Source organism: Delphinus delphis, chromosome 8 (assembly GCF_949987515.2).
Source record: "Delphinus delphis chromosome 8, mDelDel1.2, whole genome shotgun sequence".
In the NCBI taxonomy this organism is placed as follows: Eukaryota; Metazoa; Chordata; class Mammalia; order Artiodactyla; family Delphinidae; genus Delphinus; species Delphinus delphis.
This window is the reverse complement of record NC_082690.1, coordinates 94,556,328-94,692,045: the sequence shown is the minus strand read 5'-3', so window position 1 is coordinate 94,692,045 and position 135,718 is coordinate 94,556,328. Positions and strand designations below refer to the sequence as shown.

The 135,718-nt window shown below is 46.9% G+C and overlaps 3 protein-coding genes across 4 annotated transcripts; 1 reads left to right on the top strand and 2 right to left on the bottom strand.

Moving 5' to 3' along the window:
• Positions 1 to 64,358: 64,358 nt before the first annotated feature.
• On the bottom strand, positions 64,359 to 135,320 carry ALKBH3 (alkB homolog 3, alpha-ketoglutarate dependent dioxygenase). 2 transcript variants are annotated; one of them, XM_060018746.1, is made up of 10 exons: positions 135,185 to 135,320; positions 133,404 to 133,552; positions 133,143 to 133,246; positions 132,292 to 132,326; positions 127,458 to 127,505; positions 125,103 to 125,206; positions 123,422 to 123,510; positions 116,443 to 116,652; positions 99,623 to 99,721; positions 97,069 to 98,865 (listed from the first exon to the last, which is right to left on the bottom strand). In XM_060018746.1, exons 2-10 carry the CDS (start codon positions 133,480 to 133,482, stop codon positions 98,788 to 98,790), a joined length of 846 nt encoding a protein of 281 aa, XP_059874729.1. In that variant the 5' UTR covers positions 133,483 to 133,552; positions 135,185 to 135,320; the 3' UTR covers positions 97,069 to 98,787. The 2 variants fall into 2 exon arrangements, with proteins under 2 accessions (XP_059874730.1, XP_059874729.1); XM_060018747.1 differs by lacking the exons at positions 97,069 to 98,865; positions 99,623 to 99,721 and adding an exon at positions 64,359 to 64,449.
• On the bottom strand, positions 78,110 to 79,419 carry C8H11orf96 (chromosome 8 C11orf96 homolog). The gene has a single exon (XM_060018745.1). It carries the CDS (start codon positions 79,115 to 79,117, stop codon positions 78,746 to 78,748), a length of 372 nt encoding a protein of 123 aa, XP_059874728.1. The 5' UTR covers positions 79,118 to 79,419; the 3' UTR covers positions 78,110 to 78,745.
• LOC132429184 (lactosylceramide 1,3-N-acetyl-beta-D-glucosaminyltransferase-like) lies at positions 127,551 to 130,527 on the top strand. The gene has a single exon (XM_060017386.1). The coding sequence runs from the start codon at positions 129,282 to 129,284 to the stop codon at positions 130,425 to 130,427; it is 1,146 nt and encodes a 381-aa protein (XP_059873369.1). The 5' UTR covers positions 127,551 to 129,281; the 3' UTR covers positions 130,428 to 130,527.
• Positions 135,321 to 135,718: the final 398 nt, after the last annotated feature.

The window sequence follows — 135,718 nt, the reverse complement described above, 5'->3', positions numbered from 1 at the left end:
CATTGCGTTTTGAATCCCATTTTGGCGTCTGCTTCTCGGAGGACATGAACTAACACGTTGGAAAGCTGAGATTCGAACACGTGGAACCTCGGCCCGATGCCTCCTTTTGTTTCTGTCCAGATGCTTTTCCTCTCAGGAAGAAAAGGCATCTTCAAAGATCGCCACCCTCCAGACCTCAGAAGCGCTAAGGCCACAGAAGAGGGAAACTCCAAGGATAAGGAAAACAAGGTGCAGGAACCGCCACAGACGTGCCTGGGGGAGGCAGACAGACACCTGGCTCTTCAGGAACTGACATGACCCGGGAGCCTCCACAGAAGGAATGATGGAGACAGGGAGGGGGGGCTGGGGTGACAAGGTAGCATTTATTCTCGTCTCTGCCCAAGCCCTTTACACACAGCATCTCACTGCACCCTCTCCAATGCCCATAAAGGCAGTATTACAACCCTAACTTTACAAGTGAAGACATGAGGCCCAGAGAGGTGAAGCCACTTGCCTCAAGTCACACAGCTACCACGTGGCAGGGCTGAGACTTAAATCCAGGTGGAGGGAAGCTGAATGGTCAGGTGCTTCCCAAATCCTGGGTGTGAATCCCTGCTCTTTCATGTGTTCCAGGAAGACCTTGAGCAAGTTACCTAACCTCTCTGAGTCACAGTTTCCCCAAACTTGGACACTAATTATCCCTTTTTCCTAGAGACCCTGTAAGCATAACGAATGGAGTCTGGAGCTAGTGGGTGTTCAATACATATTAGTTCTGCCCCTACACCCACACCCCCGCCTCTAGGCCAGCCAGTTTTCCATTACACCACACTATTTCCGTTCTGCTATTGACACAAATGAGATAAGCACTTTTTTGAAAATCCCAAACCCCAGGCTGATCACAGTTGCACAAGGGTCGATATCCAGACCTGATTCACGATGTGGTGTTGCCTTTATTCCTATAAGAAAACAACACACCAACAAACTGAAACCTTGATAAATGAGCAAGGGACAAACAAAAATCAGAGGCTTCCAGCCAGGACCCAAAAAAATCCCCTGGATTCTTTCCCCATGAGGGGAGGTTTTCCATAGGGACACAGCCACGTGCTTTGGCTCGGGGACCACGCTGCTTTCTCCTTGAGAAAGCTCCTGGGATAAAAATAGCTAAGCATCAGGCAGCCCCTTCTGGGGCTTGGAGACGAGGAGGGAAGGGATGGAAGGAGGGGGCCTTGGCTCCCCAACGCCTGTGTCCTTGAGAAACAGGAGGAGGAGGGGGGCTGTGCAATTTGGGGTCCGAGGGGAGGTGGGGAGAAGAGCTTCCTGGCGAAGGGGAGGAAGAAATTGTCGGGTCAGGCCTCCCCTGATTCATGGAGCCCAAGAATCCTAAGGAAATACTGCTTGGGGAGCAAGAAAACAAAGTGGCGGGGCTAGACTTTGCTAGCCCAGGAGGAGCGAGGCCACTGCGCCCGCCACCGAGCAAGAAAGACCGGGAGGGGCCCCTTCGTACATAAAAAGAACAGAAACAGAAACAAGGCCCCGGGGACCCTGGTTTGAGTGTCTGAAATGAATCCAAGCCAATGGAACCACTTCCAAGAGGCCCGCGTTCCGCAAAAGTTGTCCCCTTGCCCTTTCCGTCCCTGCCCCAGTGGCCCCAGCTTAGACTCCATCCTCCTTCCTAAGTGGTCCCTTGGTGAGCCCAAGATCTAACGCTCCTCTGGAGGGCCAGCTCGCCAAGCCATAGGACAAGCCTGCAGGTAGAGTTGGGGGAGCCTAAGGAGCTTAGGATCATGGGCTCTTTGAAAGTAAGAAGAATCTTCAAGATTGTCGAGTCCCTTATTTAGGCCTCATTGTGCAGTTGGGGCATCTGAAGTCCAAAGAAGACAAGCAGCTTGTCCAAGTCACACAGCAAGTCTCCTGACGCTGCTGTGCTGCAGAGCTGCCAGTGACCCCTTCTGCCCAGAATGTCATTCGTCCAACAAGTATGACTGAGCACCAGTTATTCACCAAGCACTGTCACGGGCAGGTGGGTGCGCAAGGTGGGAGACGACTGCTTTATGCCAGGTATACCACGGAAAACCCCTCTGATAATGTGACATTTGAGCAGAGACTTGGAGGCAGTGAAGGGGGAGCCGTGAGGATATCCGGTAGAGCATTCCAGGCAGAGGGAACAGTGAGTGCAAAGGCCCTGGGGCTTAGTGTGTCCAAGGACCAGCAAGAGGCTGGATGGCTGGAGTGGAGTATTTGGGGATGAGGTCAGAGATGGAACAGGTGGGCTCTGTAGGCCACTGGAAGAAGCTTGACTTCCCCACAGTGTGGCAGGAAGCCTTTGCAGGGTTTTAAGCAAGACTTGATCTGATTTAGCATATGAAAGGATCCCTCTATCATGTGGGGAAAACGCTGCTGTAGAGGGTCAAGGGTGGGACCAGATAGGAGGACACTGCAGTAACCCTAGGGTGAGGTGGTCATACGTGGCTAAGGGTGTGAGGATGGTGAGAAGTGGTTGGATGCTGGGTAGAAGTCAAGGTCACGGGATTTGCTGCTTGATCAGACATGGGGCGGGAGGGGAAGAAAGGCATCAAGGATGATGCAGGGCCTCATGGCAAGATAGACTTGCCATTTACTGAAGCCAGGAAACCATGGAAGGAGTAAATCTGAGGGGAAGATCAGGACTGTGTGTGTGGATCCAGCCTCAGATCAGAATCGGTTCCCTGAGGCCTTCACTGATCATCTGGTGCATTTAGTCTGGAACAGCCCACATCCAAGTTCAGCCCCAGGCTGTGTGGCAGGAACAGCCTAAGTCAAGGCTATGTCACATTCCACTGCCTCAAATTCACTCATACCACATCTCCACACCCTGGCCCAGCCTGAACACACTTGTCCCAATGGACTCATCCGTTCTGAAAATACTCTTTAAACGAATTCTTTCATTTCTCTACTACTTTACAGAGTATGAAACATTCTTCCCTGTATTATTCCACATGACCCTCATCACAAGCCTATGAGATATGTGGAGCAGGCATTATTATTCCAATTTTTACAGATGAGGAAACTGAGGCACAGGAAGGCTAAGTGCTTCAGGCAAGGCTGCACAACCACACAATCCAGGAGTTCGAGGTAGAAGCCGTGTCCGCTGCCCCCCCCCCCCCCGCCCGCCCGGGGCAAGACCCCCTTGAGCCACACTCTCCGTTCAATTGAGGATGACTTTTAGAGCAGCTGTGATGAATTTGGTCTGTGGCTGAACTGGCCAGTGCAGTAGCAACTAACCATGCATGGCTGTTTAAATTCAAATTAAAATAATTAAAATTAATACAATTAATCAAAAAATACACTGCAAAAATATTTTTTAAATACAATAAATTTAACAATTTTAATTTCTCAGTCTCACTAGCCACATTTCAAGTGCTTGATGTGGTTGGTGGCTGCCATAATGGACAGCACAGATAGTAGAACATTTCCATTATCACAGAGAATTCTATCAGACAGTGCTATTCTGACGACCCTTCTTGCCCTCCCCAATGTAATTCCCAATGTCAGAGTGGAGGGCTTATGGGTAGTATGTGGTGTCATGCCAATTTCCATCATTCCCAGCTTTTGCCCTGACAACATACCACATGAACCATATCTTACTTAATAATTGTTTTTAGAATGACTAACTTTTAAAAGTTAGATATTGATTTATGCCTCGTCCTAAGCACAAAGACATGGGTTGGGTGTACAAATTATACATACACACAAACATGCAATTACAGTGGTTGAATGCTTGTCTGTACGTTACCTCAAATCATCTCATGATTGAGAAACACTGGTAGAGAGACATGGGCTTTGGAAGCAGAAAAAGACTTCACCCTTTAACCAGCTATGTGCCCTTAAGCACATTTCTTCACCTTTTCTGAATCCTAGTTTTTTATCTGTAAAGTAAATGTTCCAATAAAGAACCAACTGAATCCTTATAAAAATCAGGTAAAGAGGTTTATAATGAAAGCTGAGCCTGGCACACAGTAAGTGTTTATCAAACGTAGTTCCTTTTCCCTCCCCCCTTTTTCCCCTTCCCCCAGTCCCACTCAGAGCAGAAGCTTAAAAGTTAAAACAGGAATGGCGTGTCCATAGAGGGCTGTGAAAAGTGCCAATGTATCCCTGGGAATCTAGAAATCCACACACATGCATAGGGCTGTTAGCTCACCCAGGGAAGATCTAAGAGGCCCTAACCTCTTTCCTTTAGCTGACTTTGAGCCTCCGCACAAGAAGGAAGTGAAGGCTAAGGCCAAGCTGTAAACTCCCTGCCAGAGCACTGAACACATGCTCCAGTACACATTTGCAGAGCCCCACGGCAAATGCTGAGAGACTTACTGGATCTAGCATTTAAGGAAATCTCTGTCCAATTATTAGCTGACCAGTAGGCTAAAAAGCAGAAGCTTCAGGGGCCACACATGATAAAGAATACAGGCTTTAAAGAACTGATCCAGGGAAGTCACTAAGGAAACAGACAGCAACAATAACAAATACTAGTGAGGGGACAGAATCTGATTTGCAGAGTTGTCATATATTATTTTAAATGTTTACATTTCAACAACAACAACAAAAATCATAAGACACTAGGAAACAGGAAAGCATGGCCTATACACTGGAACAAAATGCAGTCAACGAATACTATCCCTAAGGAAGCCCAGATGTTGGATCAGATGTCTTAGTCTGTTCAGACTGCTATAACAAAATACCATAAATTGCCTGGCTTATAAACAATACATATTTATTCCTCATAGTTCTGGAGGCTGGAAGTCCATGATCAGGGTGCCAGCATGGTTGGGTGTGGCCCTCTACCAGGTTGCAGACTTTTTGTTGTATCTTTAAATGGAAGAAGGGGCTAGGGCGTTCTGTCAAGCCTCTTTTATGAGAGTGCTAATCCCATTCATGAAGGCTCTACCTCATGACCTAAGCACCTTCCAAAAGCTCCATCTCCTAATACCATCAAAGTGGCATTAGGATTTCAACATATGAATTTTGGAAAGATGCAAGCATTCAGACCATAGCATTAGACAAAAGATTTTAAATCAGCTATTATAAATATGGCCAAAGAACTAAAGGAAGCCAGCTATAAAGAATTAAGAGACAGTATACGAACAATGTCTCACCAAATAGAGACTATCAATAAAGAGATAGAAATTGTGTATATACCAAATAGGAATTCTGAAGTAGAGAACACAATAGCTGAAATGAGAGGGGCTCAACAGTAGATTTGATCCGACAAAATAATCAGCAAACTTGAGAACAGATCAATAGAGATTATCCAGTCTGATTAGCAGAAAGAATAAAGAATGAGGACAACTGAACTGAGCCTCTGAGACCTGTGGTACATCATAAAGTATGCCAATATATATGCATAATGAGTGTCCGAGAGGAGAGAAGAGAAAGAGACAAAAAGAATATTTGAAGAAATAATAGTTGAAAGATACCCAAATTTGATGAAAAACATTAATCTGTACATTCAAGAAGCTCAACAAGTTCAAAGTAAGATATACTCAAAGAGTTCCACACCTAGACGCATCATAGTCCAATGGTCAAAAGATAAAGGAAGAATCTTAAAAACAAGAGAAAAGTAACTCCTCACATGCAAAGGGTCCTCAATAAGATTTAACAGTTAACTTCTCATCAAAAACCATGGAGATCAGAAGTCAAGGGAATGACATATTCAAAGTGTTGAAAGAAAAAGACTGTTGAACATGAATTCTATACCCAGCTAAACCCTCCTTCATAAATGAAGGAGAAATTAATACATCCCTACATTGAAAACAAAACAGAATTCATTGCCAACAGACCTGCCCTACAAGAAAAACTAAGGGGAACACTTTAGGCTGAAATGGAAGGGCACTAGCCAATAACTCAAATCCACATGAAGATATAGGGCACCAGCAACTACATAGGTAAATATAAGAGCAACATAAAGGTTGTGTTTAATTTATAACTTATCTTTAACTACCTGATTTAAAGGACACTGTATAAAGCAATAATTACAAAACTATTGAAGGTCTTACGTATAAAGATGTAAGTCATGTGACAATAATAGTAGAAAGGAGGGGGAAGGTAATGAAGATATACTGGTGCAAAGTTTTATATACTATTGAAATTAAGTTGGTATTAATCCAAACTAGATTGTTTTAAAATTGGTTAAGGTGTTAATTATAATCCACAGTGCAACCACTAAGAAAATAACTAAGATATACAGTAAAAGAAACAAGAAGAAAATTAAAATTGTATGCCGGAAAACATTTATTTAACACAAAAGAAGGCAGTAATGGAGGAATATAGAAAGAAAAAGACATAAGACACATAGAGAACAAATAGCAAAATGGCTGATGTAAACCCTATCTTATTGGTAATTAAAATAATGTAAATGAACTAAACACTCAAAAGGATAAAAAAAAAACCATGATCCAACTCTATGCTGTCTATAAGAGACACACTTTAGATTCAAAGACATAAATAGATTGAAAGTAAAAGGATGGAAGAAGATATAAGATAGAAGGAGTACCTAAAAGAAAGCTGGAGTGGCTATACTAAAATAAGACAAAATAGAATTTAAGACAAAATTGTTATTGGAGACAAAGAAGGGTATTTTATAATGATTAAAAGGATAAATCCATCATGAAGACATAATGATTATACACATATATGTACCTATCGGCAGAGTCCCAAATTACATGAAGCAAAAAAATGAGAGAAATGAAGGGAGAAACACATAATTCAACAATAATAGTTGGAGATTTTGATACCCGCTTTGAATGATGGATATAACAAGTAGGCACATGATAAGCAATGGAATAGAAGACTTGAACAGCACGATAAACCAACCAGGTCTAACAGACATCTGCAGAACCCTCCACCCAACAATAACAGAACACACATTCTTCTCAAGCCCACACGGAACATTTTGCAGCATAAACCATACTTTAGGCCATAAAACAAGTCTCAGTAAATTTAGAATTATCGAAATCACACAAAGTATGTTCTCTAAACGCAATGAAAATCAATAGAAATCAATAACAAAAGAGGGCTTCCCTGGTGGCACAGTGGTTGAGAGTCCGCCTGCCGATGCAGGGGACACGGGTTCGCGCCCCGGTCCGGGAGGATCCCACATGCCGCGGAGCGGCTGGGCCCATGAGCCATGGCCGCTAAGCCTGCGCGTCCAGAGCCTGTGCTCCGCAACGGGAGAGGCCACAACAGTGAGAGGCCCGCGTACGGCAAAGAAAAAAAAAAAAAAAATTTGGGAAATCCACAAATATGTGGAAATTAAACAACACACTTGTAAATAATCAATGGATTAAAGAAGAAATCACAAGGAAAATTAGAAATGCTTTGAGAGAAATAAAAATGAATACACAACATACCTAAACTTATGAGATGCAGCTAAAGCAGTGTTTAGAGGGAAATTTACCACTGTAAGCACACATATTAAAAAAGAAGAAAGATGTCAAATAAATAACCTAACTTTCCACCTTAAGAAGTTAGAAAAAGAAGAACAAACTAAACCCAACACAGAAGGGGGAAAGAAATAATAAAAAATAGAGCAGAAAGAAATGAAATAGAGAATAGCAAAACACTGGAGAAAATCAACAAAACCAAAAGGTGATTCTTTGAAAAGATAACAACATTATAAGAGAATACTGTGAACATTGTATGCCAGCAAGCTAGATAACTTAAACTAAAAGGACAAATACCTAGAAAGACACAAACTACTAAAATTGGCTCAGAAATAAATAGAAAATCTGAATAGACCTATAATAAGTAGAGATTGAATTAGTAATCAAAAAACTTCCCACAAAGAAAAAAGCCCAGGCCCAGATGGCTTCACTGATAAATTATACTAAACATTTAAAGAAGAATCAACACAAACTCTCCCAAAAAACAGAAGAGTAGGAATACTTCTTAACTCATCCCAAGGGTCCAGTATTATCATGATACCAAGACCAGACACAGCACAAGAAAAAAAACTACAAACCAATATGCCTTATGAATATCGATGGAAAAATCCTAAACAAAATATTAGCAAACTCAATCCAGCAACATATAAAAAGAACTATGCACCATGACCAAGTGAGACTTATGCCAGAAATGCAGGTTTGTGTTAACATCCAAAAATCAATCCGTGTAATATACCATATTAATAGAAAAAAGGACAAAACCCACATGATAGTCTTATAGAAACAGAAAAAGCATTTTGTTTTCAATCTAGGGATATATTAATTTTTCCTTCATTTATGAAGGAGGGTTTAGTTGGGTATAGAATTCATGTTCACCAGTCTTTTTCTTTCAACACTTTGAATATGTCATTCCCTTGTGGAACGCTTTCATGGTAAAAACACTCAATAAACTAGGAACAGATGGGAACTTTTTAAACCTGATAAAGGGCATCTACGAAAAATCCACAGTAAACATCATTCTTAATGGTGAAGACTGAAAGCTTTCCGCCTAAGATCAAGAACAAGAAATGGATGTCTGCTCTCACCATCTCTTGTTAACATTGTACTGGAGGTTCTAGCCAGGACAATTAAGTAAGAAAAAGAAATAAAAGACATCTATATTATTAAAAAAAAGAAGAAGAAGCAAAACTATCTCTATTTGAAGATGATATAATCTTACATATAGAAAATCTAAGGAAAATGCACATGCGTGTGCGCGTATGCACACACACTATTAAAACTAACAAATGAATTCAGCAAGGTTGCAGGCTACAAGATCAACATACAAAAATCAATTATATTTCTACACTCTAGCAATGAACAATTCAAAAATGACATTAAGAAAATAAATTCACAACTGTTTTTGCAATACAAAAGAATAAAATACTTAGCAATAAATTTAACAAAAGAAGTGTAAGACTCGTACACTGAAAGCTATGAAACCTCACTGAAAGAAATGTAAAAAGACCTAAATAAATGAAAAGACATTTCATGTTCACAGACTGGAAGACAAATTGTTAAGATGGCAACAAGCCCCAAACTGAGCTACAGGTTCAACATAATCCTTATCAAAATCGCACCCCCGCTTCCCTGATGGCGCAGTGGTTGAGAGTCCGCCTGCCGATGCAGGGGACACAGGTTCATGCCCTGGTCCGGGAAGACACCACATGCCGCGGAGCGGCTGGGCTCGTGAGCCATGGCCGCTGAGCCTGCGCGTCCAGAGCCTGTGCTTCGCAACGGGAGAGGCCACAACAGTGAGAGGCCCGCGTACAGCAAAAAAAAAAAAAAAAAAAAAAAAAAAATCGCACCCCCTTTTTTGGGCAGAAATTAACAAGCTGATCCTAAAACTCATTTGGGAATGCAAGGAACCTCACATAGCCAAAACAGTCTTTAAAAAGAAAACAAAGATGGAGGACTCATACTTCCTAATTTCAAAATTTACTGAAAGCTGCAGTAATCAAGGCAGTGTGGTCCTGGAATAAAGGTAGACGTATGGATCAATGAAGTAGAATTCAGACTCCAACAATAAACCCTTGCATTTATGGTCAACTGATTTTTTTTTCAATGAGACAAGAATAGTCTTTTCAACAAATGATATAGAACAGCTGGATATATACATGTAAAAGGGTGAAAATGGACCCCTAATTTATATATGCAAAAATTAACCTAAAATGGGTCAGAGACCAAAATCTAAGAGGTAAAACTATAAAGCTCTTAGAAGAAAACTTAGACATAAATCTTTATGGGCGTGGGTTAGGTAACAATATCTTATATACAGCACCAAAAACAGAAGTAACAAAAGAAAAAAATTTTATCAGACTTCGTCAAAATTACAAACTGTGCTACCAAAGGACACTGTCAAGAAAGTGAAAAACAACCTTCCGAATGGGAGAAAATATTTGCAAATCATACATCTGGTAAGACTCTAGTATTTAGAAGATGTAAAGACTTTTACAACTCCATCATAAAAGGAAAATAACCCAATTTTTTAAGTGGGCAAATGATTTGAATGGACTTTTCTCCAAAGAAGATATAAAAATGACCAATAAACACATAAAAAATGCTCAGCATCATTAGTCATTAGGGAAATGCAAATCAAAACCACGAGATACCAGCTTATACTCACTAGGATGGATGGAATGAAAAAGACAGACAATAACAAGCGTTGGTGAGGATGAGGACAAACTAGAGCCCTCATACGCTGCTGATTGGATTGTAAAATGGTGCAGCCACTTGGGAAAACAGTTTGGTAGTTCCTCAAAAAGTTTACTTAGAGTCATCATATGACCCAACAATTCCATTTCTAGGTATATATCCTAGAGAATTTAAAACATAGGTGAATACAAAGACTTATACACAAACGTTCATAACAGCGTTATTTATAATAGCCAAAAAGAGGAAACAGTCCAGTTCTTCAACTGATGAATGGATAAGCAAATGTGGTATATCCATGCAATGGAGTATTGCTCAACAATAAAAAGGAACGAAGTACTGATACATGCAACCATGTGGATGAACCTTAAAAACACTATGCCAAGTGAAAGATACCAGTCATAAAATACCACACATTGTATGATTCCATTTATGTGAAATGCCCAGAATAATCAAATTCATAGAGACAGAAAGTAAATTAGTGGTTGCCAGGGGCAGTAGGGAGGCAGGAATGGAGAATGACTATTAATGGTTACAAATTTCTGGAACTTCCCTGGTGGTCCAGCGGCTAAGACTCACACTTCCATGGCAAGGGGCTTGGGTTCGATCCCTGGTTGGGAAACTAAGATCCCGCATGCCGTGTGATGCAGACAAAAAATGTAAAAAAAAATTTTTTTCATTTAAAAATTGTTATAAATTTATTTTTAGAGTGAAGAGAATGTTCTGTAACTACATCATGGTGACAGTTGCACAACTTTGTGGGTATACTTAGAACCACTGACCTGTATATTTTTAAAGGGTAAATTTTGCGATCTGTATTATATCTCAATAAAGCTGCTTTATTAAAAGATGATTAGTTACTATTATTATCCTGTCCCCAAGCCTGGAAACCCTTCTATAATGGGCCTCAAAGGACTGAGTGTGCTGGTGGCCCCCACCAGGCGAAGTGTCCTCAATCTCTGGTTGCACAGGCCAGGAAACAGGAAGGCGAGCCTGCGCTGAATCCAAGCCCGCGCGAGAAGCTTCTGTGCTGCCTGCCATAGCCTCCTGTGTCAGGAGGGCAAACCTGAGTGGGCTGGGGCGAGCTGGGGCCTCCTGTTGCTCAGCCCTGTGTCTTCAGAGCTGGTGTGAGTGGGGTGAAGCTAACACTCCCGTTATAGACCCCGCTGCTGTGAGTTCACATCCCAGTCTGGCGGAGCCGCCTGCCTGGAGTCGTGATACCCCTGGGAAGCTCACCTCTCCCAGGCACCTGCATCTTCAGTCTCCTTAACCAAGCCTGGGTTGGGCAGTGCTCAGGGAATCCAAGGGGCCCAGCCACTGTGAGGGTCCTTCCCCTAGTAGGGGTGGGGGACAGACAGGGGCCTAGATGCAGGGAGTGGCCCAAGGTCCCTGGTGGGCGAGGAAAAGAATTCTGGTCCCCTGGGTCCCTGGCTCCAAGGTTCTTCACAAAACACTTTTCCTTCTCCCGGGAGACCCTGATGCTGCCCTGGAAACCATCTAAAACTTTCTGGCAAAATTATCGCTATCTGGCAATAGCTCATGCCCAGCCTCAGTGTGAGCTGCTCACCCCGACCCTGTCCCTCCCCAGCACCCAGCAGCTTCCAGACACCACTCCACCCATCCTCTCTCACTCTGTCCCCCAAGTCAGTCACCATAACGTGTGCCATTTATCAAGCCCAGGGCTGGACACTTCACGTACACGATCTGCTTTCATCTCCTCCACAACCCAGTAAGGACGGACTCTTAGGATGCCTGCTTTCAAGGAGGAAACTGAGTCCTGGAGAGGTAGTCACTTACTGAGGATCCCACGAAGCAGTGGAGGAAATATCTGAACCTGATCTCTTTGACTGTACTCTTTTTTTTTAAATTTGTTTTTTCATTGAATTATAGTTGATTTACAGTGTTGGGTTCATTTCTGCTGTACAGCAAAGTGACTCAGTCATACACTTATATACATTCCTTTTTATATTCTTTTCCATTATGGTTTGCCCCAGGATACTGAATATAGCTTCCCGTGCTATACAGCAGGACCTTGTTGTGTATCCATTCTATATATACTCTTTTCATGACACTTGGAGCCTTGTTCAGTGAATGAGCAGGGCTGATCCCCAAGGCTGGGAGAATAGTACCACCTCACACGCCAAGGGGCAAATGGGCAGAGACTCTTCCCCACTCCTGTGGCCCTGGAAGACATCTATTCCAGCAATTTTTCCAGGGACTTTCGTGAGGCCATATAGGTTGTACACAGGCAGTGCTAGTCACATGGCCCACATGTGACTGGTGACTCCAAGAGTTGAGCAGTGCACATACCACACAACTGTATGTATATGTGAGCCCCGACTTTTGACCAGGCCTTGATGGGACACCCTGCTCCCTTCTTTTAACCCAGTGAATTCTGTCCATCTTCCAAGGCCTGGCTCAAATTCTCCCTCCTCCAAGCAGCCTTCCTGGACCACCCCAGGCCACCTTGATCTCTCTTCCTCTGGTCCCCCATAGATAGGTACTGTCCACTGGGTACTGAGTAGCCACTTCTGTGGGTGAGCCTGTATATATCTGAGCACCCTTGAAGTGCTCCAGGAGGGCAGAGGCTGGCTTTGAAATTACTTGTTTCTCCCACCTCACCTGACAAGATGCCAAGGGTTCTATAAATATTTGTGCCTTGGCAGGTCTCCAGGTTACCAAGGATGAAGCAAAAACCCCAGAAACAAATCAGAGATTTCAGAGCTGGAGGGGTTCTCTGAAAGAGCACGCCCTCCCCATCTTATAAGTGGGGAAACTGAGGTTCAGAGAGGGAAGTGGTTTGCCCTGAGCCACAAGGGCAGTCAGAGCTCGGACTACCCGCCCATTGCTTTTTCCACCAACCACCCTGGGTCTTGGTTCTCGGCCCCGCTTCTCCCCCAGAAATGCTGCAGCAGGTCTGTCTCTGAACGCCCACGCCTGTCTGCTTGACCCTAGGAAAGCCCTGCGTCGCGAATCCTGGTATTTTCAGGATTGGAAAGGACCTTCAAGGCCCGGTGCAGCCACCCTTCAGTTACTGAGGGCCGCCCCCCACCTTCTGCCCAGAGCCAGCCTTCCCACAGGAATGGAAACTATCCTTTTCTGGTTCTATTAACTCAACCATCTGTGAGCGAGCAAGCAGTATAGGACCCTGATTTTCCCTAAAACCTCAGGTCAAAGTCGCTAGGAGAGGATTTAGGACCCTTTCCAATGCCGTTGGGGACTAGCTGAGTGTCTCTAGAATGTCTGCTCTCCCGCGGCCCCTCTCCCAGCTCCGCTAGGACAGAAGCAGAGACTCCCCAAGGGACCTCTGTTGCTGGAATCCAACCACCTCCCAGGCCTGCCCCCAGTGACTAAGCTGGCCAGCAGTGCTGTCACAGGCACCAGCCTGCAACCTGGGGTTTTTCCACTCCAGAAATACTGCAGGAACCTCCCCTGACCCGGTCCACCAGAGGGACAATTGGCTGAAACTAAGCCAGCTGTATCAAGGCCCCATTTTCCTGGGGGCTTCAGGCCCGGCTTTAATCAAGGCACAGAAGACAAAGTTCCCATCAATGCTGTACAGGTCTTCACTAGTTGGAAGAGGTGTTTGGGGATGTTAGGACCCCACAGAGAAAAAACCCTAGCAGGCTAGACTGAGGGCCCCTGTTTCAACCCCAAAAAAGAACAGAGTTGGAGCTTCTACAATATGACCAAAAAAAGACCAGAGGAAACAAAGAAATGAATATGATTCGGTCCTTACAACATGCCACGTACTTTTACTGTTTATGTTTCATTTAAGCCTCACAATGAACTCAGAAATGAGTGTGACTTCCCCATTGTACAGATATGAAAACTGAGGCTCAGAAAGATTAACTACTTGCCCAAGGACAAAGGAGTGGGATTTTAACAAGTGTCTGCCTCTCGCCATAGCCCAGGCTCATTCTAGCATGCTGCCCTTCTGGGAATCATTCCAACCTTGAAAGTGAACCCAGGCATGATCTGCTATCAGGTCTGGGCTTGCAGACAGAAGTGAAAGACCACTGGCCTGGCTCTTAGGAGGCTCTGGGTCTGGGCTCTCCTCCCCACTCAAGGAGGGAAGGTGCTTCTTGTCTGGGGACTGCACCTTCTCCTCCTCTTTAGTGAGAAATAGAGGGCCTGGAGGCCTATATAAAGTGCCTTACAGGTCCCAGGCTCATGTTTTCTATCAGAAGTCCCTGATTCCCATGAGAGGAGAGTAGGTAGGAGGAAGGGCCGCATCACAGGCAAGAGCAGAGGCTTCGGAGCCAGGCTGATCTGGGTGCAAGTCCTGCGTACAGGCAACGTGCTTACCCTTCCCAGCCTCAGTTTCCCGTCTACAAAATGGGACTACTGTGGTTACCAACCTTATTGGGTGTGCTGGGGACAAACACTGGTATAGTGCATGCATTGTGCCCTATCAAAGGACCTGGTATGCAGTAAGCATTCAATACATGTGTTTACAGAAGGAGCCATTAGTCCATTACCAGGTGCTTATCAAGCACCTGTCACACGGCCAGCGTGATGAGACTGTGTCTAGAGCAGTTCTCTCATGCCTGTGATTATGGCACTGACAGTGCCCACTGGCTCCAGCGTGCTCCCTGCATTTGTATCACCACATCCCCGAGAGGAGGGAAGGCGGTAGTCAGTTGAGTCATCACTGGCTCTGGGTGGAGGGTGCTGAGACCCAAGAAGTACAATGACTTGCCTGTGATCTCTTGGGGTTGGAGCAGGAGCCCACGTCGGGGAAGGGCTCTGGAGGCCCAGGCCCACACCTTTCCTTCCTCCCAGGTGTCTCTCCATGGTGCCTCCCACTGTACCAGAGGACTCATCCAGGTGGGTCCTCTTAGGCTCCTGCCCCAGGGGCCACCTAAGGATGGAATCCAGACTTTCAGCATAAGGCTCTGCCAGGAGCTGCCCTGTGGTCACCAGCCTCCGAGATGTCCCCCAGTGATCCCACTTCTTGGGAATCACAGCCTTGTGTGGTGCCCTCCCACACTGTACGTGTGACTGGTAGAATATGGCAGAAATGATGGCATGTCACTTCTGAGATTAGGCTATGAAAGGCTGTGGCTTTTGTCTTGGGTTTCTCTCTCTCTCTCTCTCTCTCTCTCTCTCTCTCTCAGCTCATCCCCTTGGGGGAAGCCAGGTGACATGTCATAATGATATTTAGGAAGCCTATGGCCCATGTGGAAAGGAATTGGGACCTCTGGCTAAGAGCGATTGAGAACTTGAGGACTCCCATGACCGTACAGTGAGTCTGGAAGTAGATCCCCACCCCCCACCCCCACAGTCTGGCCTTCAGATGATGGCAGCCCCTACCCACAGCTTGATGGCAGCCTCCTGAGAAACCCTGAACCAGAATCACCTGCTAAGCCACTCCTGAAACCCTGACCTTCAGAAACTGTGAGATATTAAATGTTTGTTATCTTAAGATACAGTTTGGGGATATTTTGTTTCACAGCACTAGCTAACTAATACATGCCTCCTCCCCAACCAGCACCCACTGGGTCAAAGCAAAGGTGCTTTTCTGATGTTTCTCCCTCAGCAAGGTACTAAATTCTTTGGACCTCAGCTTCCTTAGCAGTAAAAATGGTGACAGAGAGGCCTTCTTCTTAAAGTTGATATGAAGACCTACAGAGATGAGTTCAGAGCTGGGGGTGGGTCACAGGCTCTGAACAGCTGCAGGTTATGAAAAACTCACATTCAGCTGTTACTGACCTAGAGGGCTCATTCCGCAAGGCCTCAAATGCCACTTTTTACATCTAGGTCTTGTTGCAACCAAGGTGTACCAAGCAGTCCTGTGGTATTGTTTTTGTTTTTTTAATTAAACTGGGTTTGGTGGTGGTGGTGGTTGTTCTAGAATCACTATATCCTCATAATAGAAAATTTAAACAGCTCAAAAACTATGAAATGAAAAGCCAATATTTTCCCTTATTCTCCACTCCAAACTCTGTCCCACTCAGAGAGATAACCACTATGGAGACTTATTTATGTTCTTTTACATGAATTTCCTATGCATAGACAAGCATTTCCATTTGTTTATGTCTCTTTTTAACACCAAAGTGATAGTAATATGCATACTGTTTTTAACTTTGCTTTTTTACAATGTGTCTTAAACTCGTTTTCTTATTGGCACATATGGATCTACCTCATTCTCTTTCCTTCAATCATTTAACAATTATTTATTGAGCACCTACTACATATCAGGCTCTGTTCATTCATCACATATGTAGTGACTGTTTCCTCTGTTCCAGGCACTGTTCTAGCATAAAGTTTCTCAACCTCAGCACTACTGACATTTGGGAGGAGGTGAACTCAAAAAGAAGACACTAAGAAGCAACATTCTTAAGTTGGGAAGAACCAAGAGAGTGTAACATGGAGAAAACCATCTTGCAGCTTTATAATATTCCACGGTACGGCTGGACCACAATGTATTAGGCCATTTCCCTATTGTTAGACATTTAATTGTTCTGACTTTTTGCTAGCATAATTTACACTGCAATGGACATCTTTATATATCCATCTCTGCACACAAGTTCAAGTATAACCATGGAATAGATTCATGGAAGGGAATTTTCCCCCATCAAGGATATGTGTCTTTAAATTTTTGACAGATTCTGTTAAATTGCCCCACAAAAAGTTGATCAAATTTATACTCCCAAAAAGAGTATATAAGAGACCCTGTTTGCCACACTTAGCCAGCACCAGGTCTTTATGGAGGACTGAGCACAAAGTGGGTATAAAGAGGGGATATATCTAGAGCCAAACACCAGCCCCACTGACCACTGCCTGGGCCATCACCTCCTCACAGGAGCCCACAGGTCACCCAGGAGAAGACCTTGGCAAGATGGAGAGAGAAAAGACTGTAAGAGAGACTCTTTTCTCCTGCACCCTCGCATAGCATCAGCACCAGGGGAGCGATTCCCTCACATCTGCACTCATTGCACAAATATTTAGTAGGTTTCTACTTAGTATAAGGCTCCAGGATTCTTGGTTGGATGTATTTGTATCTTAATAGGTAATGAGATAGAGATAGAATCTTCACTGTCTTCCTCTTTTTTACACTCCCCAGGGAATACTCTTTTAGCCTCTCAACCACACACACACACACACACGGTCTGTGAGGGTCTCCACCACCCACATGTGAGCTCTGAACAGGCCAATATGTCTTCCAAATGGACGGTCTTGAAATATTTCTGCAGCATTTGTTTTGTGGGGAGGAGAAAAACTGATTTTATACATGTAAAAAATTATTTACTTCTTTTTTTATGTTTAAAGCTTGTTTATTCATTTATCCATTCATTCCACAAATATTTATTGAGCACTTTCCATGGCTATGGATAAGGAGAGATAGAGGCTAGGTGTAAGGACAGAGCTAACTTATATGGACATGTTTACAAAGTCTTGGTCAAAACACATTTCAAACCCCTTCCTAGCTTTGTGCTAAGTGCAGGGGACAGAATCATGAGCAAAAACAGGTGTAGTCCCTGCTCTCAAGGACACTGATGAAGTGGAGGGAGGCAGCCATTACTTAAACAAGCTCAGTGATAAATCCACAGTTAGGACCATGATAAGTGCTATGAAGAAGAGCCAGTGTCAGAGCCAGCAATGGGGGATTTAGCCTAATTGATGGAGGGGGTTGAGAGGGGGAGGTCAGGGCAAAGATGCCAGCTGAACAAATGTCCAGGCAAGAGGTGAAGGCAGCAGGGACTAAATAGCTCACAGGGCAGATGGGGAGATGGGAAACCCTCTGAGAGATATTTAAGAAGTCAAATCACAGGCAAGGGAGGTGTAGGGGATTCCTGTGTTTCTTTCTCCAAAGGGTGGAGAGACTGGAAGAGCCCCAGATTACAGACCCTGAGGGCAACACGATATTTCAACTTATTTGGACTTTTATTTCCCAGCTTTTCCATCACGCAATTCGCCTGAGTCACCATTTCACAGACTAAGGATAGAGGTAACGTACATGGATACGTGTACAGATTCTTGTTAAAAATATAGTGCAAACTCCTCAACCTGGGCTTTCACGTCAGCAAAACCCCCCTCTTGTTCGTACCTCTTGTTCTCTCTTCTATATTCCAGTTTTCTTTTGCCATTTTCCAGACCAGATAACTTCTAGGAAGACATGGAAAGGGCTCTGGGTTTAGATAACAAATTAAATCCGTCAGTCACAGGGATGCCTTGCTGTGAGCAGCCAGAGCCCCCAGATTCCAAGATGCGTGATCTGTTCACATGGTAATAGCCTGGATATCTGACTGGGCCTTCCAGTTTACATGCACATATAAAAGGCAGCATTTTTTTTTAGTCGCCCAAAGAACTAGGATAAAGTCAATGGTTTATCTTACAACTGATGGAAATAGATAGTAGATTCCCTTTTTTTAAAAAAAATAAATTGATTTGTTTGTTTTTGGCTGTGTTGGGTCTTTGTTGCTGCGCGCGGGCTTTCTCTAGTTGCGGCGAGCGGGGGCTACTCTTTGTTGCGGTGCGTGGGTTTCTCATTGCGGTGGCTTCTCTTGTTGTGGAGCACCGGCTCTAGGCGCGCAGGCCTCAGTAGCTGTGGCTTGTGGGCTCTAAAGCGCAGGCTCAGTAGTTGTGGCGCACGGGCTTAGATGCTCTGCGGCATGTGGGATCTTCCAGGACCAGGGCTCGAACCCATGTCTCCTGCACTGGCAGGCGGATTCTTAACCACTGTGCCACCAGGGAAGCCCCTAGATCCACTTTTAAAACACTATGCCACCAGTCACCCCCTTTCGGCACATCAACCCCTACGAGACACCGTGGCCCTCCACTGGGGATGCAGGCACGCTGGCCTTAGGGGTCAGCTCTGTTGTCTGCTCCCCTGGCCACTCCTAGGCCCTGCACTTGCCCAGTGGCTCACAGTCCCCTCTTGATTGCACAAGAGTGTTAAGAACAAGGGCTCTTTGGGCCTTCGACCCGGACATTGATGGGGCTGTACTCCCCCCAGCGGCCCTGGACTCCAGCCCTCACTGCCCACCACAGGGTGCTTGGAGAGGGCCTTTGCTTCAGACCTCACTGGGGTGCAGCTGATACTCCTTCATGTCTACCGTCCCCGGGAGGGGCCTGAGCCCCCGTAGACCTCAGAAGGCTGTAGAACAAGGGAAGGTGGAGTGTGTAGTCTCACTAAGGGGGAAGGTATTCATGAGAGGGTCAAGACTCAAGGGTGGTTTGGAGGCACCAAAGGTCAGCCCTCTTCCTTCATCTCCCTGTGCATCCAAAGCGTCCCCTGAAGCCTGGGCGTACATTTGCACTCAATGTGAAGCATGACCCTGCTGATGGCGGGACCACATGGCTCAGTCTCTAAGTGGTATTGGATTCAAATGGCACGATTCAATGGTTCACAATTCATTTAATAGATTTTTTTTTAACTCACGTTTTTAAAAAAAGATTTATTTATTTATTATTTATTTTATTATTCATTTTTGGCTGCTTTGGGTCTTAGTTGTGACACATGGGACCTTCGTTGAGGCATGTGGGACATTTCATTGCAGCGCGTGGGCTCTTTGTTGTGGTGTGCGGGTTTTCTCTTCTTTAGTTGTGGCACGTAGGCTGCAGGGCACATGGGCTCTGTAGTTTGCGGCACGCAGGCTCTCTAGTTGAGGCATGCGAGCTCAGTAGTTGTGGCGTGCAGGCTTCTCTCTAGTTGTGGCGTGCGGGTTTTCTCTTCTTTAGTTGTGGCACGTAGGCTGCAGGGCACATGGGCTCTGTAGTTTGCGGCACGCAGGCTCTCTAGTTGAGGCATGCGAGCTCAGTAGTTGTGGCGTGCGGGCTTCTCTCTAGTTGTGGCGTGCGGGTTTTCTCTTCTTTAGTTGTGGCACGTAGGCTGCAGGGCACATGGGCTCTGTAGTTTGCGGCACGCAGGCTCTCTAGTTGAGGCACGCGAGCTCAGTAGTTGTGGCGTGCGGGCTTAGTTGCACTGCGGCATGTGGGATCTTAGTTCCCCCACCAGGGGTGGAACCCACGTCCCCTGCGTTGGAAGGCGGCTTCTTTACCACTGGACCACCAGGGAAGTCCCTAAAACTCACATTTCTTAAAGGGTGCTTAAGAGGAACCAACTCGTAAGCTCTGCGTGTCACTTTCCACGTACAGTTTTGTCTTCCCCCAATTTTGTTTCACACCTATATTCTCTGGCAATCCTCTCCTGGCTCTTCTAATCCCCCTCCTCCAACCAAGTCCTAGCCTAGACCCAAGGAGCAGGCCAGGCACTCGTAGACCCTCCTGTGTGTTTGGGGAAGGGAAGAAACGTCGGAAACCTCTCCAGCAGCTGGGGGAGCAAAGGCCTGGGGCCACTGAGACCATGTCACTCGTGTCTTGTTCATTAACAACAGAAGCTTGCATTTATGGAGCAGCAGGCATCGTGCTTAATTTTAATAACACAACAGCGATAACAATGAGAGCTGACATTTATTTGTTAAGCGTGTGGGCTCTGGAGCCAAACTCTCTGGCTTTGAATCCCGGTCCCGATACTTTTTAGCTATGGGAGCTTGGACCGCGGTTTCCTCCTCTGTAAACGGGGCTGATATTGGCACCTACTTCTGGGGTTGTTGGGAAGATGGTAACTCGCTCGGGCCGTGCCTGGCACCAGGGGGGTGGTCAGCAGCGTTACCAGGTGCCTCGGACCATTTAAAGCAGCAAACCTAGGAGACAGGTGTTATCACCACTGCCATACCCAGTGGCCCAGAGAGGCTAAATACCTTGCCCAGGTGGACACAAGTCACATGTGGGAGGTCTACACTTAGCACTCATGCGGCTGACCCCAAGCCCACCTTCTAAACCCCTGCACTCACTGTCTGGACAAACTCCCCTTTTACAGATAAGAAAAACAAGGCTCAGATGAGCCCTGCTCATCCCAATGACAGAATAAGGATGGTCCCCATGGTGCTGATCAGGTCCCCTGACAGCTGAAGGAGGTCCCCGAGAGGCAAGCTGCCCACCGACCAGAGCATGAACAGGCCCCTGTATTCCAGGCCCTGCTCCTCGGCCATGCTGTCCATGGCTGCTGTGCCACCTCTTAGCTTCCTGCAGGGAAGAAGGGTCTCATTCCTGCAGTGTTCAGGGTCCCCACTACCACCACCGAGAGCAATCACTGAGCATCTGCTTATGGTCTGGAGTAAGTGGCAGACACAGAGGATGACTCAGCCTGGGGTGTGAGAAGCATCTGGGAGATGCCCTTGGGGCACTGAAGTATTGGCATGTCCAGCTCCACGGGGCAATGAGACAGTAGCCTGGAAATTGGCTGGAGAATCCACTGCCGTATCCCCCTCCAGGCTGGACCAGTGTCCCGCGTACATACACAGTGCTGGGTGGATGCTGTCTGTGCGAGAACCTTCTTCCTACACTCAGGTGCCTGACCTACCTTGAGGGGGAGGTGAATCCTATGTGCTATTTCAAGGAATTGAGACCAATCTCACTACACCATCCAAACTCCTGCCCATACCGTCTTGTGACCAAGGGTGAGCGTGCGCAGAAGGCCTACTGTATGCCAGCCCTGGGCTTGTTCATTCCATCCTGCCATCGTCTCATTTAATCCTCACCACACATTGTCAAGGCATGCATTATTATCCCCATTTACCAGAAATCAAGACTGAGGCTCAGAGAGGTTGAGTGCCTAGGCCAAGGTCACACAGCTTCTGCATGGCAGAGGCAGACTTCAAATGCTGTCTTTCCCACTACACTCAAGTGCCTTTTCTTGAACTCAGTCCAGGGCCTTGTCTCTAAAAAATCAAGGAGTTGGTTAAGAGGACCTAGGTGGCCCATGACTGCACAGCCGCCTGGAAGTCTGTTTCTAGGGGAGATTTTGAAGCCCCAGCTTTTGCCCAGACACTCCCAGAAGCAATGGCTGCAAATTCCACATCCAAGAGGGGCATCTTGGGCCTTAGGGCATCTTTCCCATCCAGGCTCTGGCATATCTGGCCAGGAGGGGGGCCTGGAGCCCGGGGCTGCTTCTCTCAAACTGATTTCCAATAAAACTCAGCCCCCAGAGAGCCATCAGTCTGAGGGAGAAGGAGCATGTGACTGGGGTGGCCCCAGGCAGATCTGGCCAAACCCAGAGCAGGCCTGAGGCAGTCCGCCCCGCAGCTCCCTGCCCCAAGGGGCTGCCAGGTGGCACCGACTCTGGCCTTGTATGGGCAAAACTGTCCTGGAAAGCCTGGCTTTGGAGACAGCTTTGTCTCTATTTTAGTCCCTGGGCCAGTGTCGGTCTCTCCCCTCAGCTCTCATTGGCTCAAACAGTAGCCAGGCCTGCCAGGACCCTGCTGCAGCCTGGGGGTGGGGATGAGGAGATGTTAGGTTGAGTCCCCAACCCCAGGGAGAAGGAGATCACTAAAAATAATAACAACAAGAATAGCAACAACCAGCTATTATTTCCGCCAGGCATCATAGTAAGAGTTTTCCATGCATTGTCTCTTTTTTTTAATTTAATTTTATTTATTTATTTATTTTTTTTGCGGTACGCGGGCATCTCACCGTTGTGGCCTCTCCCGTCACAGAGCACAGGCTCCGGACGCGCAGGCTCAGCGGCCATGGCTCACGGGCCCAGCCGTGGCATGCAGGATCTTCCCGGACCGGGGCACGAACCCGTGTCCCCTGCATCGGCAGGTGGACTCCCAACCACTGTGCCACCAGGGAAGCCCCATGCATTGTCTCTTTAAGACCTTAAAGAGGCAGGCGACATCATTATCCCCTCTTCGGGGAGCACCTAGGAGTTAGATAACTTGCCCAAGGTCACACAGTCATCTAGGGCTGCAAAGCCAGGCACACGGACTCTCAGCCGCTCGGATGAGCTGCGTCCAGCTGGCGCGCAGCCCTAGAAGGGGCCTCTGCCTGCCTGCCTTCAAGCCCACCTCTCCTCCCCAAAAAGTAGCCTGGGCCTCTGGTGCTGCACTTTGGTGGTAGGTGCAGGCCTCGATCACCCAGACTCTGAGGCCAGAGCTCTGCCCCTGGTCCTGAGCACCTTGTCCCCGAGGGTCTAGTCAGGTCCTGGCTCTGCGCAGTCCACACCTTCTGAGTCTGGCCCAGTCCTAGGTCCAGGAGAGACAGTCTGTACAGAGAAAGGCTGGAAATTCTAATAGGCAGCCAGCGGAGGGTGGGTGAGGGCCACAGGCCTAGGCCAGGGTTCAAAGAAAAGATGGGGCAGTTGCCACGCACTGCATACTTGGGCCCGAGGGCCTGCCCTCCTCTGCACTTTGGCATTTGGTCAGATTCCTTGCCCTCTGGATCTCTGGAATCAGATAAGCCTGGGTCCAAGTCCAGCTTCCGGCACTTAGCAGCTGTTTGGCCCTGATCAAAATCCTCAACCTCGCTGAGCTTTGGTTTCTCCATCTGTAAAATGGGGTTAAGGCGCCTGCTGTCTCTTCTAGTTGTTGAGAGAATTAGCTGTAGTGTGAGCATCTGTCCAGGTTTGCTGGAACTGGTAGAGGTGGGTGGGTTCTGGGGATGCGTGAATATTGTGAACGTCCCAGGGCAATCAGGATGAGTTGGCATGAAATCTGGTATGCAAATCACGGAGCACAGACCCCGGCCGAGAACACACCCAATGCACAAGAGCTGTTTTTGCATTAGCGGCCCCTCCTCAGCTGTGGCTCCCTCCATCAGCCCGGCCTCAGCACAGGGCATCTGCCTCCTGAGCCCCCAAGCCCAGGAGCTGAACAAAGCCCGGTGCTGCCCTCAGGTCCCCCCCTCTCCCCGCAGTGAAATCCCTTTGTCCTCAGAACCCTCCCCTCCGCCCCCGCCTGAGGCAGAGTGGGTGCAAGCAGTAATTACAGAATCACTTATTCACAGAAGCCTGCACGTGCAGCCCCTGATCAGCGGTAATTAGGCAGCGAGGGGGTTTGAAAGCCCATCAGCCAATGCAGGGAGGGGTGCTGAATGGGCCAATCAGCCTCACCAGGCAGGGAGCTGGGGGCAGGGCAAGACTGGGAGTCCTGGGGAGGCAGCTATTGAAACGGCTCCCCTCACCGCCTCTCCAGCTGTCCTGCACAATGAAGGGCTGGGGGTGCGCTTGCAGGCTGGCACAGGGGAGAAGTGGTGGGCGAGGAGGGAAGGGTCGTTGAAGACAAGGCCACCCTCGTCACCCCAGTGTGTCCCCGTAAAACAGATCTCCTGCGAGTGTCCGAATGTCCTGCGTTAGGGGTCGACCCTGCTGAAGTAGGTAGGTACCCTCTCCTGCCTACAGGAAGTTGCATCACCCTAAGGGGAAAGAACTTCTCTAAAGCAGTGTTTCTCCAACTGTAAAGTGCTTGCAAATTATCAGAGTTCTTGCTAAAATGCACATTCTGATTTGGGGGTCCAGGGAGGGGCCTGAAATTCTGCATTTCTAACCAGCTCCCACATGCTGCCGGTGCCCTTGACTTGGACCACACTTTGAGGAGAAAGGTTTTAGTGCATCTCTGGGGATGTGGTGGGCGAAGGGAGGGGAAGACCCCTGGGGTCATTTTCCTGCTCTGTGACATTGGGCAAGCCCGCTCAATTCCCAGAGCCTCCTTATCCTAACGCGGGAAAGAGGGATATCATGCCTGCATCACAGGGCTGCTCTGAGAACGAATGGGAAACTGCTGTGAACACACCCTTGGGAGCTGCAAAACCACATTTATGGGGAGTGGGCCGGACCTCAGCTTGGCCCAGAAAGCCCTGGATGCGGGTAGGGATCAGCTGGAGCTTAAATTTTAGAACAGGCTGGTGAGACTGCTTCTCCCACCTCTTAATCTTGGGGTCTGTGGGTGGTTTGGGGGTCCCCAAGGGAGGCACATGGATGGGCAGGCACCAGGAAAAAGAGTTTGGCCCAGGACAGCCCGATCGATGCCCATCCCCTGACTGACCTGCTTGGTTCTCTTGGCTCCAAGCCTCTGCACACGTGCTTCCAGCTGCCTGGGACACTTTCCCTCCTGCACTTGACTCACTCCTGGGAGCCCCCCGCCTCAGTTTCCCTCTCCTACATGCAGGCTCAGCTCTATCCCTGGTCCTCAGTACCAATCAGAACTAAAGGTTGCAGGGAGCTAGGCAGTCTCTGCTCAGGGTCCCAGATGTCTGGTTCTGGTGACCCTGACCCCAGCCTCTCCCAGGAGCCCTCACCTTCCTCTCTCCAGGAGGGAGGAGCTCCCTGTTACGGGCTGCTGCCTACAGGGTGAGAGCCTTCCAGAGTGAGACACTCACCACCTGGTGGGTAACAGGTGCCCCCCCCCCAGCAGAACCCAGACCCACAGCCCACGGGCAGCAGCAGGGTCAGAGCTCCTGGAAACTTCCCAGGCTGCCTCTCCATGCCGCGAACTTCAAAGACAGGTGGAAAGTCAGCGGGCAGAAGCTGGCAACGGCTGAAAAGGCCCTGAGAAGTTCTTTCCAGGGCCTTTCTCTGCTGAAACCCGGAACGTCATGCTATATCCCACACCGGGACGGGCCACCATCACAGTGCCCCATGCGGACCCCTCCAGCCCCCAGCAAGGCCATAGCAGCCACTCTCTTTTATTGAGTAGCTTCTCCACCAGGGGCCTTGTCAGGGTTTTTTGCATATTACCTCATTTAGTCTCCACAACAAAAATCACTCCAGGTAAGGTGACTATCCCCTTTTTACCAATGAGGATTCTGAGGCTCAGAGAGGTTGAATAGCCTGCCTGATGTCACACAGCATTCAGACTCATGGAAGGTAGATTCCCAAACCGCCCTTTTCCAGGTGCCAGTTAGGGCCTAGGAGAGCCCCTCCCACCCGAGTAAGGGGGCAGTGGCCCTTGGGGAGTGATCGCCTGACTATAGCCTCCGAAGTCACTGGAAGTTCCCAAGGCCCAGTCTCTTGGGAAATGAGTGGTAAAACCATGGACTGGCCCCAGGGATGACTTTTGGCCCTCCTGTGTCAGGACTAGTTATAAACAGAAGCCAGAGAGACCCTCATGCCATCAGCTTTGCTTGAAAACCATCTGGGGATGCAAATTCTTCCTATGAGTGAGTCATTCCCAGGGGTCCTATGTCCTCTACTTGGGTGCAAGCAGGACACAGCATGGAGGGGGTGGGGGACAGTCTGCGGAGGAATCTGAAGGGATGAGTCTTCAAGGCCAGGTTCAAACACGACCCAGAGCAGTGTGGGGAGGCTCAGTCCCACACCCTGCCCCCATCTCTGCGCCCACCGGATGCACCCCAAGTGGTCTGGGGCCACAGGACACAGGAGGGAGGAGAGTCTGTGTCACCTTGGCCCACGAGCAGGGACAAAGAAGCAGGAACGCTTTCCCCACCTCCTTTGCCTGCAGATAAAAGAAAAACAAAGCCTATAATTGCAAACCCATTTCCTTCTCCCCGATCAGCGGCCACCAAGGCCCCCTTCCTGAGCCATTAATATTGGGAAGAGCCGTTCTGGCTCTGAGAGGATCTGTCACCAGGTTGTAGCGGGGTGAGGAGATGCTGGGGAAAAAGGGATTTGGTGCCTCCTGGGCCCTTTCACCCAGGGGGTTGGGGAGGGAGACTGTGGGGAAGCAGGGCTTGGCCTCCTCACACACACACACACACACACACTCTCATGCTCACCCCTTCACCTCCACCTCCCTCCTTCCCACCCCAGCCATGATTCTAAGGCAGAAGCCAAGCCTCCATTGTATAATTCCTCCTGTCTGTCCTCTTACAGTTTAGATTTATAAATCAGCTCTGAAGGTAGGTGAGCGGATCTCCTATTTTCTTGAATGAATACAGGAATGCACGAATGAATCCCATTGAACAGATGGACAAACTGAGGCTAGACTCTGCCACCAGCAAGTCACAGCAGACGAAGCTCCCACTTCCATTCTTTTCCGTACAGCCTCACCCCAGAATCTTATAACATTTCCCAATTTTAATAATTTGGGTATTTCTCCTCCATTTTTTTTTTAAACTTTGGATGCTTGTTGCTGTTGGTAGCATAAGACTGAACAACTGGAAAAAAAACCTCTGGGGAAGCTTGGAAGCAAATCGCCACCCAGGGCTGGGCAGCTTCCTTTGTTCCTGGATGCAAGTACAGTTCCTGGTTGTGATTTCATTTTGCGTACAAATAATGAGTATTATTCACCAACTTTTCTGCTTGGTAAAATGGTTCCTGGTTTCCACATGGCTCAGTATTGTTTGTTTCTCTTTCTGTCTCCCCTACAAGACTGGGAGCTCCGTGACGGTAGGGACTGTATCTTATACTTATGTCTCTGTGACCCCCATGACCAGGACAGGACCTAGCACAAAACAGGTGATTAGTTAATGTTTGAATAACGATAATAACGGCAACTGTATCTTGAAGGGGCAGCTTAAGTCAAGGTTATAAGGACAAGCTCCAGGATCACATATGAATCCAGGCTCTATTTTCTTAAACTCCCTGTGACCCAGCCTCCTCATCTGTGAAATGGGCTGACAGTACAGTCATGACTTGGTATCCGTGGGAGACTGGGTCCAGTCTCCCCCACCCCCGCCCCTGCAGATATCAAAATCCGAGGATGCCCAAGTCCCTTCTATAAAATGGTGTAGTACAGGGGGCCCCCGTATCTGTGGATGCAGAATCCGCGGATACGGAGGGCTGACTGCACTTCCTTCACACGGTCAAGTAGAGGATTAAAGGGCTGTGGCAATCCAGCTCTAACCAGGCTCACGTCTATACACGCTGGTGAGGATGACATGGGGCACCTGCATCTATTTAGTCACTGCCATGGGACAGTTCCCGGATGAACTCTTCACATACCTTGTCTCATTCAACCATCACGACTGGGAGGCCTACTGTCACCCCCAGTTCACACGTGGGGGATTTGAGGCTCAAAACAGTTAAGAAACTGCAGTTAAGAAACAGTTAAGAACTTGGGTTCAAACCAAGCTTTGTCTAACTCCAAATGCCATGCTTTTAACCACCATGCAATGCTGACGGCGATTTGGTGAGCAAGAGAGAGACGCCACTGGATGGTTAACCCAGCACATCGCAGCCCCTTCTCCCTTGCCTGTTCCTCCAGAGGTGATGGAGAAGGGACACATTCTCCCCGCACAAGGCAAGGCCAAGAGCGGCAGCCACCAGCACTGCTGAGCCCCTGAACCGAAGTCTTCAGCTGCTAAAGTCTAGCCTCTTGTGTGAGATAACACATTTGCTTTAGCCATTGTTCCTTGGGGTTCCTAGTACACGCAGCCAGAAGGCTTCCCGAGGACCCATTGGCAAAAGGTGATCTGTATCTCAAGGTGTTCACACGTGTTTCTTGGCTGGGTGAAGTTTAAACAAATCGCTCTAATTTTCATTCTTCCCCAAACCTCACTGAAACGATAGTCAAGGGATGTTTTTTAGCCATAAAACTACAAGGACAGGGCGAATAGGAGAGGGAAAAACGGCATGAAAAAGGCTGCAGCTGATAGGCAGGCAAACAGGTTGCAGCTGACTTAGCAGACCCCCAGAAAGCTGCATCCTAAGGCAGCACTTGGGGAAAAGCAGAGAATTAACCTGATTGGCACTGCAGAATCCCCTAGAGGATCGGGAATGGCCAGCCCCCAGGGTCTCTGGAAGAGGGAGTGGGGCTGAGGATAGAGGTGGACTGAAATAAAGGGATTGGTTGACGGTTTGTAGAAAAGCAGGTGGAGTCCTTGATCCCTGTCCCATTCCTAGCAGTTGGGCAACCTCCCTTCGACCTGCCCCACGCACCTGACCCCACCCTAGCAGAAGATGCAGGGAACCTGGAAGAATCTTCTCTGGAACTCCCACAGACCAAAAGAAACGGACACCAGGGGTTCCCAGAAACAGTTCAACCAGACCAGCCCACAGTGAAACAGCAATGTGGCACCCTTTGTTTAGCTAAAAAAGTAAAACAAACGAAACACAAAACCGTGACACCTGGGTCCCACCCCCAGAGATTCTGGTTTAATGGTCCAGGGGATGGCCTGGACACTGGGATTTTAAAATCTCCCCACATGAGTATACCGTGAAGCCAAGGCAGAGAACTTCTACTGAGCACATGAGTCTCCCCAGTGAGACCCGTCAAAGCTGCCCTAGCTGAGTCCCCAAGCCGGAGGCTTCTGGAAACATCTGAAATGAGGGCCCTGACTTTATCTCCAGTCCAAACCCTCCTGAGGGACAGACCCTGTAGCTCCACTGGATGCCTTAAAAGCACCTCAAATCCGACACGAACTCATGATCCTTAACGTCAAACCTGGCCCTTTTGTCCCTCATCTCAGGGACTGGCACCGCTGTCCACCCCTTAGCAGAAGCCAACATCCTAGGACTCATCCTTGACGCACCCTATAAACTCTATCTTCTGAGCATCTGCCTGCCACATCTGTCCACTTGGTCATTTCCATCTGCCCCAGTCACACCGACCTACCATCAACTGTCAATAGAATGTGACAGTCTCCTCCTGACAGGTCTCCCCGCAGCCACTTACGTCCCTCGGGTCCATTCTCTATGGAGAATGGTCCACACCAAGCAAGACCATCTCTAAACACCAAAGCTAGTCATGCTGCTCCTCCGCTAAAAGCCACCCATGGTGTGTCGTTTCCCGAGGCTGCTATTACAAAGAACCACAGCCGGGAGGCCTACGCAACAGATACCTATTGTCTCACCATTCTGGAGGCCATATGGCTGGGACCAGGTGTGGGCAGGGTTGGTTCCCTCCGAGAGCTGTGAGGGAGAATCTGTGCCATGCCTCTCCTCTCCTCAGGCTTCTGGGAGCCTTGGGCATCTGTTGGTTTGCAGATGGCTCTCCCCATGTCTCTACAAGGTCTTTCCCATCCTTGTGTCTGTCTCCATGTCCAAATTTCCCCTTTTTATAAGGACATCAGTCATATCGGATGGGGGCCCACCCTAATGACCTCATCTTAACTTGATCATCTGCAAAGACCCTATTTCCGATAAAATCACATTCCCATGTACTAGGGGTTAGGGTTTCAGCATCTTTTGCGGGGGGAGGGGGAGACACAATTCAACCCTAAACAGGCTTCTCTTTGTTTTTAGAATAAAGACCAACCTCTTCCCATGGCCGTCCTGTTCCTTTGAGGTCTGGCCCAGCCACCTCTCCTGCTTTATTCTCCCTCTTGCTTTCTGTGCTCCAAACTCCCTGGCCTCCCTCCTCTTAAATTCAGCTCACCTCTCTTTCCCGCCTCCTCACTTACCAGCTGCTTCCGGCCCTCCCAATCCGCTCCCAGCCCCAACACCCTCACTCCCAGGTCAGGTCATGCTCCCTGGGACACACTCTCCTTGTCCTCTATACCTTCTTAGGACATCTACATGGCAACGAGCTATTTATGCTCTGTTTTCTCTACCAGAAGGTAAGCTCCCTGAGGACAGGCACGAAATCAGTTCTGTTGAGCTGTCTGGGGTCTCGTGCATGTCCTCAATGTGTGTTGAGTATCACACGTACGACATGAAGATGCCGTCCTCCAATGTGGAGACACAGCAGCCTTCTTAGTGGCTGTGGGATCAGAGTCTCAGGTTGGCATCCCAATGCCACAACGGAACAGACACGGCAGGTCACCTAACCTTCCTGAGCACGAGTCCTCACTGAACAATGGGCTTAATGACACCCACTTCCTTCCCCACTAACACCTGGTGCCGTGCCCAGCAAGCCCTCAAGGGGGTTCATTCTCCTCTGCCTGGAAAGACTACAACACTAGGGGTCCGGGTAGGGGCAGAGACTCCGGTACCACCATGCCCACATCTCTCCCTCTGTCTGGGGTGTATTTTACCCCGTCCAGTGTGGGAGTTGGACTAAAGCAGTGATCTCAATTCTGACATATGGACGCGATGCCCCCTTTTTTTTTTTTTTTTTTTTTGGCGGTACGAGGGCCTCTCACTGTTGCAGCCTCTCCCGTTGCGGAGCACAGCCTGCGGACGCGCAGGCCCAGCGGCCATGGCTCACGGGCCCAGCCGCTCCGCAGCATGTGGGATCTTCCCAGGCCGGGGCACGAACCCATGTCCCCTGCATCAGCAGGAGGACTCTCAACCACTACCCCACCAGGGAAGCCCGATGCCCCCTTTTTATAGTAAATATTTAGTAACATCCCCTTTACCTCCCAAGATGAAACTCTTGGAAACAAAAAACTATCCACTCACTAAACTGAAATACACACACACACACACACACACACACACACAAACACACACACACACACTGCTCTAATGCTAATATAAGGCAGAATAAAAGGAAAATATTTTATACTAAAGTCATGGCCATTTCAAAACCATTTCAGTAATGGTATGACTACACTGAAGGCATGATGAAGGTATATATTTGAGAGATGACCGCGAACATCCCAGCTGCAAATGCAAACCACCACAGAGAGTTAAATCAGCGACTCAGATACCTCCAGTGGCATTGCCAGGGAGGACTCCATTTTCTGGTAAACAGAACAAAAAAGATTAATATATATGGTAGCTGCAATCCAGGAAAATTAAGTGAATATGAAAATGCAAAAAGTGCTTTGCAAAAAGTACATTTAGATGTTAAACAGAATTACATTCCAGGTTCAGATGCTTAAAAACAGCTTTCCCGCGACAACAGTGGTTCTCAAAGTGTGGTCCCTGGACTAGCAGTGTCAGCATCCCCTGGGTACTCTTAGAAACACACACTTCCCGATGAATCAGGAACCTGGGGTGGAGCTCAGGGATCTGCGTTTTCAGGCCCTGTGTGTCCAGGTTTGGGAAGCACTGCCCTACAGGAGCACGCAGCTGCGTGAGGAGAGGCTGTGTGGGACGCAGGACAGTTCTTACCCAGCCCAGAATCCAGAGCATCCTTGGCCAGTGCCCACCCCCACCCCCCACCCCGTCGCTGCAGCCATCCAAAATGTACCCACTGAGTTCCGAACATCCCTGCTAAAGACCACTGGACTAGGTGGTCAATAGGAATCCTCTCTTCCCAGGTTTCCTTAGATTCTTGACCTTGGCGTGGGACCTGCCGAGAAGGGGACAGGCGTTGGAGTGAGAAGGAGGCAGGGCAGGAAGCCACGGAGCCGAGCGGGGTGCCAGGTGTCCTGGCCAAGCCATGCTGCTCACCCCGGCAGCCGGTGGCCAGGGGGCTCCTTCTGCTTTCCGTGGCTTACAAGTGTTGGGGGAAAGGGAGGCTCAGCTTCCAAAGGGCCTTTCAAACTGCAGCTGAGTGCACTTGGTTGTGGAAACATGCCTGGTCTCAGCTCACTGGCTGGTGCTGGGGCGGCAGAAATTTGCCCTCTAAGCAGCTGTGACCCTCTGAGAGGCCGGGACATTACTCAGGACTCAGCCCGGCCCACTCCACGAAGGAAGGAGAGCTGTGGCCTGCCGGGCTCTGGACTCCTGCAGCTGCAAAACCCTGTCCCAGAACCCCCGAGAGGGACCTCAGGCCCCCAGGAAGGGTGCTGGACCTAGAGACACCCTCCAACCCGACAGGCTTCCCTGAGCTACCCACCCCTCCGCCCTGACTGACGCGCAGCCTCTCTGCCTCTGTCTGCCCAACAGACCAGGAGGGGCTGCGATCCACGACCTGCTCCAGTTATTCCAGTCCAGCGTGGTGTGGCACAGCGGGCAGCCAGGCCAGTAGCCCAGCGCCCTCCACTGTGGCCTGAGGGTTTGCCCTGCGGTCTCCACGCAAACACAGGAGCTAGAAAAATGAAGTTAGATTGGTGGCTGCGTTGGCAGAGATGGTCAGTGTTCACCCAAATCCGCACCCTCCCCGTCTCCCAGGGCACACACTAGCCTCCATCTCCCACCTCCCTTGCTCTCGGGGTGGCCATGTGATGGGGTTTTAGGCAATGGGACCAACCTGTACCAATTCCGAGCTGAGGCTTTGAAGAGTAGCTCTATACCGCCTCCACATCCTCACTTTCTCTTTCTGCCCATTGGATGCAGATGACAAGGACCTAAATAATGGGGGGGCCTCAAGATGGAGGGAGCCAGGATCCCCAGATCCCGGTGTGGAGGAAGCCACACGCAGACCGGGGCACGCCTCTCAGCCTTCCGTTGTGTGCGCACCACCAGACATTTTGTGGTCTGTGCTCGCTAACACGTCCCATTATACCGCAGGTAGAAAACTCTCAGGTCACCTCTGCTGCACATGGCAGTGGGGACGGCATTTGTCAGGGTCTTTCCCTTCCAGCAGAGTGTGAATCTCTAACACTGATCCCACCTTCCACTTGGCTAACCTGAGGCTGGTCCTCAGAGGTATCTCGGCAGCCGTGCATACGTTCATCCAATGTCAATGAGTGCCACGATATGCCACGCCAGTGCCAGGCTCTGACAGCACGAGGTAGATGTGACACATTCCTGCCGAGGGGCTGAGAACACACAGTAAGGATGACCACGGGAAGGGATGTACTGGGGGCGTGAATACCTGGCGGAAAGAGCCCAGATCCAGGAGGGATTTGTCCTGTCTGAGAGGCTGGAAAGACATTACCTAGCAGTGGCAGGTAACTGGGGCTGCCTTGAAAAGAGGAGGGAGTGGAAAAGAAAAGAAGGGGAGGGAGGGAGAAATTCCAAGAAAGGAGGAGGCTTCAGGAAAAGGCAGAGGGGTGAGAAAGGGCCCAGTTGTTGCGGGAGTGGTGAGAAGTCTGGGGTGGCCCAAGCATCCTAATACCATGAGCAGCATGTTAGAGAAAGGGTTGGTGGGGGACGGGGGAGGCATCTACCGGGATCAGATCACAGAGAGCCTTGAACGCCATGCTTGAGTCCAGCATGAACCTTGGAAGGTTGTGAGGAATGGAATGACACCATCCTTACCATCCTCATCCCAGAGCTACCACTTTGAAATTATTTCACATGCTACACTTGTAGAGCCGCGTACTCTGCTAACACTTAATCCTCACAGCAAGCCCATGGGGCAGGTTCTCTGTGATCCCATTTTGCAGATGACAAAATTGAGGCTCCAAGAGTTTAGCAACTTGCCCAACACCACCCAGCTGTAGAGCTGGGACTTGAACTCAGTAGAATATGAGTCCTACTTTGTTTAGGTTAGGTTACTGCAGCAGCACAGAGTAGGCCCTCAAATATTTTGGGGGTGAATGAATGAATCTAATTTCAAAACCCTGCAGCGCTAATCAGACTTTTTACTTCAAAAGATGCCCTTGGCTTTAGCGGGATGGAGAACAGAGGTGGCGAAGCCAGCGAGAAGGTTTGGCAACGCCCCGGGAGAGGTTGGACTAGGATAGCAGTAGAGGAGACGGAAGTGACGTAAGAGAACTGGAGTGGGAAGACTTTGTTGATCAATCAGATAACAGGAGCTACAATTTACTGAGCAATTACTATGTGCCAGGCCCTGTCCTAAGCACTTTACCAGTATTAACTCAATATCTCTTCCCCGCAGGCCCATGAAATAGGGACTCCCCTTAGCTCCATTTCACAGATGAGTAAATTGAGGCACAGAGAGGTGAAAGGTCATGGATCTAATAGGTGAGGGATGTGGGACTCAAAGCCAGGCACACCCAGGTCAGAGCTCTGTGCAGGGAGGAGGAAGGGTGGGAGCGGAGGTAAGCGTGGCTCCCAGGTTTCTGGCAAGGGGACTGAGGGACGTAGGTCCTCGGCTTCCCCGCTGGCCTGGAATTCAGACGAGCCAGGCCACAAGCCAGGGAACTGCCCGACCTCCTGGCCGGGCCAGCGTTCTGGGTGGCTGTGTTTCTCTGGGGGCCCCCCAGGTGGCTCAGAAGGGAGCTGTGTGTGGAATACAGATGACTCCACCCAACGCTCAACCCCAGCAGTGATAACTGATACCGGGCAACCGAGGATGCTGACAGCCGTGGAGGCCCAGGCTTACAGAAGCGGGGGCTGAGCTGCCAGGGGCTGGGCCTGGCAATGAGGGGCCAGCTCCAGCTCCCCACTTTCTCCATATTGCTGACAAGCGACCAGCCACCACCCCAAAGCCCCTTTGGCCACCTGACCTTTGCCCCTACTGGGTGAGGCTGTGGTGCCTGAGCTGGGAGCCAGGATGTGGAGGCTCAGAGGGCCCAGGCCACGGTGGAAGGGAAGGGCTGGGGGTGAAGGGCAGAGGAAGGACAAGGTCCATCTCTGAGCCCATCCTGGAAGCAGAGACCCGCAGCCACCACATGGCCCCAGGCAGTAAAGGAAACAGGAGGCGTCTCAAAATAGACCAGAAGCACGCAGCTCGCCTGCATTTCCCTGCTCCCACCATCTGGCCGAGCCTGGGCCGGAAGAGAGGCGGGGGAGGGGAGAGCGGAGCGTGGATAGGCTCCCCCGAGCCAAGCAGACACCCACCATCGCCCAGTGCCTCTCCCTGCCAGGTTTTCTGTTCATCTTCTGTGGACACTCACGGTGTGGCTGCCAAGGCAAGGATGCGTGTCACGTGGCAAGTGAGGAAGCTGAGGCTCGGAGAGGTAAAGTGACTTGTCCGAGGCCACACAGCTGGCAAGCAGCAGAGCTGAGTAGGCCTGAGTCCCAGGCTGAGACACAAGGCCTGACGGGTCTGCAGCCTGCCCACCCCGGAACCTGCTAGCAGCCTTCTGCCTTCCGGCTAAATCTAACCTAGACCAGCTCCTCCTGAAAGTCGAGTTCGTGACTCACCAGGGATAGACCAGCGAGGACCAGCCCGGTGGCACTGGCCCGCCTGCCCTGGGAGGGCCGGGGCAATGGGAGGCTTGGTAGGGAAGAGCGATTGGGGCGCTGCCGGCAGGCCCCGCAAGGGTTCTGCCGGGGGGGGAAGGAGGGATCCCTAACGTGAAACTTGCAGTTCTTCCATGCTCGGTAGTTTCCTTGGGATCATTAAGCACGGAGTGTTCGATCCTCTTCCATCCCCAAAGCCGGGCCCCGGCTCAGCCCTCTCCCACCTGCTCCCACTGTCACCCACACAACCTGCTGGCCTGGGCTTTACAACTGGAGGCACCGTCACACCTGCTGGACAAGGGCCAGGCCATCCTTCCCCATTTTAACCGAGGGTCCTGAGGCTCAGAGGGGTGAAGGGATGCATCTGAAATGAGGCAGCCAGCTGGGACTTCAGTCTCTGGCTTTCAGGCAGTCACTCCACAAATATCTATTGGCTGCATGCTGTGCCCGGGGATATAAATGGGGGCCACGCGTGCGGGGAACTCAGTCTCGGGACGCCTACTCCGGTGCTCTTTCCTCGGCCCCAGGATTCCTTCATGCACCTGCCGGGGGGTGGGAGGAGGGGCGCCTTGGTTCCAGTGCTGGCCCAGCAGGGTGGGTGGTAGGGTGTGGGCTGCTGGGACTGAGTGTTACCCCCAAGGTTGCCCTGTCGCGACCCTCAGCCCAGAGGAAGTACCAGCAGCACCTAAGGCTGGTGTTGCTTTTGGCATTCCTGTGAGCAGACTGCGGGCCAGTCTGAACACCCAGCGGTCTGGTGGTGGGCTGGAAGTAACAGTGGCCTCAGGCCTTCCCTGAAACATAGCTGGAGTAAAGGAAGGAAATGAGGGGGAGGTGGAAGGAGAAGGGAAAGAGACAAGAAGAGAAAAGAAGGAAGAAAAAGAGAGGGAAAAGGAAGGATGAATGGGAGAGGCTCTGTGTGAGAAAAAGAGAGAAGAGGCCAGAAACTGAGATCTTGAACTGAAAGCCCACTTCTGAACCCTAAAGAAGTCTGAGTCTTTCTCTCCAGTCTTCTCCCCATAGGGTGTGTGTGGCCACCCTGAGATTCCTGGAACCTGAGCTGCAAAAGCAGGGCATGTGGGTGGGGCTCATCAGGGAGGGCTTCCTGGAGGAGGGGAACCAGGACCCAGATGATGGAGATGGACATGGAGGCTGTGGCTCGGGGCTGGTGGCAGCCTCTGCAGGTACACTCACCCTGCGGCTGCGTGTCTGCGGGCTTCCCTTTCAATGAGAGGTCTAGGTGAAGATCGTTTGGGTTAGGACCTTCTTCCCGGCTTTGGGGCCTCAGAGAGGGCTGGAATTGGTAGGGAGCATTGGGCTCCAGGGTCAGTTCTCAAAATTGCTGCCACTTTCTGAGGATCTACTGTGCACCAGACCCTGTGCCCCTGCCTGGGGATCCTCTGGTGAACTAGACAGAGCCTGGTCTTGTGGAGCACAGTGTCTGGTGAGGGAGACGATCTAGTAAAGGCATGACTGACTGAACGCCTGTGCTGAGTGAGCCTAGGGAAACCACGGAGCCATGAAAAGGGAAAACAGGGGCCCTCTGGAAAATGGGGGCTTAGAGCAAACCCAGAGTGAGGGTCCCCACCTTCCAGCAGAGGCTTGGCTTCCCTGAGCCTTTTCCGGGCCGCCGTGAAGCTGGGCATCCCAGGGGCTCCTGAATTTTCACCAGGCAGTTGGGAGCAGGAGGTAGGGTAGGGAGGACAACCGTATCCACTGACATTTTCCAGTCCTTTCCCGAATCACTCTGATGGGGATTTGGGGACTGCCTGGAAGAAACTACACTCCCCCACACTCATGGAAGCCTAAAATTCATCATTAGAGACACATCTCGGAGAGGAGGGCGTGTTAAGTGCTATAGAAGAACTTTAGAGCGAGCCTAATTAACCTTGGTTAGAACTTAGCTTGTTAGGTAATAGTGTGCATTTGGGAGTCAGATTGCCTTGATTTAAACCCTACTTCCATCGCTTTAGATTCTGGATAAGTTATTTAACCTCTCTGAGCCTCGGTTTCCTCCTCTGTATAATGGGAATACGAAGAGTACCTACCACTTGGGGTGAAGATAAGGTAACACACATAAAGCCCTTACCAGATTGTGTGGCATTTAGAAAACACTCAGTACTTGTTAGCTGTTATTATTTATTATTGCCATTGCCGTCATATTTATGGTTATCCACGCTACACCGACTTTGTACTTGGCACTGGAGCTACGAAGAGAAGTAAAACAGCCCCTGTGTTCTAGGAGTTCATAGTCAAATACACAGGGCAGGTGAAAGTCAGCAGGGTGCTGTTCACACCTTAGTATGAATTAGTTTCATAAACCACTTGTCTCTGAAAGGGGGAAGGGAAGTTTCTAGCGAGATCAAGTCTGTAGGAGAAAGAGGTTCACACCGTGGAAAACTCTTGCCTGAGCCTAGAGCGTCAGGGGAATTCATCCATCCTGTTTTGTTTTGTTGGAATCGGAGCGAGGATGCAGCTCTGACCTCTGGGACAGAAACCAGGGAGACCAGTTTCCACGCAGATTCTTCCAGGGTCTGCTGGTCCTTGGCCCAAGGAAATTCCCTGCAGGAGGTTTGGGGTGGGGGGCAGGGGAAGAGGCATCCGTCTAAAGTGCCTGAAAGGAAAAATCTTCTCTGCCTGCCAAGTGCACATCATTGTTCCTGCCGTATCCCAGCCTCAGGCCCGCTTCTGCTGGGACCTCCGCCCTGCCTTGGCCTTGAACTTCAGAATGCTGCATTATCTGGATTCTGTTCACTTGGGAAGAGATGTGGGCCTATTGGGGGAAGTTGACTAGGCCTCCTGCCCTGTGTTCCCTCCTCCTCCCACAGATGGGGACAGATGCTGCACGGGGCCTGGGCCACCTCCATGGTCTGTGAGGAAGCTTGGCTCAGACAGAGGCAGAGCGAGCCTGGGAACGTGGGTGGTGGAATGGGGAGGCTGGGTGGGCTGGTGACCCACATTGCACTTCCGGTCCCGCTTCCCTCCATTCCCAGACACCAGCTGGGGCTGGACACAGACCACGGGCCAGCAGGAAGACAACAGTCGTCTCCTTGCTGTGAGGCCTTGAGACTCAGGTTTCACCTCAGCTAGGAGTCAGGCATCATGCAGCCCACCTGGTCCCACCTGGGCCGCTCTTTCTGATGGAGTTGAAGAGTTTGTCCATCAGGTCCAGCCTCCATCGTCTCCCTTTTGGCACAGGAACAAACTGAACACAGGATGCGGCAGAGACATGACCAAAGCTACACACAGTGAGTTGGTGGCAGAGGCCACAACTAGGCCCAGGTCTTCTGACTCCAGGTTCTCAGGAAGTTCAGAAGAAATGCATGCGTGACTGAATAAATGTGTGAAAACCCTGATGTCTGTGCCCCTACCACAGTGACAAGGGAATCAAGAATCCATTAAGCTGCTCTTCAGAAGAAGAATCTAGGGGATCAGGACATTAGAGAGAGGGCAGAGCTCTGGGGTCCTGCAGTGCCCACACCATGCCAGTTCTTGGAGTGGGGGCATGGCTAGAATGTACTCACTTCTTCTGGGATGGGAGTGGTGAGGGAACACATTCCTTTATCCAGTTAGCAAAAGTTAATTTGGGGAATTTGCCCAGCAAACCATCCAGACAAGGTCCCTGCACTTGTGGGAGAGAAAACCAACCAACAAGCCAGCAAAGGAATGAGGGATGACCAACTGCAACACCCGTGTGATGGAAGCAAACAGGGTTGGGATGCACTCGGTGGAAAGGAGGGTACGGAGGGGTCTGCATTGCCTCGCTGAAGAGGTGGCATTGAGGTTGAGCCCACAGAAAGAGAAGGAACCAGCCTGGTGAAGCTCTAGAGAAAGGGCTTTTCCAGGCAGAGGAAAGAGCAGGTGCAAGTGCCCTGGGGTCAGCAAGATCTCAGCACCGTCACACAAAAAAGCCCACAGTGGGTGGCTGGAGCCAGGTCACACAGGGCTTCATGACCAGGGTGTAAAGCCTGAGTCTTATTCTGAAAGCACCAGCGATCCAGGGAAAGGTTATAAGCAGGAGGGTTGATGGGATCCAATTTATGTTTTAAGAGCATATTTTGCTCTGAATAAAGGGCGGATGGGGGTGAGATGGAAGAGAGAGAGAAGCAGCAGGGAGACTGGTTAAGAGGCTGTGCAATGATCAGGATGAACGATGCTGTCACCTGAAGGGTGGCAGTGTTGATGGTAAAAGAAGCGGACTGCCTGAAGAGAGCTTTGGGTGACAGAAGTGACAGGGCTTGCTGAGGAGTTGATGACTGTGAGAGGGGGAGAAACAAGAATGGCTTCTGGCGCTAGTAACCTGACGGATGGCATTTAATAAGATTGGGGGACAGTGAAGTGAAATGCTTGGCTTCAGACTAAGTTAGAGATGCCTTTAGACATCCAAGGGGATGTGAAGGAGGCAGTTGGATAGTCACAGCAGTGACAATAATTGTGATGCTCATATATGATGACTTGTGTTTCTGTTTCCTGTTCCCTTCGCCCCTCGAGGGCAGGAGCTGAGCCTGGCTTGGCTCCTAACCCTGTTCTCAGCATTGAGGCCAGTGCTGGGCTGGAGCCTGGTGGGCAGGGAGGTAGGGAAGTGCTCAGTAAATCTCTGTGAAATGAACTGAACGGGGAGAGGCTGCTGGGTGTGTCGATGGAGCTGGAAATCGAGCCCCCCGTGACAGACACTGCCTGAGGAAACTGTCCAGGTTGGTCCCCTGGGAAACTTGGCCGCTGGCTTCCGGCTTTCCCATCTCTCACTTTGGTCTCCTCTTCTGCCAGCTTCCCGCCAGGAAACACAGCCCCCAGGCATAAATCATTAACTAGGACCACCTCTTATGCCCGCACAGGCACTGCACTTCAGGCCTCAAAACACTTTGCCTGCCATTATCTTGAGTGGTCCTTCAAACCACCCTGGGAGGTGGGCAGAGGCAGGGCCCACCTGATTGCTGCTACCCACGGGAAACAAGGGAGGAAGCATTTAGGGCGTTGTTGGCATAACAAGAATTCGTGAAGAGTCTGGAGTGTTCTGTTCCCCTGGGACGTTGCATTTAAAACAGGAAGGCAGAGAAGGCCCCAAAGAGGAGTGTGGGCGGTGGTATGCCAGGCTTTGTGACATCTGGCCGAAAAGGAGTGCAGGCTGGGGAAAGCACCCTTGGGGACATGCACGGACACCCTCTCCACGTAGCCCCTCCCCACGTTGAATAGGACTCTGTGGGACAGCCAGCCTCCCTCTGTGTTGTTCCGTGTTCCACAACCCAGGCTCACGCTCTACCTGACAACAGCGCCCACCAGCAGGTTCTTTCCAGCCTCTTCCATAGAGACACCCATGTTCCCAGGCTTGCTCTGCCGTCCTCTTAGCCGAGCTTCCTCGCAGGCCATGGAGGTGGCCCAGGCCCCAGGCAGTATCTGTGCCCATCTGTGGGAGGAGGCTGGAAAGAACCCACTGTGCTGCCTTGGCCGACTCCTTCATCTCCCTGGGCCTCAGTTTCCCCGTCTGATAAACGGGAAGTTGGATGCAACTGGGCAGGTCCCTGGCAACCTTGCAGTTCTTTGAGTCTACCACAGGAGCCCCTGCCATTTCCCAGCAGCCTCTGCTCAGTCCAGCAGACACACACCACCTGCTCTCCACGTCTAAGTCCCATGGCCCGGGCTTGGAACAATTTCCCTCAGTTGGGCAAGGCTGTGACAGGAAAGGGACAAGACCTGACCTCTGCTTGGAAAGCCAATTGTGCAACACAGTCCTGCAAGGGGAGGCACGTGACCGACGGGAACAGCCGCCTGAAGGAGCCAGGGCCTTCTTTGAAATGAATATCTTGGCAAGGTCGACAGACAAATGTCCTTTGGGCGCCACTAACTCCCGGTCACTGCTAATTTATTCAGACCCTGGCTACAGCGTCATGTCCTGGCAGCATCCTTGAATACAGAGCCTTGCTAGGTCATTGTGGAGTACATGTGGAATTTCAGGGGCAGTGCGTAACCCACCTTTCTGGCTTCTGCACACCCAAACCTCTTGTCTGTACTGAGAGGTGGTCTAAGCCTGCAGTACATTTATCTGGGCATCGTCTCCCGAGACAAGCAAGTATATAGCATATTTTTAGTAACAAGTGAAAGTCTTTTGTATCAAGTATAATAAATAAAGCAGTAATGTCTTTGGAGGCTAGTAGGGGCAGAAGTAGGTATAGGAGAGGGTTTAATGGTGAAACTATATAGAGTATTTTTTTTCTTATACTGTAAGGTGTTTCTGACGATGATGAAATATTTGCATCATTATTTGGAATAAGTGCATGATAATGGCTGTGTGTGTTAGACAACCACCGTGTGCCAGAAATGGCTCGGAATCAGGTTTTTTTAAAAATGCCTTTCATTGATTAAAGGCATTGAAATTTTCTTTTTCTTCTTGGATACCGTTTGGAATTTATGCCTTGCAGAGAACTTTTTGTATCTGCACTTTCAGTGTGCTGGCATAAAGCTGTTCATAATATCCCCTTCCTTGTTTGATGTCTGTAGCGTCTCTAGTTATGTCCACTCTTTCATTCCTTATACTGGTCATGTGTGTTCTTTCTTCTTCTTAGTTTCACAGATGAGGAAACTGAGGCCCCATCACATTACAGAATCCCTCGAGCCACAGTTAGTGGGTTAAGAAGCTGGTATCCCGGCCAGGGCTGAGTCTCCCTGCCCTCCACCAGGCGCCTATGATTATCGCTCAGAACAACATTTAACGTGTGATTTACAAGTGACCCTGACCTCCATCTGCTCCGTGTGTTCCTTAAAAAGTTACTCGTGTCTCTTCGTGTCCCCTCGTGATCTCAGTCCAAAGCGTTCCCTGTGCCTGTCCTCCCGCCCGGTGACCCCGAGCTCCATCCTGTTCCTGCACCTTCCCCTTCCCCACGCGCCTGCTGGCTCCTCCCTCCCTCCCTCTGCTCGGATCTGCTCAGAGAGGCCTCCCTCCCCAGCATCTGAAATAGCTCCCCAGCCTTGTCACTCCCTCCTCTGTCCTTCATAGCGGTGACCAACACCCAAACGGATCCTGTACGCTGATTTGGTGATTGTCTGTCTCCCCCACTGAAATGTACATTCACATAGGCAAGGACCATATCTCTTGCTCCAGGGACATAGAAGGTGTGCGATAGATATTTCTAGACGAATGAATTAAATGAAAGCAATGAAATCCTTTTTTTTTTTTTTTTAAAGAATTGTCTGTAATTCAAACTTGGGTTCCCATTTCTAATTAATTCCAAGCAGTAAGTGCATTTTCCCTGGAGCACTTTTATTCTAAACCTTTTAACCTACGCTCTTCTCCTCGTTGCCTTCTCGTATCCCTGGAACGCTTGGGAAGAGGAGATACAACCATCCCACAGAAGGATGGGCCAAACGGGGCACGAGGGTTGTGGGTAGAAGCTGCCCCCCAGATCCCCCTTCAGGCTGGGGGACTGATCCCCCCAACCTCACGGTCAGCTGTCTTTGGGGAGCGCCCCAGCTGAAGAGGGCCTCCTCCCAGCGTCCTGCCCCTTCCTGGGTGATGCACCCATAGTCTGACTCACAAGGGGGTAAAGTCTTGTTCCCCAGTCCACAAGGCCACCCATCTTCAGGGTGACCTGGGCGGGTGGTACCCACAGCTCTGCTGAGCACTCCCTGCTTTCTTCCCTCCCATCCCGCAGTGTGGATCCTGAATCATTCCCTGACTGTGGCTCTGCACACGAATCTCCTTCTCAGAGTTGGCTCCGGGGGGACCTGACCACGACAGGATAGACTTCCAGGTCCACCGGCAACCCCATGGCCAAGTCCAGACCAGAGCCTGGGACGCCTGGTTCCCAGGTCCCCATTACAGAGTTCAGGCTACTGTGCGCCAGGTCCAGGCCTGAGCGTGGGGGACACGTGTGCTCAGAAGATGCATCTCTACTCCCTCCCCCATGCCAGAGTCACACACACACACACACACACACACACACACACACACACACACACACACACACACACACACACACACACACACCAATAAAGCAAGCCAGTAATATACAGTGGTGATATGTTGTATAAAGAAAAGTTTAGAAACAGGGGGAACTGGTCAAGAGGGTCTTGGGGTGGGAGAGGCAGGTGAGATGAGTGGTCCTGAGAAGGCCGCTCTGAGGGAGGTGAAGGGAGAGGATGGGGCAGCCGAGCATCCACAGCTCCCTGGCTACCGTCACCATGGGCGGAGCTCAGGCTCTGTCACCCTGTGAATTAGGAAGGGGGGTTATTGGAGCCCCCCTCAGGCCCACCGATGGTACCCCGTCTGCTCCAGTGAGCTGCCTATGTCACCAGGGTTAAACAAAGCTTTCTCAGCAAATGGATTCTGAGTACTCCACACCTTCAAAGACACAAACAGACCAAGACCCAGCGACTGGCCCTCCTCTTTCAGCTCCTTTGCAGGGAGAATGTTTTGACTGGAGGTGAAAAGAGAAAAGGAGATGGTGACGGTGTCTTCGCAGGGAGAGCGGCTAGGGCAGAGGGAAGCCAGCTTCTCTCCCTCAAAATCTTGACCCAAACTGATTGCGGCCACAGGCACCAAGGCTGCACCCTTCCCCGCCTGGGCGTTTGGCCAAGACATCCCAGGAGAGGCTCGTGAGCAACGGGTCCCTAGAGCTTGACTGCTGGGCTGGCCTCCTGGACCTCGGAAGGCAAAGTACCGGAGTAAGAGCAAGAAAGATGAAATCCTTCCCAGGTAATGCCGTGGACGAGGGGTGATAGGAAGTTGTTGTTGTCTCCTTACTATTGGGAAGGGCATATATAACGTTACACTGGGAGAAAAGAACTTGCCTTTATTGTATAAACATTAATCAAAAATGACCCTGTTTTTTTAAAAGAAAAAGATAAACTTGGCTACTGTGGTAGACCACTCTTCTCCTGCCCGTATCCCATACACCCTGACTTGCAGCTTCATAAAGTATCTGTGCTTCTCTGGCTGCGGCTTCCCTCCAGACGCAAGGAAAACAGTGTTTGGGGCAGGCCAGAAGCTGCAGGGGGTTAATGGGCCCTAGAAGCTGACCTCAGTCAGTGCTACAGGGAATCGATGGATAAATACCCTGCTTGTTGCCCTTCTTGTGGGCCTATGTGACATACTACCCAGTCCTTCAGAGGTCCCCAGCCCGACTGAAGCCATAATGCACTCTGTGTTGGTGTCCTTCTGACCTTATCTCGTTTCCCTGACCCCTTACCCTATCCTGGGATCACATCCCAAATAAACTGCACTCAAATCCTGTCTCAGGGTTTACCTCTGGGGGGAAGCTAAAATAACCACATAGATGACGTTCTGTAAACAAAATCATGTAATGGGTTCTGGGTTCAAATCCTGACCTCACCCACTCCTCGCAAGGTGACTTACGCTTCTGAGCCTCAGTTTCTTCACCTGTTAAATGAGGGTGATAATAACAGTACTGAACTCAACAATTTATTGAAAGAATTGAATGAGATAATTCACGTAAAGTAATTTTCTTAGTAAATAGTACTTGGTAAACACTCCAAAACTACTAGCTGTAATTAATAGATGGTCATAAAACAGAGAGCCAAATAACAGACAATAAAAATATTTACAACAGACAAGCAAAGGATTATTATCCCTAATTAACAAAGGACTCAAAGTTCTTAGTCAAAGGACATGAATCAGTGATCACAGAAGAGTAAATAAAAGTACCCAATATATGGACTAAAAGATGCACAACCTGGGCTTCCCTGGTGGCGCAGTGGTTGAGAGTCCGCCTGCTGATGCAGGGAACACAGGTTCGTGCCCCGGTCCGGGAGGATCCCACATGCCGTGGAGCGGCTGGGCCCGTGAGCCATGGCCTCTGAGCCTGCGCGTCCGGAGCCTCTGCTCCGCAACGGGAGAGGCCACAATTGTGAGAGGCCCGCGTACCGCAAAAAAAAAAAAAAAAGATGCGCAACCTAACTTCACAGTAATTCAAGCACATAAAAATTATCCAGTTGGCAACATTTTTAAAAGATTGATAATATCCCATGATGATAAGAGTGGGGCAAAAACAGCTGACGAAAACACAAATTGCTCCAATCTTTCTGTGGGATAGTTTGGCAGTTATGATTCAAGTTTCAAATTCACAAACCACTTGTGGGAATTCCTCAAAGAGAAATCTCACACTTGTGCAAAAAAGGGTTCAGGTGAAAGAATATTCATTACAACATTCATTACAGGAAAAATTTCTAAAACCCAAATGTGGTTGATAGGGGATTAAATGAATGCATTATGGTATATCCAAACAACCGAAGAGGAAGCCATTGAAAAGAAAGAGAGATTTACATGTGTTGTCGAGGTGAGATTTATTATGAGGTAGAAGTCGTAAAATTCCATGGACGGCAAGATCATATTTCTGATTAAGTAATAATTTTTTTTTTTTTTTTTTTTTTTTTTTTGCGGTACGCGGGCCTCTCACTGCTCTCACTCCCAGGCCACTATTAATATCAAGAAAAAAACTGGAAGAAGAAAAGAGCAAAATATTGACAGAAGCGGCACATTGGTGATTTTTTTTGGTTGTTCTTTCTACTTGTTTTATATTTGTCATGTTTTCTACAATGAGAAAATATTTACTTTTTAATTAGAAACAAAGCATATGGATTTGAAAAGAGATGTCATCAAGTTGGAGTGGTCTCAACTAATTTTAGGGGATAAGTGAGAACGTTCTAAAAAATGATCACATGCCACGGAGAGGCTAGGCCCGTGAGCCATGGCCGCTGAGTCTGCGCGTCCGGAGCCTGTGCTCCGCAACGGGAGAGGCCACAACAGTGAGAGACCCGCGTACCGCAAAAAAAAAATAAAATAAAATAAAAAATGATCACTATATACCAATATGTAGATCAGAGGACACCTTAGCTGGATCTAAAGCTTCTCTGAGTGCCTGCAGCCTTTTTACTAGTAATAAAAAGCCCAAACTGCCACAAACAACCAGGTCTTCATCCCACAGCCCTCACGAGGTGGCCTGTGTCTCACCAAACTTCAATCTGGATTAGGTTTTGATGAAACAGAAACGGTGAGTGATTCTACTTTGGCCAGATGTAAACCACCCAGAACCAGCTCAGGAGGGTTCCTCCCTGGCCCCTCACCCAGATTTAAAGGACAACAATTGTAAACACTCCTTACCCAGAAATGACCATAACAGCAATAATTAGTACCAAAAGGCTTTCCTAATGTAACCCCAAATCACAGCCTCTCCCACTCAGGGCTGAAGTTGTGCCCGGTAATTAAAGGAATGAAAACTCCTTACCAGAGCAGTTGGCACTGGAAAGCAGGAGGGGCACCATTCCTGGAGAAGAGCAGTCTCCCTTTTATTGCTAAAAACCCCATCTTCTCCATCAGGAAGTTTCATCCAAGTCATGTGGGGTTTTGAGGCATTAAGGAGATGAGGTGTTTCAGCAACCCTGGTGACCATAGTCTCAAGCAGGAGAGACAAACAAGTTTCGCCACCTCAGAAGCATGGGGTGATGGGAGACTCAGTGCCTCCCTGCTTGGGTGGGAACAAAACCCACCTGTAGGCATGGGCAGAAGAGACCCCGGCAGGGGTAGGCCAAGGAGGGAGCTCCTGGGCCCCTCCCTCTCCACAATGCCAGCACCTCAGGAGAGCCTCTGTTACACAGTGATCTGTTTGAACTTGTAGTACATTGAGGTTTATGTCTTCTAACCGTACTTCATGAAGGCCTTACGAAACATTAGACAAAATGGCAGGCCAAGGACAGGCCTTGATTGGCTTGAACCGGGGCTTCCCAGGGGCAAGTAATAGAAGGGCCCTTTCCACCCAGTGACATGTGTGTCCATTGTTATTGTCCATTATTTATGGAGCACATCCTAAATGTTATACAATAATGATGTCATTTGTTACCCACAACAACCCTAACTTACAGGTGTGGAAAATGAGGCCCAGAGAAATGAGCAACTTGCTCCCGTGGTGAGGTCAAGATTCCAACCCAGGTCATTTTGCCTCCACCACCAAAGACTATGGTTAGATTCAGAGAGAGATGGCTCCAAACCATCCTGGTGGGTTCCTTAGGCAGGACGTTCAGTATATTCATTTCCTGTTGCTGCTGTAACAAATTGCCACAAATTGAGTGGCTTAAAACAACAGAATATATTATTTTAGAGTTCAGAAGTAGGAAACAGGTCTCACTGGGCTAAATTCAAGGTGTTGGCAGAGCTGCATTGCCTTTTGGAGGCTCTAGGGGAGAATCCATTTATTTGTCCTTTGCAGCTTCCAGAAGGGCACACATTCCTTGGCTCGTGGCCCCTTCCACCACCTTCAAAGCCAGCAATGGCCAGTCAAGTCTTTCTCATTGTGCTATCTCTTTGGTTCTCACTCTTCTGCCTCCTTCTTCCCATGTCAGGACCCTTGTGAATACACAGGGCACACCTAGATAATCCAGAATAATTTCCTTAAAGCTGATGAGTAGCACCCTTAATTCCATCTGCAACCTTAGTTCCCCCTTGCCATGTAAGGTAACAGTCACAGGTTCTGGGGATTAGGACATGGATATCCTGGTATGTGGCCTGACGGGTAGGGACATTCTGCCCACACTCAGAATGACTGTGACTCCATGGGGTCACCAAACACAGGGTCTAGTTCTCACCTTCACATGGGGGTTGAGAAACTGATTCACCCTGAACAAAATGTCCAAGAAACCAGTTCCTAGGCTAGGAACATCAGTGATTTATCACAGTGGGAAGGGCCCCTGTCCTGGTCCTGATGGGGTCAGAAAGACCCAGCATGAGGATTATTCACCCATTCTTACTTATGGTTACCATTATAAAAGTGATATCTGCTCACAGAAAATATGCAAGCATCACAGAAGTGTGTGACTGTGGGGCCCTATAATGTGTCCACCAGAACGTGTTTCTGGCTCTCACTGGGCACACAGCTGGCCCTCTTTTCCCAGCCTCCCCTGCAGTCCAGTGTTGCCACATGACATGTTCTGGCCAATGGGAATGAGCAGAAGTGAAGTCCACCACCTCCAAGCCTGGCCCCAGGAATCCTCCTATAGCCATCCTCCTGGGACATCAAGTACAGAAAATGGCAGACCTCGGGATAGAACTGGATGACCACTTGGAGGAAAGAGGTGCACTGGTTGGGACACCTGTATATGACATTATGAGCCAGAAATAAACTTCCACTGTGTATGCCAGGCAGCTTTGGCACTTAGTTACGCCAGCTATCATTACCTTAACAAATACTTGCACACTTCAGTTTTGTTAAATTTTTCAGAATTGTTTCTACCAAGCAAATAAAAAGCATATACTTATAAGACAAATATAGAAATTGTATCTTGATACAAATGCTGTTTTTGCAACTTGTGTTTTCACTTAGCAGTAGACCAAGGGCACCTTTCAGTACATGTAGATCTACTTAGTTGTTTTTTAAAAAATTGCTTTATTGAGGTAAAACTGATACATAAGTAACTGCACATGTTTAATGTGTACAATTTGATGAGTTTGGACATATGAAAACTATCAAGATAATAGACATATCCAACCTCCCAGAGTTTCCTGAGCTTGTGTGTGTGTATGTGTGTGTGTGTTTCCTTGGCATGAGATCTACCCTCTTAACAAATTTTGAAGTCCACAATGCCATATTGTTAACTATGGACAGGACACTACTGCTTCTCAGACTTTTGGCTAAGATTAAGTGTAATAGCTGCTTAGTTTTTTTAATGCTATCAAATTTCTTGGTGTAAGGTTGTCCTGTAATTTACCTGGCTCGTCCCCCTTTCATGGATATTTCAAATGATTCTAGTTTCTTGATCTGATGAATCACGTGCACCATGGATGTTCCTGCGCGTCCACCTTTGCACAGCCTAGTGTAGATTTCTGAAGGCTGTGTTCCCACCAGGAGAACTGCTGGGGCCAAAGGCTCACTCATACCCCCGTTCTGAAGGATTATCATCAAATCGCCTTCCCCTAGGTTTGTACCAATTTCAACTCTAATGAATAGCGAATGCAAGTACCTGTTTTCCCAAACCCTTGTCAGTACTATGTGCCACCGACTGTTTCATTTCTGCCAGCGTGTTAGGTAACCAAACGTAAAACAGATAGCTAGTGGGAAGCAGCGCATAGCACAGGGAGATCAGCTCGGCGCTTTGTGACCACCTGGAGGGGTGGGATGGGGGGGTGGGAGGGAGGGAGACGCAAGAGGGAAGAGATATGGGAACATATGTATATGTATAACTGATTCACTTTGTTATAAAGCAGAAACTAACACACCATTGTAAAGCACTTATACTCCAATAAAGATGTAAAAAAAAAAGGATAAAAAACCCAATAAAACTGAATAAATAAATGTAATAGAATTAATAGATGAGTAATAAAACTTTTGAATTTTGAAAAAAAAAGAGAAATGGTAGCTTATTTCTCTTGGCATGCCTTACAGCCCCTCATGAGTATTAATGAGATATAATGGTCGTTTGCGTTTCTGCTTACAGGATGAAGTATTTCGGTGAGCGCAGTACAACGGTTTAGGGAATGGGTGATCCTGAGGGATATCCATGGGATGAAAACACTCAAAGGACTATCCCTGACCCACCATGGAGCCTGCATCTGGTGGCAATATATTCATGCTGCTTAGAGCAGGGTAAAGGATGCCACATCCTTCCTTTGGGGCTTGTGACATCATTTAGCAAATAATTATTAAATGCCTACTGTGTACCAAGCACTGGTTAGGAGAGAGACTAAGAAAAAGCCATTGCTGCACTCCTTCCTTGCTAAAAGACAATGATTTTGTTCAACCATCATGCAGCACTGTGCCGAGTCCTTCCCCATCCTACGCGGGGGGCAGGTCCCTGTCTGCCTGAGTATTCAACATGATCTCATTCCCTGGGCCATGTGACTAGCTGGGGTAAAGGCATGTGACATCATTCTGGCCAATGAAATGTTCAGGGATATCTGACAGGGGGCTTCTGAGAAGGTTTTCTTTGTGTCTAAAAAGAGACACAAGTCTGGAGCCTACCTGGAGCTACTGCAAGCATCTTGGCACCAGGAGGACAGCCAGGCCAAAAGGATGAGTCGATTGCCTGAGGATGGTAGAAAGGAAAGATGGAGGCTATCTGGACCCTGGATGCCATCCCTGAGCCACTGGGTTAACCAACCCTAGACTTCTCGTGATGACAAGAAACACTCCTTCCTGGTTAACCACTGTATATTGAGTGTCCTGTTACTTGCAACTGAAACATGCTTCTTATCATTTAACCCTCACCCAGTGAGGCAAGGATTCAAATGGCAGACTCAGCTTCTGAGGATGAATAGGAGTTAAGCCCCAACAAGAGTGTTCCAGGCAGACAGAGTTGCATGTACCTGCCCATAATTTGTTTTATGACTTAGGAGAAGTTGAATTTAGCTGGTGTGGCGAGTGCTAAGAGATGAGAATGGAGGCTGGATGAGGCTGGCATGAAGGTTTTTGTGGACCATCATCAAAAGCTTGAACTGTATCCCGAGGACATTGGGGAGCCATTGAAGGTCTGAAAACGGATTGACACGGTGATCTTTGCATTAGCCGCCATGGGCAGGAGGGATTGGAGGGCTGAGTGCAAGCAGTGGGACCAGCTGGAAAGCTGCTCTCACCCACTTTTTGCCTCGAATTTCCCTGGCTTCCTCCTCAGGGTGGTAGTGGCCTCTCTCACCTTCTGTGTTCCAGTTCCAGGAAAATATCTTGACAACTCTGAAAGATTGATGATACCTACTATGTGCCAGGCTCTGCCAGGAGACCCAACCCTGGTCCTCCAGACACTCAGAGACCAATAGAAGCAACCCAAGTGTCCACTGACAGATAAATGGATAAAGAAAGTGTGGTATAGACATACAAAGGGAGGACATTTGGACGCCTGCTGCAACATGGATAAACCCTGAAGATATTATGCTGAGTGAAATGAGCCAGCCACAAAATGACAAATGCTATGTGATTCCTCTGAGGTTCCTAGAGTCGTTGAATTCATAGATACAGAAAGTGGAACAGTGGTTGCTAGGGGCTGGGGGTGAGGGAGGAATGGGAAGTTAGTGTGTAATAGTTCCAGTCCCAGTTTGGGAAAATGAAAAACTCTGGAGATAGTTGATAGTGATGGACGCACGCTGTGAATGTACTTAATGCCAGTGAACAGGACACTTAGGTGGTTAAAATGGTGACTCGGGCTACGTACATTTAACCACAATAAAACAAAATTTAAGGCGAATAGAGTGGGCTAAACCTAGTACCAATGGCTACAGCATAAAATGTGACAGTCAGGGAAGAAAGAAAAGTTCCCAATGAGAAAAATACCCACCAGGTAAAGGGAAGAGTGGGCAATAAGTGCAGATTTTGAGAGAAGTGAAGAGATAGTTCAACAGAAAGTGATGTGGGGAGGGTGAACTCATGCTGATTGAACAGTGACTACACACCAGGCTCTGGGCTGTTTCCGCACCCTGGATGTTATCTCAGGGATTCCTCCCCAAGACATTTCAGTTCTATTTTATTCCTACTTTACAGATGAGGAAACAGAAGCTCAGGGATTTGACATGGCTTTCCCAAGATCCCACTGTGAACAGACAGGGTTCTTGGCATTGGAACTCAGGTGTGTGTGACGCAGAAGGTATGCCTGGGCCTGGGGGAGCTAGTGGTCCAGCTAGGTTAGAACACATTGCTGATGTAGGAAGTAATGGAGATGTGACTGAAAAGGTAGGTTAAGGGCCTTGAATGCCAGAGTAGGTGTCTGTACTGAATTCAGTAGACGATTTAGGAACGATTGAAGGTTTGGATCCAGAAAGCTGCATTAAATTAATTAGGACTCGACTCTTTGGGTTAAGCACTGATCTTTCCTATTAAATGCAGGTGCTGGCTGAACAGATAACCTTCTTAAGTACTGGCACCCGCCAATCTGTTGCTATGAAGGAACTTATTTAGAAGGCCCTAGCAGAGAGTTATCTTGAGGGGTTTGGCCAGCGGCTGCTTTAAGTTTCATCGACAGCATCAGTACCCTCCTCTCCACCACCTCCAGTACTTCTTGTTTCTCTTGGCAAGCAAAGCAGGTCCAGTGAAGCATCAGCCCATGGGCCAGGGTGAGGCCTGGCCTCACAACCACAGGGTGATGCTAAAAGGGAGGAGAGGGCCAAGAGAAGGTGTAGGATCCAGCTCGGCTTGCTGCACTGAGGTCTGGCTTGGGTTAGGACAGTTCAGAGCAGACTTTTGGGTTGACAACCCCTGATCTCTGGCAAAGCCTGCTGAGACAAGTCAGGTGTGAACAAGGGACTTACTAACACCATCCATCAACTTTAGCTCAGGCAGGACTGGTGCACACAAAAGGTATCTTGATGCTGTCCTTACAGTCCACACTATCTTCCCACCCAGACACGCACCTGACTTACCTGATAGCAGCCCCTGACTTGGGAAGGGCTCACTGGAGATATAACACCCTTCCCTTTGGTGGTGACCCAAGGAGAGCCACAGGATCGATAACCTGAGCCAGGGATGATGCCAAATACTACCTCTAAGCTACAAGTGTGTCTGGGCATTGTGGGACCTACCAGATCACTTACTTCCTTTTAAAAAATTACTTCTGTGCACCCCAGCGTTCATAGCATGACTACTTACGATAGCCAAGACAGGGAAGCAACCTAAGTGATAAATGGATCAACAGATGAATGGATAAAGAAGATGTGGTACCTATATACAACAGAATATTACTCAGCCATAGAAAAGAATGAAGTAATGCCATTTGCAGCAACATGGATGGACCTAGAGATTATCATACTAAGTGAAGTCAGACAGAAAGACAAATATCATACACTATCAGTTATATGTGAAATCTAAAATATGATACAAATGAACTTACTTACAAAACAGAAACAGACTCACAGACATAGAAAACAAATTTATGGTTACCAAAGGAGAATTGGGCTGGGGAGAGAGATAAATTGGGAGTTTGGGATTAGCAGATGCAAATTACTATATGTAAAATAGATAAACAACAAGGTTCTACTGTATAGCACAGGGAACAGTCTAAATGGCTTCTTTGAAAGTAATCCTTCTTTTCTCCTTGGCTGCTTTTAATAAACTTTTCTCTTTTTCAATGGCCTTCTGCAGTTTCACTATGATATGTCTAAATAGAGATTTCTTTTCATTTATCTTGCTTGAGATTATTTGGACTTTTTGGATCTGTAGATTGGTATCTTCCTTCAGTTCTGAAAAATTCTCAGCCATTCTCTCTTCAAATATTGCCTCCTACTCTTTTTCTTACATTTTATCTCTGATGAAATACACATTAGATCTTCCAACTGCACCTTTTAATATCTCTTATCATTACTTCTATATTTTTCATCTTTCCTTGCTAAAGTCTTCATATTTTCTTCTGACTTATCTTGAGCTCACAAATTCCCTATTCTGATGTGGCTAATCTACAATTAAACTATTCATTGAGTTAATCAATTGTAGTTACTGTATTTTCTCCTTTCTAAAAATTCTATTTGGTTCTTTTTCAAATATTCTATAATACTTTTATAGTTTCTTATTTCTTACACAGATTTTCAACTCACATTTTTTATTTCTTTAAACACAGTAAGCATCACTACTTTATTCTCTGGGTCTAATGATATCAACATCTCAAGTCTTTGGGAGGTCTCTTTCTGTTGGTTCTCACTCATTGTTTCATATTTCCTTATGCAATGGGTTATCTTGGCATGCTGGACATTGTATATGAAAAATTAATTGTAGAAATAATTTGAGAACAGTATGGCAGTGCTCTTCGTCATAAAAGATTTTCCTTCAGAAAATATTTTTGCTTACTTCTGCCGGGCACCTGGAGGTATGAACAGTCTGAGATTACCCTAATTGAGTTCAAGGATTGAGATTTCTTGGGCTACCCAGTCAAGCAAATCTGAGTTGCAAATCTGCTCAAGGACTGGTTTACTTCTGCTCACCCTTATCCTGAAGTTATAGATATCTGAGGTTCCAACTTGAAGGAAAAGAGTTACCAGTTTTGTAAGTGATTCTGCTAGATTAGCAAATGACCTCATTGTGAAGATAGTTTTGAGTGCTGGGCTTACTTCTTTGAGTTTTCACCTTCTAGATTTAGGCTCAATACTTCGTCATTATCTTGTCAACTTTTTAATGCTTTTAACAAATTAATTTATATTTCACCCAGCTTTTTAAGTTGTCACCAGTAGAAGGATTTATCCAAACTATTTAGCTTGCCATTAACAGAAATGGAAGTTTATCTGTATTCTCATAAATTTTAGAGGTAGGTGTCTACAAGCCAAGGAACTCCAAGGATTCCTGGAAGTCATCAGAAACTAGGAGACAGGCATGGAATGGATTCTCCCTCAGAGTCTTCAGAAGGAACCTACCCTGCCAACATATTAATTTCTAGCAGCTTGAGGACTCCACTACAGCTGGCTACCACAAGAAGTCAGCCCATCAGTGTGATTCTTGCTCTAAATTCAAAGCTGTGTATCTTGAGTTATAAATCTCCTCCTCTTTTTGCCTTTTGCAATCTCATAGTGGCCATTGCACAAATATGTATGGAACACCTACCACTTGCTAGGCATTGTTCTCAGTGCCGGGGACACCACGGTGAACAATGGAAACAAAAATCTCTACCTTCATGGAGCTTTCATTCTAGTGAATATCAGTTCAATATCTTGGTACTTAAGGTCCTTCAAACCCCCCATGTTATAATGATCCTATACATTCCCCTGGAGGAAAACTAAGACAGAAAGTTCTGAGGTGGGAGTTTGCATTTAATAAATGAAGAAATAGTGAATGTTATGACATTGCCTAATTCAAGTGAAACACGGGGAGTGAATTATCCTTAGGACCTCATTCTTTAAGTGAGGATTCAAGAACAGCTCTCTCAACACTCACTGAAACCACTTCAATGCTCCTCCACATTTTTCCTTTCATCAGATGTTTCTCTTTTCTTTCCTGATCTGGGAGTCCCCTTTTATATCAACTGCAATCAAATTGCCCTACTCCAGTCCACTGCAGGGGTTGAAGGCAGACCAAAGTAATATTTTAGAATATTGATAACAGGTGAATGGTATTTGATTAAGCATTATTGTTTTGCAAACTATGATTACATATACTGAAGTTTCTTTTCTAGCATATATATCAAAACCAACCAAGGGGGCTTCCCTGGTGGCGCAGTGGTTGAGAGTCCGCCTGCCGATGCAGGGGACATGGGTTCGTGCCCCGATCCGGGAAGATCCCACATGCCGCGGAGCAGCTGGGCCCGTGAGCCATGGCCACCGAGCCTGCGCGTCCGGAGTCTGTGCTCCGCAACGGGAGAGGCCACAACTGTGAGAGGCCCGCGTACCACAAAAAAAATACACCAAGGAACAAGGCATCTACATTTATTTTTAAAAACTTCCATGATATATGCATATGGAAGCCATAAATGGAACACTCACACATTAAACCTACCACTCAGAATCATTTTGTGCACAGAACATGTACTACAATTACTTAGTGCCTGGGATAAATAGTGTTGGATTATCTCGCAAAATCTGTGTCCACACCCATATATTTGGCACTAATTGTGTCTCATTCCAGGTCACACTGTGCAGTCTTTTCTCTAAGACACTGGATCTCAAAGTCCAGTGTCATCAACATCAGTTTGTGCGGCTGGGTGCTTATAAAAGATAAAAATTCTGCTTAGAGGTTGTGATTTAGCATTATTGAGGTGTCTGCATTTAACCAGCTCCCAAAGTGATTCTGATGCAGAGAAGCCCTGCTCCTGGCTGTTCTCCACAAGTTCTGGCTTGTTGCTTGGGTCACATGGGACCTTTCCCTTTTAATTTATATTCAGTCTGTACTTGGGATTATTGGTAAGCCTAATACAGAAACTCTCTACTTGTGCCTGTCAGTGACAGCAAATCACCTGTATCCCAGGGTATACTCCTAATCTTCTGGGTTTAGCCCTGACACCTAATATTACCAGGTGGGTCCAGACTTCCTGCGAGGTGTGAGACTATCTGCCCAGAAAGGTCTCTTCTGGTCACCTGCATGACTGCACAGCCAAGTCTAGCTGTCAGTTTGAGATGGGTTCTCAGGCCACTCCTGGTGTCAGTGTGAATCACCAGAAACACCTTAATCATACAAATTTCAAAAACAAGTATTAGGAATATAAATGACTTCATTTTCCTGAGAACTAGTTACTACCCAGAGTCCTTCTGCATGGGTTTCTAGAAATCCAGAGCTATTTCCATGGAGCTGGGAACATGAACACTGAGGTGAAGGGCAGTGGGAGACACAAGTCACAAAGGTACAATGAGCCTGGGTTTTAGTTCTGTTACTTGCCTGGTATGGGATTTTGGAAACAGGCCCATTTTTTTCTCTGAATCATCAAGAATACCTTCATTCTTTATAGCTGAGGATGCTCTGTTGCAAAACTCTGGGGTAAAGTCAATGAAAGAGTGGGTAAGAAAGTAAAGGGTGGGCTTCCCTGGTGGCGCAGTGGTTGAGAGTCGGCCTGCCGATGCAGGGGACGCGGGTTCGTGCCCCGGTCCGGGAAGATCCCACATGCCGCGGAGCGCCTGGGCCCATGAGCCATGGCCACTGAGCCTGCGTGTCCGGAGCCTGTGCTCCGCAACGGGAGAGGCCACAACAGTGAGAGGCCCGCGTACCACAAAAAAAAAAAAAGAAAAGAAAGTAAAGGGCTACAGTCATTCATACATTCAACAAGTACTTATTGAGTACCTACTATGGTCAGGTTGGCTCAGGAGATAAAATGGCAACAAAATCAGACATGATGTGTTTTCATGGGTCTCAGAGTCTACCAGGATAGACAGACATGAACTAACTAACCAAATAAATAACTATGAATTTGCAACAGTGATCAGTGCTAAGAAGCAGAGGGTCAATGTTCAAAGTCATGGACCAGTGGGGCAGGGAGCTAACTGTCAAGGAGCACTGGTGAGGGCTGTGACCCAGAGCTGCTGTTTGGGGGTCTGGACCTTGCACTCTGCCATCGGTGTGACATCCCTCATGCTGGTCCCTCTTTCCATCCTCAATGTATCAAAACCCTTCCTACTGTATGCTCATTAATTTATCTGTCTCACTCTCATGATAGGGATAAGGGGGCAATATGGTGCAATGGTCAGAATGCAGGCTCTGGAGCAAATGGACCTGCTTTTAAATCCTGGATCCACTGCATGTTGCCTCTGTGACTCTGGGCAAGATGCTTTATCTCTCGGTTTCCTCTTCTGTGAACTAAGAAAACAATATTACTTACCTCACAGAATCAGTATAGTGAACTAATACATGTCAAAGTATTAAAACAGTACCTGGCACAGAGTAAGTGGGGAATAAATATTTACTATTAATATAACTGGTGTTCTAAGCACTTTATATGTAATAGCTCATTTACTTCCTGCAAAAAACCTATAATAGTTACTGCTAATTACGCTTTAGATAAGGGTTCAAGCATTCATTTAAAAATATGTTAGGTACTGTGCTAGGAGCTAGGATTGGCAGTGAGCAAAACAAACACAGGCCCTGCTCCTAGACACAGGAAGAACAGTTAAAATACTACTGGGCTCCCATTGACTAAGTCTGGGACAATCTGAGCCTCCATATAAATAATGATAGCAACAATTATAAGGGGTTGAATAAAGCAGGAATTTATGAGTCCATACTGGTATAAATAAATAAATGGGGGTGGTGGTGGAATTATTTGCTATGTTAGAATGCCAACTAGGACTTCCCTGATGGTGCAGTGGGCACAGGTTCGATCCCTGGTCCTGGAAGATCCCACATTCCATGGAGCAGCTAAGCCCGTGTGCCACAACTACTGAGCCTGTGCTCTAGAGCCCGCGAGCCACAACTACTGAGCCCACACACCGCAACTACTGAAGCCTGAGCACCTAGAACCCATGCTCTGCAATGAGAGAAACCACTGCAGTGAGAAGCCTGTGCGTCACAAGAGTAGCCCCCGCTCACTGCAACTAGAGAAAGTCCACGTGGAGCAATGAAGACCCAATGCAGCCAAAAAACAAAAAAAGAATGCCAACTAATGAATGTAGAAGAAATGATGGAGTTTTAGAAAAAAACGAGTTGGCAAATATCATAGCAATAACTGACTCAGGCAGGAATTATCAATGGATGCTAAAACCACTGGGTGAGAGTTTGACGAGGAATGGAGTATTTACATACTCTCAAAATACTTGTTAATTACAGTGAGGAAAATCACGTCTTTATAACAAAAAAACCCTGATAGACAGCACCTTAACCAAGTGATGAAAGTTAACATCACCAGTGATGGGACAAACTCACATCATGTACCTCCTGATATGATGCACTGAGAAGGAAGCAACATTGCTTCTGTAGTATCTCTCCTAAATATTCATGACGTGAATTTAATCATGAAGAAACAGCAGAGAAACTCAAATTTAGGGACATTCTACAAAATAACTGCTTGGTACTCCTCAAAGATGTTAAGATCACAAAAGATAAAGATTCCAGATAAGAAACCTGACAGCTAATTGCAACATGCGATCCTGGATAGGCTCTTGAACTAGAAAAAAAATTGTTTTGGCCATGAAGGACATTACTGGGACAACTGGAAAAATGTGAATGTCTATGGGTTACATCATAGTATTATAGTTATATTAATTTCCTGATTTCAATAACTGCACTGTGGATATGAAATACAATGTCCTTGTTTTTAGGAATACACATGAAGGGGTACTAAGGGGTAAGGGAGCTTCATATATGCAACTATCTCTCAGATGGTCCAGAAAATAATAATAATAATACTGATGTATGTGTGTAAAATATATATATATGGTTATATAGATAAATCAGTAGATAAAATGATAAAGCGAATAATGTAAAATGTGAATATTTGGGGAATCAGGGCTAAGGATATACAGAAGTTCTTTGTACTATTTTTGCACCTCTTTTTCCTAAACCTGAAATTATTTTAAAATTAAAAGTTATCAAAAAAATCAAGAAAAACTCCCCCCATGCTTGTTTCAGGGTGGGGGGGGGGTGTGCGGAGGGAGAGGAGAGAGAGAGATCCAAGGCCAGATCTTAGAACTGCCAAACCGACCCAGGGAGTTGTGCCTCTGTGCAGACAGAGTTGTTTCCGGCTGGCAGGAAAGGGTGCCGACAGCGAGAAACATTATTTCTGGCCCTTCTCCAGGGCAGGAGGAAACAACAAGAGGAAACAGTGAAAGCTCTGTAAGGCTGAGGAGCTGGTCCCTGAGGACTGGTGCCGGGAAGCCGAGGCGTGGGCAGGAGGTGGGGTCCTGGCAGGATCTGTGGGCCAGCAGGGCTTGCTGGGGACAGGAGATTCACTGCCCCTGGGCTCTCTCCCACCACAGGGAGAGGGGAATGAGGGACTGGAAGGGACTGGGAAGTAGGGAAGGGGAAAAACTAATATTGGCCAGGCACCTCCTATCTGCCAATCACTGTTCTGGGTGGTTTACATATACTAACCTGACTAATCCTCACAGAAAGTTTAGAGATAACCTCTGTTACTATTCCCTCATCCCATAGAGATGAAGAAATAGAGGTTTAGAGAGGTAAGGAGAGAAATTCTGTTTGGGGCACTATAGTGGGATAGATCTGTTAACTGACTTTTATGCTGAAAGCAATTTTAAAAGCTGGTTAAAATAAGAATTTTTTAAAAATTAATCAGTGATCTCACAAGAAAGTATGGAACACTCGGAAGCCAAAAAAATAGGTGAAATCAGGAACCCAGAGAGCTGGGCAGGGAAGGAGGCTGCCTTTCACCTTGAGAGCATTTGCCAAGTCATATGAACCTTGGCTTTGGTTCTCATGGGCTGACTGATAGAGATGAGAAACAGAAGAGTGAACTCCCAGAACCCACCCAAGGTGGGACCCTAACAGAAGACCCAGCCCTGCACAAAGCTGGATCTCCAGTGGCCTCTCCACTAGGTTAAGGAGAAACTAAAGGCAGAAGCCACCACTCACCATCCCCACTAAAACCTAGAAAGAAATCTTAGCACTGAGTTGAGGGGAAAAGCATTTTCCCTGAGATTTCATAATCCCACATGGGCTCTCAGTGGTTTTGAAGCCTGAATTCACATTAAACTGAAACATCACAAGCTGAAGTTTTAAAGTATCCACCCAGAGATTTTGGTGTGAATGGAGAAGCAGGAAGAAGCAAATTCCCTCTTCTTTTCCTGGATGTTCAAAAGCAAAAAAGGTAAACAGAAAAAATAATGCAGACTCTATTATATTAACCAATCCCTCAAAAATACATAGAGACTAGCAAAAGCAAAGATTTCACACAAAAGCTATGAAGATGAAGTGAAACAGAAATTGCTTGGTGGAGGCTGTGGGAGAGCAGAATAGCAAGCCAGCCCAGGAGTGGCCAATTTCAAACAACTCCAGCAAAAAATACTTCACCTTTAGTTGAGGGTTCATTTTAAAGAAAAGTTTCTCAACTTCAGCACTATTGCCATTTTGGGTACATAATTCTTGTGTTGTACAGGCTGATGCATTGTAAGATGTTTAGCAGCATCTCTGGGTTCTACCCACTAGATGCCAGCAGCATCACTGCCAGCTCCAAATTTTGGCAACCAAAAATGTCTCCAGACATTGCTAAATACCCCCTGAGGGGTAAAATTGTCCCTGGTTGAGAACCACTGGTCTAAAATAATAAACTTAGATCCCTTGTATTCAACACAAGCTACATACAGAGCTGAGAAGCACAGAGTAGAGACAGAGAAGCCTCATTGTGGGTGATGGAAGGTGGAGTTAGGCAACTAATGCACAGAGAAAATAGCACAGTAGCCCAGTGACAGCAAATCTCAGGAAAAGCCAGCAAAATTACACTGCCTGAAAGAAACTTCTACAATAGCTGGGGCATAGGAATCCAACTCATTCCAAGAGATGTAATTTTTAACACTGAGTTAGCACAGAAGCAATACAAAGATACTTCACAAAAGGATGGGAAAGGTCATTAAACCTACCAATAAAGAACACTGGCTAGGAAAAAAAAAAGTTACCATGGAATAGATGAAAAATATGACCAAACGTTGTTTCATGAATTAACAAATCTTAATAAAATAATTGCCTCTGTGAAGGAAGAACACAAAGCAGACATCTAACAACTCAGTGAAGAGCTGGAAGAACTGAGGGCAGAATTTCACAAATTCAGAAATTTCAGAAATGAGGAAGCAATCAGAAGGAGGTATAAATAAGAAGGAGGGTATAAATAAGGAAAGTGAATAGAAGGAGGCAAAAGGTACAAAGTGTTTTGTTTTTAATTAGAGAGAAAATGATAAATATAGAAAAAGAGACAAAAGAGAGCCAACATACACATAATTGGAGTCTCTGGACAAGAAAAACAAAACAATGAAGCACAAAAAATACTTAAAAAATAGAATTAACGGAAACTTTCTTGAAATAAAAGATTTCAATTTACGTAAAAGGTACTATGTGTGCCAGAGAAAGTTGACCTAGAACAGAAAACTCCAAGACTCCCTTAATAAAATTACTGGGCTTTAAAGATAACAAAAATATCCTTTGAGCAGACAGGCCCCACAAAACAAATCACATCACTCATTAAAGGATAAAATCAGGCTAGCCCCAGCGATTTTCAGTGCCAAAACAGTGGCACAATACTCATGGAATATTTAAGGAAAAAAGGGCAAGCCAAGGATTTTATATGCTGTCAAGATGTTCCTCAAGTATAAAAGCTCCAAACATTTTTTAGACATGCAAGAACTCAGGGAGTACTGTTCCCATGAACTCTTCTTGAAAAAACTACCAGAGGACAAATTGCAAACCACCAAGTGGTGACTAGGGAAGCCACAGCAAAAGGAGGACCAGGAGAAAGCACTGAATGCACTTAAATGTAGAGTGGAGGCAAAAAGAAATGTGGACATCTGAGTGTAAATTTGTATATGCTATGACAACGTAGAAATGACATATCTAGTAAAAAATGGGGTGGGGGGAGTGAAAGAAGATGAGAATAGAGTATGTTCTCTGATGGCCCTGTCTGTAAGAGCTAGGAGATAAGGAAGATCATCGCAAGTAGAGAAATTAAATGATAGCAATATGTTTAATATATTTAATATAGCATACTTAAGAATACAAAGATAAACATGTATAGAGATCATTTTGCATTGCGTTGAGGGAAGAGATGGGGAGGTGGGGAAATGTACTGATTTTTTATTGCTCATTCTGGGACACTAACAGATACTGTCTAATCAAGTAGGGAACTAACTGTTCTATATAATGCTATAATTATGAAGGTAAACACTAGAAAAAAGGAAGAAGAAGCCTTCCTAAATAAGATTTTTAATTGCTCTGGCTAGAACTCCCAGTGCAATGTTGACTAGCAGGACAGAAGCGGGCATCCTTATCTTGTTCCTGATCTCAGGGAAAGCTTCCGGTCTTTCACCATCTGGTATGATGTGAGCTGTGGGCTTTTCATAAATGTCCTTTCCCACGTTGAGGAAGTTTCCTTTTATTCCTAGTTGCTGAGTGTTTCTATCATGAAAAGATGTTGGATTTGTGGAACCACCTTTGCATTCCTGGGATAAATCTCATTTGGTCATGGTGTAAATCCTTTTAATAGGCTAAATTGGATTCAGTTTGCTAGCATTTTGTTGAGGATTTTTGTATCTATATTCATAAGAGATACTGGTCTGTAGTTTTTCTTGTGGTGTCTTTGTCTGGCTTTCATATCAGGATAATACTGACCTCACTGAATAAGTTAAGTAGTGTTCCCTCCTATTCTAATTTTTGAAGACCTTGAGAAATATTGGTGTTAATTCCTCTTTAAATGTTTGATAGAATTCACCAGTGAAGCCAGATCCTGGCCTAAACATTTTCTTCGTTGGGAGGTTTTTGATTTACTGATTCAATCTCTTTACTTGTTATAGGTCTGTATTTAACTAATTTTATATATATATATATATATATATATATATATATATATATTTAGATGAAATCTCAAAGTAAAATAAAAACCAACTCTTCACTGTATGCAAGAGACATACCTAATACAAAGAGGTTGAAACTAAAAGACAAACAGAGGCATTCTAGTCAAATAAATAATAATAATGATGGTTAGCAGAAGTCATTATTTCATTATCAAACAAAGTGCAATTCAGGCCAAAGCACTAAACAAAATGGAAAGGAATTGTGTTATCTATCAGGGCACCACTCAAATGCAGATATAACTATTATGAATGTCTGTGCAGCAGATAACCCAGCAGCTACATTCACCAGGACCAATTACTGCAGCGCAAGGAAAATCAGAGCACAGGAGAAGTAGGAGACTGGAATTCATCTCTCATGGCGGGTCTCAGGGGCAGAAAAGCAAGGATAGTGTATCACGTAAGGCAGCTCTGCTGAACACAAGAGACCTACAGAAGAAACAACTTTATTTTTCTCTCCTGTAACAGTCCAGGACGGTAGACAGCTCTGCTCACTCAATAGTTCAGGGACCCAAATCCCTTCCAAGTTGTGGTTCCACCATCCCCTAAGACTGCAGCAACATCTGCTTGGTAGAATCCGAGTTACCACCATATTCACGTTGCTCCTGGCAGAAGCGAGGAGAGATTGTGGAGCCCGTAATCTCAGGCCTGGGTCTGTGAGTGGCAAATACTACTTGCACTCACATTTTATTGGAGGAAACTTGTCACTGTATAAACCTAAACAAAGAGTGAGGTGAGCTGGTAGTGGCCCAGCTTCATGCCTAGGAAAATGGATAGAACAGACCTCAGGGGATCACTACCAATCTGTGCCAAAGCCCGTTCCCCAGGGTGCTCACTCCCCCATGAGTAGGACACACTCAATCCTCTTCCATAGGGGACACACCAAAAAGTCCGTCCAGTTACCGTACTGGTGATCTCTCAGGGATACACAGACCTCTCCACCAGGTTCAGATGTGGTTCCTTGTGGTCCGAAGGCCTGTAAGCTAAAAGACAATTCTTTTTCCACCTATCTGACCAAGAGAAAGTAATGAAACAGAGAAAGTGCGACCACAATAAACACTCCCATTCAGAAGACAGAGCATGGACAAATACACAGTAATCCCAGGGCAGGAACTGCCAGGACCCCTGCCCTGGCAATGGATGTTCTGTCTGCTCTGGTTTTGCCCTCTGGAACATTCTTCCTTCTCTTCTGCCCTCTTCTGAAGTGGGTGTCAGAAAATACATCTGCCTTGGGGGCTGTTTTAGGGCCTAAACAACTATGGGTTTTTATGGTTTCTTTGGGAAAAACAATGCCCTGGAAGATGTATTAGAGACCAAAGTCTATCTGCTTCCAGTCATACCATAAGCCAGGAACCACACTTGATGCTCAGGTGATTCTCAAGTCTGCTTCATTCCTTTGCTTCTTAGCTCTAGCCACACCTCTTTCCTCACATTAAAGGCAGCTATTTGGAGTTCTACTGAAACAAGAGGCTTACGGAGAAGCAACGCCCTAATTCTGATCCTTACTGAGAAGCAAGGCCCTTAGTCTGATCCTTGCCTTGGGGCTGGATGCCTTGAATGAATGTTTTGCTTAACAGATAATCTTTGAGAAAGGCTCTGAGCCATAACTGTCAGATCTCCTATTGCTTAGGTGACAGAAGCAGACGGCTTTTTCAACCCTGTGAGGCCCCGACATTTTAAGACATTATTCCCTTTCATCTTTGCTTGAAATCGGTCCAATGTGTGTGGATGTCATCTCTTTTCTTTGAATATCTTGGTAAAAGTAACAAGGAGCAGCCAATATTCACTCACCATCTAGCTCTTCCCGACTTCTCCTTGAGTTACAGCCTTGGAAAGTACAAAATCTGCCTTTCAGACCATCGCAGGAAACAATTTCACCTATTATTTGGCCAAGAGTCCCCAGATTTCCAGCATACAAAACTACAGTATCTGTGTTCCTGCCACCTGCTCCCTGCCCACCGGGTTTCAGTTATGGCAGGGCCCTACTCTTGGTGCCAATTTTGATATTTGTTAGGGTAAGGGTTGTTGACTCTGTGTGTGTGTGTGTGTGTGTGTGTGTGTGTGTGTGTGTGTGTGAGAGAGAGAGAGAGAGAGAGAAAAGAAATGGTGACTTAAAGAACTAAATTTCTTTCTCATGTAGTAGAAGGAGGTAAGCACGCCAGGCTGAGGTTCCTTCCCGATGTCTAGTCCACCATCTCTAGGGCTGTGTCTTCATCAGCATGGTAGAAGCTACGCCACCACCATATATAGGTTTCAGCTGGCAAGTGGAAGGTAGAAAATGTGGGAGAAGCATATATACAGTCATTAGACCTAGGTGTAGAAATGGCACACAAGTGTCTACCTACATTCTGCTGGACAGAACTTAGTCTCATGGGCATACCTATCTATAAGAAGGTCTAGTAAATGTAGTCTAATCCTGTCCCCAGGTAGAATAGGAAAACAGATTACAGTGAATACCTATTAGTCTGTATCCCAGACACAGAACATACTAACATTATTATTTATTGGGAAAATCTGACATATGAAAATTGTAAACACACTGTGTTTTCATGTGACCATGGAGCTTTCATAAGGTCATAGAGAAAATCTCAACAACTTCCCAAAAAGAGAAATAGTATGGAAAACATTATCTGGCCACACTGAAACTAAAGAAAAAGAAATTAATAACTAAATCTGAAAAAATACATATTCTTCTGCTTGGAAAAATTTTAAACTGGTATTTAAACAACTCAGGTCAAAAGGAAATGCAATCTAAAACTGCAGTATTACCATAAAAGAGTGAAAATGAAATATAGTTACAGAAGTAGTTGGAGGAAAGTTCATAGCCTTAAATATCTATATCAATTTTTTTTGAAAAGAGTGGTAAGAAGTAAAGTTAGCTTCCAATTCAGAAAGTTAGACAATAAACTGAAAACTAAGGAAAGGAAGAACTATAAGAGATAAAAGCAGATATTAATAAAAGTTATAAAATAGAAAATAGTATGTAACTAATATATAAACTCAAAATCTGGTTCTTTGAAAAAAATCCAATAGCACAAGGCAGAGGAATGAAAACTATACACAATCTAAAATGATAGGGGGAATTCCACAGAAACGGAAGAGATTAGGAGGCTCACGTGAGATTAATTGGTTCACGTTATGCGAATGAACTTGAAAATATGGATGAAATGGATAATTTCCTCAGTAAATATAATGTGTCAAAACTGATCCAAAAGAAATAAAAACATTTAAACAGATCATTTCTATCAAGGAAATAGAGAAAAATGTCGAGGGTTATCATTTTCAGGTAGCACCAAAAAAAGAAAACTTCACAGCCCAATATCATTTGCGAAAAACAACTCAAAATACCTAAATAAAATACCTAACAGAATCTAGCTGCATATTAAAAGAGCAGTACACCATGCTGACATAGGAATATTCTCCTGGACTTCAAGTACAGTTTAGCGCATCTATTAGTATAATTTATTTTAGTAATTGATCTAGGGAGGAAAAAAAATCATGGTCATCTCCATAGATGCCAAAAAGACATTTAACGTTCACCTCCACTCTTTATAAAAGCGTTCAATAAAATAGAGATCATTGGATGTTTGCTTTAAGGTATCCTTTCGGGTGTTTCTTCTAGGATTTGTTACACAGGACCAGAGCCATGTTGAGTCTAGGGTAGATTACCCCCGCTACCGAGGCAAGCCCCTTCTGAGTACTCTTCCCAACGCCCGGTGAATTATAAGGTTTTCCAGTCTGGCTGATGGGAACAGATGTTATTCTCAGTCCTGTGTGAGCACCAGGTAGGGTTTCCTCTAATCCTTTCTGGTTGTTTCTTTCCGCAGCCTCGCACGCATTCACTGATCTGTTGAATCCTGGAGGGAGACCCTCTGCAGATGTCTGGAATTCGTTCTTTCTGCAGCTCTCTCCTCTCGGGCACACTGCCCTGCCAACTCTAGACGCCGTGGTCTGCCCAGGCTCTCAGCTTCCTCTTCTCAATTCAGGGAGTGTGCCAGGCTCCATCTGAACCCCCCTTCCTGAGCCACAGTCTTGAAAGTCTCTCAAGACAGAAATCCAGAGCAATGCAAGGCTCACATGATTTATTTCCTATCTCAAGAATCAGTGTCCTTCACTGCCTGATGCCCAGTGACTTGAAAATTGTTGTTTCATATACGTATTGTCTGACTTTTGGGGGCTATTCCAGGAAGGAAGGTAAATTCAGTGCTGTTGCTCCATCTTGGCTGACAGTCTTCCAAAGCTTTTGGTTCCGCTAAGAAGAGGAGTGGAGGCATGTATGTAATTTGCATATCATCTGCATAATATGAAATACACAGAAAGGCCCTACACCCCTGTCTCCAAGTCTTTGGTTCTCTCTTCCCAGGTGAGGAGAGACATACAGCAGATCCAGCTGAGAGAAACCAGGGCTCCCCTGTAGTACCTGCAACTGAGTCTTTGTCCCCTGGCCTCATCAAGGATGTGGGATCATTTTACCCACGCTACTGACCCAAGTCTGTGCTGGTTTTCAATTACCTGAAGACTGTTTGCTTAGACCGTCCATTAGCCAACTGGTGCCTTCACTTTCCTATCTTTGCAAGAAGGCTGACTGAGCAGCATTTCATCCAACCCCAGAAAGCATCCTTCCAAAGATACTCTATGCATATACAAACTTCTCCCTAACAGATGCACTGTTCTTCACCGTGCTTCTCTTACATTCAAATGGATCTTAAGGACTTTTCCATATCAGCACATAACTTCTTTATTTTTTGCTATTGCATACTATTCCATTCTTAACAGAGGTATTGTGTGGTAGCCAGGCTCCCAGATGGTTCCCGGTAATCCTTTTTTGCTGGGATTCACACACTTGTGTAATCTTCTCCCACTGAATCAGGCTGATCACCCACTCTGGGGAAAGCCAGCCACCATGTCAGGAGGACACTCAAGCTGCCCTCTAGAAAAGACCACATGGAGAGGAGCTGAGGCTTCCAGCCAATGACAGTGCCAGCTTACCAGCCGTGTGAGTGTGCCACCTTGGACTCTCCAAGCCTAGTCAAGCCCTCATATGGTTACAGCCCCAGCTAACGTCAGACAGCAGCCTCATAAGTGACTCCAAGTCAGAACCACCCAGCCAAGGTGCTCACAAACACTGACCAGAGAACTCATGAGAGATATTAAATAATTATTGTTGTTTTACACCACCAAGTTTCGGGGTAATTAGTTCTATGGTAATACAGATTTTGGTAACTGGAACAAAAACCTAAACAATTTGGAGTAGCTTCAGGGCCAGGTAGTAGACAGAAGCTGGAAGGATCTTAAGGACATTGTTAGTAAAAACTTAAAGACTGTTAGGAGAAGCTATATTTCAGAATAGCTATGGACCAGTGCCTTCTGTGTACCTTCTATTTTCCTTCTTTTTGAAAAGAAGGGTCTATATAAGCTATCCTATGCTTGTTCTACCACTGTATGTTGGATGTGTGAGGGACAGATAATTTGTCCCTATAGTCTACAGGTCTTCAGATCAAGAGGAACCATAGGTAGGGAGCTGTACCTGAGGAACTGTACCTGATGAGCCTCATTGAACTTGGATATAATTTAGATGAGAAGATTTCTGGATTTTGAGATGATGCTGTAAGAGGATAAAAGAGAGCTACCAGGTGAAGGCTCTTTGTTTGCCAGCACCATCCTTCATGCTGGGAGGCTGATGTGATGCTGGTACTGTGGCAGCCGTCTTGTAACCATGAGGGGAAAAGACATTGTCAAAGATGGCAGAGAACATGGTCAGAATCTGAGTCCTTTATTTTTCCCCCTAAGCCTTACTCATCTTTAGTGCCCAGTCCCTGACACCTGGCTTTATTTATTTATTTATTTTCCTGGAAATGGAGAGAGCGGCATAGCCCCTGGTGGCTTTCTGATCCTCAGACCCAGCTTTCACTAAGCTGGGTCTGGTTGTATTTCCTATCCATAAGATTCTCTTTGAATCTGGGTCATTGATGGCATCACTGAGCCACTCAACCCTCCTTCAGCTGTCTTCTCTTTGAGCAGTAACTATTGTCTTTGTGGTCTGAGCCATGGCCACTCTGTGCTACACTTTTGAAGCCAAATACAACCTAGGTGACTCAGGGCCAGAGTCAAGATTTAAACCCCCGCCTCCACCCCAACTCAAGTTGAGAGCTTCCTCCCCATCCTGAACTGTTTTATGAATATATCCGTGTGTGTGTGTGCATGTGTGTGTCCCCATCAGGCTTCTTTAGGGCCAAGGACCATGCCCCCCACTGGGCTCAGTCCCACACTTGGGCTACTCATTGATGGTCCAAAACAGATTCAGCGCACCCAGAAGCTTTCTACGGGATTACATTCCACAGCAGACCAAAGAACAGCTAACCAGTAAACCTCAGAGCACATATAACGGCCGATAAAATGGGGTTTATGAAGCATGGATCTGGGAGTAATAGGCTCACGTGGGCTGGCCTTTCCTGGAATATCTTACACATCTAGGACAACGGGGGCAGGGGTAGCTTTGTCAGACTCCTCCACACAAGATCAGAGGGAAGGTCAGAGGTTTCCTAAAGGCCAACCAACTGGTCCAGAGCAGCTCCTGGCGAGGGCAGGATCAGGGCCGTGGGGCAACGGTGCATTGGCTGGGGTCCCAGCTTGCGGCGGGTTGGCTCTCAGGCTGTTATTTTGGGTTTGGCATGAATTATTCAGCACAGAACAGCCCAGCCTAGAGTTTCTGGGACTCTCCCCAAGGTTGGGAGAGAGGAGTGGGGTGGAGGTGCTGTCGTCTCAGAGAAGACTCTACCTTGTCCCTCTGTGCCCCCGTCTCCCCATCTGTACAGGCTGGCATTGCAGGTCTGGTCCCCGAGCACACTGCCTGCCCACACGTCCCCCAGGGCCAGGATTCTAAGGCTCTAGGTGCTCCAAGGTGCTTGGGGTCTTCTATAAGCTTCAGCAATTAAAGCTGGGAGGGCTCTCAGGGAAAGAGGGGAAGGGACCTGCTCAAGGCCACAGGACAAGGAGCAGAGCTGGGGTGAGTGTCTCGCGAGTCCAGGTCCTGAGCCGCTTATATCTTCCCCACCCCACCGCTGGAGTACCTCTGGGGTGAGAGTCTGATGTCCACACTCCGGTCCGGAGGATGGGACATTTTCCTGGAGGGCCCCTCTGCCCCACTCTGCTGTGGACTGAGGGAAAGGCCTCTGTATTAGTTGGCTGAATACAAAGAGACCCAGCAGGAAGGCAGAGGTTTAAGGAAGACCGGAACTCATTTCTCTCTCAGCGAATGGCCCATCTTGAGTCGACATTCCACCTCCACAGGCAGCTGCATGTCCTGAGGTCCCCAGCACCGCCCTCATGCTTGGTCAAATGCAGGCCACAGGAATGCCCACATTGGTCCTTAGGGAAGAACAAGAGCCACACGCCCGCGGTCTTAAGGCCCAGGCCCAGCATGACACGGCGACACGCACCGCTCGCTTGCTCATTCCGGAGCACTTAGCACGCGGCCCTGCTCGCCGCAAAGGAGGCAGACGGCAGCCTGGCCCTGTGCCGGGGAAGATGCTGAAAACGGACTTCACTGGGCTACTGGCAGTACCCACTGCTCAGCTTTCTACCAGATATCCCTGTGACCCTCCTTCCCACAACAGAACACACTCACATCCTCTCCAAGGACGTGGATCCCAGACTCCATCTGGTTATGCTTCCCGATCAAAGTGCAGGATATCTGGGGGAAAGGAAATCCCCCCCTGAGCCCCACACGGCTCCTCCCACTTCAGTGACATAAACTGCAAGACAATTCATCTGCCCTCCCCCACCCCGGCCGCATCCCCCTCCCCAACCCAAATACGGTGGTGGACAGGGATAGGAAAACCACAGCACAGACTCCCATGGGGAAAAGGGAGGAAAGGAAACGTTCAGAAGTCGCTGGTGCACAGAGGGAGGCAAATCTCGCTGGCATGAACGGTGAGGACTTGCTCTGGCTAATCTGGCCAACCTGGTGCTGGAAGACTCTCTTTTCCTCATCATCCTCTGTGGCTACATCTGAAGCAGGTGTTAAATAGTCTGGCTTCCTTGAAGGTTTCTTTGGGGCTCAAACAACCCTGATCACTGGCCAATTGCGACTTGCCTTGGCTATTCGTTCAAAAAGCTTGTGGTCAAGGCGCTTCTAGCTGATTCTAGAGCCAAGAGTCATAAGCAAAGACCATTTCTCAGCATAATTCTGAAGACTGTTTTATTTCATTGTTTCCTGCTCTGGCCCAGCCCTCTTGAGACAGGCTGGGACCTGGGACCCTTTGCTGCAGTGCTTGTACCTGGACAAATGTCTCCTCCAGCAACAAAACACAAAGAAACTGTAAGGTAGTGGGCAAATTATGGACAAAAAGATACAAAAAAGAACAAAAAAACCTAACTGCCACTTCTCTTTTTTTTTTTCTTTTAAATTAATTAATTTATTATTTATTTTTAGTTGCATTGGGTCTTTGTTGCTGTGCACGGGCTTTCTCTATTTGCGGCGAGTGAGGGCTACTCTTCATTGTGGTGCGCGGGCTTCTCATTGCAGTAGCTTCTCTTGCTGTGGAGCACGGGCTCTAGGTGCGTGGGCTTCAGCATTTGTGGCACACGGGCTCAGTAGTTGTGGCTCACAGGCTCTTGGGCTCCAGAGTGCAGGCTCAGTAGTTGTGGTGCACGGGCTTAGTTGCTCCGTGACATGTGGGATCTTCCCGCACCAGGGCTCGAACCCGTGTTCCCTGCATTGGCAGGCAGGTTCTTAACCACTGCGCCACCAGGGAAGCCCCTAACTGCCACTTCTGAGGAGCCAGGAGCAAAAGCAGGGGGTCAGGAGCAAAAGCAGGATACTGTGCATGGCCCCCCTGTACACAATACCACCCAAAGGGTGGGCAAAACGCCTAAGCCCCTCTGGCCCGACCCCTGGCCACACCCCTACCCTCACCCCATATAAGGAATCAGCTCACCCCGCACCCCGCGGTGAGCAAGCGAGCAAGGGCACCTGTTACTTGTTCTCCCTCCCCGCTGCTGCAGCAGGGGCCCCAATAAAGCTTTGCCTGAATTTCTTGTCTGGCCTCTGATCAATTTCTATCGATTAAGGAGGCCAAGAACCGTGGTCCGTAACACTCTCACTTTAATTTGGGCTACATGGGGTGGCGGGTGAAGGGGAGGAGAGGGGAATGTGGATTCTCCCACAATAAGTCTGAGTGGGCAGATGAGACGCTTAGTCTAACCTTGCTCCAGGGCTGGATCCCGGGCCCGGCTTCCTGGGTGGCCTTCGAGAAAGGCTCTGAGCCACAACTGATGATTTCCTTCTGTGTGGGTTACAAAGAGGGGCGGCTCTCACCGCTGTGAGGCCCCATGTTTCTAGATACTCCTTATTCCTTTCCATCATTCATGTCTTGTAATAATTTGCTAAAAGCCACAGAGAGTAGCCAATGCACACAAATATTCTGTCTCTTTCCAACCACTTCTCCTAGAGCTATGTTCTCGGTCAGTACATGATCAGCCTTCCAAAATGTCATATACATGGTTTTACCAAATGCTTTTCCAAAGTATAACAAGGGGCTCTAACTTTCCAACCTGCAACGTTTATATGCTCCCCGCTTGCAGCAAAATCACTAAGTCAACACCTAGTACTGCAGAAGTTTTGTTAGGACAGTACCCCACTGCCAGCGCTAATATTTCTTTATTCAGGGTAAGGGAAGGCTGGTATAACAAAGAGACCCAATAATGATTTAGTGGCTCAGAGAAGATAGACGTGCATTTCTCTCGTGTGTAATTGTCCACAGTGATCATTCCAGATCGGCAGGCTGTTTGGTTCCACAAGGTCATCCAGGGGCCTGGGGTCCTTTCGTCTTGTTTCTCTGCCATCCCCTAGGCCACTGGCCTTGTCGGCTCGATCACTGGGTTGCAGGCACATCCATGTTGTCACTTGTGGGTAGGGGACAGAGAGCACGGTGGGCATGGCAGGAGAAGGGTACACATTAAGGCCGAGGTCTGGGAGAAACATGCTTCTCTTCCCAATATATGCCATTGGCAAAAACTTAGCACCTCGATAGATCTAAGTCCAAGAGCATCTGCGACACAGAGGCTGGCTGTGTGCCCTGGAGGAAGCGGGAAATCAATGTTGGTGAACAATTATCAGTCTCCACTGCGGGCCTGGGAGCTGAATGGGCAGATGGCCATTGCTGTGAGTCACGTGGCTGAGAGGACTGTCCACGTGGGAGTCCCTCACCCTCTCACGGCATATATACACACAGTCTGCAGCGTGCTATTCCCCATCCAGAACCACACGGCCAGCAGACCTGCCAACACATATTTGTTTGGTAAACTTGGCCATGTCCCTACAGTTCTCTCTAAAACGATGCCTGCCATCCCACCCTGTGCCAGTGGGGGCCTGAGGGAGATGCAGGGCTGCGCCACGAAGCTGCCAGGAGATGGAATGATGTGCAGGCCCGGGTTCTCCGAGAAGCAGACTCCAAGGTGGGATTAAATGTGCAAGGCTTTCACGAGGAGGCATGCTTGTGTGACGTGAGATACAGAGGGAAGCCAGCCAGCAGGCTGCAAAGCAGGAGTGACCCCAGAGAAGGAGAGAGGGAGAAAAGGTGTCCGTGGACAGCGCTGCAATCTGAGGAAGCTTCTGCATTGCCATCGGGAAATCTTTGAGCCAAAGTCCACCAACAAAGAAATCTCGTGTCTCCCAAGAACTGTTCTGCCTTAGAATCCCAGCCACGTACACAGTCGTTGGTGGGGAGCAGCCTGTGGGGGGCACAGCCTCCGCCAAAGAAGGGGATGGATTGCAAAGCCAGAGCTGCTCTGTACTGGTCAGTTACACCCCTGTCACCAGAGGTCTGCAAGGCCCATTCTCATCGCTGCCACAGGGGGTACAGTAAGAAGTTGCGATCATATTCTAGAAAGAGTGTAGGCTTTCAAATAGAAAAGAAAATACCTGTGGCAATCCAGCTCACTACTGACTAGCCATATGCCATTGCGCAAGAAACTTAACTCTGCTGACCCTCAGTTTTCTCCTCTGTAAAACGCGTGGGTAAGGTTCTCAGGATGAAATCAGAGTACCCACAGGAGGTGCTCACGAAATGGTGGTCTTTATCCTCCCCCCATCTTGCAGAGCCCGGTGGGCCTAAGAGCTACCCCAAATGTGCTCCCTGACGGAGGACTCCCAAGTCCACAGCTGACCTCGATTCCCTGGGGTCACAGACAGCACCTCCCTCTCACCACCACCCCGCCCCCACCAAGCAGACCCAGGAGTGGCACACAGCAGACTGCAAAGGACAACCTGGCATTTAAACGAGTCCAAGAAACACCCTGATAAATATCTCCCCCAGGGCCAAAGAGGAATGTTTAGAAGAGGCTGCCGGCCAGGGCTGGGATGGCGACTTGCTACCTCCTCCGAGCTCCAGCTTGTTTGAAAACTCATCACCCAGGCTAGGACTGCGGGCTAAGGCCCAGGTGGGGAAGGGAAGGAAGGAGGCGTCTCCTTGGACAAGCTTGTAAAGCCAGACGGCTGTAAAGCCAGACGGCTGGGCAGGCTTCCACCCACCCCTGGCACATGCCGGCGCTACAGCTCCCAGAGAGGCGCTCTCACCCCGGTTTTCTCTCTGCTCCAATGCGCAGTCTCCAGACTTTCTACCTCGCCTTCCCTCCCCACTACTTTCTACAGACCCCTTTCTCTCTCCTCCTCTCTCTCTCTCTAAGGGTGGCCCCTATTCTTCTCAGTCTCTTGACATTTTCTGGCTCCCGACTCTGTATTTCGCCATCTCTCTCTGTCTCTGAGCTTCCCCGTTTCCCCGAGGGCCTCATTCCTTCCCATCTTTCTGGTTCTCATGCTCTCTTGCTCCCTCAGCTCATGTCTCCCTCTTCTTCCTCCTCTCCCACCATCTGGCCTCCCGGTCCAGCTCAGCCCAGCCCAGCCGCCTCCTTGGAGCCCGTGCTGCCTTGGATTCCCTTCGAGCCACAGGGAGGAGCTGAGTCCCAGAAGTTACACAGGGGCCTCAGAGCAGCCCCTCCTGTCTCCCCTCCTTCTTCCTCTGTGCAGAGCAGAGATGCTCGGAACCAGAGAGTGCGCCCGTGTAGCGCAGGGGCCGTAGCACCCCGACCCAGCCATGCCCCCGACATGACAGCATCCCAATCTCTACCCCCAGCCTCTCTCCGTGTCACCACCTCTTCCAAACTTCTTTCCATATTCAATCCTTAGAACTGCCAATCCTTAGAACTGTATAGGCAAAAGTAAGAAACTGAAACAAATGGGACATCACTTTTATACCAAAGAGTGGGAAATGAGCTGAATTAAATGTGGAGTACCTATTTAAGAGAAGTTCATAAAAATCATGATATAGATAGATACGTACTGATGTTAAACAGAAATCCAAGTAAGGAAAAAAAAAGCATCCTAAATAGTATTTAGAGCATAAACCCATTTTGTAAAAAAAATATATATGTGGATATATATATATATATATATCCACATATATACACACATATATATACATATACATGCACACATAATACAGGCATAACCTCCAAAATGTTGACATATTTATCTCGGGGGTGGTAGGAGTATGACTGACTTGTTTTTAATATAATGAACAAATAGTTCTTGGGTAACAAAACATTAATTTAAAAACAAATCAGGAAGTAGGCAAAATGAGCATCAATCTTCCTCACTGCCCCCTTACTCATTTTAACGCAACAAACTTTTCGGAAGCACCTACTGGGCGCTGGGCCCTGCCAGCAGCTGAGCAGGAATTGGAGCGATCGAATGTGGTCCCCTACAACGTCCCCAGACATTAGCCAGGATGACTCAAGGAGACTCTTCAGGGAGGCCTTTAGCTGGGGTATGGGCTGAAGATGGGGGGCTGGAGAAGGAGGCTCTCCAGCAGGGCGAAGGGTATTGGCAGGGCCGTGGTGCCCAGAGGGGGACGCCTAGCCAGGATGTCAGTCTGGAAGGGTGAACCCATAGGAAGGCTTGCAGCACCTGCCTCTTGAAGAGCAGAAACAGGAGCTATCGCCCAAGATGTAAGATAAAATGGGGGTGAGGGGGGTCAGGATGAGGGAAGAGAATGGGGAGGGGGCTCAAGGAGGGAGTTCTGAGCTTGGGCCACCCTCCTCCCACCCCAAGGGGCTCAAACCAGCCTCGCCGCGGCCACTGCAGAGACGGGAATCAAAACATGGACCCACGGCTGCCTCACCACGCCGATGCCTTTGCAGTTAAGTGCCTTGGACATGTGCTCTCACATTGGAACTGGCTGTTGCTGGGGACTGAAACGGCCTGTGTATTCCCAGGGGCGAGGGCAGCACCAAAGGCTGCAGTCCCCAAGGCCCTGAGCCCAGCAGCCTTCTGTGTGAGCCAGAGGGGAGGACATTCTTTTACACCCTGTGTGTTCTATTTTTGTTTCTTTGTTTTCTTTCCTCTGCCTTCTCGTTTTCTACAGAGCCCAGGGCGACAAGACGTGCAGGGTGAAGAGTAAAAGGCAGCTCAGATGCCCCGCAGGGCTGGGCTGAGCTGAGCGCCAGGCCCCCACCACCAGGGGGCATCCATCCTCTCCGGGTCTCTCTAAACTGCTCAGCGGAAAGCCTGGCCCTGGTGGCTCAAGTCTGGAGTGTTCTTGGAGGGGTGGGCTGGGAGGGGGCCCCAAGTGTGAGGACCTGCACTCCTCAACCGAATGTGGCTTATTACCCCCATTACCACAACGGGCCGGAGGAGCCTCTTACACTGCTAACCCAGAGGATTCAGGGCGTAGACAGGGATGCAGACAGCTGCTGGAAAGCACTGGAAAGACAGAGTCCTGTGACTCAAGGAGCACTGGACGCGGAGTCAGGAAAGCACGCTGCGCGGCCCCTGCTCTTCATGTGACCTTTCCCTCTCTGCTAGGTTTGTTTTCTCATCTGTAAGCAAAGGCGTGTGTGTGTGTGTGTGTGTGTGTGTGTGTGTGTGTGTGGTGCGGGGGGCTCCGTGGTGGTACCCAAGCGCCCTTCAAGCTCTGACCAAAGACAGATTCCTTGAGGAACCTTGAAGAGGGCAAAGGGAAGAGCTGGAGAAAAGGACCAAAGAACCGAAACAGCCGCCGTTTGCTCCCCCAGCGCAGGAGCGCCTGGCATCACGCTGAGTCAGCGCGGGGGCAGCGGGGCCCTCACCCGCAGGCGACTTTGAGGGCGTACCCACACTCTCGCCAGCTCCCAGCCCTGCTTCGGACCCCACCACCCACATATCCCCGCCTGGGTCTCCTATCGCTGGCTCAGGCATCTCCCCACCCGTCGCCTGGAAAGGGCTCGGAGTGAGTGGGGTCTTCTGTGGTGGGTACCGGGCGATGACCCTGACCCGGGTCTCCCTGAGAGGTCAGCTGCGCCAGGCAGGCGCTCTCCGTCCTCACAGCGCCAACCTTCGCCTCCCTAGCTGCTCCACCCCACCCTGGACACCGGCGATGGGGAACAGACCCGGGAGGCAGGAGAGCTCTGGGCCGGGTGGATCCACCGCGGAGGCGGGTAAGGCACCCGGGCACCGGGGACGCGACGTCGTTCCGGTGACCGAAGCTTGTGGAGTTGCCTCCACCCGGGGATTCCCGGCCCCCGTTAAAGCGAATCCTCCCCACTTCTCCCCCAGTCTTGGGAGCCTGGGCCCTCAAGGTTCAAGAAGTCAAGAGCCTTGAGAAATGCAGTGTGCAAATATATTGACTTTATTTGTCTCCGTTCGGGAGTCTCACAGACATATCCAGGTAAAAAGAGCGTTAACTAAACGCCGTCAGCCATCGCAATGCAAAAATAAATATCAATCCTCCGGCCACAGCAGCAGCTGCGCTGCACCCCAAGTCCCATCGGCCGCGCCTAACAATTATAAAAGTGTTCAGCGAGAGTGTGTGGGAGTGAGTGTGAACGGGTGTGCGCTGGGGGGCACGGTGGAGCCATGTGCAAAATCGGAGTTGCAAACCATCGGACAAGGGCATGGAGCGGCTCTCCGGGAAGCCCTGGTGACCCGGGGCGACTCGGCGAGGGTGCGCCTCCCCGCACACACTCACAGCAGAGTTCGTACTGGGAGGAGTTAAAAAATAAACATTTACAAGGGCAGAGAAAGCGGGCCCCCTCCCTGGCGCCCCGGCGCGCGCTCCCGCCCAGGGCGAGCGCAGCTCGGGGAGCCCCGACCAGTTCGTAGCCGGGTGAGGGTGCAAGCGCTCGAGGGGCGGCGGCCCCCGGTTCTCGGGGGGACCCCGGGGGGCGGGGCCCCTAGGGGTTCGCACATCTGTCCCCGGCGGGCCGCCGAGGCGCGCGAGTCCCGGCTGCGGGCGGCGCCCCTCACAGGGCCGAGTCGGAGTCGCTGGAGTCCAGGCTGTTCCTCAGTTTGCAGCTGCCGAGCTGCTCCCTCTGCAGCGACAGGCTCTGCGTGCTGCGGCGCAGGCACTCCAGGCTCTGCAGGAACGACTTCTTGGCCTTCTCTTCCTCCATGGGGGACACGCCCTCTTCCTCCACCTCCTGGATCTCGTCGAAGGTCACCGGCTGCGTCTTGAAGCGGGACTGGCGCGGCCGCCGCAGCCGGCCCTTGCCCTTGGACAGCTTGGCGGGCCGCACGGGCTGTGGGAACTCGTCGGCCAGGCACACGAAGTGCGGCATCACTGCCTGGTAGCTGGAGCAGATGCCCATCAGCTCGCCGGGCTTGGCGGCCGCCATGGCGCTGCCGGCGTCTTCGGGGCCGGACGGCGGGGCGGCGGGGCTCTCCGGGGGCGGCCGCTGCGCCGGGGCCCCCCGGGAGGCAGCAGCCTGGGGCTCGCCGGGCGGGGGATCCAAATCTGCTGCGGGGTGGCGGCGGCCCTCGCGGGCCCGAGTCGGCGCTCCTCGGGAGGGCAGGCGGACCCGTCGAGGGGTGCGGGGCTACGGGGGCGCTGCTCCGCTGCGCTCCGAGGCGCTCGCCGCCGCTGCTGTCGCCGTCTGCCCCGCGGCGGCCCGGCTCGCCGCTTATATAGCCGGCTCCTGCCCCCACGGCTGCGAGCTCGGATGACAGCGAATGCCTTTTAAAGCGTGCGCGCCCCGCGCCCTTCCGCCTGACGTCGCCCCGCCACTCTGGGAAAGTCGCGGCTCTTTCCCCAGCGCCGCCCGCCAGCCCGGCTCCGGAAGGCAGGCCCCGCCCGCGCGGGTTCCGGGAGCATCCGAGGCTCCGGAGAACGCTGCGGAGCAGGGGCGCAGGGTGGCCCCGGAGCACGGGTCCTGCCCGCCCTGGGATCCCCAAGTGTGGACCAACCGCGGCGGCCGCGGGGGCGCACGTCCGCCTCTCCAGCCTCCTAATCCCAGAGGCCGCGCGGGTTCTGCGCTGAGCGCGCGGGGCGGGGGCAGCCCCCAGTCTCCTTGCTGCAGGGAGAGCCAGGCCACCCGGGCTCCCCAAAACTGAGTTCCGAGGAGGACTGGATGTCCTCTGGATCCATGCCACCTCCCTCCCCAAACACACACACACGCACACACACGCGGGCACGAATACAAACACACCCGATTTTTCCAGTCCACTGCTCTTCCCTGTCTTCTCTCTGTCTCCTCACTACCCGCACCCCCCAAGTCCCTCGCGCACCCCCATTCGTGGTCAGAAAAATGACACTTAGATATGGCACTAACAACAACAATAATGATAACTAACCATCTGGAGAGCTTTACTCCAAGCTAGGCAGTGAGCTGTGTTTTACATATATTATCCTACTTCATCTTCCTAACAGCCCTGTGAGGTAATTCGTATTTTCCCAGTTTTACATATGAGAAAGTGGGGGCACAGAGAGGATAAGTAATTAGGCCATTAGAGACTGCTGGGGAAAAGCGGGCTCCACTCCAGAGTCCATGCTCTCATAGTCCCCTGGTAGGGGTTGATACCTACCAGTGCCCCCATGGCTGGCTTCCAAGAGCAGGTCCCCTGCCCCGGGGTTCCCAGACTCCCAAGAGGAAACTGTGAGCATTGCTCTGACACACAGCCCTAGGGTGCCAGCAGCCAGCTCACAGGGCTGCTGAGAAAGGAGGGAATCCATGGAATTTGGCCTCCATTCCTTCCATAGCCATTCAACAAAGATTTATTGAGAACCTACTGTGTACCAGCTCAGGAAAGTCCCTGCGCTCATGAAAGTGACAGTCTAGGTAAGGGGGCGGGACAGACAATAAACACCTAAACAAGAAATGTACGGTGGGTGGTGTGATAGCGATGCAGATGGAGAGGTGGAGGGGGGCGCGAGGGAGCAAGGAAAGGCTCCCCAGAGTGGGTGATATTTAAGGTGCCCCCCGAAGGACAACTGTAGCACCACCAAGTGTTTAATAGATGCCACGCTCTGAGCACTTTTTATGCATTAACTCATTTAATGTGTTCACTATTTTATTTAATCCTCTTAGCAGCCCTGGATAACAAGTACTTTTACTATCCCCATTTACAGATAGGAAAACCAAGGCACAGAGAAGCTAAGCACCTTTCCCCAAGGTCACACAGCTAGTAAGCAGCAGAACTGAGATTCAAACCCAGGCGACTTAGCTCCTAAGCCCTCTCGCTTACACACTACACTGAAGCTGTCTGCCCCATGGAGGACAAAGAAGGAACCGGTGTGTGACCAGTGCGGGGAGAATGTTTAGGGCTGAGGGAATGCGGTGTAAAGACAGTGAGGCAGGAAGGAGCTTGGCTTCTTCCAGGAACAGCAAGAAGACCCATGTGGCTAAAGTAGAGGGGGCAAGGGGCATGAGAAGTAAGGACACTCACGGAAGGCCTTGAGGGCCATGTTAAGGAGTTAGCATTTTCTTTTTAAAAAATTTATTTATTTATTTTAATCTTTATTAGACGATAGTTGATTTACAATGCTGTGTTAGTTTCGGCTGTATAGCAAAGTGAATCAGTGATATATCAACATATATCCACTTTTTTAGATTCTTTTCCCATGTAGGTCACTACAGAGTACTGAGTAGAGTTCCCGGTGCTTTACAGGAGGTCCTTATTAGTTATCTATTCCACATATAGTAGTGTGTATATGTCAGGAGATTGCATTTTGTCCTAAGGGCTATGGTAAGGCACTGGAGCATTCTGAGCAGGGGAGCTCCGTTCTACGTTTTCAAAAGCCCACTCTGGCTGCCGTGTGAAGAGTAACTGGAAAGGCTAGGGGAAGAAGCAGGGATCCCACATAGAAGATCGTTACATAACCCACAGATGTAAGACACTGAGGACCTGGATGAGAGTGAAGAAAATGGAGCTGTAGGGAAGTGGTCAGATTTGGGATTTGTCTGGGGATAGAACTGAGAGAACTTGCTGATGGACTGGATGGCGGGAGGAGGTGTTGAGGGGAGGGGGGTGGAAATCAAGGCCGACATCTCTGTATTTGGCCTCAGCAAATGTTAGATGGTGGTGCCACTGATACAGGGGAGGGGTGTGGGGAAGAGAAGGTTGGGGAGGGGAGGGCCATTGTGGGGTTGGGGTCTGCAGGTTACCCATCAAAATCCACTACCCACCAGGGTGATGCCTGAAATGATCATATTAGAACCATATTATGTGAAAGAAAAATTCACTTCTCTAATCCTAAAGCCACTGTATTGGGGAGTTACTTTTTTTTTTTTTTTTGCAGTACGCGGGCCTCTCACTGTTGTGGCCTCTCCCGTTGCAGAGCACAGGCTCCGGATGCGCAGGCTCAGCGGCCATGGCTCACGGGCCCAGCCGCTCCGTGGCATGTGGGATCTTCCCGGACGGGGGCACGAAACCGTGTCCCCTACATCGGCAAGCGGACTCTCAACCACTGCGCCACCAGGGAAGCCCGGGAGTTCCTTTTAATAGCAGCTTAGCAATACTCTGATACAGAAATTGGTACCAGGAATGGAAAGCTTCCATGTATAACAACCCTAAAACATGTGGCACTGGCTTGGCCAACAGGTGGTGAGCAACATGGAAACACATACTGGAGAATGGAAAACCAGTGACCCTTGTTATGTTGTGACAAAACGTTTAATAAAAACATTACCTGTGATAATTTGGAAGGCAGACCACATGCCTACTTGAGCCACTAATTCTAGAGAAATGGTTGGAAAGAACCAAAAACATTTGCATGTGTTGGCTGCTCGATGCTGCCTTTAGCAAAGATACTACAAGAAAGAGATTGGCTGGTTTGCAAGAAGAGATGAACAGAAAAGGAGATAACATAGAAAATCACTGTCCTCAGGGTTGGAAAAACCAACTGGTTTTGCCCAAAGAACAGGAGATCAGACGCGCTCAGAGCCTTTCTCAAAGCCTGTCTATTAGGCCAAACAATAAGCCAAACAAAGGAATCACCCTTGTGGCAAAGTATTCTCTTAGGGGTATAGCCTTGTCATCCAAGTCTATTATTTCAGATGTCCTTAGGGACTTTTAAACTTTCATTTAAAATGGGAGAGAAAGGGCTTCCCTGGTGGCGCAGTGGTTGGGAGTCCGCCTGCCGATGCAGGGGACACAGGTTTGTGCCCCAGTCCGGGAAGATCCCACATGCCGCGGAGCGGCTGGGCCCGTGAGCCATGGCCGCTGAGCCTGCGCGTCTGGAGCTTGTGCTCCGCAACAGGAGAGGTCACAACAGTGAGAGGCCTGCGTACCGCAAAAAAAATAAATAAAAAAAATGGGAGAGAAAGAGGTGGGCTGGGCAACACAGACAGACAGTAACTCCATCAAGAAAGGAACTTGGGGTGTGGTTACTGCCCATGGAACTGACTAGAAGCAGAAAGACCCAAAGCCTACTATGCTTCTGAAGGGATTGTTATTATCAACCAAATTGAAAGGCTAGACTTCAAAAGCCCATGATTGTCCCAGCCTAAATAAGCGCTCAAGGAGGACAGACTTTGAACACCCTGTTGGGTGGTGGTCGAGAGCCACAGACAAGGAGGAATGTGCCAAAGGCAAGGCCGGGGGCCAGGGAGACACAGGATGAGGGAGTGCCCCCAGAGAAGGGGGTCCCCACCACCAAGGCGGGAAGGCCTCACCATTCTAGGGGGTGGAGCATGGCAGAGACTGCTAGCTGTCCGCCCAGTTGGGCCCACTTCCCAGCTTCCTTTGCAGCTCCGTGGGGCTGTGTGTCTAAGCTCTCATCTGTGCAAGTGAGCAGAAGTCAGACTCCTGTCTCACTTGCTTAAGAAGAAATTCCTGCCCGGGATTTCCGTGTTCTTGCCCTCACACTGGCTGGAAGCCCTGGAGGTTTCGTGTTAAAGACAGCAGTGCCGTCATCAGTCTGGGTCCCTAAATGACCCTGTGGGATGGAGCTCTCTACCAACCTGAAACATTTCCCTTGGAGCTATTTTGTGAGAGAGCCACCAACTGAATATGTTTAAGCTACTCTAATTTGGGGTCTCTATTATATCGACTTAGATTGTCCTAACCAAGAGAACCACCAGACATCCAGGTGGAGAGGTCGAGCAGGACACCGGAACTTAGAGGAGAGGCGAGGGATGTAGGTGGCCGTTTGGGACTCGTCAGGGTGTAGACAGGGGAGCGGGTGAAAACCCACCTTCCAGACAGAGAAGGGCTGGGACCAGCAAACACTGGGAGGAGTGTGAGCCAGTCAAGGACTCAGAGAAGCAACGTCCAACAGGGTAAGAGCGACACCAGACGAACATGTCAGAATCCCAGAGAAGGATGTTTCTAGAAGGAGGGAGATGACTAGAATGGCAGTCTAAAGACAGGTCCTAGCCTGGCTCCACCTGAACTTACTGTGAGGCCTGGGCCAAGCCATTTGTTTCCCTGCACTGAGGACGTCTCAGCTCCCCTGCTGCTTCCTCAGAGCGGCCTTCCTGGCCACCCTCCTCAAGGTTCCCCCCTCGGTCGCTGTCTGCAAGGCCTTCTCATTTACTCGTACTTGTCAGTGTGGCCTGCCTTCCCGGTGGACTCTGTCTTTCCAGGACAGGCTAGGTTGCTTCCCCTGGCCACCCTGGGACACGGGCTGGCCATCACCGGGGATGCAGGATGGTCCCTCTTCTCAGCAGGCCTGTAGCCCTGGAACTGCAGAGGGAGGACAGAGAACGTCATCTGTGGAACACCTACTCTGTGCCAATAGTGCTTTACACGTGCCTCTCTTAAATCATCCTCATGGCATCCCTTAAGCGGGACCCTACTATCACCCCATTTTACAGCTGAGGACTGAGGGTGCTTTGCAGCTTACCAGGGTCACCTTGGGTGTTAAGTGCTGAAGCCGCCACTCAAGCCAGGTCTGCCTGACTCAGAAATCAGCGCTCACTGTTTGCAACAGTGCATCTCACCAACGCTTTGATGTGACGGGAACAGCACAGGACTAGAATTCAGACACCCAGGTTGCAGCAACAGCTCCATCAGCCACATATCCTGTGGCCTTGAACCCATTGCTTCCCATCTCTGAGCCTCAGTTTCCCCATCCGTGAAGTGAGGAGGCTAGACTCGGATTTGCTGGGGGCCCCTCAAGCTCTAATATTCTAGAATCCTTGGAAGGGTGTACAGATGGGGGGACCCAGTTGCAGGAAGCAGATGTTTCCTCTTGGGCCAGAGTGGCAAGCAGCCCGGGCTAAGGCTGCAGGGGAAGGCTCCCCTCCATGGAGGGGGATGCTGGGGGAGCAGATGGGGCAGGAAGATGGCAGCAGACTGGGGAGGGGCTTGTGCCATCACCTCCTCCACCATCCTCACCCACACTTTGGCTTTCGGGCAGAACCAGGGTTTGAAAATAGCAACCACCGGTTATTCGGCTATTAGCAGGGCTTTGTTTCCAAGGGAGCCTGCGGTACCCTGGCCCAGGTCAGAAGGGAGAAGGGATGCTGAGTCCGTTCCGGGATGCAGAGAGGCAGTGAGCCACAGAGGCTGTGCAGCAAGGTGGGAAGAACCAGGTCAGAGTGGTTCTGGTCACAGGTCCTTCTCTGCTTCCCGACAAGAGGGCTTGGCCTCTTCCTGTGGCTGCTTTGCTGCCCTGGCACAGACCTATTGCCAGCTAGAAGCCTGGGTCGGCTGGCTGTGCCCTCTTGCTCACCCAGAAGTCTCCCCAGAGTGGATCTCAGGCCTTCAAGTGCTGAATGAGGTCATGGTTATTCCAGATGTTGCTGTTTGGATCCATCTGTACTCTGGGTGTATTTGGCTCAGCGACCACTTGTCTACGTGTGTGTGTGTGTGTGTGTGTGAATCCAGGTGTGCGGAGATGGAATACAAATGTGAATTTGGCATAAGAGGCGGGGAGGAACAAGTGCCAAGGCCTCTCCCCAGGGGTCCTGCCGCCTGGCCCCACCCTCCCCTCCTGCTGCGCCCTCTCCCCACTGTGGGCCCTCCGCACAAAGCCCGTGGCTTCAGCATCCAACCACCTGCTTCTGCCTCACTCAGAATGAGCTCTTGGTCTGGTACGACTGTGAGCATAAAAGTGTTTTGATAATTTCGCTGGACGGTTGCCATGACAATCCCCAGCAAGCTCCAAGAGAGGGTGTTGGTGTGTGCACGGGCGCGGGGAGAGACAGCAAGCCTGAGAGACAGAGAGAAGGGAGAGGGTGCACGGAGATCCCCAGCGGTACCCTCAAGGCAGATCTTCAGCCTCCAGTCCCCCCCCCCCCCCACCCCGGTGGCCCCATTCATGTCACGATGAGCTCACTGTCTAATCTGGGCCTCACTGTACGCAGTGCAACAGAATACCAGCTGCTGGCCGGGAGGCTGCTGGAGCTGGCACGGCAGGGCTCGCCCCACTGGGGGAGGCACCCTGACAACGCCCCACTCCCAGGATGAGCTCCAGGGAACACCATCCTGGACTGGGGAGCAGGGAGATTCTTGGGGACCCAGAGGGAGGCAGAGCCCAGGGAAACCTCCCAACAATCATGCCCAGGCTGTGGGCCTGGCTTGCTGATGTGAGTAATGGGAATGCATTTCCCTGCTAAGGGCTTGCTAGCTGGCACAGCTCTGGCAACCCAGAGTCTGTGGCCCAGTCCTTCCTGCATGCTTTTTTGCAGGCCTGAGTGTCGCCTCTCCCTGCTGGCCAGGGGATCACTACGTGGATAATGATAAAATTACCATCTGTGGCACTTGAGCTTGGCAAAGTAGTTTCCCCTCTATGACCTCAGCAAAGCAGGGATATCTTTGCTGTCTTTTGAGTGGAGAACAGGGGCTCAGAGAGGGGAGGGAACTAGATGAAGGTCACACAGCAAGCAGCAAGGTGGTGGCAGAATAAGGATGGAACCCAGTCCTGAACTTTTTAGTCCAGCCTCGCTGGCCTGAGGACAGGTTCTCCAGAAGGGGTCCATCTGGCACTGCCCCTCACATACAGGCAGGGAAACTGAGGCCCAGAGACACCCCCCAGCTAGTAAGCCTGAAGCAGCGCATGCAACCTCAGATTCTGAGAAATTTCACCGCCTCTACTGAACCACGAGCCAGCCCCATGTGCTCCCCAAAGCAAACCCCAGGAACTTATGTTCCAAGGTTAAAGTGCCAGTCTCTGCCCTGGAAGGAGAGTCTCCTGGTTATTGGCAAAACAGAGCAGAGGGCAGCGGGAGCTGGCCGAGAACACAGAGGTGAGGGGCCAGAGGTCTTCCCAGTTAGTGCCAAGCCCCAGCTGCATAAGGCAGCATTTCAAAGGGCCCCTAGCCTCTGCTACTGGAGCTGTGTGGCCTTGGGCAAGTCGCCTCAGCTGTCAGAGCCCCGGCATCTACAGCTATCAAGAGCCAATGCGCACAGGAGCCCTGGGAGGAATGGCTTTCTGTGTTCGGGAAGCAGCTGCCCAGGAACAGCAGTCTCTGAAGATAGAGGTGCCCTCGTGCCTGTCTCCAGCTTGGCTCAGATCCCTAACAACTCGGATCTGAGCCCGGATATGGATGTTTCAATAATTATCATCATGGGAGGGGGGCACCAAAAAGAAAGTGTTGTGGGTTCTGAAGACGACCCACAAAGAAGACGTTCACGCAGCCTCGGCAATGGGTAACAGCATGAGAAGAGGCAAACAGCGTATCGAGGCTGCCTGCTTGGGCACCCTGGTTCTAGTGCTTGCCAGAAAGTTCTTCTTGCTACCCTGTGAAGGCGGAGGCCTTGTGCCTGCCTCATCCTTTACCCAGGGTGGCGGTTATGAGGATCAAACCAGATTGTTCTATGGAACATACTGGGGTAAAATTTGCCCTGCAGGAGGGTGAATTTTTAAATGTATTCCAAAAAATTAGGGTTGAAACGATGCCCTGTTGCGTGATGTGTTGTGAGCCTGGCCTTGAACTGGCACACACCATCAGCCTCGTGAAAAGCTCCTGGCCCGCCATGGGGGCCCAGAGACTCCATTCTCCCCAGTCCCTGCCTGTCTGCCTCCTCAGACATTGTCTCCAGATGCCCAGGGGACACAAGATGCCTGCTGCACCCCAGTCTCTTTGCACATTTTGGACACGCTGGGGCTGCAGGTCACTCCCAGGACAGCCCACTCAAGGCAGCCTCTCTCCAACACTGCTCTCCTATAACTGGCCCATGGAAGGCATCTCCCCCTTCTTTCTTTAAGGCGGCAACAACTGCTATTTCTCCAGCCATTCCCTCACAGGGACACCCAAGGGGATAGGATTTCAAGGAATGAGTTTTCTTCAGGCCAGGCACCAACACAAATCACTGGGTACCTACCTATCATCTCACCCTTAAGTTTATCCTGCAAGATGGGTGTTGCTATCTCTAAACTTTAGATGAGGAAACAGGCTCAGAGATGTTAGGGAACTTTCACAAGGCCACACAGCCAGGCAGAGAGAGAGTTAAGGTTTGAACCCAGGTCTATCACTGCCAAAGCTCATCTCATCATCCATCAGCAGCTCTCACGATGGTGACCCCATGGACCTGCCCAGACAGGGGTTCAGTGAAAGGAGGGACACGGTGAAGCGGCTGTGCCTGAGGAAGAGTCTGGAATTCCAACTGGGAGGCTCCACTTCCCAACAACTTTTTTTTAAATGTATTTATTTATTTATTTTTGGCTGCGTTGGGTCTTCATTGCTGTGCGTGGGCTTTCTCTAGTTGTGGTGAGCGGGGGCTACTCTTCATTGCGGTGCGTGGGCCTCTTACTGCGGTGGCTTCTCTTGTTGTGGAGCACGGGCTCTAGGCGTGTGGGCTTCAGTAGTTGTGGCACGCGGGCTCCAGTAGTTGTGGCGCAAAGGCTTAGTTTCTCCGCGGCATGTGGGATCTTCCCGGACCAGGGCTCGAACCCGTGTCCCCTGCATTGGCAGGCGGATTCTTAACCACTGCGCCACCAGGGAAGCCCCCCAACAACTTTTCCAGAGAGAAGGCTGGTGTCCTCTGGCCCAGGCAGCGGTCGGGTGGGGTGGGGAGAGGAGTGTGGATGACATCCAAACCCACTCTTTTGCCCGTGGTGATGGCACAGGGCCCTCCCCACCCACGGACGTCCCGGCACTTGATGCAGTGCAGGCAGGGCCCAGCCAGACAGTGGGCACGCCAGGACCTCCCACGGAGGTGAGAGGGCACTCGGAGCAGTGCCATCAGGCCAGGGGCTCCCTCCCGCATCTGAGATGACTGTTTGAAGACTCGAAGAAGAAAACCACAAAGGCTTGGTTGATGGGGGTCATGAGGCCAGAGGAAATGGAATAGAACTGCCAGCTGCCAGCGCAGGAAGGAAACTTCCAGATGAGCTGGGTCAGTGTTCAGAGCGAGGGGTGTGACTCATTAGTGGGCCATACAATCAGTTAGGGAGCCGTCACCAGCAGTTCTGAATGACGCAGAACAGACAACATCAGAGTAGAGACGTGTAATGAAGTGTTGTTCTATTAAGCTTTAGTTTTAGTTAAATGTGTGTGGAAACTTTTTTTTTCTTAACCATGAACTGTGGTCAAAACAGCTACAAAAAATTAAATTGGTGCAACCCCTGTATTCTGCAGATGGGAAAACTGGGGCCAAGTGCAGAAGGGCTTGGCCCAGGGCCCAGAGACAGGATGCCAGGACACTACTGCCCCAACACCCAGGGGCCACCTTTCAGAGGCCCAACTTCTTACTCACCTTTTAACCTTAGACACAACCAGCCTTGCCAACTGTTACCCCATGTTGCTCCGAGGCGAGAGTGGGAAGAATACAGTGCTTTGTATTGGGGTGGGGGGCAATGGGATGTCGTGAAAGACCTTTCTCCTTCCTCTCTGGCTCTCTCCCTGCCTCCTTTCCCTCCTCCCAAGCCCCCCTCCATGGGAACACCCCAGAATCAGGTCCCTTTCCACACTCCCTCCCACTGCTCCCGCAATGGCCCCATACAGCCGCCTCCCAAGTCTCTCTTGGCCAGGCTGGGGCCTCTCTCCCCCAAGGCCTTGTCCTAGACCTGTCTACACAGAAGTCACGCCACCTCCATCACAGTGAGATCCGCCCCAAGCCCGCAGGTTGGAGGAGCCTCCTCCCCATCTACATTATTCGATGATGCCAGTTACGCAGACCGAGACGGGTCTACACTGTCACGCTCAATTCTCGCAACAACCCAGTCTTATTGGCAGACAAACTCAGGCCAAGAAATTTGCCAAAGGCCACACAGCAGTAAGCGGAGGAGCTGGCTCTAGAACCAGGTCTACACGGCACCAAAACTGACACGTGGACACTCCCCTGCCCGGCTGATTCCTGGCAGCCATTCCTCCAAAGGATTCTGGATGGGGCAGGATGACCGTGTCGGGGAAGGGGGAGTATCTCTTACCTTAGTTGCAACCAGGAAAGGAACCTTCCAGCCCCGGGGGGCCGGGGAAGAATACTGGAAATGTTCTCCCAAGCCCGCTGAGTCCCTCCTCCAGGAGGGGAGGACAGACTTCTCTGACAGGGGAGCTTGGAGAAGGCAGTGGCCTGGGGGAACAGCGAGTCCCTTTCCTGCCCACTTGCAGATGTGCCCGCCCACAGAGAGGGAGTGTGCTGCTCGGCTCCTGTGCCCCCCGCCTGGGAGGGAGGGACACCGGGAAGGGCCAGCGTCCACCTGCTGGAAGCAGGCTTGGAGGCCCACCTCCTTGGCTCTCCACGCGCTGGCGCGGCGGGGCTGGCAGCGACTCTCCCAGCAGCTAGCGGGGACAGGGCCTGCTGTGCTGTTTCCTTGAATAGGGTGCCTCAGGGCCCAGACTTGGTGAGGGAGTATCAAGAGTCTGACCATGGTCATGGATAGAAGCCAGGGTTTCCCATCCAGCTCTGTCAGACATGTTGACCTCATAGCTGAGCCCTGTGTCTGTTTTGCTTTTGCTTCAGGACTCGCGGCAAGAAGGGTTGTTACCAGCACCAGGAAACCCAACATCTTTTCTCCTCATTGCTCCCAGAGTGCCTACCAGGCCACACATGCAGATCCCTCTGCCTGGGCTCCCGTCCAGGTCTCCCCACCTCGAGTCCCATCCCCTCGCTCCCTCCTGATAAGTACATTTTCCTGAAAGTCTCAGCCCTCAGAGGCTCCCCACCATCAGAGCCTTTGGCCTGGGGCGGCTCCCAGGTCTGATCTGGGCCCATCTTCTCTCACTGTCTCTCCTCCAGCTCAGCACTCCCTACACAAGCCCTGGACACAAGCCACCTAGGCTCCACTGCTCATGAGCCTTCAGGCTGTTACTTCAGGGTCCTCCTTCCCATTCTCCAAGTGCCTCCCCCGCCATGCAGCGTTCCATGACCACTACCCCAAATTACGCCCCATATTCCTCCAACACGTGTGGCACTCACTGTCAGGACCCCTTGTTCCACATTCACCTTGTTATTGAGGTACTTCAAGTATGCGTCTTGTTTTCTCAACAAACGACACACTATGAGACAACAGTTCTAACACTGGCTAAGAGGTACTGAGTGCTCGCTTACTCTAGGCCAGGCACAGCCTCTCCTTCAAGGAGAGAAGCTTTCTAGAGCACTGGCCTGGCACGTTATTGCTGCTCAAAGCATGGCACGATTTTCTCAAATATACACAAACACTGGTGGGAGGAGAAGTTGGGGCAACCTTTCTGGAAAGTCATTCACATTATGTATTCAAGGCCTTAAAAATACATATAGCCTTCCAAATCTGGGCCAGGACCCCACTTTCAGGAATGTATTCTAAGAAACAATCATACACGTGCACAAAGGTTTAGCCACAGGACGGCTGCAAAAGTGGAGGGGTGGCGCTTCAGTTTCATCAATTGTAAAGTGGGAATAAAAATAATGCCTAGCCCACGGCCTGTCATGTGGATTCATAAATCATGAGTCAATGTATGTAAAGCACTTAACACAGTGCCTGGCACAATATTCAGCCTCTATAAAAATGTTACTTATCTCTTCTTTTATTATTTGAATTGAGGTCTGATTGAGGCCAAATCCTGGACTCCTAGCTACACTGCAGCCCCACCATCCACTCTCATGATTTCCAAAATCAACAGAACGGTTACAAATAGCAAAAGCAACTCCAACCCGAACAATGCTTGAATTATCCAACACAATGGACTGGGTACATAACGATACAACTATATACCATTCTATGCAGCCACTTCTTAAGGAACAACAATTAATGTCATGCGTCAATTTAAAAAATAAGTAGCAAAAGGCTACAAGTTGATGAGTTCAGTATGAAGTTGCTTGCTTTTTTTTGTTGTTGTTGAAGTATACAAACGTGTAGAGAAGAAATCCACTGCAAAATGTGAAGAGCTGTCATCTCCGGTGTGAAGCTATAAATGATTTTCCTTTTATCTTTCTTTTAAATTTCTTACCAAGAACACGTATCCCTTTTGTAGTTAGGAATAAAAACTAATGTTGAAGAAGAAAATGAAAACCATGCTGGTTTACTTCTATCTGTAATAGGAGGGATCGTGTCTCCCTTTTATATGTTCCCCACTGCATCTAACACACAACTGTGGACATAAAAGCCCTGGTCTTGAACAGAATTCCTGATTCAACACTGCCTGGCAATCCTGTTTACTCTTCCAGGCCAAGGCATCCTGTACAGAATCTAGAAGTGGCCTGCAAGGACAAGAAAACAATGGCGGGGGTGTGTCACACAGGTCTGTGACCCGCTTGCCAGGCTGGGGAACATCATGAACTGACCCGAGGGGGAAGAGGCGGTGGAACCCGGCCAGGGCTGGTGCATTAGGAGACCAATTACCTGGGGAGCATGTGTCGAGGCCGCTAAGAGCTACCGGGCCTCGAAGCAAGGCCGCTTTGACATCTGGGAGCTCTCTTCAGTGCGCTGTAAAGAGCTTCCCAGGAGACGCTTAAGTGCAGCTGGATCTTAATATGATCAGCCTCCTTGTGCACAATTTCCATATTGCTCTTCCTCCCACAGCCACTGGGCCTCCCCTCGCTGCCCACAACAGAGGTGCAGGCACCCAGGGAGCCGGGCAAGGGGAAGGGTAGGGTCACAGGGCCATCTGTCAGTCACAGCGGCACTGCCCACCCAGCAGAGGGGTTAGGGTTGGGGCTAGCAGGGCATGTGGAATGTTCTACTTAAAACGATTACATTGCTAGGCACATTAGCATCAGGCATGTCACATTCATGAGCTCGACCCTCACAAGACCTCAGAGAGGTGGCTGCCTCTGTGTCCACTTCACAGCTGAGGAGACTGAGGTTTGGGGGCTGACAGACGGGTCCAAGGTGACTCAGCTAGGAAGGACAGAGTGGGACTCAAGGCCAGGTCAGCCTGGCTCAGGTTGAGGCTAGACCCACGGGGGCTCTGCAGTAAGTCTGCCAGATGTGGAGCCTGGGACAGAGGGGGTGTGTCAAAGCTCTTTCCTAATTCCACCCTTGCAGGCAGCACTGTGACAGTAAAGGGGGCCTGACCAGTCTTGCCTGAAGTTGTCCAGCTAAGTCCCCCAAGCAGCTGGTGCAGAGCTTGGCCTGCTCTATGTTCGGCAGGAAGACGCTCCCTCAAGCTGCGCCAGGGATCCTGGCCACGTGCCGAGCCACCCGGCCAGGACGGCATGGAGATCGCCAACACCAGTCCCTGGACGGCTGCCCCAACAGGCACAGCGACCTTCTGGGGCTGTCTGTGCCCATGTTCCCTCTTGTCACCAGGGTCTGCCTTCAGCTGGGGATCTCAGAAGAGGTCACGGAACCTCAGAGCGGTGGAAAGAACACTGGCCTAGGCACTTGCTGTGGCTCTTCACGCTGCTTCTGCCGGCATGGCCCTGGGTGGCCCTCAGAAGAGCATCTGTCCAACGGGGAGAGCAGCTCCTAGCCTACACCCTCAGAGGACTTGTGGAGACAAAGAGCAAGGCAGGGGGAGAGTCTGCCAGCTCTCCTCTCTGGCTCTCCTCTCCGAGCCCAGGGCGGGAGGCCCTCCAGGGGGCCGACTGGGGGGCGAGCGGGAAGCCACACACTCAGACGTCCTCCCCAGATTTTTGCCTCTAGGCTAACTGTCCTCCTTTCCCCTTCACACGGGGTGAATAGAGGCTCACAGCTAACATCAGAGACAGGGTTCAGGGAAGAAATTAGTGGCTAATCCCTTGATATATTTTTCAGAGAAAACATTACAGAAAAGTTTTCTCTAACCAACAGGGGCATGGGGGAGACACTTCTGCGGGGCCCTCCTCCTCTCCTGGACTCTCCTGAGTCCCGACCGGGTGGGCAGCAGCCTGAATACCCCAGGCCCAAGTCTGGGAGGCCCTCACGGCATCCTTCGTCCACCCATCCCACAAACTTTCTTTAGGCAGGGAGGACACAGCCCGCAACCCAGAATCGCTTTTTGGAGGGTGTGGATTCCCTTCCTAGATGGTCCCATCCTCATGCAGACAAGGGTGGGGGCAGGGAGGGACCTGGTGGCAGAGGCTCCGACTCGGTCCTCAGAGCGACAGAGCGGCCCGGGGGAGGGCCTCCCCGCTGCAGCCTCCTGGGAAGGCGAGGCTGCCGTCCTGTCTCCGCGGCTAATGCTGCCCTGCAGGCTCTCGCTCGCCTTCTCGGGGGCGTCTGGAGCATCACAGGCGCTGTGCGGCAGGCGCTGGCCACAGCGCTCGCCCACACCCTTCCTGCAGTGGGCGGCTAACTGCAACCTGATCACGCAGCCCTCGAGAGCCCCACGCCTGGCCCACCACTTCCTCCTGCTTCCCGCCCCCTGGGGAGAAGCTTCCAGGCTCCCAGGCAAGGACCCGAGGTTTTGCCGGCTGCTAAAGGGGATGAGAAAAGCACAGTCCCTCCAGCCCCAGGAGACTCAGGCTGCCGCTTCCCCCATCCCCCCTACGCCAGGGCCGGGGGAGGCCCAGAGATCGCACTAAATGCCTGCAGACAAGTAACCACGCGGGAGCCTGCCCACCAGGGACACCCAGTCTCAGGATCTAATCTATCCTCTAGGTACCTCAGTTTCCTCAGCTGTTTAAAAAACCAACCAACCGCCTCATAGGTTTGCTTTTAAGAATAAGTCAGATTATGTATGTCACAGGTCCAGTAAATACTCTACACTTCCTCCTGGCTTTCACCTTTCCTTCCCTTTTAGAAACCTAGACTTTGTGTCCAGAGTTAAAAGCTAGTAGGGTCAGAGGCCAGGATCCTGCCTGAGCACGTCCACACTCGTGGAGGCCACATGAGAATAGGGACTGTCCCTGGTGTCCAGGGAGTGTGACATCACCATTACATGGAGGGGAAGTGATAGCATTCAAATAACTGTAATGATAACAGTGTCACACATGCCTTGGTCATCTCCAAGTTGGCTCATCTGAGAAAACGATCTTTTGGGTAACATTAGCTACAAAAATACTACCTAATTTATCCTGTTTTCCTACGCGCCCAGCTGAAAGCCCAGCCCAGCATGGGGCTCTGGTCACAGGCTGGGGAAGGCTTTTCTGATTTATCACAGCAGTACTAAGCCAGCTGGAAAAGGCACCATTAGCCTGTGTTCCACCCTCATTAGTAAACATCAAAATAACTTCCCTGCTGACCCCGAGACACAGGAGTCATCATATCTAAGAATGGATTCCAGCAGCACAAAACTGACAGGGGTCTCATACTGGGGTTCCTTGCAAAGGGAAGCTGGGAGGGGGTAAGGAGACAGTTGTGAACTAAATCCCTCTGAGGAGAGCGTGGGTGGAACCACATATATGTAAAGATTTAAACAAACAGAATGCATCACTATGGAAACATTCAGCTTTTTCAAAGGCATGGTTAAGAACATAAAGCAATCAAGACTTCAGATTCAACACTACAAGTGTTTATGACCAGAAAAGGCAAAGTGGGTCTTAGATATTCTGCAGCCAAGTGAAAGCTGCCAGAACTCAAGGAAGAACTATTCCCAGCAGGGCAGGGACCCACGTGTCAGGGCTTCCTCTGAAGCCGCCCAGCTGGAGCGCTCTGCTCACTGCAGTGCCCACTGAACTCTTCTGGGGTTGCCATGACACAATTCAGGAGGCAGTGCCACTTACTGACCAGGTCCCGACAGACCTGCCACTCGCGAGGGCAGGTCATACCAGCCATGGAGGCAGCAGGGAGGGAGTGTCACAGGAAAACGGCAGGTTTATGGGCTGTGACCCAAACTTATTAGGAATCAGCGATGCCATGTGAGTTAGTGGTTAGCTGTAGACTGAGGATACAAGCTGATGTTGTGTCAGACTGCTCCGACCCATGCTTTGAGGCAAGGTGCCTGTTGTCAACATGTTGTTAGTGTGCAGAGCTTACCCTGCTTCTCGGGCTGTCTGCTGGTCGGAGTCGTGGTGTTGGTAAGCATCGTGAGCAAGCCTGACGCTGAGTCTGGGCATCAGGGTCCCCAAATGTACTCACAGGTAAGAGTGAGGGGAGGAAGGGACCACCTGTCTACCTCTGAAAGTTGGCTTGGATATGGTCAGGAAACATGGTCTCAGTCACTTGCCAGGAAGGTTAGATGACAATTTGTCTAATTTGTCATAAATTGGACTGTGTCCCCCCAAAATGAGCTTCCCCCACCCAGTAAACTGGACAGTTCTAGTCCAGTTGGCAGCAGAGTTTCTGACTAGGAGATGCTCATGTTGATTAAGGAGAGATGAGGTGCAGATACCTGCACTGGTTCACAGGAAAGCCAGGGGACAAACAGAGTGGCCTGGCAGTCAGCCTGGCCAGCAGGGCACTAGGGTGAGCTTGGGTTGCCCGCTCTGCATGAGCAAGCCCTGAGGCTCATGGGCCTGGGGGTGCCCACTATTCTGCCTAAATCCTGCATGGCAGAGGGAAAAGCACAGTCTAGGCATTAGCCGGTGCTGTATGTGCTGGTTCTGCCGTTCACAGGTCCTAGGAAATGACTTCGCCTCCTGGAGGCTCAGCTGCCTCGTCCCTACAGTGGGAACAGCATTTTGTTTTGGCAGGGCTTCCGGGAGGATTAGGAATTATGTATGAAAAGCTCCTAGGACGGTTCTTAAATTGTTCTGGCAGGTTATTAAAGCTCAAAAAACGGGCAACTAAAAAGCTAGACCTGTTTTTCTTCATGCGACAGCCGTTATATTTGCTCCCGCTGCTTTACAAGTAATGTTGGCAAAAATAGCTTCGCCCTTAACTCCTAGTTAAGATCTACCACCAGTAAAACACAGCAACAGGTTGGTGCAGTCACTGAGCATGGGCCTCCTTTGCTGGGGTCTGGAATTCCTGTCCGGTCCTAACCCTGTACTTTTATTCTATGGCAAGTACCTACTTGACATTTCAGAAGAGACATTATCTTAGTGGTAGAAAGAATGGCAGTTCCGGCATTTGACAGCAAGAAACAAAACCTAAGACTGCTGCTCTCAGGTGAAGAAACCCAGGTGGTGGTCCAGGCTGTCTGCTGAAGAGTAGGAGTTAGTTTCCCTGACAGACATGGCAGTGATGAGGGAAGAGGTGAAATCGGAGCTGATGCGAGGGGAGAGCATGACCCCGGGTCAGGAGGGATGTGGTTAAGACCTGGAGTCATCTGCCAGCCCTGTCACTTGTGGGAACAGAAGAGGAATTTCCCCAGGTCATGCAGCCAGCTCATAGCCAAAGCTGGCTGCACCACCCTGGCCAGGTTGTGTTTGTTTGAATTGGAGGAAAGCTAGGGATTGAGTAGGTTTCATTTTATAGTTATGGTGATTTGTACCTCCCTCACAGGAAGGCTCAGTCAGTACGATGTTCAGATTTCATAAAGCATTTAGCATTTCTTAGAGAAAGGAACAACACACAGGCAACAACATTTAAGAGACTCTGGTTCAAGAAGCTACAGAGCTTGTCAGAGAACAGCGCCTGGCCAGGCATGGCATTCATCTGCCTTCTGGGGAAGAGCCTGCCCAGCCTTTGGCATTTTATTGTGATCATGGAGATCATCAATCTTACAGCACAGAATGGAAACAAGATCAAAAGCAAGAAGGCTCGGTAAATTTTCCCCACAGGGAGCTAAGGGAAACTCCAACTCTCTCGCCCTACTTTCATCCATTTAAATCTGTTCTCTTTCTCTCCAGTTTTCCCTGCCTTGGTTTGGAATTGGCATGCGGCTCCTAAGTCAAGGGGTCAGGAAGACACGTGCTTTTATGATGCAACAAGGGGCAGTCGCTCTGTCTGCTTTGGGAAGCCTGGTGACATCAGAGACTAAGGCTTTCATCTCGGGAACATGTGTAGAAGAAAACACTGAGTCAGAAGAAAGCCTTAGTCATAGGGCTACTGAAATCTAAAGTGAACAGGACTCTTAGGTAACTGAGTCTGTTCCCTGTAGGACTGCTCCCGCTCCTATCTGGCTAGGGTTTAAATCACTCAAGTCATTCTCCAGGGGGAAATAATCTATGTAGAACAGCTGCCACTAGCAGGGCATTTGCTGCTCTTCAGCCGAAATGTCTCATGACATCACTCAATTCTTCCTCCCTCTGAGGGGACAGTTTTCTCTTGTATTTCAAGTAGTCCAGGTGGCTACTTGGAGATGCACTGGAGAATACCACCTCTGCTCTTTATTCAGAGGCCTGTAACCTGTCTGAGCATATCCTGGGAAGATGGACAGGCAAGGAGACTCAGTTAAATAAAGTGCTCCCAGAATATGCAGCTTTGCATTACAATAGCACACAAGCCAAGATGTTCAGGAGTCAAGGCAGACTTCAACAAAGCTCTGTTTGGGTTTTAGCAGCTGTCTGCCTACGCAAGGCTCCAGAGTCACTGACTCATGTTTGTATCTCCACTTTGCTGAAGGCACAAGGAACAAACATGTGTGGATTTACCCCGGAGGCAAGGTACATTCATATTTCTTCAAATGAAGCGGGAGAGGGCAGAAAAATAACTGCTTATGGACAAAATCATCTGTGAACACAGCCACAGCAGTTTTTAACTTGCCTAAAGAAAATATGTGATTTCAAAACATGATTAGGAATTACTGTTCCCACAGTAAACATATTACAAACATGAACTGTAGGCTGTCGTTTAATAGGACTCCAAGCTGGGAAGCAAATCCCATCCACATCTTCCAAACAGCCACACCATGAGAGCAGCTGGACCAGTCTCCGGAAGTTTCTTCATGGTGGAAGGTTTGCTCAGTCTCAGCACAGCTTCCCTCTCCAAGACCTCACATCACCAGTGCGCCCCTCAAGGGTCAGGATAAACTGTCCGAAAGGTCAAGTTTATTCTTGGTTCTCTAGAATGGTACTCCTTGGGCACTCGATGCTAAATGGAAATATGAATAACTCTGACATACACACACTTACACTTTTATTCCAAAGCAATTTAAAACTTATTTATGAGGACATAGACATGTTTCAATTTTATCTCCCGTCAATAAGCAGCAATAGCTCTTTTAAGTCTTGTGGAGAAAGGTCTCCTTCTCTGAAACAAATCTCTACCACCACCCTCACTGTGATATGTCAGCACCCTCACAGGGAGACAGTTTCATTTTTTCTAAGTGTTGCTCTTCCTCTCAGCCTCCTGCCATTTTTCCAAAGCTCAAAAGAAAACACATAAATGGCTGAGATCACAGACAGGCATGAGATTCCCCTCTCATGCTAAGTGTTCTTAATTTGCGCACCTTAAAAATGGCCTGGCCTAAGCTATGGAGCTGTGCAGCCCCATATGCTAGCCACTGGCTGCCTGAAGCTCTAAATTAATTAAAAATTCAGTTCTTCAGCACACTAGCCATATCTCAAGAGATCAACAGTCATGTGTATAGTGGCTACCACATTGGGCTACACAGATACAGAGTATTTCCATCCTCACAGGAATTTCTAGTGGACACCGCTGCTGTAGAGGGCCATTTTGACTGTCAGTACAATCAAAACCCCTTGGAAATGATGTCAGTTTATTGCCTCTTGCTCATTATAAAAGCCACTTGCTTTTCACCAAGTCTAATACAGAAATTAATAACCGCAAGCCAGTCAGGAAACAGCCTCTACATGACAGCAAATCCATGTTACTTGCATGTTCTCACCTGCCAGTCTGCTTGGGTGGCTCCTTCCATGAGTAACAAGGTTCCGTGAGCCAAGGGTAACTTCACTCTGTCCACATATGTGTAGTCCCCATTCTCTTCCTAGAAAACAGCATTCATTGCACTGATTTTTTTTGCTTGTGTGATCAAGATGCTGCAACAGAACATGACACTGGTCGAAGAGATGCCAGCCTCCACTCAGCCAGACTGGCTCTGTCACTTGGTGCTGACTGGCCTTAGGCAGGTTACTTCACCTCTCTGTTCCTGAATTTACTCACTTGTAAAATGAGGATGACGAGAGTACCTGCCACACAGGGCTGCTGTGAGCCTCAACTTACATACGTGAGAATTACTTGCAGACTGGTACGTATTAGGTACAGCATAACAGCTATTAGTATTAGTATTATCAGCATTCAAAATGCAGAAAAGCACATTCTGGCCTATGAAGGAATTCAAAGTCATGTATACAATAATTCTTTACATCTGCCTTATTCTGTGCCCTGTGTTTTGACATAGTGTTAGGAGAATAGGCTTTCAAACAAGACATGGTGTGATGCGTTTTGACCCCCTTCTCATAATTTATGCTAATTCACTAATTGGTACCTATGTTAAAACTAGTCACAACTCTTCCGATAGCTATTTTGGTATTTTGGAGATATATTCTTGTTTCTTTCCAGAACAGTCAACAACAAGATTTTCTCAAAGAAGGGAGCTCTGCTGTGACCAGAACAGTGTTGCTAAACTGAGACTGGCTGTGTAAGCCTTTGAGAATGGATTGCAACTCCGGAGCACCGAGGATACAAATGCCTGTATTTACATTGTCCCTTTCTTCCAGAGCTCAAAGTCAATTCACGTCCAACACCATAATGAAGCCTCCCAGGGTGGGCTGCAATATGGCCAACAGGTGGTGTCACTCCTCCTCCACCGCTGTCACAGGGGCACATTAAACAACTTCCTTGCTCAGAGCAACAAAGAGCACGTCAAGAACTGAGACAGGGACAGACCCAAGTTTCCTGACTTCTTCACCTCCATTCCGGGCAGATTCGTCCATTCATCTGCTTCACTTCCAACGCATGAGATTACATTTGGGTTACTACAGGATTAATTTCACTGCAATGCTGTGTTTATGTTTATTATCGTAGGGGTGCTTCTGAGAATGTAACTGTTTACAATGATTTCTCCCAGGAAAATCAAAATCAAAACAAAATGAACTTCCATAAACAGTCTAGGTTCCCGCCCCCAGCCCTTGGCAGTGACTTTGTCAAGCACTGTCATAACTTTATAAGCAGAAGATATACACAATGTTTGAAATAACTTTTGGTCTCAGTGACTGATTTTGTGTCTGCCACCTTTTGCCTTCCAGTAATAAGTAAGCACCAAAACATTTACCTCTGACCCCTCAGCCAACCAGTGGGAAGGTGACCCTGTCCTCAGGTAGCCCAGCTCCATCTCAGAAAAGCAAAAGGTTGCTCTCTGAAAAAAGTATTCCAGACAGAGGAGATGTATGTTCTACTGAAGAAAAGATATCAGAAGGGAGTGCATCGTTCATGAAATCAGAGGGTTCAAGGCTCCTTGATTTAGGCTGTAAAGTCAGTTACCAGATCAAGGTTCAACACAGCTAGAAACAGAACTGTTGCTGCCCTCTATATACTCCAGAAGTACAACGGGGCCTTAATCTATAAACCAAGCACAGACACTAAGACAGGAGAGTGCAGTGGACAGGAAAGACACTTAACACAACAGGAAGAGAATCCTGAGATGAAGATCTCTTAGAACATTAAAACATTATTGGGATAACACTGTACCTCAACTACACTTCAATTTAAAAAAAGAAAAAAAATACACTACGGAGGAAAAGCATGTTCTAGGAAGAAGGAATTGTATATGCAACAGCCCAGAGGCCAAGAAACCAAGCCCCATCCTGTGTACACAGGTCTGTGAGACCAGGGAGCACGTGTAAGGAGTAATTTGGAGAAGTTAGAAAAGTTAAGAGCCAGCATTTTCTCATCCAGTGTTGCTCTGCCAAAGCCACTGTAATAAAATGCAAATTTGATCTCAGAATTCCTCTCCCTTGCTTAAAATACTTTAATGACATCCCAAAGGTTTCAGGATGAAGTTCAAATCCATTAGCTTGGCACCCAAGGCTCCTGATGACTTGCATGCTCCTTCTCTTTAGTTTCAGCCCCTACATCTCTCTCACGGGCACGCTGTGCTCCAAATGAATGGAACTACTTACAGTTTTCCAAACATGAAAAAAAAAAAACAACATTATTGGGGAGGAGGGAGCGCTAAGGCCAGTGGAAGAGAAGAGGGGAGCACTGTAACTCTACCTGGAAACATGAAGCAGGAGTAGACCCAGCAAGTGAAAGAGAATTCCAAATGCAAGAGGGAAACATCAGCATGGACGGAAAGTGATGGTCAACAGAGCCACATTTCCCTCACTATTCCTAAGATCTGAGGTTTTCAAATGAGAGAAAGCCTCAGGTTGGTTTGAAACACATTACATCCAGTATAACCATTAGTTGTACCAAAGGGCAAAAGAGGGTGAGCCTTCACTTGGCAGGGGGCTACTCTCATCAGTCCCTGAAGGAGACAGTGATACCAGCACACTTACAGCGAGAGGTGATGTCACTACTTTGCTGCTTGTTATTCGTTCCTTCCAACACCCTTGGCTTAGGAAGTACATTCCCAATTCACAGAAGGAGACAGAAGGGAGGGCAGGGGATTCTATCAAGGCAACACAGAGCTCACGAATACTTCCTTCCCGAGACCAGAGCAGCAACAGACCAAAGAGCCACGCTTTAACTTAACCAAGATACACAGAGACTTTTTCCACTGAGGAAGCAGGTAAAAGGCCAGAGGAGCTCATGAGGCTCAGCATAAGGGCTCAGTTGATAAATGGATAAGCGACAGTGGAAGCACAGTTCAGACTGTTTAGAGGAATGCACTCACGGCCATTAAGCATGGTTAAGTTACCCAAACACTGCTCTGTAACCCTTTTGATTTACTCAGGTCTTTCTTCAAAACAAAACAAAACACACCCATTAAAAAGCCATGGCTTAGGATAAAATTTTCCATTCCTGATCCCAGATAAAAGAAACTTTTAGGGTCACAGTCGGTCTACAGGGTGGGTTTTGCTGTTGATATTCTTGGTTTTCCACACACTTGAAACCTCACAAGTAGATGGAAAAAGCAAAAAAAAATTTTTTTATATTAATGTTAACATTCTCACTCCCTCCTCAACCAGAGCCAATTCATCTGAATGCTTAATTATAATTTCCAGTGAATACTGGGGTTTTCCAAAGTTCCATAACTTTCACCAAGATCTCAGCCTATTCAGTTTCTTTTAGAAAAATGTTATTTAGGGACTTCCTTGGTGGTCCAGTGGTTAAGACTCCGCACTCCCAATGCAAGGGGCTAGGGTTCAATCCCTGGTCAGGGAACTAGATGCGACATGCCGCAACTAGGAGCCCACACGCCGCAAATAAAAATCCCGCGTGCCACAACTAAGACCCGGCACAGCCAAATAAATAATTTTTTTAAAAATGCTATTTAGGAAAAAAAAAAGCCTGGGTGTATATTGTTATATCATTACAAACCACCCAACAGATAAGAAATCTAAACATTTTTCTTTTCACTGGAAAGGAAACGTCACACTGTATGAGATCTATGTAGATTTTTCATGTAATTGCGCCTTTCTTGTCCTAAAAAAGGTGTCTTAGAAATTATAGCGTTGGCCAAAAAGTTCCTTTGGTTTTTAAGTAAAAATAAAAGACACTTTTCATTTTCACCAAGAACTTTATTGAACAACGTATTCAACCTTTTGTTCCACTACCTTCTGCCATTTTCCAGGCAACTTCATAATTCCATCTTCCCAAAACTTTTAATCTTTTTGGGCAAAGAACTGTTGCAGGTGCCTTTTACAGTCTTCCAGGGAATTGAAATTTTTTCCATTAAGAGAATTTTGTAAAGACCGAAATAAATGGAAATCTGAAGGTGCAATGTCTGATGAATACAGCAGATGAATCAGAACTTCCTAGCCAAGCTGTAACAGTTTTCGCCTGGTCATCAAAGAAACATGTGGTCTTGCACTATCTTGATGGAAGATTATGCGTTCTCTGTTGACTAATTCTGGACACTTTTCGTCAAGTGCTGCTTTCAGTTGGTCTAACTGGGAGCAGTATTTGTTGGAATTAATCACTTGGTTTTCTGGGGAGCTCATAATAGAGGACTCCCTTCCAATCCCACCATATACACAACATCACCTTTGGACCAGCCTTTGGTGTGGTTGGCAGGGGTTCATTTTGCTCGCTCCACGATCTCTTCTGTTCCACATTATTGTACAGTATCCACTTTTCACTGCCCATCACAATTTATTTTAAAAATGGAACATTTCCATATGTTTAAGTAGAGAATTGCACGCGGAAATACGGTCAGGGTTTTTTTCGCTTAACTTATGTGGAACCCAAACATCGAAGCGATGTACATAACCAAGCTGGTGCAAATGATTTTCAATGCTTGATTTGGATATTTTGAGTATGTCGGCTATCTCCCACATGGTATAATGTTGATTGTTCTCAATTAACATCTCGATTTGATCGCTATTAACTTCAACTGGTCTACCCAACTGTGGAGCATCGTCCAGCAAGAAATCTCCAGCATGAAACTTCGAAAACCACTTTTGACACGTTCGATCAGTCACAGCACCTTCTCCATACACTGCATGAATATTTTTTTGTGTTTCAGTTGTGTTTTTATCTTTCTTAAAATAATAAAGCATAATATGCTGAAAATGTTGCTTTCCCCCATCATTAATATTAAAATGGCTACACAAAAATTCACCAATTTTGATATTTTTTTAATGCACACTGACATGACAGCTGTCACAATACAATCTAACAAAATTGTTTCAAATGAAGTTAAAGACAACTAAGCGCTACTAGAGCCATCTTATGGAAAAAAACGAACGAACCTTTTGACCAAGCCAATACAAACATCAGTGCTTGAAAATCATCATTGGCATAGTTTTTTTTCCTACTATAAAAGTAACATAAGTTCACTAGAGTAACTGACACACTTGTAATTACCTGTTCAATGTCTGCCTTCTTGATCTCTGATAATAAACTCCATGAGGGGAGGGCTATGCTGTCTTTCCCTTTTGAAATACACTCAATGCCTAACACACATATCAATAAATATGTCCTGAATGACTGAGGAAAAGCACCAAGAAAATATAGAAATCACCTTTAATCCCGTCATCCAGAATTCATACAACACATACACAGGGAATATTCTACACATACAATCGTGCACTCATTTTTAACATTGTATTGTGAGCATTTTCTACATCTTAGATGTACTGTATTTTAAAAATATGGCTGTATAATATTCCTTTGTATGAACACATCCTTCCTCCTTTAAACTCACAAATTATTTTTTGACCACCTACATATGTTAGGCACTACGCTAGTGCTAAGGACATAGCAGTTAGGTACACATGGTTGGAAACAGAGATTTTAATATACCGGTAACACTCTAAAAAAAAAAAAAAGAAAGGAAAGAAAAACCTACTGCAAGTAGATCTTGGACTAAACATCTCTGAATATATTTCTAGGATATATTCTTTAAAGTGGAATAACTGGATCTAAGGGTATGAACTTGAAGGCACTTTGATTTATACATCAAACTGCTTTAAGAAGGCTGTGGCAATTTATAATTCCAGCAAGAAAATGTGACAGCATCTGCCTTCTGAGCGCATCACCGGTACTGGAACATTATCAACTGGCAAAAAAAATTAGGGAAAAATGGCAATTCATTCTTCAAACCTAGAGTTCTTTAATTACTAACCAAGTCCACCGTTTTTTCACATGGCTATTTGCTGTTTGCATTGCTTCTACTGTAAACTCTGTTCGTGTCTTTTGTCCGTCGTTCTATGGGGTGTTAATGTTTTTCTTATTGATCTGTAACCATGTACAGTAAGATATTTTCCCTTTGTTATACTTTCTATAAATATTTTTCTCATTTGCTATTTGCGTTTTAACTGCATTTATGATATTTAACACAGAATAGCTCAAAAATTTTTACAGTCAACTCTACTGATCTTTCTTTGGCTCTCCTTCATGGTTTTTTCCCGTCTTCAAGAAACTTAAATATACAACTGCAATTCCTTTCAGTTAAAAAAAAAGTATACTTTTTAGATTTAACTCTTTAATCCACCGAGAGTTGGCTCCCCACTTTCCTGCCCCAAGTGTCTTTTCATAACAATTTCCAGGTACTTAAACCAAGGCATCCTGCTAGGCTTTCTGGACATGATCAACCATGGTGTACGCTGCTAAAGTACCAGGCATGTTAGGGACCATTTGCACCCAGTACTGCTAATTCTCACCACAAGCCTGTAAGGGACATGATACTCTCCTTTGTATTATAAGCAAAGGAAGCTGGAGGCAAAAGGCTAAGGCAAAAGGCTGGCTAGAGGCATGTAGGCAAGTATTTGAACTTAGATCTGCCTGGCTCTAAAGCCTGTATTTTCTCCACCGTGCTGTGCTCTCCAAAGTTCTCTCTCTTTCTTCTGACATCCTGTAACTATTTCCTATCTGAATTATATGGCACCCCGACTACACTGTAAGGGTCACAAACATCAGCAAGCAGCATGAACAAGGGGCATGGGCCAGGCACAACCCAGTGGGGAGCGGGGACCAGGAGAAGTGGAGAGCACGGGGCCGCACACAGGTGGGAGCCGCTCTGCAGCTCCCTCACCGTTCCCCTGGAGTTGCCCGACCTTCTGGGTTTTCCAGGGAAACTGATAACGGGATTTTTATATGAAATCTCCTGAGTTATAAATTTTGGCAACTAACTCAGTTTCTTTAAAAACCCTGGGAAGTATATAAACAAAACAAGTCTGAGGACCAGTTTCCGCTTAAGAGCTACCCAACTGAGCCGCTGGTGGACCCCTCACATGACTCCTTCTTTTATGCCCATGTCTTATCATCGTATGTAAGCTCCCAAGCAAGGCCACACGTTATCTGCCAGGCTTCTTTGATGCCCCTTTGCCATTCCACATGGTAGTGCCTGAAACAAAGCTCAGGACAGATATGCTGCTTCAAGTATCATATTCTTAATCTCAGTGATCCCAACGCAATCAGAAAAGGCCATGGACGCAAAATATGCTTCCAAATTAATGATCTTAGTCAACAGTGAGACATTTGGTTTTCCAAGTCATCTCTGATCTCCTAGGTGAGCTACTTACTAGAAATTTTTCCATCTTCTTACTAAGAAGATGCTTATAAAAACAAAACACGAGCAGAAAGGTCAAACAAAACAAAGTAGAAGCCCTCTACCTGTTTCTCATTTCCCAAACTCACAAGAAGCACCCGACATACACTAACTATTATTAGTTTCTTCATTGGAGGCATCAGGAAAGGCTTCGAGGCTACAGTGGTCCCTTGAAGCCTGGAGAAGACTTAAGTTAATGAGAAGGTGGAGAGCATGCCTAAGGAGCAAAGAGATAGTTCAGCAGAATAGTGCAATCACACAGGGAACAGTGAGACACCAAAGTTGGTGGGGCATAGATTATGTAAAGATTTGACAGTCTGGCTGAGGAGTTTACATTTACGATTTGTTCCAGTAGGAGCAAATAAAGACTTTTGAGTTGGAAAACAAAGTGATGAAAGCAGTGAGCTCAATCCTGGCTCTCTGTGCCTCTTTCTCTCTTCTTTTGCCCTGAATTGATAATGGTGCAATTCCATAGCTTTACATATCATCTAGATTATTAGTTTCAATTCAGTTCAACAAATAGTTGTCTGTGCAATGTGGAGCAAGCGACAGAACACGGTGCCTCAGCCACCTCACCTGTACCATGGGGATAACAGCACTATCAACCTGACAAGATTACTGGAGGCTGCATGTAAAGCACTTAGAACAAAGCCAGGCACAGAGTCGGTACTATACACTTGTTATTGCTCACCATCCCTTTACTGTTGTTATTGCTGTTGTTATCCTGACAATTCCCAAATGACACCTCTAGCACAGACCTGTCACGTGAAGCCCAGACTTCATAGACAATGTCCTACTTTACATTTGGAAGTCTCAAGTATCTCGAACATACCATGTAGAAGAAGGAACTCTGGATTCCCTCTACAGACCCTCCCTAAATAAGAGCAAAATAAAAAGCAAAACCCCCTGCTCCTTCTCCCTCTGAGTAAACAGCACCTCCATCCACCAACTGCTCAAGCCAGAAACCTGGTTCACCCTCCAGAACATACCTCAAATTCATTCACTTTGTTCTTCCCCACTGCCACCACCTGAGTCCAAATCAGCAGTCTCCCACTAAAAATACGGAAACAGGGCTTCCCAAATAAGATCTGCTAAAGGCGCAGTGGTTGAGGGTCCGCCTGCCGATGCAGGGGACGCGGGTTCGTGCCCCGGTCCGGGAGGATCCCGCGTGCCGTGGAGCGGCTGGGCCGTGAGCCGTGGCCGCTGGGCCTGTGCGTCCGGGGCCTGTGCTCTGCGGCGGGAGGGGCCGCAGCAGTGAGAGGCCCACGTACCGCAAAAACACAAAGAACAAAATAAAAATATAAAAATACAGAAACAACCTTTTTATTTTATTTTATTTTTAAATAAAATACACACACACACACACACACACACACTGCTAAAGGCTGGGACGTAATGATAAACAAGACAGAAGTCAACCTTGCCTATACAGCATTTACAATCTACTGCTAGCTCATACTTTCCTAAAAAGTAATGTAGACAAAGATAACAGAATCGAAGACAACCTTGAATATCCATATTTAAGGGGTGTAAAGGGAAAAAAACCTCAAAGGAGTCAGAGAAGTAGCAATGAGAAAAGTGTGAGAATAGCTAAGATAATACAATATTTCAGAAGCCAATTAAGAGAAAGAAAAGGCAGCTAACAGATGGCTAAGTTTCAGGCAGAGAGGTGCTGGACACTGGTGACCAACGTTACAAAGAAGAGGAGAATGATGATTGAGAAAAGGCCAGAGTATTCGCTCTTTAGGACAGTGGTATAGTATATTAGCACTGTGGTGGGATGGAGCTAGAGAGCAGGTGTTCCAAAAGTAAGTTAAGTTGTAGGAAAGGGAAACTGCAGATAGAGACAACTTATCCCAGAATCCGTGCTTCAAAATCAAGAAAAAACCAAGATGTTAGAGTGCCTGCAGAATCAAGCAAAGGGTGTTCTCAAGATGGTAAGAGATAGAATAGAAATTTCCCTAGCTCTCCAGCCCAAGAATCAGATACATGGTAGAGCTGCTTGACAAGGATGGTCAAGGCTTTTTTGCAGACTGAAATGATATTTGAAAACTAAATGCCATCATGTGCTACAGCCACTTAGCCTGCTGGAGCCAAGTGTCCCTTTACTTACCCTACCTCCCAACTTATGGCCATGCCAAAATGTTCCCCTCTCCTCTTTTTTAATCATTTCTTTCCAGCTTGTTTTCCCAATCAAATTGTGGTGTTGCTCTGCCCTTGAGAACCTGGCTGGCTTCTAGACAGCTTCATCGATCATCAAAGCTTGCAGCTATATTTGGACAGAAAAGTTGTTCCTACAGCACTGATGTAAGAACACAGCTGGACTTTTTGTTCATAGTGGTAATGTATCTTTTAAATCTGACATAAACAAAACATATTAGTTACGGAAATTATGGAGACAGAATAAAGCTAGGACCTCACAAAGTCATCTCTACAGTTAGTCTGCTGACTCAAACCACGCTTGCAAAGATGGCATCCTCGATATCAATCTGGAAAACATTACTTTAGAAAAAGAAGCAGCTGTTTCTGAAATAAGATCTGCTAAAGGAAGAGGCTAACTGGAAAAGCAAAGATTTGAAATGACCGAGGTTATCTGTTCAAAACAGCTTTGAACTCGCTTGCCACACACAAATCTTTGGGTTTTTATCAAACTCTTTTCCTGACTTTTGACATGGATTTGGCATGGAAGGTTCTAGCGAGGTGAGTGAGAATACTAAGTACGAGGGACTGGCACGTGCAATCAATCATCCTATACCGGGCGAACCCAGTGATTGTAAAAGGCAAATGCAGTTTACAGTGAAACACCTGCTGACAGTGTTTGTTGTTCAGATTTGTTGTTGATATAGTATCAGTGGTGGGGTGTGGGTCAGAAGTTACTGAATTTAAGCAAAAACAAGCTTGGCTTTACACTGACTGTTACGGTCATTCTAGCCACACTGAATGTGCCTTAATGTAATGAAGATGCCATTCTTGGTGATATAATGTTTCCAAGCAATGCAACTTACAGGAACTGCTATTTTGAAAGAGCTTCCACTCAACACTGTAGCACCAGAAATAAACACTCTCCTTCCTCAAAGAGCGTACAGAACAAATTCCACGAAGCCTGACATTCAGCTGACCCCAGTCACCAGCAAAAGTGCAGGGTTCTCCAGTCATCCATTAAATCAGAACATTCATTCCCAAACCATTCCGGGACAAAACCTGATCAGACATAATCTCCCACACCCACCCCTGCGCCCTTCCACTGTGTCCGCTGGAATTCTCATTCAATGATGAGCAAACACCCCCCTAGATCCGCAACCTCATGTGCTCTGAAGGTTCCCTCTACTTCCTTGTCCTAATCAAGAACTAGGTCTCTCCAGAAGATTTCAAATTCCCTGAAACTCTCTCTCCTGTGGAAGCTGATCACGTCTCTCATATCTACAGAGTCAGGGGATACTCCTTATTAACACTTTCAGACCATTATTCCCATGCCTCTCTTAAAAATACCTGCTCCTCTGAGCTCCTGTCGTTAAAGCTGTCCACCTCCCTTCTTCTCTGCCTTGGTCCCAGGAAGTATAACAACCTCCTAATTGGTCTCCTGGCTTCCACTCTTGCTCCTATCTAGCCCGAGCTCCACGCAGTAGCAACTGACCTTGTAAAATTTCAATCGGAACATGTCACTCTTCTGCTTAAAACATTTCAATAGCTTCTTGATGTACTTAAAATAAAATCCGCTCCTTCCTGAGGCTCAGGAGTCTCAGCGTGATCTGGCCCTGCCCCACTCCTCCTATCTCATCACTTGCTACTCTGCTCGCTTGCTCACTCTGCTCCACTGTGGGGCCTTCTCCTCCTTCCTCAAACTCACTAAGCTCTTTTCTGCCTCAGCTAAGCAGTCATCCACCATGAAAATGTGGCTTATGAAAGATGGAAAAATTACCAGAAGGCTTAGGAACAGTTTTTTAGAGTATGGCAAAGTGGAGGGAAAAAAACTCTACCATTGAGACAACGTTTAGAAAAAAGTTTGCAAGCAGAACCCATACCTAATTGGGGCACACAGAAACCTGACGAATCACTTTGGAAAAGGTTGTTCTCCCAAGACGAAAAGTACTATCAGTGGCAATACGAAACTGGGAGGCTCTCTGCAAAAATTAATTATTCCCAGTGGCAGTCAGGACATGGATTCTAGCCTGAGACAAGGCCCCAAGGAAGCAAATGATGATTCCAACTCCCAAAAGGTCTTGTGTCGGTAGAGAATTCAGGTCCTACCAGGACTATTTATCTTTATCTGCTTAAACATGCACAAATTAATTTCTCACTCACTCACTTATGCTCTCCAAACCACTGCATGACCCTACAGATAGGAGCTCAAAAACTCAGCCACCATTCCTGACCCACAGGCCACTTTACCCTCTCAGAGTCTCCTTTGTACTCCCTCAGTGAATGCCATTCACAGTCCAAGGCAAACTTGGAGGTTGGCTTTTTCTTTTTCGATTTCCACATATGAAAAGTCACCGTAGCATCCACCATTTATAACAGCTTAAAAATTCACTGATTACTGCAACGACTTTCATAGTGCCTTTCACGGGAAAACTTCTCTGTTACTCCCATAAAGTAGCTACCAATTATCATCCCCATTTACAAAAAAGGAGTAAGTATAAATGAGGCGGATAAGTGCTTTTTACAAACGTCAGTAAATAGGAAACAAAACCTGATTTTCTAAATTTCATTAAGGAATGTATTAAAAAGATGATGGTTATCAACAATTTCTTTCAAGTAGGTCTTGTAATTTCTCAGAACAGATGCTGTAATCAGAAGATGGACTAATGAGAAGTGTGGATGCCCGGAAGAGCCGCAGCGGGGGTTCTGGCTGAGCACCACTCCATGAAATACTACACAGTCCAGTTCATCCAATTTTCAAATGTAAGCTAGTCAGTTTATATTATTTTGGATTCCAATATCCTCACTTCTTCCACAGTCCTGGAAAAATATTGGTATTTATGATCAAACTGACCTTTTCATACTCCACTCTTCCCAGTAGTGTGTAAAAAACCAATTAGCAAGGGAGGTACTAGGAACCCAAACGCACTGGGAACTCTCAGAACCCCTACCGTTACAAGTAGTTTTACAACCATCTCTTTTGGTGATATGAACAGAGTTCACATCCTTCAGAAAGTGCTAGAGAGAGGAACGGTTAGAGAAACGTCCAACTGGCCTCAACTCAATCACCTCGAGATGGATAGAAGCCCCTCACGTTTTCAGGATTCAGCTGAAGGACAGAGCTTACGAACGGGTAATTTTCTAGAAAACAAGGCTTTTGGCATCCAAACCTTCAGTGCATCACAAACTTCCTATTATCTAATACCCACACCCCCCAACTCAGCCATCACTGTTTCTATGGTAACCGACAGAGAAATAGCAGCCTGCCAAATGGCTTTTGTAGTTCCTTTTCCAGCTTGTTTTTCAGTATAGAATTAAAACTATACTGGGAAAAGGACCAGACTACTCTTTACAACAGGGACACGATGCAGTTTGAAAAGTACAACTGGGTTTGGGACACGAGCGTAGAAAAGCTTTAACGAGCCCAGCTTGGGAGAATAAAAAAAGTTCTTGGGGCTTCCCTGGTGGCACAGTGGTTAAGAACTCACCTGCCAATGCAGGGGACATGGGTTCGAGCCCTGGTCCAGGAAGAACCCACATGCCATGGAGCAACTAAGCCCATGCGCCACAACTACTGAGCCTGTGCTCTAGAGCCCGTGAGCCACAACTACTGAGGCCCGCATGCCTACAGCCTGTGCTCCGCAACAAGAGAAGCCACCACAGTGAGAAGCCCGCGCACCGCAACGAGGAGTATCCCCCGCTCGCTGCAACTAGAGGAAGCCTCTGCGCAGCAACGAAGACCCAATGCAGCCAATAAATAAATAAATTTACAAAAAAAAAAAAGGTTCTTAGTTTCTAAAAAATGTCTACTGAGGTATATTTGGAAAGCTTTATTTTTGTCTTAAGACAGTGTATCCTGACATTGGCCTGAAGATGGATATGATGCTATTCATTCAGGTTGAACTGAATTAACAAAAGAAGGGATGGGGTGAATGCAAGAGCAAGTCTACTATGCCCCCAAGTACCTTATTATCATTAAAGGAAGTGGTAATTGACTCTAAAATCAAAATGAATGAGCAGGAGTTGACAAACTTGGACCAGAGGACAGTGAAACGAGGATCAGCATCTTGGAGTGGAGTGAATGTTAATCCTAGGGGTGACGCATGCATGAAGCTGCCTGAGCCATCTGCATGAACCAGAGGGGCACTGATGCTTAGGAAACAAAGATCTCCTTACCATCTCAGCACAGCGAGAAATTGTTAGGAATGCAGTGTGTGGAACTGGGGCAGCTTTCAGAAGATCAGCAGCTATAGAGAACTACTACTTAAGGTGCCAGACTGCAAAACAAACAGCTGCTGCAGGGGTGGAGGAGTTTGAATGTTAAAAAAAAAAAGGCTAATTCTGTTTGAAAGTGGCCCCAAACAGATGCTTTTCTGTCTCAAAACTGCATACTTGAATGAGGTACAGGCAATCTCACGATTCCTCTATGTCAGCTTTAGGTGAGAAACTTTGACTCAAGTCAAGCAGGTATTACCTTCTTCTCCTCTGATAGTTTAAAACGAACTGGATTTTGAAAGAGATGCCCTCCCACAACCTCTAGCACACTCCAAATGTCTTGATGACAGACATGAAAATTACAATCTATAGCAGCATAGCGAGACAGGTTCCTAGGAGCTACAGAAAGTCAAGACTCCTACAAATTCCACACAGAAGACTAATTTATACTTTCTATTTTATGCTTTTACTTTGAGTTGTACAATATGAATCATGAGCCATGTTCTCAAAGCTATCACCACAGTTGAGAAAGAAAAGTAGACTGATTTGCAATAAACTTTTCCTTTCAATCCTTCAGAAAAGGGATCATTATCCTGTGATAAAGATGATGTACTCTAAGATACATTTCCAAGGATGTCAACTCAAAGAAAGGCTTCTGCACTTTAAGTTTAGCTAGATTTGTGGAGCCCATGATTTTTAAAATCTGTTAAAGAAACTTGAAGAAATCCTTCCAAAAGTTCAAACCTGGGTTTTGATTATCCAAGAATGGACTTTATGGGTTCTGGAGGAAAAAAGTAATTTTAAAACTATATTCATTAATGCATGATTATAATTTCCCCATCTTAAACAAAAGCCAGATTTGAAGGAATACACAACTGCATCAAATTCAATCATAGTTAAGACTATGCTGGAAGCCAAAACTTATTAGAGTCAGTAACCTGACATACTGACACATTTATATTTCTTCCCAAATCTGTTTCTTCAGTCAACTTTGTTTCAGACAAATTTTCTTACTTATCAGATCTGTATTTTCATCAAATCAGCTACCATAGTTACAGTGCAGATTCCCCTGCTACTAGTGGACAATTAAAGGGACTTAACCACATTTTCAGTGTTTCATGGCCTGTGCTTTCACTCATGTTCACCAAAATAGACTCTAAGAAGCCTTGAGAAGACAATGTTTCAGTAAGTATGGTCACAGAGATTTTGTTCCAAATGGTTGCCTTCAGAAACAATGCTAAGTGGTAGTTACATTTTCCATCCACACACGAACCTATAACATAACTGAATTATATTACCAAGAAATAGCTCTTGATCACCATGAATACGTTTTTATATGAGAAAATGAAGACCTTCAGCTGCCTAGAGGGGAAAAAGAATAGTGGTATTCTGGGCACCGGAACACTGTTAACGCTTAATAGTTGGAAACTGCTGGTACAGCAAAATTAATTATCCAGAAAGCATGCTTTGGGAATTTTTAAGCTTAAAATCTATAAACAGGCCAAAAATGTTTTTAAAAAGGGATGATGGTGGTGGTGGTGAATGTACGTGTACAGAGAAGCAGTAACTGAATACTTAAATACTTGGCAACAAAGAAAACAGCAAAGACTTGGAGACTCGGATTACACCAAAGATTATATTGGACACACTACAGCTTGTTTTCCAATCAGAAAGCTGGACGGATAGCTCCGGGAGGGGGGCAGAGCACTAGCACGGGACAGATCAGGAGCTCCAGCAGGGGAAAGATGACTTCACCTTACTTATCCATTGCTATAGCCCCAGCTCCCAGGACCATGCCTGGCAAAAAGTTTGCGTTCTGTATGCCTGGCTTGAGAAGAGGGTCTGAACTTTAAAATGAGACACGTGGTGTTTCTCCACTATTCATACAACAGGAGACTTACTAAGGGCAGGATGAATTCTTCACATGTGTGAACCTGGGATTTAACTGAGTGGAAGCCTACATACGAAAGCATAACCATACCTTGCTTCTCAGGTGGTACTCCCTGGTACATGAGAAGGCTGCCTGCCAGTGAAACCGTGAAGGTATTCAAAGTGCTCAGGGAGCAAGTTCCCTCAGTAAGTCACTGGCAACTGACAATCCCTCACTAACACAGACTAAAGTTTCTGTGCAAACAAAAGCAAAGAAAACCCAGTCAACAGAAAATATACCAATGAAGGGTGCTTAATGGCATAAATGCAAAACAACACAATATGCTTCAGAATTCCATGCTTGGAAACCCAGATACGTGTCAGAAAAACAGCCCAAAGAAGTATATCTGATGCAGAACAGACACAAGCACTGACTGCCTGATAATTATGTGGTCTGGATTAGGTCATACTCAAAACACAGCCTTGTAGGCCTTCCACACTGACTGGGTCTGGTTTAATGTTATAAACAAAATGACTGGGAACCTTGGTTAGAAAAAAACCACAAATCCTGGAAATAAGATAATTTGGTAGAGATTTGCTCTTTTCTTAGAGTTTCTACTATCCTTCTATCTACCTTAGTCCTAAAGTTCTATACTTTTTGATTTAAAAACACGAACAGCCCTCGTATCCCTCAAATGTCTTGTAATATAGGTAAGAGCTGGGCTGGACAACTAAAGTTATTCTACAGTTTAGCCACTGCTTGTCTGATAATCTGGCTTGAATTTCCTCTCTGAAAGAGTTACAGAGCCATCTGGATTTCAGGAACAGGCTAAGAAGGCAATGAGGATGCATGTGATGCTCTCTCACAAAAGAGAGGCAACACTGCCATGAAGAACACTTACTTAAAATTTCAGGGGTATCTTCCTTGAGACTCCCTTCCTTTGCCTCCTTGCCCCCACTAACTTGAACCTTGCCTTTATAAGCCCTCCTTCCTAGCATTTATCATAATTCCAATTACTTGAGTAATTAGTAGTATCTGTATACCCCCGTTTCCATGTGGACAGGGACCATGTCTGTCCTTTCCACCAATGCAAATAAGCCTCTAGCATGTGGCACGCGGCAGGCAGTTTCTGTTGCATAAGTAAATGAACGAATGGCTTCTCTGGAAGTCAAAAGTTAACCATGGGGTAAGCAATCAGTTGAAAATGTTTCATCAACAAAACACATACTCCAATCCCCTAAATCCGAAAATAGGAGCCTTTTAGAGCTCAGTTTTTTTCACAGAATATTAGATGGCAGGAGGAACATAAAATAAATAGACTACTCACTGGTGGGGGCTTCTTCCTCATCTCAAACATGCGTGTGGCACCAAAACTGAGTGAAGCAATGATGGGGCACCTCCCCAACGAAGGTTCGTCATCACTATGCCAGTCCACGCTGTCCTTCTCATTTCGGTAAAGATTGCAAAGCAAGGAGTTGAAGGTGTGGCCAGTGTTCTCTTCAATTTGGTTCTTCAGCATGAGCAGCACAGGATGCCACTGCAATCAACAGGCCAAGAAAAGGGGCAGAGACAGTTCACTAAGACACGAGGTGGCAGCCACGTGGAAAAATAGGAAGGGCAAAATCAGTCATGTTATAAACAGGGGCATGAAATAAGCAAACCAGCGGAAACGTAATAAACATAAGGCTAGTAGTTTAATTCTCTCCTGTTATTTCTATTTTGAAGCAAGCTGACCTCTACACTTTTATTAAGGTACTAAATTTGGTATAGAATGTCATGAAGACCAGGCCTATCCACCCATCTCATCCTTTCCATGTTAAATATATGACACTCGCAGAGAAGCAACTGTCAATACACTCAGGGCAGTCACCTCAGTAAGTCACTGAGGTATCGTGTGGAGCAGTAAGCCTGGTTTGTCACCACAGCTGACGGGCCACCAAGAGTTAGCAGATGCAGACTGAGGCCTGAGGAGTGAAACAACTCTCCTGCTGGGTGGCCCTCTGTTCCATTCCTATTTTATCAGGAATGGCAGAACTGCTCTTTAAAAAAGGTATTTAATATTTCCAGAGTGGCAAACTTCCTAAAAACAGAACCTAGAGGGGAAAAACATTCTACAGAATGGAATCATAGCATGGCTGTGCTCTACAGAAGATTTAAACAGAGACCACAGCCCTGCCTGCTGAGCACCGAGTTCACCCCTGTTTGTATGCGGAGCTCAGCATCTTGCCACACATACTTTAGGAAGCTATGACCTCTAAGCTTGGGTTGTAGTTGGGGGCTACAATGAGCACAGCTCTGGTTGTGGTTCTTGTTAGAACTCTATGTCCTGCCTCCAGGAAACCTCAAGTGCTTTACAGAGCTTCCTGGAGAACAGGAGTTCTCACACCACTAGCAAAGATTATTGAGGTGGGAATTCCCTGGAGGTCCAGTGGTTAGGACTCCGTGCTTTCACTGCTGAGGGCCCAGGTTCAATCCCGCAAGCCATGAGGCACGGCCAAAAAAATAATAATTACTGACGGCCCCAAAGAACTTCTGTATGTATGGGTTACAGCTACAACAGTTACCATATTAAAAATTAAGACTAAAAAAAATTTTAATTTTTGGTTAATTCATTTAAAAAATAACCTCATTACATGTTAACGTATTATTTTATGAAAATTAACTATTTTCCAATACAAAAAATTGGTGAGAAGAGTGGCACTGTTTTGCAAATCTCTTTAATGTCTGACTTAATAGTTGATTCTAATATCTGCTTCTGCATTTAATCTGTTACAATATGTTGTTTCTGTTGAAGCATACGAAGAAAACTGCCTTCACACAGGTATGTAGTTAGAAAAAGGAAGAATCTTTTATAGCCTTTTCAAATAATTGTAAATATTCTTTGACATTACACCAAAACTCAACTGAACTGATTTCTTAAAGGTTAGATGCAATGGGGAATCTGAAACTATATCAACAAACGTTTCATATTGTTACATCTAAGTCCACTGGTCTAGAGTGCACTTTGAATGGATGTTTTAATCTTGCATGATTCTGTAACATCAAGCATTGGTCATTTGGAAAATATTGGCTGAGTTATGCAGACCCTTTTAATACTGACATATTTTGTTATACAATAACAAAAAAACATCTCCAATATCAAAAAATCAAAAAACCACTGATCTCTTCAGAAAAAGCTAAGTAAAGGGAAGAGGTCAGGCTCAAGGTGGTGGATATGAGTTTTTCCAGAATTCCTAATATTTCCTTGAAACTTCAAGTTTTATCATTAGTGACAAATCTTGTCCATTATTTTCCTGGAAGTGACACTTCATTCATTTTTGAGAAAATGTGTGCTGAATACTCAAGTCTGAATAACTAGTTTGTGTGCCAGCTGCTCTTCCAAGTAAAATGGTCCATGACAAAAGTAGCTCATTCAGCTTACAGCTTAAACAATCACACAAGTGTTTTTCCTCGACAACCATCATACTTGGTTTGTAGGAATGCCTTATGCATAATTTCCATTTCATCAAACAATTAAAAAAGATCAAGACTTAATAAAACTAATAGTGCTTACTCCTTCATCAAGGGACATCCTTAAAGGAAATCAGCATTTTTTCTTGTTTTTGTTTTTACTGGAAGTGCAGGTAGTAAAGAAAACAATGATTACCAGTACAGTTTGGTAGCAGTGTCTTGATTCATGCTAAGGCACCGGCAATTTTATTCACCATTACTTTTGTATCACTAGTGCAAATTCAACACAGTGAAAAATGTCACCTAGTCTTAGCATTACCATAAAAGTATCTTTGACCTTGTGGATTCCCAGAAAGAATTTCGGGGACTTCCTCCAGGGATCTACAGACTCTACTTTAAGAACTACCACTTTAAAGAAGCCCTTCAAGGACTTCCCTGGTGGCACAGTGGTTAAGAATCCGCCTGCCAATGCAGGGGACATGGGTTCCATCCTTGGTCCGGGAGGATTCCACATGCTGTGGAGCAACTAAGCCCATGTGCCACAACTACCGAGCCTGCACTCTAGAGCCTGTGAGCCACAACTACTGAGCCTGCACTCTAGAGCCCGTGAGCCACAACTACTGAGCCTGCGTTCTACAGCCCGTGAGCCACAACTACTGAGCCTGCGCTCTAGAGCCCGTGAGCCACAACTACTGAGCCTGTGCTCTAGAGCCCGTGTGCCACAACTACTGAAGCCCGCATGCCTAGAGCCCATGCTCCGCAACAAGAGAAGCCACTGCAACGAGAAGCCCGCGCACCGCAACGAAGAGCAGCCCCCGCTCGCCGCAACTAGAGAAAGCCTGAACGCGGCAACGAAGACCCAATGCAGCCAAAAATATAAATAAATAAATTTAAAAAATAAATTTAAAAAATGAAAATAAGGAACCCCTTCAAAGTCCACGTTCTATGTTTGAAAGCAAAGACATGGATGTTCAGCAAAGGAAAGCATAATGTCCTTATAAGGTATATCCCGTGACTATTGTCAGGTAACACTTCCAGGGAGTATATGTGGAAATCACTCAGCTTCCCTGTCACATGGAAATCATGGTAAAAGCTGGCATTCCAGGTGGGAGGGAGGGAGACACAAGATGGAAGAGATATGGGAACATGTGTATATGTATAACTGATTCACTTTGTTATAAAGCAGAAACTAACACACCATTGTAAAGCAATTATACTCCAATAAAGATGTAAAAAAAAAAAAAGCTGGCATTCCTTGTTATGGATATTAGCATTATATTCTAAGCAGAGGATTTTATTTATTTATTTTATTGAAGTAACACTGGTTTATAACATTATATAAGTTTAATGTGTACAACATTATATGAGTTGGCCAAAAAGTTCGTCCGGGTTCTTCCAAAATTTCTGTTTCTATATACCATACTGCGTGCTCAACACCAAAAATTTAGTTTCCATCCATCTCCATACAGCTGATCTCCTTCATCCATTTTGCCCTCCATTCTGCCCCTTCCCCTCTGGTAACCACCACTCTGTTCTTTGTATCTACGTTTGGTTTGTTCATTTATTTTATTAGTTTTTTATATTCCACATATGAATGAAATCATACGGTATTTGTCCTTCTCCACCTGACTTATTTAACATAATACCCACAAGGTCCATCCATGGTCTCACAAATGGTAAGAGTTCATCGTTTTTTAAATGGCTGAGTAGTATATATATACCATATCTTCTTTATTCATTCATCTGTTGATGGGCACTTAGGTTGTTTCCATATCTTGGCTATTGTGAATAATGCTGTGATGAACACAGGGGTGTACATATTAGTGTTTTCATATTCTTTGTATACATAACCAGAAGTAGGATAGCTGGATCATATGGTAGCTCTACTGTTAATTTTTTGAGGAATCTTCATACTGTTTTCCATAGTGGCTGCACAATTCCCATCAACAGTGTAAGAGGGTTCCCTTTTCTCCATAGCCTTACCAGCACTTGTTATTTCTTGCCTTTTTGATAACAGCCATTCTAGCAGGTATGAGGTGATATCTCATTGTGGTTTTGATTTGCATTCCCCTAATAATTAGTGATGCTGAGCATCTTTTCATGTTGTCCATTTGTATGTCTTCTTTGGAAAAATGTCTCTTCAGCTCCTCTGAGAAGAGGATTTTAAAAAATAAACAGCAATAATAACAGACAAAACTTAGAACAAGAAAACAAATGTTATTAAACTAACACAGGTTAGTTCAAGAGAATAAGTTTCAAAGTAAAATTCCATAATAATGTTAGCAAGCTGTATTTCCTATTTATTTTATGACTTAAGCTTATCTTCATGGCGATAAAGATCAGATGCTAGAATTATACACTTAACAAGAAACACAAGAATGTAAAGGAGGAGGATGAGAGCTTTTCGGCAATGTGACTGAGAAACTAATTAGCACTTCCTTGCCTTGCTTAGGGACTGAGCACTGTGATAACACCAAGTCTGCATTATGTTTCTAAGTGGATATATATTTTTTCTTGGTTATTTTTGGTGGTGAAGGAGAAAAGGAGAAAAAAAGGAAATAATGAACTAGAGGATTAACTTAGACTCTCCAACCAATACTCTATATACAGATCCCTCAGAAGTGAACGTCTATATTAAAATTCAGAGTCATCTCACTGTTCAGTGAATACATTCTATCCTTAAAAGACATTTGAGGAAATGAGTATGAGAAAATATGAATCACAAATGTAAAAGGACCTATTCAGTGGATTTCAAACAGTGTTTTGTAGAGACGTAGGTACCACAGAGATGTCTCTGGGATCACAGCAGGAGAAAGAAGAGGTCAAGCTGGTAGGACTGCCAGTCAGTCGAGATACTCTTTTATTTTCATACATTGGGTTCATACAAGATTTAGTTTGAAAAAAGACTAAAAGGAGTTTAATTACCTATGGTTGAATCTCTTCCTGTGCTATAGGATACTAAACTTGAGATAATAACAACTTTAAACTAGTACCCCCAACACATATATACACATTAGGGAATCCCCCCTTAAAAAAAATCTGAGGCATCACTTTTGACTTTGTTCCAGATGGTATACAAACTAAATTAGCAATAAATGCAAAGTTATGAGCCAGCCAAATTCAAATTAAAAAACTCTAATTTGACAACCTTAATATCCAACAAAAGAGGCTTGCTTGAATAAATTATGCTACACATAGATTATGGAATACTATGTACCTATTAATACAATGTTGTAGAAGAATATTTAATGATACTAAAATATGTTAATGATACAGTAAAATGAAATGTAGTATATAAATAATTGATTTTATAGAAAAATCCTCTACATATATTTGCCTAAAAAAAAAGAAAAAAAAGACTGGAACCAAAATATCAGGTGGAACTATTATCCAAAATTTTAATATTCTTCATATTTATCTGTAGCTTCTAGATTTTCAATAACAGACACATATTACTTCCATTATAAGAAAAGGATTATCATTTTAAAAATACTTTTGAAGAGTTGTCAAAATGTCTCCAAGCATAAGTGGACACTCAACTCAGCAGATCTTTGTGCCTTATGTTTATTCTAAAGCAGTAGTTCTCAACCAAGGTCAATTCTGACCCCTGGCAGATGTCTGGCAATGTCTAGAGCCATTTTTGGCTGTCACGACTGAGTGAGGGGTGCTTATGGCAGCTCGTGGGCAGAAGTCATGGATATTGCTAGACATCCTACAATGCACAGGATAACCCTAAAAACAAAGAATTATCCAGCTTGAAATGTCAGTAATACCGAGGTTGAGAAATCCTGTTCTGAAAGATTAACTAGAATGAATAAGAACTTCTTCCCCACAGGCTGTTTAATCCTCAGCTTCTCTGGTATGACTGTTGACAAGAAGATAAACTAATTCTGACAGAAACACGGCCAGCAGTCTATGCTGGATTGGCCTAATTCGATTCTCTTCACGTTTCCAAGTCAACTTCAGATATAGAGGGTCTCAATGCTTCCCCGGATCACATTCTAAATGCAGCTGTAGAAACCAGAGCATACAGCTATCTCTTTATGTGAAAAAGCCATGTTCCCTTCAGTCAATATTTTATCCCTGAATATTTTAGTAAAATGGTAGTTTATGATAACAAATTACTAGACGCTCTAAATGTGTCATATTTCTCTTTATTCCAATGCCATAAGCAAAACTCCATTTTCTTCAAAGTCTCTTTCAATAAAAACATAATATTATTTGCCAAAGGCAAGATTCCAGGGACTAAACAGAGTGCTGTTTCTTGGATCTTAATTCCATCATCTGGGCAAGCTTAATTTATATACTAGAATCTCTCTGTCTGTCATGGAAATTTTTAAAAACAAAAGAAGCAGCAGAGACAAGCCAAAGCAATGGTAAGTTAGAAGTATGAGAACTGCAACCACAGAATGAATGCAAAGTCAACAAGAAAAGCACGGATTTTTTCACAAATGGCAAAAGAGCCTGAGAAGTGGGAAGAAACATTCTGACCTCACTGGTCAGTCATAAGGCTTAGACCCCACAGCAAATATGTATCAGGAGGCACACAGAGGGCTACGGCCGGAAAAGCCTGGGGAAGGGGAGATTAGGAAAATAAATGATTCATTTCTCTGAAATCCTAGAGTCTGGTTCTAGTTCACTCTAGTTCCAGTTTTTTTCTCATCCTCTGTCTTTATCTATGGATCAAAAGCACATCAAGGGTAATAAGCCCAAAAACTCAGCGTGTGAACCCAGAGGATTTTTTGAACTAGGAATCACCATGCAGCTCTGCAAGGTATCTTACTGTTATTTTATAGTACTCTACATTTATAGTATACAATCTATAAAACCAAACCAACAACAACATTCCAACATACGTGAGGATTTGGTTCCAAAGTGATTCTTGAATAAGTGTAAGGAAGTTCTCCATACCATGCTGTAAGTCTTGGTTGCTGGTAAGTTACATCTAAGAAAGAAAATACAGGGCCTTTGAAATGGTTTGATGCTATTTAAGGTGTACCTATTGAGTGCCAACACCATGCCTTGCAATGTATAAGAAGCTATGAGAAATACAAAGGAAGAGTAAGGACGGGCCCTGACCCAAGGTTCCACCTTCACAGAGGGCGTGGGATTTCAGGAGTAGAATGGTGACAGCTAAAAGGAGGACGGCAAGAGAAGGTACACTGGCAGAAACAGTATGGGTGAAGCTCTGAGGTGAGAATGTGTGTGACTTATTTGTGTCAGTGATGACATAAACAAGAGTGAAGGAGACACAGCGCAGATTAGGGAGGGTCTAAAATGCAGGTTATGGAGTCTGAATCCTTGTAGGTAGGAACTTGTGGCACCAACATCCATACAAGAAACAAGACAAACTGTTCACCCATGTGCCACCCTTGTGTAAGCCCTTTTGATTCCAAATGAAGAAAAAAGTGCTCTGACCAATCACAGCATGTAGCTAATTTTAGTCAGAAGGTTTTGATGTCCAATTTATTTAGAGAGGGAGTTACCCATAGATCTGCTATTTTTCCTACAATTGATTTCAACCACTACAACAATAAAAACAACAATAATAAAAGCAGCTAACATTCACTGAAGGCTTACTATGTAGCAGGCATTCTGTTAAGTACTTATCATGCACTATCTCATTTAATTATCACAACAACCATGTAAGATAGGTATCAATATTATTATTCAATCTATTTTACAGATCAGAAAATCAGAAAATTATTTAACTGTAATTTGTTTAAAATTAACAATTATTTTGAAAGACAGAGCCAGCAATCAAAGCCAAGTCTGTCACCAAAAGCCCTGCTGTAGAAACTGCTGGGAATTAGAAGGCTGCCCTGAAAGAGCTGACTCTCATTCTGACACCTGAGTTACAAAAATGATGCCAGTATACTTTGCCTCTTTCTCCACAGAAAATTTAAATTCACTCAATGTGCCAGAAAGGAAATTCTATGCTAGAGCACAGGCGCTCCCCAGTGACCGCCTCTGGTATAGCAGGTACTGTTGCTTGTGGATGACCACAGAGGAGCCTGTTCCAAGTCAGGTAATCTCAACAAGCTCAGTAGAATACTACAGACGCTGAAGCTAAGGGAGACTGGACTCTTCTAGTGAAACTAAAATGAGAATAAAAAGCTGATAAAAAGGATCACAAAAGAATATATGCCAAATAGAATCAGGAAAAAAAAGCTCTGGAGGTTTCTATGAAGAAAGAGGAAAGCTGGCACCATTTGCAGTAATAAATAGTGAACAAACACAAAAGGAGATAAGCATATCAACCACAGTTCAGTCAAACCAAACGTCCTTTGCTTCCCTGAACGCCCATCTTCTGCCATGTTCTGAGAACCACTTGCTGCTTCTTCTGCCAGGTACACTCTTCCCTGTCCCCTTTGACAGGCTAATTCTCACTCATCCTGAGGCTTCCAGTCAGGTTTTGAATCTCTGTTTAAATCTGGCTGTGGTGCAAAGAAGCAACGGTGCAAAGAAGCAACGGTATTGGAATACATTCCGGAAAGGAAGACCAAACATCAACTGTGATCTCAGAGATCTACTTACCCTCTCTGATGCCAGTCCTCTGTTTCCAGGGAACATCCTGACAAAGTTGTTCAAATACTGAGTCGGCTTCTTTTAAGTCAACAAAGCCAGGATACAAACACACCCTTGATGCAGAAAGAACAGTTATTAACTAAAGAACACAGAAAAAGATGAGTTAGACTCTAATCATTAGCAGAATAAATTAATCTGGATGATGCTTCCTTTCGTGGGGAGATGAAATCATCTTACCACACCTCCAGAGCTTAATATCACCCAGATCACGATGCTCCAGATGTAAAATAAACCTCTTTCAAGTTAAGACAAATAAAAGAGGCAACGAAGGATAAAGAGGTACATGACAGCTTTCATAGCTATGGTTCAAATATTACCCAAGCACTGCTTAGCTGTGAAACCTTGGACAAGTTACTTAACCTCTCTGAACCTTGGTTTTTCTCATCTGTAACACAAAGATGATCTCCACCTTATAGCATCACTGTGAAATGTAGAATAACTAATAAAATGCTTGGCCCTGTGTTACTTTAACAATTGGTAGTCTTCTAAGACTATGCTAATTGTAGGGAAAGCAATCATTTATAACTATCAAAATAAACATATCCAAATGAGGGTTCTTTCTCTCATTGAATATACACTTATTTCAACAGTGCCAAGCCAGCTCAAAATTGTTTTGGCTATCTTTTTTTTTTCTCCTTTAAACAGCTTTATTGAGGTATAATTTACATGCTGTAAAATTCAACAAAGAATAATGTCTTCAAGGTTTATCCATGTTGTAGCACATTATCAGAACATTTCTTTTTACGGTAGAATAAAATATTTCATTATATAGACATACTGCATTTTCTTTATCCATTCACCAACGGATGGACATTTGAGTTGTTTCTACTTTTGCCTACTATGAACGCTGCTATGGACACTCACATGCAAGTCTTTGTGTGGATGTATGTTTTCATTTCTCTTGGGTAAGACACCTAGGAGTGAAGTTGCTGGGTCATATGGTAAATGTATGCTTAACTTTTTAAGAAACCATCAAACTTTTTTCTAAAAGGGTTGTACTATTTTACATTCCCACCAGCAATACAGGAAGGCTCTAATTTTTCCACATCCTCATTTATAATAACACTTATTATTGTCTTTTTGATTATGGAAATTCTAGTGAATATAAAGTGGTATTTCATTATGGTTTTGATTTCTGTGTCCCTAATATACTATTTAATTTTAACAATGCATTTGGCTTTTTTGGATACCTTTCTTAAGAAATGTTCTGAAAGCCCATGGAACACTCTCTTCAACAGCCTTGTTGGTAGTAAATTTTCACTCTTTAAAGGTACATTTAATTTTTTTTAATAAGTAATTTATTAATTAATTTTAACCTGTTGTCCAATTTAAAATGTTTGCATCTGAATTATTACTTTTTTCCAGTTTTTTACTAAGATATAATTGACATACAGCACTGTATAAGTTTACAGTGTACAGCCTAATGATTTGGCTTACACATATTGTGAAATGATTCTGTGAAAGAGCCAAAGCTCACCTGAAGCCATACCAGGTTAACAATGAGATGTGACCAAAATAATGCAACTGGTTTTCTTGTGTGACTATTAAACTTGCTTTAAAAGGGAAGTTCTGAAAAAGGCTATAATAATAGCAGTGCCAGCGGACTAATTATAGAGGCTTCCAAGTCCAACAGCAACTCTTTCTAAGCAATTCATTTAGATAGATAAGTTCTGATTTATTTAAATGTCTCATTATTTTATAGTGACATGCATTTAGGTGATGCTTTCAAAATGTTCTGAAACAATGACTAATGCCTAATATACCCTAAATCATATATGCTTTAATTTTATTGAAATCTACCTTTATATAGCAATATGACATAACTTAATATAATTATATATAATAATGTATGATTAACATAATATGTAATAATATTGGATTGGCCAAAAAGTTCGTTCAGTTTTAAATAAAAATAAAAGACACATTTTCCACTTTCACCAAGAACTTTATTGAACAACGTATTCACTAACCGAACAATCTTTTTGCCAACCCAATACATACAATGTAATCTAACAATAATAATAATAATGTAACACAAACAGCACAGAAGTTGAGGCCAGACCCAACTCTAATATTAAATTACTCTGTAGCCTAGGAAAAAGTACTCAATCTCCCTGGACCTCATTTCCTCACCTGAAAAACTGGAAAAGTAAGCTACTATACCTGAGAGGCTTTGAAAATGTTTTGAAGCTAGTATAAAAGGAGATATTACCACATTAATTACTTTAATCAAGGGAGTAGAATATTTTAAGAGACTATAACTCAGTGATAATTATAGTCCCTTTCTAGTGAGGATTCACTTACCTAGATACGCCTGTGGGTGACAGGCTGATTTCATACACACCCTCTTTACTAAAGAAACAAAGAAAACAAAGACTTGTTAGTGTCAAGCAAAGCAATATACTGCACGTAGCGGAAGGAAGTGTTGTCCTGCAGAGTTCACAAAGTCCTAGCTCACCAAAATCACTTCACGACGAAGGCGCACTACGAGGGAAGTACAGCCCCACCTTCTTCTAACACTTAGGTAAGGGGCAACAGTGTGGTAATCATTAATGGCACTGGGATTGGAATCCTGACAAAATCAGGCCATGGAGGCAAAAACCAAGACAATATAAATTCTAGTGCTATCCCTTTATATTTCACCCATAATTCAGGCTGATGTGGTGCAGGAATCTATCACACAAAGGGGTGGCAAATAGAGTACCCCCTTGGAGACTCTGGAATAGAGATACATTGAACAGAAGCAAGTACAAGGTCCCCAAGAGCTAGCTCCACCTCCTGACAAGTTCCCACAGACGCATCAGCTTCCACAGTAATTACTGCTGGGAATCTTCTGAATACACCACCACGTGTCTAACCCCATGCTTTTCTACATGCTGGCATGCCTCCCCGCCATCTAGCACCCCCAATCCACCACCCCCAGCTTTGGTCCAGTGGAAAATTCTAATTCATCCTTCAAAATCTCAGCTCAGCATCACCTTCTCTAAACCTTTCCTGACCTGTAATCCAGGCAAATACTGTTAGCTATCTCATCCTCTGTCACCACACCACATTACCTACAAGTCTACACTTCCAAGATATCCAGGATTACACCTTATCTGACTACATGTCTATTTCATTTACTAGACTATGGGCTCCTGAAGGGCTGGAATGGGTTTTCTGTTTCCTAGTGCCTGGCACATAATAGATGAGCAGTAAAAAGCTTACTGAACTTAATCAAATGTGCAACAGTACAAAACTGTTACAGATGGGCAGGGTAGTGAGGTCTATAACCCACCATGGTGAGAAAAGTGACCCAGACTGGAGAGGTACCTCTGTCAAGATAACTGTGTCAGGCAGCCCGCTCCCCTCCGGGGAGGCGAGCCCAGCCGAGAGCCGGCTGCCCAGCCCCTGACCAAGATTTTAAACGGGCAAGTTTTGTTCCGGAGACCCCCATGGCTTTAGCTTCGCTGCCAGGAGGAGAGCCGACCTGCGATTTGGGAGTTTGAGGAGCTGGTCTTGAACTTGATGAGTAAACCTTTGCATGTTCTGAACGAATGGATCGCCTGTCTAACAAATTCTACCTCCTAATGCAAACTGTACGGAGACCAGTTGTTTCATATGGAATTAATATATGTGATCAATCGTACCATTTAAAAAAATGCTCTGCATCCCACCGCATCCTAGCAGGGGCCCAGGCCCCTGGTGGGTGGAAATGTAGTCTTCTCTTCCGGATCACTAAATGTGGTCCAGATTCAAGGTTGCACCGGAACATTTTCTTACTCTGTTAGGGGATCTACACTGGAAACATCTCTGAAGCCCTCTCAGCATCCTGTCTGTGGCCTACTACACGGTTGCACTTAACTTTCACAAAAAGGAGTACACAGAATAGCTGCGTAAGGCCAATCCCGAACTTAATGAAGGATGTCAGAGTGGGAGCATTCTGATGTGCCAGTGTCCTCATCCTGCAGTGTGTTCCGTTTTCTCCCCTTTCCGAAAAAAATGGTATTAAAATATTTTGTGAAATAAGAAGCTCCTTTTACATTTTTAATGACCAACATGCACATCTGTTCTAAAGAATACAAAGTCCTATGGTCTTGAAGAAGGAAGCACCCATTTAAAACTGACCCTGAATAAAAACAGACCTGAATGGACGTCAGAATGTTTGTTAGTGGCAGGAGAGTAAAAAAATGGCAATTTATTCAGTTATTTGCCACTTGTTTTGTACTAAGCCTCATGTTCTTCTGGATACCGATCGATAACCACATCGTGAGCCACATGAAGTCCTACTCTTACAGATACCTCATAAATAGCTACAACTTTGTGAATGATAGCCTGTCTCTTAAGCGCAGCGAGGATGGGGCTCCTCGCTACCAGTACTTGATAAACCATGAGGAGAAGTGTCAAACACAAGACATCCTGCTCTTACTGTTTGTAAAGACTGCTCCTGAAAACTACAGTCGCCGTTCTGCCATTAGGAAAACATGGGGCAATGAGAAGTATGTTCGCTCTGAACTTAACGCCAACATTAAAACTCTGTTTGTCTTAGGAACACCTTCTGACCCACTGACAAGAGAAAGACTTCAGAGAAGACTGGTTTGGGAAGATCAGATGTACAATGATATAATTCAGCAAGGCTTTGCTGATTCTTTCTATAATCTTACTCTTAAATTTCTTCTGCAGTTCAGTTGGGCAAATAGCTTTTGTCCACATGCCAAATTCCTTATGACTGCTGATGATGACATATTTATTCACATGCCAAATCTTATTGAATACCTTCAGAGTTTAGAACGAATTGGTGTTCAAGACTTTTGGATTGGTCGTGTTCATCGTGGTGCCCCTCCCGTCAGAGACAAAAGCAGCAAATACTATGTCTCCTATGAAATGTACCAGTGGCCGGCTTACCCTGACTATACCGCAGGAGCCGCCTACGTGATCTCTGGTGATGTAGCCGCCAAAGTCTATGAGGCATCACAGACACTTAACTCTAGTCTTTACATAGACGATGTGTTCATGGGCCTCTGTGCCAATAAAATAGGGATAGTACCACAGTACCATGTGTTTTTCTCTGGGGAAGGTAAAACTCCTTATCATCCCTGCATCTATGAAAAAATGATGACATCTCATGGGCATGTAGAAGACCTTCAGGACCTTTGGAAGGATGCCACAGACCCAAGAGTAAAAATGATTTCAAAAGGTTTCTTTGGTCAATTATACTGCAGAATAATTAAGATAGTCCTCCTTTGCAAACTGACCTGTGAGGATACGTATCCGTGTAGGGCTGCCTTTGCCTAATAGTACTTGAATGTTGTATGTTTTCACTGTCACTGAGCCAGACGTGGATGAAAAAACCTTTAAATGTTTGTCTGTACCATAAGTGAAATGAATATGAAGAACAAAGAAATATTTTGAAAAAAAAAAAAAAAGATAACTGTGTCAGATTCTTCTCACAGAGATAAGTTATAGAGAATAACATAAAGGGACAGTATTTCCATCGCCCTTTTCCACGTGAGTTAGCAGTTCATGACCTTTGAGCTGGGCTCTTAGGTAGATGTGTGAGCCGCTCTGAGCCAAAATGTAGGCAGAGTTATTATCGTAAACATTTAGCACATTTCAAAATGAGCTGCCTATAAAGCTTCCTAGAGTGTGAATATAATATTTCAGTGTGCTATATTTTGGGCCACATTTAGAAACGCTCACTTCAAATGTGAGGGACATTTCTGGCTATTAAAAAAAAAATCTAGAGACTTCCCCAGATCCCCTTACACTTCCTGGCACGGTGGTCAAGAATGCGCCTGCCAATGCAGGGGACACGGGATCAATCCCTGATCCGGGAAGATCCCACATGCCACGGAGCAACTAAGCCCGTGAGCCACAACTACTGAGCTTGCCCTCTAGGGCCCGCGAGCCACAACTACTGAAGCCCACGTGCCTAGAGTCCGTGCTCCGCAACAAGAGAAGCCACCGCAATAAGCCCATGCACCGCAATGAAAAATAGTTTCCTCTCGCCACAACTAAAGCCCGTGCGCAGCATCGAAGACCCAATGAGGCCAAAAAAAAAAATCTAGCATAGTTAACTTCAGATAAACAGAATTAACAAACCCTATGGTCAACGAGGAATGAGTACTGTCATTTTCTTCTCTGACTTGGAAATTCACAATTGTCCATTTTTTTCAACCTGAATGTCCTATCTGTAACAGGTTTCATGGTTTTGTTTCTCCTTTTTACCACCAAATGGAGGCAGTATCACATTTGTGTTTGCAAAACAAAGACTGTTAGAGCTACCATACTGGGTCTTAAGTGATTATACAGTCCAAACCCTTAATACTACAGACAAGGAAACAAAAGTCCAGAGAGATAGCAATAACTTACCTAAGGACTAGGTAAGTTACCATATCTAACTAATGGCAAGGCCACAACTACATACCCTCTTTGAAAGTATGATGACATCTGTGTTCGTTTAAAATTTTTCTAAGATATACAAGTCAATCTGCAAACAGCCAAACAGCTTAACAGTTGTTCACGAGCAATAGCATACACATAATGCTAATTTGCTAAAATAAAAGGATGCTTTCTACTGATAATTTATCTGCATCAGATGGAAACTGAGAAGCAGGAAAAGAGGAATCAAAGCATCTTTCATCATTTTGGAAAAGAGTATTTTAGACACAGATCACTATAAGAGAAATGTTTACTATCATTTAATTGCTCTGGAAGAGTTATGTGGTTTTAAGAAATGAACTGTAAGAGCATCTAAATTTCTAGCAGTTTTCTTAAGCACTGCTAGTAAAATGATACTTACAGGTTTTTCAAAGAGCCACGTTTCAATGACTCAGGAAAAAATCCCTCTCTGTCTTTACCTAGGAGATGTTTTAACTACTATCTGCAGACATATTAGTGAAATAGGGTCTGGATATCTACACCAGAGCCAAGAGTTTAATGTACAGATATCTGGTTGCATTTCCCACGCCATCTGCAAATTCAGAAAGGCTTCTCAAAAGACCAAGTTTAAAGACATCTGAGACAGGAATATCCCAGCCTAAAATTTAGACACATTGGCCATTATCTTTTCCAGATGGAAAAACCAGGGTGAGGGAAAGATCCTGGACTCTCCCTTTCACTGTGGGCAATAGTTACAGGAGGGCAGCAATTTACTTACTCGATCACTTGTGGCTCTGGGGCTCTGCGTACCACCTGCAAGGAAAAAGCCAGGTCTGATTTCTGAATGATTCCTAATCCTCAGGGAGGCTTACTTGCAGGATTACTGTATCCTCTCATTTCTAGGCAAAATAAATCAGGTTTAAACCTCTCCCTTTTTTATCCTAAGCTCTCACTATCCCACCAGAAACTCTTGTTTCTATTCTTCTTAGAACTACGTCACAGTTACTAGTGGGCAGTAAAAGATGACAAAATTAGAATTAATACATTTTCCTAGCAGTCAGCAGCTCTGGAAAAACCATCTTTCCAAGGGATTTTTTAAAATAGAAGATATACTAGGAAATAAGGGGTTTTAATATTACTTATATAATTATTACTACAGCAAGATGCCTGATTTTTAGCTCTTTTTCCCCATGTTATTAAAAAGTAACTCTTCACCCTTTCTTACATCCTTCCCAGTGGGAGAAAAAGCTAAAAAGATCAGGCATTGTAGTAGCTGAAATTTCAATCCAATTCCAGAGATATGTGCTATACTAGCAATTTTTAGGACCATTAGAACTTAGATAACTAATGCAAGCTCTAGTCATGGTATAACCTCTAACCTCTAGTCATGGTACACGTCCTTGCCAAAAAAAATGGGAACTATATATGCCTACAAATTGGGGGAAGACTACAAAGAATCCTCAGACATACTAAAAAACTGATACTCCATATTTCATTATTATTATAATACTTTCAACTCTCTTTTTATTAGTGAGTTTATTCTGTCACTATTTATTTGAGTGTCTACTATGTGACTGTTGCTTTTATAAATAAATCTTTGTTACTGTTGAAGAAGAAACAAGAATTTACCTCCTGGGGTTCTTTGAACACAAACTGTCTGTCAGACAGACGATGCTCCTTGTTCATCCAGGTTTGGCCAGGTCTCTGTTGGAGATGGTTCTCAGCAGTGGGAGCTGAAGCAAGAGAGAGAAGAGACTCAAACCTTAACATCAATTGAAATGGGAGTCCACTATAAACCAAAAGGATATATATAAAATAGGATGATACTTGTCCAGACAGACACACACACACACACACACACACACACACGAGATCCCCACAGGTTCTTGCCTGGCTGAGCAATGGCCTGGCTCTTAGCAGGGCCAGCCCAGGCTCCCTGCACTCGGGCTCGCCGTCTTTTGTCCTCCATGTTGATCAAGAAGGTTTCTGCTCTCAGCTTTCAGAATATTTCATTCCTGATTCAAACTACACAATGGTATCTGTTTAAAGAAAAAAAAAAAAAAGATGTTTTAGTTGGGGTTGTGAGAGCTTGGACTATCAAGGGGTAATTATAATCCTTTCAAGCAGACGAGATGGTTCAATAGCAATCAGAGCTTCTACATGAAATCAACTTCTGACATCACAACATCTCAGTCAAGGAGCCTACTAAGTCACTTGGGGATGCTGCTTTTAATGTTTATCTTTTGCAATGTTTATCTTTTAATGTTTATGTTATCACAGTACTTTCACTTCATTCGCAAGAAAGTAGATGTTAAGAAATTCTAAAACCAGGACCTATCAAAAACCACATTACTCTTATTAGTCCCCCAAGAGCAGAACACAGAGAAACTGTAATACTCCACCTATGAACATTCAGAAATAGGCTAAGACACAGTTTCCCAGGGCATTGCCATATTCCATTATCACAGGCTGCATCAAACTTCCACGGAAGCTTGTTAAAAGCACCTATGGCCTGTCTCAGGATGTGATGTAGGATGGATACAGGTGTTTGTCTTTATAACAAGCATTGTAGGAGATGATGATAAACAGGTATGTAAGGCCCACAAAGTTAAGCGGCTCACCCAGTGTCACTCAGGAAATCAACAGTAGGTAGACTAACATTCAAATTTTATTACGTTCCAGTCTTCAGCTAAGTAAAAAATCCACCTCGTCATGGCCAGTAATACTAATTTGACATTTTTGCCAATAAAAGTCTAGCCCACAGCAAATACAGGAGCATGCACTGCTACAAAAAAACAAAAATGGGAAGGGGGGGGAGTATTCCAACCCTATAATCCATTTCCATCTCAAGTTCTCAAAGGTAACAGGCTCATTTGATAGCTTATTTAGCCTACAGATTCCCAGCTCCACCTCCAGACCTTCTGATTCAGTAGAATAAAGCTGGTCCCGGGAATCTGTATGTTTAACAAATTCCCCCAACAAATGATAAGTCTGTAAGTCTTCTTATTTAATAGGTGGGGAGAGGACAGAGGCTGCCATCTGCCCAAAAAGTTAATGGCAGAACCAAATACCAGCTCTCCAGTCTCACATGATTTGCAGAGTAAGCCCTCATGTGACATTTTCTCTCAAGTGAGGCCTTAAAACCTTAACACAACAATTAGCTACCGTTCTTGCTATGTTCACAGGGGAGCGGTTACTATTATATGCACAGTACGACTGTTGAAAATACAGATTCCAGAACCCCATCCCAGACCTACTGAATTTGCAGTCCCAGACACTGTTAACTAACCCCACCTTCCATGCTGAGATTCTTTACTCGAATTAAGTGTGAGAACCCTGCTGCAGTGCAAACAGCAAGGGTTCTGGCGCCAGCCAGATCTGACACTTCCCAGCTGCATGGCCTGAGGCAAACGACTTAACATTTCTGAGCCTGTTTCTTCCTCTGTAAACAGAAGAACCAATACTTTTCTCACGGTCCAAGTGCGGGTTAAGCGATCCTCGAAGGTAACAGAGCCTAGTCCTGTCGATAAGGGTTAGCAACTTTCTCTATTTTAGACCCTTCTTTCCTGGGAGGCCCTGAACGAGGTCCCGGAGGTCGCTCGGGAAGGGACCTCAGGGCGGTCCCCACACTCGCAGCCCCGGGCACCCAGCGATAGGCCTGGAGCCCTCACCTGCCGGCGGAGACGGGCGCAGAGGTTCAAAGCCGCTCGTCCTAAAGTAAACTCCGCTGCCCCCGGCCTGCTCCGCCGCCCGCGGTCCGGCAAACCTTGAGCGCCGGGTACCGACTCCGGCAACTCTCAACCACAGGCCGCGGCGTCAGGCACTTCCTCTGACGTCACGTGCCGCGGCCGCCGCTTCCGGCGCCACCTCTTGGAATCCGGGCAGCTCTGCGTTCCCCGCGCCTGGAGGGCCGACTCGCTGAAGGTGCAGATGGTAGGGCCGGAGTTCGAGGGGAGCACAGAGATTGAGCGTGCGGTGGAGCCCCGTGCGGGGCCGGGATATGGCGAAGGTGGGAATGAAGACGTATTAACTAGGCCGAAGTCCCTCTGGACATTCCCCGCACACCCCTAACTAGAGACGTCCAAGAGCCCACTTCTTTGGTCTGTGCGGAAAGAGCGACTGAGACCCAGCGGGCCTGGCAGAAGGGCGAAGGCGTTGGGGGAACCTGGTCCTGATGTACTGAGCAAAAGGATTTGACTTTTATC

What these genes read in the sequence shown, in the direction of transcription:
- C8H11orf96 (XM_060018745.1), bottom strand. Translation starts at nt 79,117, where the DNA reads ATGGCGGCCGCCAAGCCCGGCGAGCTGATGGGCATCTGCTCCAGCTAC.
- LOC132429184 (XM_060017386.1), top strand. Translation starts at nt 129,282, where the DNA reads ATGGACGTCAGAATGTTTGTTAGTGGCAGGAGAGTAAAAAAATGGCAA.
- ALKBH3 (XM_060018746.1), bottom strand. Translation starts at nt 133,482, where the DNA reads ATGGAGGACAAAAGACGGCGAGCCCGAGTGCAGGGAGCCTGGGCTGGC. An exon ending in TGTTCAAAGAACCCCAGGAG is followed by an intron (nt 132,327 to 133,142) that starts GTAAATTCTTGT and finishes TTTTCCTTGCAG; the next exon opens with GTGGTACGCAGAGCCCCAGA. An exon ending in CTTTGGAACCAAATCCTCAC is followed by an intron (nt 116,653 to 123,421) that starts GTATGTTGGAAT and finishes TGTTGATTGCAG; the next exon opens with TGGCATCCTGTGCTGCTCAT.